At 40.5% G+C, this 143,615-nt stretch overlaps 6 protein-coding genes, 1 long non-coding RNA gene and 2 pseudogenes across 13 annotated transcripts in view; 3 read left to right on the top strand and 6 right to left on the bottom strand.

Annotated features, from left to right (window-relative positions):
* The first annotated feature begins 9,096 nt into the window (after positions 1 to 9,096).
* On the top strand, positions 9,097 to 14,054 carry LOC146514800 (uncharacterized). The gene is made up of 7 exons (XM_085168112.1): positions 9,097 to 9,264; positions 9,454 to 10,130; positions 10,624 to 10,669; positions 11,025 to 11,116; positions 11,207 to 11,317; positions 11,429 to 11,699; positions 13,848 to 14,054. Exons 1-7 carry the CDS (start codon positions 9,214 to 9,216, stop codon positions 14,052 to 14,054), a joined length of 1,455 nt encoding a protein of 484 aa, XP_085024238.1. The 5' UTR covers positions 9,097 to 9,213.
* Positions 13,974 to 17,108, bottom strand: LOC146514799 (G2/M phase-specific E3 ubiquitin-protein ligase-like). 2 transcript variants are annotated; one of them, XM_085168090.1, is made up of 11 exons: positions 16,876 to 17,108; positions 16,758 to 16,793; positions 16,577 to 16,650; positions 16,402 to 16,479; positions 15,928 to 16,133; positions 15,747 to 15,846; positions 15,487 to 15,649; positions 15,278 to 15,384; positions 15,043 to 15,187; positions 14,779 to 14,905; positions 13,974 to 14,635 (listed from the first exon to the last, which is right to left on the bottom strand). In XM_085168090.1, exons 1-11 carry the CDS (start codon positions 16,987 to 16,989, stop codon positions 14,298 to 14,300), a joined length of 1,488 nt encoding a protein of 495 aa, XP_085024216.1. In that variant the 5' UTR covers positions 16,990 to 17,108; the 3' UTR covers positions 13,974 to 14,297. The 2 variants fall into 2 exon arrangements, with proteins under 2 accessions (XP_085024216.1, XP_085024217.1); XM_085168091.1 differs by having other exon boundaries at positions 13,974 to 14,602.
* A 10,462-nt stretch (positions 17,109 to 27,570) lies between these two features.
* On the bottom strand, positions 27,571 to 35,491 carry LOC146514798 (uncharacterized). The gene is made up of 2 exons (XR_014875309.1): positions 34,413 to 35,491; positions 27,571 to 31,045 (listed from the first exon to the last, which is right to left on the bottom strand). It is a non-coding gene; the product is annotated as an uncharacterized LOC146514798 (long non-coding RNA).
* A 2-nt stretch (positions 35,492 to 35,493) lies between these two features.
* On the bottom strand, positions 35,494 to 48,192 carry LOC146514797 (uncharacterized). Of its 2 annotated transcripts, XR_014875308.1 has the most exons (3): positions 46,426 to 48,192; positions 45,613 to 45,972; positions 41,482 to 42,917 (listed from the first exon to the last, which is right to left on the bottom strand). XR_014875308.1 is itself a non-coding variant. In XM_085168099.1 (2 exons), exons 1-2 carry the CDS (start codon positions 41,302 to 41,304, stop codon positions 37,188 to 37,190), a joined length of 1,113 nt encoding a protein of 370 aa, XP_085024225.1. In that variant the 5' UTR covers positions 41,305 to 41,470; the 3' UTR covers positions 35,494 to 37,187. The 2 variants fall into 2 exon arrangements, 1 of the variants encoding a protein (XP_085024225.1); XM_085168099.1 differs by lacking the exons at positions 41,482 to 42,917; positions 45,613 to 45,972; positions 46,426 to 48,192 and adding exons at positions 35,494 to 37,862; positions 40,867 to 41,470.
* Positions 48,193 to 54,915: 6,723 nt separating this feature from the next.
* On the bottom strand, positions 54,916 to 70,581 carry LOC146514796 (alpha-mannosidase 2-like). 4 transcript variants are annotated; one of them, XM_085168075.1, is made up of 24 exons: positions 70,239 to 70,581; positions 67,257 to 67,399; positions 66,717 to 66,935; positions 65,466 to 65,610; positions 65,290 to 65,377; positions 64,589 to 64,672; positions 63,409 to 63,536; positions 63,151 to 63,324; positions 62,673 to 62,859; positions 61,803 to 61,980; positions 61,095 to 61,285; positions 60,809 to 61,006; positions 59,093 to 59,207; positions 58,730 to 58,797; positions 58,164 to 58,332; positions 57,856 to 58,092; positions 57,488 to 57,613; positions 57,292 to 57,406; positions 57,055 to 57,188; positions 56,823 to 56,964; positions 56,553 to 56,686; positions 56,095 to 56,289; positions 55,806 to 55,916; positions 54,916 to 55,725 (listed from the first exon to the last, which is right to left on the bottom strand). In XM_085168075.1, exons 2-24 carry the CDS (start codon positions 67,395 to 67,397, stop codon positions 55,555 to 55,557), a joined length of 3,450 nt encoding a protein of 1,149 aa, XP_085024201.1. In that variant the 5' UTR covers positions 67,398 to 67,399; positions 70,239 to 70,581; the 3' UTR covers positions 54,916 to 55,554. The 4 variants fall into 4 exon arrangements, with proteins under 4 accessions (XP_085024201.1, XP_085024200.1, XP_085024202.1 ...); XM_085168074.1 differs by having other exon boundaries at positions 70,251 to 70,581; XM_085168076.1 differs by having other exon boundaries at positions 70,312 to 70,581.
* Positions 70,582 to 73,794: 3,213 nt separating this feature from the next.
* On the bottom strand, positions 73,795 to 86,337 carry wdr36 (WD repeat domain 36). The gene is made up of 22 exons (XM_085168079.1): positions 86,044 to 86,337; positions 85,244 to 85,271; positions 85,051 to 85,151; positions 84,611 to 84,728; positions 84,386 to 84,518; positions 83,906 to 83,960; positions 83,680 to 83,812; positions 83,405 to 83,580; positions 77,952 to 78,072; positions 77,735 to 77,800; positions 77,361 to 77,450; positions 77,137 to 77,279; positions 76,933 to 77,050; positions 76,254 to 76,419; positions 76,044 to 76,152; positions 75,883 to 75,962; positions 75,685 to 75,792; positions 75,331 to 75,562; positions 74,824 to 74,943; positions 74,632 to 74,713; positions 74,087 to 74,274; positions 73,795 to 73,993 (listed from the first exon to the last, which is right to left on the bottom strand). Exons 1-22 carry the CDS (start codon positions 86,188 to 86,190, stop codon positions 73,844 to 73,846), a joined length of 2,664 nt encoding a protein of 887 aa, XP_085024205.1. The 5' UTR covers positions 86,191 to 86,337; the 3' UTR covers positions 73,795 to 73,843.
* Positions 86,338 to 92,797: 6,460 nt separating this feature from the next.
* Positions 92,798 to 98,013, top strand: LOC146514794 (uncharacterized; annotated as a pseudogene).
* Positions 98,014 to 110,751: 12,738 nt separating this feature from the next.
* LOC146514793 (uncharacterized) lies at positions 110,752 to 121,500 on the bottom strand (annotated as a pseudogene). Its single transcript, XR_014875303.1, has 5 exons — positions 121,199 to 121,500; positions 120,966 to 121,107; positions 120,177 to 120,237; positions 119,529 to 119,591; positions 110,752 to 119,373 (listed from the first exon to the last, which is right to left on the bottom strand). The product of XR_014875303.1 is annotated as an uncharacterized LOC146514793 (transcript).
* A 15,756-nt stretch (positions 121,501 to 137,256) lies between these two features.
* Positions 137,257 to 143,615, top strand: part of LOC146514792 (uncharacterized) — a 6,525-nt gene continuing 166 nt past the window's right edge. Inside the window, exons 1-4 of the mRNA XM_085166971.1 lie at positions 137,257 to 137,388; positions 141,887 to 141,946; positions 142,633 to 142,798; positions 142,879 to 143,615. The exon at positions 142,879 to 143,615 is cut by the window's right edge and continues 166 nt beyond it. Coding sequence (XP_085023097.1) covers positions 137,367 to 137,388; positions 141,887 to 141,946; positions 142,633 to 142,798; positions 142,879 to 143,615 — 985 coding nt within the window. The 5' untranslated portion in view covers positions 137,257 to 137,366. The remainder of the gene's footprint in view (positions 137,389 to 141,886; positions 141,947 to 142,632; positions 142,799 to 142,878) is intronic.

Below are 143,615 nucleotides of genomic sequence, written 5' to 3'. Positions count from 1 at the left end.
CTGAGCTTCTCCACATTACAATGGGCTCTGGAGAAAGTCACTTATTTGGGACGCAATCAGATAATGAGTCCCTGCCTAAAAGGATTTTGCGAGGTAATCCATTCTAAAATTCTTTTTTTGTTCTTTTTGAAATGTCATCATATTGCTGGCAGTAGAAACTTAATGCGACACAGAAGGTTCTGCTATCAGCAATAAACACGGGGACTGACTGGGCGGACAAAAACTTAACTGACTTGACACCAATATGCAATACTGCACCTCCACCCACAGAGCAAAAAGGGTGGATGTTTCTTTTTTTACAGGAACAGGAGGATGAAAACAACATCATAGTTTTGCATGTCTTGTAGGCCATGCAGATCTTTTGGTTGCCAGTTTTTCTGTCTATTTACAAGCAGTGTATTAATATGACCTTGTATTGCTTCCAGTGCAGAGGTCACTGTGAGAAAGTGTGCATACAAGATGCACTGGGCTAACATCTACACCACTTTTTCTACAGCAGAGGGTTAATCATATGATTTAATCACATGATTTGCAACAGGAAACACCACTGGCCAATTTTTTAAACACAGGTTTACAGGCCTGGAGCAGAGCTACTCCATGGGAGAAGCCCTGGAATTTTTAAGAGAGAATGGGCAACTTTATTGTGCATCTCTAATTGTTTTGAATTGACACATGGCAAGGACCATCTGGCAAAAGGGGTTTGCTGGGGTAGTTTTAATTTTTAATTACAGGTTCAGTGACCAAACTGACGGAAGGAGATCACCCATAAGATGCAGACTGAGACCTGGAGAGAAGGCTTCAAGAGCGAGCAAGAGAGAGAGCATAGCTTGCTGCAGGAAGCACACTGTCAGAAGTCTGGTGGGTACGTCGGAAAGTGATTAAAAGAAAGTGGTTGGAGCCGAGGTGGACAGGACCAATCGAGTTGGTGGACAGGACATCGCACGCTGTTCGACTGAAGGGCAAACGCGAAGCCGGGTAGCACTGGAGACAGTGTGCAGTAGCCGAGGAGCCAGGAAGGTCGGTGAAGGAGCAAGGAGCAACTTGAGCACCAAAGGAGGAATCGAGCCCTGACTCAGACGAGTCAGAGAACACCCAGACCTCAACCACAGGGGCAGAATAATCCCCTGGTCTGTGGCAAGGTCTCAGGGTAGTCTACCCCTGAGACTGAAGAAAGAAGAGACGGAAGAACGCAGAGACTCACCCCACGCTGGAAAAAGAAGACTGAGGGAATAGATAGTGAAGGTTGTCTACTCCACACCACCCTATTCAAGCAGTTAAACAGAGTTTATCTCAGGAAGTGAGGAAAGCATTCACACCAAGTCTGGTCAGGTTTAGGAAACCAGTTATGCCCCAGGATGAAGGAGAGGTGTGATGTGATCTCTCATTGGAGAGATCAAAAGGGGGATTGTTGAGAATAGATTCCTTGATATAGATCAGAGTTAAAGAGAATATAGTTTGTGATTGCTTGCAACATTATAATATTGCGGTTAATGAGTGTAAGAATACAAAATAGAAAAAAAAGGCCTTGGATGGGAACAAAGAACTGAGGTGCAGGGCAGAAGGACAATCAACCCCCACCCCCAGGGCATGAAGCAAGAGTTACTGAGGGTGAGGGGCAGACAAAGGGCAAACGGACACTACCTTAAAAGGAGGTGGGGGTCAGGGTGTCAGCGCCCTTGGCCACTGTACTAGTGTATTTCCATTGTGGGGGTGTTTACTGTAGGGGGGGAGGAGACCCCCTGTTGTGTGGAGTTCTTTAGATCAGCCTTTAGCATAGGACTGCATAGGAATGCAGTGTGCTGATCTCCAGATGCATCTGTAAGAATAATGGGTAATAAAAGGATTGTGTAAAACATGGAAACATCTCAGCGTGATCTCTACCAGGACCAAAAGAATCGCAGAGACCGTTGTCTTGACAGTCCCAACACAGTAAAAACAATTGGAAAAAAGGGATGCGTGGTAAGCAAATCCTAATAGTCTGTAACTATAAAAACCTTAACACTTAGAAAAAAGGTTCTTATATTCTCTTTTGTACTCCATGCGCTCGGTGCATTCTTCTTCTAGCTTGCTGGCTATCTGCTCCGCTGCAGCTCTTCTTCTTGCCGCATAACGCAGCGCAGGACAACTATAGCGCCATCACTGCCCCCTGTTGGACAGAATTAGTACTACATACATTAAACATTAAATCATTGGCTTGAACAGCAGTGGATAACCTTGAGAGGGTTACAAGTGCAATCCTTTCAGTGGCAGGTAAGTGATAATACACGCTGGCTGCACGTGTACTAAAGTCACCTGTCTTCCTTTCCTCCTGTTCGACTGCTGGACCCAGCGACATGCAGCAGTAACAAAAAGGCAAGTGTGTGGAATGCGCACACGCATCCATCCCACGACAGCCCACAGTCAGTTGTGATGATAACAGCAAATCCTTATTTGCCTAGTATCATGTTTTATGTTGTTAATACTCCTAGACTGTAGGGGGAGCTAGAGCGCTAGAGAGAGTACCTCGGGGCAGACGGTGATGGCTAAGCTTTGTTTACATGTGAACCACAGCTCGATAAAATACCGGCTGTATCCCAATTCAGGGTCTGCAGCCTTAAAGTACACAGCCTCAACGGTCCTCAAGGGCCGCGTACTCAAAGACCACTAAGGCCGGAAGTGTGGGGCTTGTGAAATGGGACGGTCTAGCCTCCGTCGCGCTGCCCAGGTTGCCTAGCAACCATGATAGCTGGAAACGTGTGGCTGACAGAAATGAAGGAGAACATATTTTGTTCGTTTGTTTGTTTCTATATGAGCTTTGTGTGATTTAATAAGTATCTGAGGTTGAGACCACGGGACTGTAAAACATGATTGTTGGGCTTCATATCTGTACTGAACAGTCATATAAGATTAGCTAGTAAATAACAAATAGTTAATGTTGTTCATGAGACTAGAGTCAGTGTAAATATGATATAGCCAATATTATAGTTATTATACTAATCATTATTAGTTATTACAGCAGTGAGTTTGAACTCTCAAATCAAATCACTTCTATTGTCACATCACATGTGCAGGTACACTGGTACAGCACATGTGAGTGAACTCTGTGTCAAATACTGAGCTTCAGTAAAGATTCAAGTTGCAGCTATTTATATGTCCTATCACCTTAAATCTTCACTCAAAGACACTCAAGTATCTTTGACAGTGTATATATAGATGTATTATATATAAGAGACAAATGTTGTTCCTTCAGTATGTTGGCATTATTACATTTGGCTCAATGCTTACATATACGTGTAAAGAGCAAATGTACGAGCTGTGATAACTGTTTCTGATAGAATGAAGAGTGGACTGGTATATTAAATATTCCTTTATTGGGGGAGAAAATCAGACCATGTCATAACTGCTTTAATATGGCGTTATTTTTGTGCCACTATTCTGAGCGCACATAAAAAACATTTGAGCGCACATAAAAAAAATTGCAGGTGCAAGTGTTGCATTTTGAGGAGACATTTATTTTGAGCGTACAAAAGCTGAATTTGAGTGAACAAAATTCATTGCTGCACAGCAAATCCAGCATGTCCAGATTAACACTGTCAGATTTGATTTCAACACTTTTAAAGTGTCTATATGGGTCCACACCAGAGAGTGTTAATTTAACTCTTTTTGGAGAGTTGGTACGTTAACTCTGATTTAGTGTTAAACACCAAATCTGTCTGGAGTTGATAATTTAACACTTGGTGTTAAGAGTTTATATATTAACTCTCAAAGAGTATTTTAGTTTAACTACGTAAGAGTTATCTTCTAATTAATTCTAAAAAGCGGGAATTTTACTGTTCTGAACTTCTAGAAATTTCTTTTGGAAATAAACATTTACTAAAAAGATGCAATGGTTTTTGAAAAACATTTATTCTGAACTGTGCACCACAATTTCAAAACATTTTCTAAAGATGTAACAGTGTACATGTTCTCACTTTCATTAGAATTTTGTTTATCAAAAGGTCTGACATAGGTGAGCTGGTAAATGCAAATAACAGCATTCTCATCACTTATTTCAATAAATACAAAATACAATATGCATGTCCTTCATTCATCACTTTGTGGAACTGCAACGCACTTCTGCTCTCCCCCATATTCCATCTTCACAAGCATATCCTATGTGGAGATTGAATAAAAATTAGTTGACACTAATTAATGGCACAAATCAATTGCAGCACAGAAAAAAAAAGGAATCCTCTTTGAGCCATTACTTGTGTAAAGTATTTTCCCAAAAGACAAGGACACAGACAACAGGTAATACTGAACTAAATGTAAAACCTCAACCTTTTTCATTTTTTCCTAAACCGTGTGCACAAAACTCTGGAGGAATCTAAATGCTAACGTAGAACCCAGTCAGGACGTCTGCTACTGCTGTTTGCTCGTTTTTTATGGGAGATCGTTTTCAGGCTTCAAGTAGCACCATTATACCAACTTTTCACATTGTAGACATTGTTTTAAGTGTATTTGACCAAGAAATTTGACTGAAAATTCACATGCAAGCTTTTTTTCAAGGCTGTGGTATTTGCCGCAAACAATACCTTTCAGCTAGCTAAAACAGCGAGCGGTGCTATCAGCGAGCAACACGGCTAATGCCTTCCACACAGCTTTGTCTCAACTCCAAAGAGCCACAGAAGTAAAAGCTAATAATAATAATTGAAACAATCTTTGAAAAAATGACTTACCAAGCATGGCAAACAACTCAAATATGTAGAGCAAAATGTTCTGAAACGGCTTCAGTTCAGCTTCGATTGGAGCCGTGCTGGGGGCGGAGTCTGTGAATTTACTCTATTAGTGTCATAGCCCCTGTAGGAGTTCAGAGTTAAGAGGTCAAGAGTTAATGTTTCCATTGTAACACCTCCAGATTTGAAATAGAAACACTCATTTTTAACACTCGATTTTAACTACTATCATTTTACACCTCAGAGTTACATTAAAAGAATGTGACTCTACTTAGAGTAAAATTAACTCTAAGACTACTAACACCAAAACATTTAACACTTTTGAATTTGCTGTGTGCGTGCAAAAAACGTATTTCAGTGTTTGCGCTTATCCATATACACACACAATAGCACCCCCTCTCGCTCAGTTTTTTCATTTGCGCTTGCTCGCAATGTGTTGCTTGCACTCACAACAATTTTTTTTTTTTTTTTAACTTTATTTATCACATTTTAGACATACAGTCAGGTAAAACAGGGATCACATAAAAGATGACATTGTGGTAGTACAATGAGGAACAGAGAGAGTGACAAGGACAGTGAGACAAAATTGAGTACAAAAAATAAAATAAATTAAGGGGAACATAAATAAACAAAAGTTTGCAAGAGCCAAAATCAAGTTAGCAGTTTCAATCGGTTATAGATGTTAACAGTCTTGAGAGCCTTAGTGTTTTTTGATGAGGAGATTGTCCTTATATATTGTGCAAGTTCCATTTTTAATACAAGAAGTTCAGGCTTTCTGCCGAGGACTTTGCTTTTGTGTATATGAAATTTTGCCAAAAATAAAACCAAATTTACAAAGAAGAAAGCATCATAGTCCTTGTCTTTAAAATTGTAATAGCCAAAGATAACATCCTTATAGTATAGTTGAAGATTAGGGAGAACAGAGTCAGTAATAAACTTGTGGAAATCCTTCCAGAATTTACATGTAAATTTACATGACCAAAACAGATGAGAAACTGTTTCAGGTTGCTCTTGACAGAAGGTACAATTTACATTTATTTCAGCCATAAATTTGGACAAATATTGTTTGGTAGGGTAAAACTTATGAATCAACTTAAAGGAAATCTCTTTAATTTTGTTTGTTAAGAAAAACCTTTGTGGTAAAGTCCAAACTTTTTTCCATTCAATATCTGTTACAAAATTGGCCCAATAAAATATGGCTGATGGAACAGAGACCATTGCATCCTGAAAGAGAGATCTTATTTTGGTATTTATATATTTATGAGAAGAAAAGCAAACATTGCCAAGAGAAGAATGTAACACATCCGGGGGAGTGACCTGTAGTGGAGCACTGTGGGAGCATCTGTGTAACATGGACAGACCAGATGGGATGGCATCGAACACTATTGAGAAATCTTAGGGTGTTATCGGTACATTGTATCTCCTGAGGAACTCAGAGTAATTATATAAGAGTCCATCTTCTCTATATAACTGACTAACCAAGATTATTCCATTATTAAACCAGTTATTTAAAAAAAGAGTTTTATTTTTATAAATAATATTGCAGTTATTCCAAATAAAACAGTTTTGTGGAGAGAAATTGTGTTTGTAAATCAGCGCCCATGCCAAAAGAATTTGTTGATGAAAGTGAGAAAGTTTCAGTGGTATTTTTGGAATACTATAATTGCAGAGCAGTAGGAAGTTAAGGCCGCCTAAATTAGAGAACACATGATGTGAGATAAAGTTCCAGATAGAAGTGGGATTTCTTAAATACTTTTTAATCCAGTTTATTTTAAAGGTGTTGTTAAGAGCACCGAAATCAATAAAATTTATACCTCCTTTATCATATGAATTTAAAGCTACTGATTTACGCAAGTAGTGAGTTTTATTTTTCCATAAAAAATTGTATAATAATTTGTTAATTGACTTACAGGTTGTATTATCAACATGTAGTGACTGGGCAGCATAGGTTAGACGGGAGATACCTTCAGCCTTCGATTGCAGAACTCTACCCTTCAACGACAGGTCTCGCTGTAGCCAATGATTAAAGATTTTTTGGGATTTATCTATAATAGGAATGAAGTTTGTGGAGCATCTGGATTGCTCATTTTTTATTATTTGAATTCCAAGGTATCTTACAGAGTTTCTTACAGGTATTCCATGAATTGAAGTTGCTAAACAACTTTTAACTGGTAAAAGTTCACATTTATGCAGGTTGAGTGAAAGTCCGGAGGCTTTAGAGAATGGCTGTATATTGTTAATGGCCACTGAAACTTGCGAGGCGTCTCTGAGGAAGAGAGCTGTATCGTCTGCCAGCTGACTTATGAGTATTTCTCTGTTAGCAATGACCAGGCCTTTTAAAGAACTGAGTTTAATGTGTGAATTAAGGAGTTGCACAGAAAGAAGGAATAAATATACGGATAGGGGGCAACCCTGCCTCACTCCACGCTTTAGAGAGAATCTTGGGGAAATACCAGTGGCAAGCTTTATGGAGCTGTTACTATTGGAATACAGTGTCCGAACGGCATTACAGAAGGACTGACCAAACCCAAATTTATTTAAAGCAGTAAAAATAAACTCATGCTCTAAGGAGTCGAACGCCTTGTAGAAATCTAAAAAAAGAATAAGACTATCATCCTGTACAAGTTCTGGGTAATCTATTATGTCTAAAATTAATCTTATGTTGTTTGAGATATGACGATTCTGCATGAAACCAGACTGACTCTCATCAATAACTTTATCTAATACAGGTTTCATTCTATTAGCCAGAATTTGTGCCAATATCTTATAATCATTATTCAGTAAAGAGATTGGTCGCCAATTGTCTAAGAGCAAAGGATCCTTTCCTGGTTTTGGAATGAGGGTGATCAAACCTTGACATAAAGTGGGAGGGAGTGCACCTCTATCCATACTTTCCTTAAAAACTTCTAAAAGAAACGGGGCTAAACTGTCAGCGAACTGTTTGTAAAACTCGGCAGTAAGGCCGTCAGTTCCAGGTGATTTGTTAATCTTTAGATGTTTTATAGCATCTGCAACCTCAATCAAAGAAATTGATCTGTCGCAAAGCTGACTATCCTCCTCATTCAGCTGAGTAATTTTGTCTAAAGAATTAAAAAAAGTCAGACAAGCTTCAGGGCAATAACTAGAAGAATAAAGTTTGCAATAAAAGTTTGAACAATATTTTGCTATGGTATCCTTATCATTAGAAATTGTCCCATTAATATTTAGTTGTAGGATGGAGTTGGTGTTAGATTGATGCTTTTCAAGTCTGAAAAAATAGGCTGAATTCTGCTCTCCTTCTTCGAGCCATTTCCTGCGAGACCAAATAAATGCTCCGTCAGCTTTGCGTTTGTAAATCTCATCTAACCTATGCTGCAGGTCAACCAGTTTTATCTTATCAGGTTCACTGAGGGTGTCTATTGGTTTGGAAGTAAGGCATGTGATCTTTTGTATCACTTGCGTCTCATCAGATCTTCTTTTTTTTGCTAAATCACTGCTATATTTTCTAAAGAATTTTCCAATTTCATATTTCAAAAGTTCCCAGTTACTACAAAATGTATTATTTGTGAGAGCTTTACTCCAATAAAGTTTAATGAATCTCTGAACTTCACAAATCACTTCTTTATGCTCAAGAATGGTACTATTTAACTTCCAGTAAGAGGTTTTAGTGATTAGGGAGGATGACAACGGGATTGATAAGCTAACCATTTTGTAGTCTGAGAGTGGTGTAGGATAAATATCCGTTTTAACTTTTTCTAAATCTTTTGAGATAAGCCAAAAATCGATACGTGAGTATCTGGTTTGAGTCTTATTACACCATGTATAAGCTATCTGAGATGAATGAGAATCCCTCCAAGAATCGACTAAGTGCAAACAGTCTTATGAATGAGTTAGAGTCTGAACTTCTAGAAGGCCATCTGTCCAAATAGCTGTTAAACACTGTATTAAAGTCTCCACCAAAAATAATAAAAGAATTGGGATATTTAGATAACCAGCGCAGTAGGCGCTCCTCCAACCTATCAAAATATAGTTTATTCTCCCTCTGACAGTTAAAACCATACACATTGACTAAAATATAGAGTGTGCAGCCTCAACTATTAGAAAAATGTAATGACCATCTTTATCTATGTCAGAATTCAAGATTTTACCATTAAATCTTCCTTTAAGTATGCAGACACCAGCAGCATGCTCTGTACCATGGGACATCGCGCTCACAACATTCTCTGCTTCGTACGCTCAACTCTCTGTACACCGTTATAAGTGTGCCACAAATCCAACCAATCACAGACTTGGTTTCAAAAATTCTGATTGGCTCTTACGGTCTCCAATCAGCTCGCTAGCTACTGCCTTCCGGAAACACTGTCCGAAATGTAGCTAAATCCAGCTAAACTCTATCAAACACCAATTTGCGGATAATATTTTTAATTATTTAATTTAAAATATATTATTTTTTAAGACTATTGTTGGTGTAATGTAGTTGCATCATACAACCATGCCAACTGACTAATTTTTCCAAATTATCTTTGAGTAGCTCTCTTTTATGTCGTCGAATACTGAGCAGCAGCACGAAAACAGCATGTCCCGGCCACATGTAAGTAATATAAAATCATTTTGTACATTATTATTCGCTTGATAACTGACGTTAGCTAATTTGCAAACTATGCAAACTTGAAAAATGATGTACCTCATGTAGTTTGTTTTATGGGTTGTTTATTTTTGTCTGAGATACATCATTTCATTGTATTTTTCTAACTACTTGTCCATTTGCTGCTTTTAACAGGACATACTGAGACAGCAAATGATGCATAGACTCCTTTCTAAACTGGAAGCTGCTTTAAAACAACAACCACTAAATCTGGATTATTTGGAGTTCTTGACTCGTCATGAGCTTGTTCTGTTTGAATCTTTCTCTCAGCAAATAGGCGGTCTGTCAGAGATTACAGAGGCTCTACAAAACGTTTATCATCTGGTTCAGTGTGAAATTAACATCAGCTCTGTGGCCATTATTGAACTGGAAACAGAAGTTGGTCTGGGACCTGGCCACCCCAAAATCGTACTAGAGAGAGAAAAACTCAAGAACTTGTTGGACATTCAGCTGCCAGTTAGCTGCATTGCTAAATGTCTTGGTGTTTCAAGAAGAACAATCTACAGGAGGATGCAAGAATTTGACTTGTCTGTGAGAGGAACATACAGCACAATGAATGACCAAGAGCTGGACAACATCATATCGGCTATCAAAAGTCAGATGCCAAATGCTGGCTATCGAATGGTTCAAGGACATTTGGTTTCTATGGGTCTCCGTGTTCAGTGGTGGAGAATGATGGCCTCCATGCATCGAGTTGATGCTGTAGGGATCTTCAAACGGATCACAGAACTAGGCTGTGTTGTGCGAAGAAGCTACTCGGTGCGAGGCCCTCTCTCCCTGATCCACGTAGACACAAATCACAAGCTAATAAGGTAAAATACCCACTCATATAGCTCTAACACAAGTTGGGCAGAAAGATGCACGTTATACTTTAAATCTGCTTTAATCAACTTTATCTGATAGGTCTTTCAGTGTATTTATAATATTTTAAAAAGCACTTGATAGAGTAATATTAAGTAAAAGTATTACAGGATGTGTAAGATAACCAGTAATATTGTTAATTGTAAATTTTCTTGAGCAATTATTTACACTTTGTATATCAATATTTTCCATGATAACAAGCCTATCAACACATAATATGGTAAGTGCTCCAGAAAACTTTAAAAAAAAAATCATGACAAGAGAACTAAAATATTTAGTCTCATTGAACTTATAAACATATAAAAATGTTGGTATTATTTTCAGCACACCTGACAAGTGTCCAGTTTAAGTCAGTGGCAAGTGTGCATACTGAAAAATGTATTTTCAATGTCTTACATGTTCTGCAAATCAAGCCTTAGTGAGATTGTTTTCCCTCTGAAACAGGTACAATGTTGTGATCTTTGGTGGAGTGGATGGCTACTCAAGGAAGGTAAAATTTCAACTGTTATGTAGAATATTTGGTAGTTTTGAAATGAGAGCTTTATTAGGTTATTTTTTATGAACATCAATTATTCAGTAAGCTAACATAGTGGACGATTTGCAATTTTTTTTTTTTAAATTTATAATCAGTTCTTTACAAAAAAAAGGTTCAACTAAAAGGCCATTTTCATTTTTTGATAAGTACTACCAATATTGATGTATAGACTACTCAAGCTTTGAATTATGGTTATGAACATAGAACCATAAAATATTCCTTGAACACTTATTATGAAACTGCATTATTAACTGAAAACTATACATGATCTGAAACCAGATCTTTAATTTTCCATTTGTTTTTACTGCAGGTCCTGTACTTGGATGCAGCAACTAACAACAGGGCAAAAACTGCATTCTCATTTTTCCTGAGATCAGCCCAGCTTCACGGCTTGCCATCAAGGTTTTATGCCCTGATTAAATTTATATGCCAGCAACAAGTTTCATTAAAGAAAACTTTAAAAAATTCCTTAAAAATGTATTTTGATCATAGGGTTAGGGCAGATCAAGGAGTAGAAAACCTGGACATTGCACATTTCATGTTTGCCACAAGAGGAACAGGGAGAGCGAGTTTCATATCTGGAAAGAGTGTCCACAATCAGAGGTTAGTCTTTTGATGTTTTTTATATTATTATTGACTGCATGGGTAGATTGTTGTAGCAGTTCTGATATTGATTTGAAGCATGAAATATCTGAAATTCAAATGTATTTACAGAGTAGAACGACTTTGGTGTGATGTCTGGATTGCAGTCACTAGCAAGTACCATGATATTCTTCACTCACTCGAGGAGGATGGCCTGCTTGACATTTCAGATGTCATTCATCTCTTTGGTGTCCACTACATCTTTGTCCCTCGACTCCGAGCAGATCTTGTCTTTGTTGGAGGATGGAATAATCATCCCCTCAGGACAGAAGGTGGTCTCACTCCTGAACAGCTCTGGTGTATGGGACATCTACAAGAGCTGGACGAGGGCGAGAGACTTGAGGTACCAGATCATAATCTGATTTTTTTTTTTTTTAATTTAAATGTTGAATTTTAAAATTTTAGTTAGCAGTTAACTCTGCTCTTCTAAAATTAACAAATTAAACACTTGTAGCACATCTGGGAGATGCTTCTGGTGATTTTATACATTCTTGCTTATCAATTACCACCAGTGTTGGGACTAACGCGTTATTAAGTAACGCGTTACAGTAACTACGTTATTATTGTGGTAACGAGCACGGTAACTAGTTATTATGCCAAAATCAGGAACGCGTTAGTCGTTACTGGGATTTAGATAGGGTCGTTACTCGTTACTTCGTGTGGTGGCATCGCGGAGCTTCCACAGATTCTGTAACATTAGCAAGTGGTGGAGGCAGCAGGTGGATGAGGGAAAGGGGACGCAGAAGGAAAAGAGACCCGAGGCGGCCGCCGGTCCAAGTGTGAACTGAACTTCAGGTAAGAAGTTATGACCTGCAGTCTATCTGAGTCAGATATAAACCAAGTTTAGGTGGAGTTTATTTTCGTTATTCTGACTTTTTCCATACTGCGTACTAGCTAGCATGACGGAGTTTCTATACAGCTGGGTGGGTGCTATGAAGTTAATGGTGTTGAACTTTATTTTGTTCATAAGTTATTAGAGTTGCCAACCGTCCCGTCTGGTATTCAGAGAAAATATTACGCGTTTCTTATTGAGGTGAAAAGGAACAGTTTGTCCCGTAATTCAGCTACAATGAAAAAGACACAAAGCTGGAGTTATTCTGTGTCTTTGCTGCACAGCTGCCTCTTCTTCTCTCATTCTCCCCCCCCCCCTCTCCTGTTTCTACTTCAATCATGAAAACTGATCAATGATCAGCTGATCGGCTCTCTTGTTTGTTTATCGCCCACTTTGCGCCAGAAAGAGGAAACCAGCCGATGTCGCGCTAAACAACAGCAGCACGTTTAAGCTTGAGCAGCCGTTGTTAGAATTTATTTAATATTAATTTCTAGTATCAGCTGATGTTTGCTGGAGCCACAGCTGCAAAAAAAGCTGCTGGTCATGATGTCGGTTTCGTTATCTGGTGAGAGGGAAACATGAAGATGAAACCAGGAGATGTCCTTACTGAACCATCAGAGCTGAACAGGTGATGGAGAAACAGGTTTACCTTTTAGGTGACATGGATGAGTTGAAGGGAAGTTATGAACTGTTTCTGAGAGACAGATAACCCCAGGATCCTTTTTTAGGTAGCTGACAGCTGGTAACTGTGCAGGGGTGGATCTAGCAAAGTTTTGCCAGGGGGGGCAAGTAGGGCATTAACAGGGAGAGGTGGGCACAAAGAAATACTTTTCTTTCTTATTCTCATTTAAAATGTCTAGCTTTTAAAAAATAATTATCTGAATCTTACAACAAACGATTGATAGATTGATGCATATATGCCATCAAAACAGTGAACATCACTGTCACAACAGCGTTTGTTTTCATTCAAAGGCTTTATGATTTTTCCTATAATGGCGGGCCAGTCTCTAGTCAAAATGCCCGGGCCCATTTTTTGTCCCAGTCCAGCCCTGTATGCAGCTCATCTGCAGTCTGGTGTTACCTACATCTTCCTATTCAGAAGGCAGAATTTCCGAGTTCTGAGTACAATCAAAGCACCACGACTGCAGTTTTTGTGTTGGATGTAAAAGGCGCACATGACGCTGTGACGTAGGCTAGAATCATGGCATTCTCTCGTGGAAATATGCACATTATCTTTTCCTTTCTATTGGTAGGTGGCACAGTGCACTTGTGGCAAGTAAGCAAGCTAGAAGACTGGCAAAGTTATGGAAGCAACACATTAACAAGAGAATTCTGAGTAAAACCAAAGTTACTTTCCCTAGTAACTAGTTACTTTAAAAGTAACGAGTAACTTGAAGTAACTGAGTTACTTTTGATAGAAGTAACTAGTAATGTAACTAAGTTACTATTTTAAAGTAACTTACCCAACACTGATTACCACTAATCTAAATTACAGTAAGAAGAACATGAAAACAAAGGCATTCTTTTTAAATTGTTGTATTTAATGGAAAAAACGCTTACACAATAACATTCCTTCCAAAAGTATTTATATATATATATAAATATATAAATATATATATTCTGGAATAATGACCATTATATATGTTTGTGGATTTGAAGGAGCTTCAGGATCCAGACATTGACTGGGAGAGTGCTGTACTGCAAGAAGAATCTAACAGCACAGTTGTGGTTCCTGAAGTTGAATGCCCACTGGATGAGGAAACCCTGGAGGGACTTCAGAGAACAATTAATCCATTGGAACATTCTGAGTCTCACGGTCGTGACCTGTACATACAATTCTTGCTACAGGCGTCAAACCAACAGTGACACTTAACATGGACGTGAAAGTCAACGCTCTTTTAAGTTCTCAAATACTGGATTTCTTTGCTAAAACATTCAGATTACAAGTAGACAAGCAAACAAAGCACTTGCTTATTATCTATCAATGTAGGACCCTACACAAAGTTTTGAAGTCTTGTCATTTTCATGAAACAGCTACGAACATCTTAACAGCTAATGTTTAGAAACATTTTTACTCATTTAGTTTCCAAATTACAAGAGAACAATGTGTTAAACTCTGTGGAATCCACCACCATATCTAACTGCTGCACTCATTATGGTTTTAAACACTGTGTAAGTGTCCAGATGCTGCACTGGAAAAGTCACAGTACAAGTGCATGCACTCACAACTGGGTAACAAATGGAGTGATCTACCAGCCGCTCCTTACATTCGTGGTCAAACTTGCATGTTATTTTGAAATGTCTCTTTTCATCAGGAAGGATGGGAACATGGGACTGGCCGGTCATCCACTGGAGCACATGGTGGACAGCAAGAGACTCTGATTTTTCACCACCTGCACCGCCTGTGTTTCCATCTGTGATGTTTGAAAATGTTTCTGAAGTCTTTTCTAAATAAAAAGCAATTACAATGTTTTAAATTAACAACTAAGAATACTTTCTAGTGCCCTGCATGTTAAACCAAAAATATTTAACAGATGCATATGGTATATATACAATACTATAGGTATATACAGCTAATACTATGTAGTACCTGATACTTCAATCTCCTGCAAGAAATCTTGCAAAAAATGTATGATCTTCCTCTCAGTTCTCTCCCTAGATGTCCCCTTTTCACTGAAATGTGGTTGGCAGCTCATCATAATGAAATCAGCGTCTGGCTGTAAATAAGGAAATAAAGTAGATTATATTATAGATATATTGTTCATTCAAAACTAATAAATAAATACAGGATAACTACAGTACAGATAAGTGGACTGTCTTTGGATCAGACTGAAGCTGCTATGTTAATACTTACTTTGAGGATTTTCCCAGGAACAAACAAACTGTGGCAAGCTTCAGGATTTACAGCCAGCAGGTTCACAAGACCATACAGTTCCATGCCCTTTCTGAGCTGCTGTAGCATTGGAATCAGTCTTGTTGTAGAGTGTAAGACAATGGCACTTAAAAAAACAAACAAAAAAAACAAAATGAAAAACTAGTTGGGGATGGGGGGATGGGTAAATGATCTCTCTGATTTTTTTCTCCCTTACCGGATCATGCTTTTCTTACTATCCATCTTTATCTGGTTTGTGTATCCACAGCTGACAATTTCATCAGCCCACAACATCAGAGACTGTATGTCTGCTGCATCTTCAACCTGGAAATGTATAATGTGAAAGAGGAAATACAGAAGGTTAAAAGTGTTTAAAAACACCATACTCACAATATATCATGTGCCAGAGCTAAACCAGGTGCTCACTTTGCAGATGAGCAGGGAAGAGTCCACATCTGCAACATCCTCCTTAAACAGACAGCTGAAATCAACCTCTCCTGAGCACAGGAAATTGTAGCACCATTCTTTGAAAAAGGCAGGAGATGGGCCTCCTTGGGCGAGGCTGACTGCAATTATTTCACCAACAGTTCTGTGTAGACAAATGATTATAATTCATTTTCAGGTAACATTTACAAAAGTATCGGATGCGTATTAAATGTGATACACAAAGCTCATATGTAACCAACCTGAAGTTTTCATTATCAAGATCGGTCAGAGAATACTTGGGGGTTTTGCCCTTGTTCTCAGGTCCTTCAAAGAATCTGCTTTCAATACCGGAAATCATGTCTTTCATACAAAAAATATCCGCATTTTTAAGTTATCCATTATTTATTGACACTAGGACAAAACAGGTAATAGGCAACTCACCACTCAAAAACTCTTTCCTAAGTGCTCCTGTATCCACGCCTGCCTCTCCAATGAAAACCACCCTAAGAGCACTGGTGGGAGATGCAGCTTTTTTTCTCTGCCACTGGAGAATGCCTCTGTCTGGAAGGTCTTCTCTGTCCACACACAACTTAAATTCTGTTGTGGTGTCGACTTGTTGTTCAAGGCAACGCAATACATCTTCCACGCTTAACAAAAACAGGGTAGAAAACATCCTAAGTTCTCAAAGAAAAATAATCATCTTTAGATTAAAAGAGGCTACCACTTTAAACATGATTAGAAATTATTGCAGCATGTTCTGTGCAACAACCTTTAACAATAATTTAAAGTAGTGTGATCATAAAATGTTTTATATGAAATTAAACCCCAGTTATTGTGTAAAAGATCTTACACATAATTTTAACAAATGGTTCTGCATAATAGTGTGTATATGAACTATAATAGAGCAAAAAGTACCTGTCTGTTGTGCATACTGAAGTTTGCGCTGGTGTCCCTGTAGTTTGGTCATTTTCTTCAGGCACCATGCATTGAAAGCTGTTGACGAAACAAAGTTAAAAAAAAAAAAACTACATATGTCTGCGTGGACTGTTACTGATTAACATTTTTTCATAAACGGCTGAAAATAGATTACCTATCCCCACACAGACTCGCATGGACTGTGATCTCATCTTCAGGAAAGTTCTTAGTGCATATTGGACAAATAACCTACAATTTCAAAAAAGGGGTACATGTTATGCATAGTGGGAAAAAGATCATTACCAATACAAAATTCATTGTAGTTACTATGGTTTTTAGTAATGTGCTAGGTTTACCTTGCATTTGCTTTTCACAATGCATAACTCAGATTCCTGCAGAATCAAAAAACAGTAATTGTGATACTATATTATTTAATCAAAATTGCTCAATTTGATTTTATCAAAGTTGTCTCACCTCATCATCATCAGTCTCATCAGGAGAGAATTTTCCTTTGCACGTATTGATGTGTACTGCAAGCATCTGCAGAGGCATAACTTCATTACACTGGTAACATATCTTCTTTGGCATCTTTGAAAAGTGCTGTGAGTCGGGAGGTAGAGGAGATGTGTCTAATGTTTCCTGAAGAGGTACTATGTAAAAAGTGGATTTGCCACCTCCTGACACAGCTTTCAGTGTTTTGACAGAATAGCCTTGTGTTTCAGGTTTTTTACGGTGAATTACAGTGAGCTTTCGTCGACCACCGCCACCTTTATTGATAGAAAGATAGCATAAACAATCAAGCAGCAAAAATATCAACTACATAATCATAATGCAGTATGAGCACGCAAGAATGCCAAAAACGCACATAAAAACTGAATTAACAACAAACCTGTTGCCTTATACAAGAGCCATCCTCCACAAAGATATTCCATTTTTGGAAAGGTTTCTTCCAGAAGTCTAGAAATCTTAGTTAAAAACACAGTTAAGCAGAATGGAACACTAAATGGACTGAGGCATATGATTCAGGCTAAATGCGTCTGCCAATGACTGATTTTAATACTGACTATACAAACTTACCTCTGCATGGTCACCATCTTCTGGAATAGACACTGTTTGTCTCCCCATGCCAGCTTGTAGGAGTTCAAGCTCATCAGCTGGCAAAGGTGTGTAGGATGTGTTTTTTGACAGCAAATAAAAACTGAGGCCTGTGGTCTTACTGCCTGCCTTAACAAGCTGCTTAGTAGATGTTAAACATCTCTTTTTACCATGCCTCAAGTTTGATTTGAAATATCCTGGAAATGATCTGTGGGATGAAAATGCATGAGTTTAAAAAAATGCAGTGTTGCATAACATAAGGGTTATTGTTTAATAAAGTTATTAAATATGACATCAGTCCTTAATAGAGATGGACCGATCCGATATTACGTATCGGTATCGGTCCGATACTAACGTAAATTACTGGATCGGATATCGGAGAGAAATAAAAAATGTAATCCGATCCATTAAATATCAAAAAAGCACCTCACACAATTTGCGACACGGCGTAACTCGGCTCATAACCGTAGCACGTTGGAGCAGTGTGGTCACGTGATAGAGCAGCTGTGTGTATTTGTAGCCTGCTAGCAAACATTTCATCTCCGAGGTAGTTATCTCAGAGAGAAGTAAAACAAGTGTGTAAGTTCATCTCTGAATGTTTGTAAAGCATTCCCACGTTAAGCTTAACCGATATATAGAGCAACTGCCTCTCTCTCTCTCCCTCACCTTCCTGCTGCTACTTCAATCGTGAAACTGCTTAATGATCAGCTGATCGGCTTTTCTGTCGCGAGTCCGTCTCTCTTCTTTGTTTTTGGCTCACTTTGCACCAGAAAGAGGAAACCAGCGGCTGAACAACAGCAGCACTATTAAGCTTGATAAGCTCTTGTTAGAATTTATTTAATATTACTTTCTAGACCAGGATCTTTTTCTACAGCTGACGGCTGGTAACTGTGCAGGGGCGGATCTAGCAAAGTTAAGCCAGGGGGGGCGATAGGGCATGAACAGGGAAAAGGGGGCACAAAGACATACTTTTCTTTCTTATTCTCATTTAAAATATCTTGCTTTTAATTATTTAATAATTATCTGAATCTTACACCCAAAGTTTTAATCTGATGTAAAATGTATAGAAGTCCATTACTGTATATAGTAACTGTTAAGTCTAATATACCCTAGTAAGCTGTATGTAGTACTTTTTCCTTTGGGAAAATACCATCTGTGAATTCTGCGATTCTGTTGAAGAAAGATGTTGAATCTATTTAATTATTCTTGAAAAATATTTTTTTTCTGTGATTTTTTTTCACCCTGCATCAAATTAAAGTTGATTACATTGATTAAGCATCATGAGGAAGAGGGTGGTTCCCTATTTTCTTTTGCTGGGAGTTTGCAACCCTATTAGTTAGGTTGCTTAATATTTCTGCTAAGTACTCTTTAAAATATCAGAGTAGGGAGGATGGAGTAGGTTTAAGTTTATTAGATTGATCAGTGTTGCTAAACTTTGGGTGCAGTGTGTTTTGTTTTGTTTTTTTACATACAGGTATAACAGAATAGCTTTAGTGTTGTTGTTTTTTAACTTGAGTATGAACTTATACAAGGGCTGGACCGCCTTCGTCTGGTCCAGCTCAGTCTTCGTCTTCGTCTGGTCCTGGTCCAGCTCCGCCTTCGTCTGGTCCTGCCTCAGCTCTGCCTTCGCCTGGTCCTGCCTCGTTTGGTCCTGCGGTTGCCACACCGCCGTCAGAGCCAGCTCGACCTGTTTCACCTCGCCTCTGCCGGCCGTCTTCCGGGCCTCTGAGTTGGCGTCATGGCCTTCGGGGACGGCCCCCAGAAAGAGTTCGTCGCCGCCGCTGGCATCGCGGCCGACCTCCGGACCTGCTCAGTGGCCACCGCTGCCTTCCAAGTGGTCGGCCTCCTGAGTGGCTTTGCCTGCGCCGCCGTTGCCGCCGTCGCCGCCGCCGTGTGCACGGTCGGCCCCCAGAACTGCTTCCTCGCCGTTGCCGCCGTGTGCACGGTCGGCCCCCAGAACTGCTTCCTCGCCGTCGTCGCCGCGTGCACGGTCGGCCCCCAGAACTGCTTCCTCGCCGTTGCCCTCTGCACGGCCGGCCCCCGGAACCGTCTCTACGTCGTCGCCGCCGTTGCCCTCTGCACGGCCGGCCCCCGGAACCGTCTCTACGTCGTCGCCGCCGTTGCCCTCCGCACGGCCGGCCCCCGGAACCGTCTCTACGTCGTCGCCGCCGTTGCCCTCCGCACGGCCGGCCCCCGGAACCGTCTCTACGTCGTCGCCGCCGTTGCCCTCCGCACGGCCGGCCCCCGGAACCGTCTCTACGTCGTCACCGCCATTGCTTTCCGCACGGCCGGCCTCGGGACCAGCTCGGTCACCTGTGCCACCCACCATTTGACTTGTGAATTCTTGTGCCGGCGACCTTCGGGTCGGTCCCCCGAACTGTTTTTCTGTTGTTGCCGTCTTCACGGCCGGCCCCCTGAACTGGCCTGTGTTTGGCCTGCTTTCTTGGGCTCCAGTGTTTCCTGTGCACTGCTTTTTGTTTTCTGTTCCTGGCCCTCCGTCCTGGGCCCCCGCCGCCCGCCCTGGTTGGGTTGTCTTTTGTTTTTCCTGTTGGGCTGTCTGGGGCCAGCCCTTGAGGGGGGGGTACTGTCACGGTCCTGGGTCAGTGACCCAGTGTTTTGAGTTCTTGTGCCTCTGTGATTTTTGTATTATGTTCTTAGTTCACTTTGTTGTCCCAGCTTATTCTTTAGTGTAGTGTCTTTGTTTGGTTTTCTTGTATTCTGTTTAGTTCTCTGAGTATTTAGTAGCTCCCCTCTGTGTCTCTTTGTTGTTGGTATTGTCTGTGTTTCTTAGTTGCTCTGTCTCCCCTAGTCTAGTTTGCGTCTTCCTGTTTTACTTTGAAGGTCTGTGTCTCATGTGAGTGTATCCTACTTTGCTCCCTGTCTCGTCAGTTCTAATTTCCCCCAGCTGTGCTCTCCTTCTGTGTCTCATTCCCCTCGTTACTTCCCAGTGTATTTAAACCCCGTGTTTCTCTGAGTCAGTGTCGCGTCGTCCCTCTTGCTGTGTGGATCTCCCTGTGTCTCCCTTGTGAGTTTAGTTTGTGAGTTTAGTTTGAGTTTCCAGTTTAGTTTACTTTGTACGCCTTTCTCCCGCCAGCAAATAAAGCTGAGTTCTTTGTGTTTAAACCTCGTGCCTGAGTGTCTGCATTTTGGGTCCAACTCCTGCCTGCCGCACAGCGATACATGACAGGTATGATATAGCCCAGCCCTACTTGCGGTCGCTGCGGAATGCAACATCCTCCTAAAAAATGTCCAGCATATGGGAAAAGATGCAATAATTGTAACAAAAATAACCATTATGCTAGGTGCTGCAAAGCTCAAACCTCGAAACAGAGTACAGTCCATACTGTGGATGAAGAAGACACAGAGGAGCTCTATGTAGCGGCAGTGACAGACAATAAGACAGGTAAAAAGGACTGGATAATGACACTCAAAGTGAATGACACACTCATGAAAGCCAAGCTGGATACTGGAGCTCAAGTGAATGTGATATCAGAAGCAATTCAATTCAATTCAATTTTATTTATATAGCGCCAAATCACAACAAATGTCGCCTCAAGGCGCTTCATAGATACAGAGAAAAGCCCAACAATCATATGACCCCCTATGAGCAAGCACTTTGGCGACAGTGGGAAGGAAAAACTCCCTTTTAACAGGAAGAAACCTCCGGCAGAACCAGGCTCAGGGAGGGGCGGCCATCTGCTGCGACCGGTTGGGGTGAGAGAAGGAAGACAGGATAAAGACATGCTGTGGAAGAGAGACAGAGATTAATAACAGATACGATTCAATACAGAGAGGTCTGTTAATACATAGTGAGTGAGAAAGGTGACTGGAAAGGAAAAACTCAATGCATCATGGGAATCCCCCGGCAGCCTACATCTATTGCAGCATAACTAAGGGAGGATTCAGGGTCACCTGGTCCAGCCCTAACTATATGCTTTAGCAAAAAGGAAGGTTTTAAGCCTAATCTTAAAAGTAGAGATAGTGTCTGTCTCCTGAATCCAAACTGGAAGCTGGTTCCACAGAAGAGGGGCCTGAAAACTGAAGGCTCTCCCTCCCATTCTACTTTTAAATACTCTAGGAACAACAAGTAGGCCTGCAGAGCGGGAGCGAAGTGCTCTAATAGGGTGATATGGTACTACAAGGTCATTAAGATAAGATGGGGCCTGATTATTTAAGACCTTGTATGTGAGGAGCAGGATTTTGAATTCAATTCTGGATTTAACAGGAAGCCAATGAAGGGAAGCCAAAACAGGAGAAATATGCTCTCTCCTTCTAGTCCCTGTCAGTACTCTTGCTGCAGCATTTTGGATTAACTGAAGGCTTTTCAGTGAGTTTTTTGGACATCCTGATAATAATGAATTGCAGTAGTCTAGCCTGGAAGTAATAAATGCATGAACTAGTTTTTCAGCGTCACTCTGAGACAGGATATTTCTAATTTTAGAGATGTTGCGCAAATGGAAGAACGCAGTCTTACATATTTGTTTAATATGTGCGTTGAAGGACATATCCTGGTCAAAAATGACTCCAAGGTTCCTCACAGTGTTACTGGAGGCCAAGGTAATGCCATCCAGAGTAAGAATCTGGTTAGATACCATATTTCTAAGCTTTTCAGCGCCGAGTACAATGACCTCAGTTTTATCTGAGTTAAGAAGCAGAAAGTTAGTGGCCATCCAAGTCTTTATGTCTTTAAGACATTCCTGCAGTTTGACTAATTGGTGTGTGTTATCTGGCTTCATGGACAGATAGAGCTGGGTGTCATCTGCATAGCAGTGAAAATGTATGCTATGTCTTCTAATGATGCTGCCTAGGGGAAGCATGTATAATGTAAACAGAATTGGTCCTAGCACCGAACCCTGTGGAACTCCATAATTAACCTCAGTGTGTGAAGAGGACTCTCCATTTACATGCACAAATTGGAGTCTATTAGATAGATATGATACAAACCACTGCAGTGCAATACCTGTAATACCTACAGCATGTTCTAATCGCTCTAATAGAATATTATGGTCAACAGTATCGAATGCTACACTAAGGTCAAGAAGGACAAGCACAGAGATGAGTCCACTGTCAGAGGCCATAAGAAGATCATTTGTAACCTTCAATAAAGCTGTTTCTGTGCTGTGATGAACTCTGAAACCTGACTGAAACTCTTCAAATAAACCATTCCTCTGCAGATGATCTGTTAGCTGTTTGACAACTACTCTTTCAAGGATTTTTGATATGAAAGGAAGGTTGGAGATTGGCCTATAATTAGCTAAGAATGCTGGGTCTAGAGATGGCTTTTTGAGTAAAGGTTTAACTGCAGCCACCTTGAAGGCCTGTGGTACATAGCCGATTATTAGAGATAGGTTGATCATATATAAGATCGAAGAATTAATCAATGGCAGGACTTCTTTGAGCAGTTTTGTAGGAATGGGGTCTAAAAGACACGTTGATGGTTTGGAGGAAGTAATTATTGAAGTTAACTCAGAAAGATCGATTGGAAAAAAAGAGTCTAACTTAACATCAATGGAACTAAGAGTAGCTGTAGATAATATTACATCTGTGGGATGATTATTGGTAATTTTTTCTCTAATGATAAAAATTTTATTTGTGAAGAAGTTCATGAAGTCATCACTAGTTAACGTTAAAGGGATGGTTGGCTCAACAGAGCTCTGACTTTTTGTCAGCCTGGCTACAGTGCTGAAGAGAAACCTGGGGTTGTTCTTATTTTCTTCAATCAGTGATGAGTAGTAAGCTGTTCTGGCTTTGCGGAGGGCTTTCTTATAAAGCAACAAACTATTTCTCCAGGCTAAATGATGATCCTCTAAATTTGTGACACGCCATTTCCTCTCCAGATTACGAGTCATCTGCTTTAGGGTACGTGTTTGAGAATTATACCACGGGGTCAGGTACTTCTGATTAGAGACCTTAGTTTTCACTGGAGCTACAGTATCCAGAGTCGTACGTAGTGAGGAGGTGAAATTATTAACAAGATAATCGACCTCTGTTGGGGTAGCGTTCAGATAGCTGCTCTGCTCTGTGTTGGTACAGGGCATTGACGATGATAACAGTGGCTGGATTATATTCTTAAACTTAGTTACAGCGCTTTCAGAAAGACATCTACTTTGATAAAGTCCACTCTCCACTGCTGCGTAATCAATTATTGTAAATGTAAATGTTATCAAGAAATGATCAGACAGGAGAGGGTTTTCAGGAAACACTGTTAAATGTTCAGTTTCTATGCCATATGTTAAAACAAGATCTAGAGTGTGATTAAAGTGGTGGGTGGGTTCTTTTACATTTTGAGAGAAACCAATTGAGTCTAACAACAGATTAAATGCCATGTTGAGGCTGTCATTTTTAGCATCTACATGGATGTTAAAATCACCCACAATAATTATTTTATCTGAGCTCAGAACTAAATTAGATATAAAGTCTGAGAAATCAGACAGAAACTCTGTGTAAGGCCCAGGTGGACGATAGATGATAACAAGTAAGACTGGTTTCTGAGTTTCACAGCTGGGGTGGACAATGCTAAGCATCAGGCTTTCAAATGAATTAAAAGTCTGTCTTGGTCTTTCATTAATTAATAGACTGGTGTGAAAAATTGCTGCCACACCACCCCCTCGACCTGTGCTTCGAGATTTCTGGTAGTTAGAATGACTCGGGGGTGTTGATTCATTTAAACTAACATAATCATCCTGCTGCAACCAGGTTTCTGTAAGGCAGAGTAAATCAATTTGTTGATCAATTATTAAGTCATGTACTAACAGAGACTTGGAGGAGAGAGACCTAATATTTAATAATCCACATTTCACTGTTTTACTCTTTGGTTCAGATGTGGATACTGTATTGTTCTTTCTTTGTGATTGTTTAAGTTGTTTGTTGCTGGTTTTTAGTTTGTTTTTTGTCTTTTTGGAAGCAGACACAGTCTCTATGGAGATGGGTTTTTTGGGGGGGTAGCAGGAGGAGAGAAGCTGCAGAGAGGCGTGTAAGACTGCAACTCTGCTTCCTGGTCCCAACTCTGGATAGTCATGTTTTGAGGGGTTTAATAAATTTGTCGATATTTCTAGAAATGAGAGCTGCTCCATCCAAAGTGGGATGGATGCCATCTCTCCTAACAAGACCAGGTTTCCTCCAGAAGGTTTGCCAATTATCTATGAAGCCCACATCGTTTCAAACCACCGGTCTGTTCCTTAAATTGCCAATACTGGAGTGGTTTGGAGCTCTGTGCGCAGTGGCGTTAGTGACGGGCACGCTCGGAGGCGTGCTCCATAACCTGTATAGAGTAATCAAAGGAGCTTGCAAAGAAAAGCGTCTGGACTTCTTTAAGTTACTTGAAGACGTTTCACCTCTCATCCGAGAGGCTTCTTCAGTTCTAAGGTCAAATGGTGGAGAGTCCCAGATATAAACCTGGTGGGAGTGTCCCCCCACAGAGGGACAAAAGGATCCCCTGATGATCCTCTAATCGCCTGAGCCAAGGTGTGGAACTGGGTGTGGGTCCCAATCAGCCAGAGTTTCGGGTGAGTTCATTGTGAAACCTGGCCCCACCTTATCATGCGAATTCCTGAGGTCAGATGGCCCAGGATGTGAGTGGGCGTTAAGGCGTCTGGGAAGGGATCTCAAAACTGGATTATAGATGGCAGAGAGTTGGTGTCGTAAACCACCGCCTCTGTTCAAAGATGGTCGCTCACAGTGGACATAGATGGCTTCTTTCACTCCTCTTTCAAACCATCTGTCCTCTCTGTCCAAAATGTGAACATTGGCATCCTCGAAAGAGTGTCCTTTATCCTTAAGATGCAGATGGACAGCTGAATCTTGTCCTGTGGAGGTGGCTCTTCTGTGTTGTGCCATGCGCTTGTGAAGTGGCTGTTTGGTCTCTCCAATGTAGAGGTCTGGGCATTCCTCGCTGCACTGTACAGCGTACACCACATTGTTAAGTCTGTGTTTTGGCATTTTGTCTTTCGGGTGAACCACTTTTTGTCTGAGTGTGTTGCTGGGTCTGAAGTACACCGGGATGTCATGCTTGGAGAAAACCCTCCTGAGTTTCTCTGATACACCGGCTACATAGGGGATGACAATGTTGTTGCGTCTGTCCTTCTTATCCTCCCTCGCTGGTGTCTGATCTTCTTTTCTGTGCCTCTTTGCTGACTTTAAGAATGCCCATTTAGGATAGCCGCACGTTTTGAGTGCTTCCTTTACATGTGTGTGTTCCTTCTTTTTCCCTTCAGGCTTAGAGGGAACATGTTCTGCCCGGTGGTGTAGGGTCCTAATTACTCCAAGTTTGTGTTCCAGAGGGTGATGGGAGTCAAAGAGGAGGTACTGGTCTGTGTGTGTGGGCTTCCGGTAAACTTCGATGTTGAGGTTGCCATTCTCTTCAATGTGCACAGCGCAGTCCAGGAAAGGCAAACAGTCGTCCTTTGTGTCTTCCCTGGTGAACTTGATGTTTTTATCCACAGCGTTAATGTGTGCAGTGAAGGATTCCACTTCTTGTGTCTTGATTTTGACCCAGGTGTCGTCTACATATCTGTACCAGTGGCTGGGTACTCTTCCTTTGAAAGAGCCAAGAGCCTTCCTTTCCACTTCCTCCATGTAACTCACCCGAAACTCTGGCTGATTGGGACCCACACCCAGTTCCACACCTTGGCTCAGGCGATTAGAGGATCATCAGGGGGTCCTTTTGTCCCTCTGTGGGGGGACACTCCCACCAGGTTTATATCTGGGACTCTCCACCATTTGACCTTAGAACTGAAGAAGCCTCTCGGATGAGAGGTGAAACGTCTTCAAGTAACTTAAAGAAGTCCAGACGCTTTTCTTTGCAAGCTCCTTTGACTACGATGACCTGGATGACTGAGAACCTTCACAGACAGATGTATAGAGTAATCTGTCGTGCACAGGAATAAGCTGCATAAAGTCTTGGTTAGTTACAATAATACCTTGATAAAATTCAGTGTTGAGTCTTTACTTGAGTCACCATCAACAAAGGTCGTCCTGCTGCCTCTTCTCTAATCCCGATTCATTTTAGGAACAGAGACATCTTTCAACATGGAGCACCTACACCTCTCTCAGGAGGGAAGATTAAGGCACAAATTAGAGACAGGACAAAAACCATAGCAGATGTGTCACACATAGCAGGATGGTTCCCTGGTGTCTAATGTGTTCAGCTTCAGACAATCAATAACCTGACTTATGGAGACTGAAAAGTCTCTTATTGGTTGTAATAGTTGTTTATCCAAAGGGTGGAGCTCCAGACAGTAAAGTTTAAGGACATTTCCGTGCAATTCAATTCAATTCAATTTTATTTATATAGCGCCAAATCACAACAAATGTCGCCTCAAGGCGCTTCATAGATACAGAGAAAAGCCCAACAATCATATGACCCCCTATGAGCAAGCACTTTGGCGACAGTGGGAAGGAAAAACTCCCTTTTAACAGGAAGAAACCTCCGGCAGAACCAGGCTCAGGGAGGGGCGGCCATCTGCTGCGACCGGTTGGGGTGAGAGAAGGAAGACAGGATAAAAGACATGCTGTGGAAGAGAGACAGAGATTAATAACAGATACGATTCAATACAGAGAGGTCTGTTAACACATAGTGAGTGAGAAAGGTGACTGGAAAGGAAAAACTCAATGCATCATGGGAATCCCCCGGCAGCCTACATCTATTGCAGCATAACTAAGGGAGGATTCAGGGTCACCTGGTCCAGCCCTAACTATATGCTTTAGCAAAAAGGAAAGTTTTAAGCCTAATCTTAAAAGTAGAGATAGTGTCTGTCTCCCGAATCCAAACTGGAAGCTGGTTCCACAGAAGAGGGGCCTGAAAACTGAAGGCTCTCCCTCCCATTCTACTTTTAAATACTCTAGGAACAACAAGTAGGCCTGCAGAGCGAGAGCGAAGTGCTCTAATAGGGTGATATGGTACTACAAGGTCATTAAGATAAGATGGGGCCTGATTATTTAAGACCTTGTATGTGAGGAGCAGGATTTTGAATTCAATTCTGGATTTAACAGGAAGCCAATGAAGAGTCATTAGCTGATGAACTTGTAATAAAGAGACTTTAACTGAGGTGAAAGTGAACCTCTGTCAGGCCTCCCGTCTCAGATTCTCGTTATTTCTAACCAGGACAAACAAAATGAGAGGAAAGCATTAGCACTGACACACACACTGTTTTGTTCTTCACTTCCAGCTGGGATTCAGCTTCATCTGAATAGTTCACATAGAACAGGATAAAAGCTTCTGATTAATGATTATTGGTCTATATAACTTTTTTTAAAACAAAGTTTACAAAGAGCTCTGAAATAAGAGCAGAGATCTGAACACTAACCTCAAACACAAACTGTCACCATGATTCATTAAAAATAAGAGTAATAAAGCTCTCATAACAGAGACATTAAAGCATTAACTCTCCCTTTGGAAACTGTAACAACACCCAAAACATATTTCTGCCCAAATATTAATCTGTGATTCTATAAAGAAAGAAATACATGAACATAACTTTTCTAGTGAAAATAAAAACACTCAGTGATGAAGCTCAGAGTTCAGTCATATTAAAAGTGCAGTAAAAACTGTCAGATAAATGGTGTTGATTAGGGGTGTCAACATCAGGCTGGGAGGGGCCAGAATCAGCCAACACTGTATGGTTATGGAAAACATGAGGGAGGGCATAGTTTTTGACTTTATGAAAAAAGACCACAACAATGTTTTTGTTTTGTTTGTTTGTTTTAGTTTTACAGCTTTTCCAGCCTCCCCCATTATAATAATAAACAACAACTAATCAATGAGCTACCAGAACTTGTAATTTTACAGATTTATTTCTTACAATTTAAGTCCAAAAAGTCATGCTGGCGGATGTCTTTTTTTAATACAGGAGAATTCTTTTTTTAGGACAAAAATTAAAAAGACATAATGTTGAAATTACCCTTTTTTTCTTATGTTAATATATCTCAGTGATTAAATGTTCAGTTAAGCTTCTTTACATTGACAGAAAGGAGGGTTTCACTGGTCCAACCCACTGAAGATCAAAGTGGGCTGTAAGTGGCCCACACTGTGAAATGAGTTTGATGTGAGATCAGCAGAGAACATGGAGGAAAGCAGCTCTTTGTGAGGCTGTGGATCCTCTTCATACGACCTCTCTGTGACGTCAGGCTGCTGTGGATCAGCTTTACATGAATATACAACAACATCCAGTCTATGAACAGAGGACTCTACAAGTCCTTTATACAGTCCAGGTCAAAGTCTGATGATCCTTTATTAATAAAACTTCATTGGTTAGTCAGTGTGAACAGTAAGGCTCACAGGGTGGTGGTGGTGGGGGGGGGGGATGGGTGGAGGTGACTTTACTTTTCTTTTGATGTAAACTCTTTCAGTTTTGTTCTCATCTTATGAAACTCCTCAATGATCTTCTGACTCTGATCAGCTGCCTTTTTGATGGCGTCTCTTAACTTTTGATCTTCTTCAGGAGTCGCAGTCACTCTGATGACTTTCTTGATGAGTATTACCAGACCACCCATAACATCCAGCAGGGTTTCAGTTATAACCAGAAGTCCTGAACTCATCTCTTTCAGGTGCGACACCTGTCTGAGGGTCCTCTGAAACTCGTCCACATCAATCTGAGAGTCTCTGGCCTGAGCTTCAGTTGATTCCTTTTCCAGCTTTTCACAAATCGTCTTTATTTCTTCCAGGTTCTTCATCATTGGTCTGACTTTGGCCATGAATTCTTCTCCCCACTTTTCTACTTTCTTTGCTTTTCCTTCCTCAGACAGAATTTTTATTACATTGGTAGTAACAACAGTGGCTCCACCTCCGGCAACTGCAGCTAAACTCTGTCCTGGAGTAAACGGAGCTGCTAAGATCCCACCAATAAGTAATCCAATTCCCACTTTTCTCGCCGTGTCAATTTTTCTCTGCATTTCTTCTACTTCATCAGAAATCCTCCTAAACGCTCTCATAATCTCTCTCATGCTTGATTCACTCCTGTCAAACTCTGCAGTGAATGACTTTGCAGAATCTTCAAGTTTGTTCTTTAATTTATGCAATTCAGGAGGCGGGTCGTTGCTAATTCTTGCTTTATTTGGAGCTGAGGCCATTTTGCACAGCTTCCTCTGAAGTGGACGTGTGGTCAGTGGCGGTCCTAGCCTGTTTGGCGCCCTGGGCGAACACCCCCTCTGGCGCCCCTCCCCCCCCCCCACACACACACACACACACACACATGAAGAGAGAGACAGAGTATGCATTGTATGCAAACGGCTACTAAACAGACATCATAATTCGTCATACAATGAGAACAGGACAAATCAACAATTGACACTGACTAATTAATATTATATTATTGTATATATTGTTTGGAGTTTAGTCTGTTACTGTTGCTATTTTTACCATTTCTTCTTGGAGGAACTGTAACTCACATAATTTCCTTAGGGATTAAGAAAGTATTCTGATTCTTAATGTTTTAGGATACATGACCTGCCATTATCCAATGACACATCTGCTTACCTGTATCTTTTGCTCGTTTCTCCTTGTAGGAGTCATAATTAAATGTACTGAATTTTAATGATCACTGGGTTTTCATTTGTTTGGTTGCTATGGTGATGTGTAATGGGAGTCACGTGGGTGCTAGCGGCGACATTAAGAGGGCGTTGTCAGTCTGTCGTAGTGTAGAGCCTGTGATGTTTTAAGAGTTTGAATCGCGAGCCGATCACATTGCTCTGTAAACTTTTCAAGCACTTTAATAAACAAGCGAGCAATTCCACCTCCCGCATTATTGCGTAAAGTTGAGAGGCAAATAGGCAGGCTCAGTCCCTCCTCTTCTTTTCTCTTTTTTTAGAGTTTAAAAACGGGTTGTGTGTGAGACTTTAAATCAACAAAATATAAAATATACATTTTAAATTGTTATTGATCCCTTTACTCCTGGTCCTAAAGTGTATATTTATTTTCTTACTCTTCTTATATTTATTGTTTGTTTACTTGCACTGATGTAACTGGAGCCTCGTCGTCTCTCTATATAGTGGACTGTATGTAGCGGAGATGACAATAAAGTTTACTTTGACTTCAGCAGCGAGCAGGCGCACCGAGGGCTCTCGCGCTCACTTTTCGCGTATAGAATTTTGAAAAAACATCGGTGCAAATTATAAGTCTGTATTATAATCTCTGGTGTTTTCGTGTTTGTTGGTTTGTTGTTTGTTTGTAATTTGTTTTATTTTGCGAGTTGGTAATTTTTGCTGCTCCAGCCAGCCAGAGCATCCCCCGCCGCCCCGCCCTCTCCTCCCTGTGCCGCAAGCAGCAGGTGCACCTCGCAAACGGAGGGCGCCCTTACTCCCAGCAAATGGGTGATAGAAAGCCGATGCCATTCCCAATATGCGCTGGGATGATGTCGGGGCAGCATGAGAACAAGCCGTGATGCCGCCCCCACCACGATGCCGCCCCGGGCAACCGCCCGTGTCGCCCGTATCTAAAACCGCTACTGCGTGTGGTGAAAGTTTTACCGTGTGTAAGTAGGTAGGCAGTCTTATGGGAAGCAGCTTGAACTCTGACCTTTGGTTTGGATTGTAAATCAAACTGTTCAGCAAGACTCTGTGGACACAAACAGAAACAGAAACAGGTCATTTTCAAACACGTTAAAACACTGATGCTCACATCTGCTGTTAGCTGGCAGCCAGTAGCTGTTACCCCGTATGCACTGATTTAAATGTATTCATTTCCTTCCACTTATCCAATTCAGGGTCACAGAGGGGGGCTGGAGCTTATCACAGCTGCTACAAGGCAGGTCACCTGTCTGTGGCAGAGCTAACACAGAGGCTACGTCCACACTAATGCGTTTTCGTTTGTAAACACATCTTTTTCTCTCCGTTTTGGCTTCCTGTCCACACTGAGACGACGATTTCTGTCAAGGAAAATGCAGCATTTTGAAAACGCTCTCCAAAGCGGATAGATTTGAAAACGCCGTTTTCGTGTTGCCGTGTGGACAGTGAACCCGGAGCCTTTTCAAAAACGATGACGCATTTTAGTCATGTGATGCAGTCACGTGACCAATTAAACAAAGATAGAGGAGGGCATTATACAGCAGTTGTTTTGTTTGCTCTCAGTTTTGACAGCCCTATTAAAGATTAATGTCAGTCTGTACATGCTCCAGATAGCTTTTCTTCAAATTCTTTATTTCTCACTCGCTTTTGCAACTTTGTGCTTTTGTGTTACTCGCAGCAACAACTCCCCCTCATTGTTAGTCCATTTAAAAACTCGGTGCTTTTCCTCGACCTTTTGCCGTGACGTCTCAAAGAGCCGGAAAGTAAATAAACGGCAGACAGAAATGAGGCAGGCCGAATCTCCTTGCACTTCACACAGGCGCAGTACTGGAACATAAGTGTTTTTGGCCGTTTCAAAGTGGACCCACAACTCTGTGAAAACGACTGAAAACGATAGTTCTGCTCAGATAGTTTTCAGATGAAAACGCCGTTTTCAAATTTATCCGGGCTAGTGTGGACATAGCCAGAGTGGCAGACACTTACATTCACATTCACCTATGGGCAATTTATAGTCACCAATTAACCTAACCCCACTAACTAACTGTCTTTCATCTGTGGGAGGAAGCCTGTGTTCCCGGCGAGAACCCACACAGACACAGGGAGAACATGCAAACACAATGCAAATGGTGGAATTGAACTCACGGCCTTCTTGCTGCAAGAAAATAAAAGTCAATAGTAAATAAAATATTTGTTGACATTTACCTGAAAATTAATTTTAAACAACAGCAGATCCTCTTTGCATTGCTTGATTGATTAATCTTTCTCACTGATGATGATAGAAATACAAACACTGTCAAGGTTCTGCAGGAGGATCAGGCAGGATTCTGGAAACCAGGAATGAACTCAAAAATATAGCTTTACTGCTGAAAGCCTGCCGGAAGACAAAAAATATCTGCTGAGCTGATTCAAAGGAGACCACAGGAAACACAGAGCAATGAAACACACTACCACGAGGGAGGATGCGACAACTAACAGAGGAAGATTTACATAATAAATACATGAGAGCTAATGAGATGCTGAGATAATCACTGAAGACAAGACAAGAAGGACCTGATACAAGGATCAGACAAAAGGAACACAGGGAGCTATCCAGGTCTCAGGGCAAAAACTGGAGGCTTAGAGGACATCAGAGTAATAGCTCAGGGAGCAGTTTGGAGACAAAGTTAGAGAGGTGAGTCTGACATGACTTAGACGCGTGCAGAGGAGGGAGAGTGGAGGTGTCAGGCAGGTGGAAGATTACAGAGAAGATTCATGGACTCCATTCACAACGTGCAAAAGGTGCACAGGCCAGCTTGGGACTCTTTTAACTCAAACAGCTTGAGTAGGAAACACGAAGGCAAGACACTCACTCTTTTATCAGTGAGCTCCAAACGTTCTGCACATCACTGCAGAGATTTCACAGTTAAACAAACTGTTCTGTGTGTGATGACGAGCAGCTTCATTCCAGTCAATGAGCATGTCAGCAACAGTAAGACGAACATTTCACATCTAAAAGAAGCTAAACCTCAGTGTTTCTTCAGTTTCTAACAACAATAGAGCTTTGTGTTTTCTCTTTTAATATTTAATCTGGTTTGATATGGATTTATGACTTTGCTGTAGGGCTGTTCGATATGACGAAATATATCAGATGACGAAATTAAAACGTCTATCGTTTCATATTATACACTATTGTTCATTTCGTGGTGTTGCAAAATACACTGTTTACAGCAATATTTTTTCATCGTTTGGATCGTCACTGTGTTGATGCCCAGAGAATACCAGCATGGCCAGTGAAGATGAGGAACCAGGTGGCTCCAAACAGAAGGACCTCTGTAACATGCACATGATTTGGTTATGCCGCAAACAGGTCCCCACCACAGACTCAAACAAACCTCTTCTACCATCCACGCAAGAATCATGTGAAAGAGTATGGAGAGAGTTTACGGATGAGAAGCAAAAAAGAGCTGTCAGGTGCTCAAAATAAACCTTAGACTCAAACTTTAGAACAGGCTTTCCCCACAGCAAACCGTGTAATAAATACAAAGTAAATGGCAGCCGTTACAACTTCTATCTCAAAACACTCGACTGCAGGGACACAACGCCCAGCTGAAAACACTTCACACAAGTCGAGTTGGCCAAGACTCACAGAAATTACAGAAAAAGAACTATTTTGTGATATATGTCATTATCGGGATGAGAAATGTCTTATAATGGGATATGAGATTTTGGTCATATCGTACAGCCCTACTTTGCAGGCATTTTTTTATTAGGAAGGCTGTAAATTAATGTTTTCCAGTTTCTATTCAGTACTTCACCTTCACGTTTCTCTGTCACAGTGATCCTCCACCACTTTTTCTCCAAGAAAATAAATAAAAATATAAAATGAAACCATCATGCAGTGACAATAACAATTAAACAACGATTAAAACAAACTAGGACTAGATTTTAAAATATTTTTCATCAAGTAAAAAATGCATATACGCATAGACTTACATTGGAAATAGCAATAAAAACAATAGTAGTAATAACACTAACAACAACTATTTATACAGCGTCTTTCAAGAAGAACTAAGGTTGCTTTACACACAAAGGCGGACAGGTGTGTTGAGTCATGTTTACCTTTCACATGGTCTGAAATGCTCGTGAAAATGTTTGATCACTCTTGTTCACAAATTGTTGAGTTCATAATTTGACAGACTTAAATAAATAAATAATTCACTGCTCACGTTTAGGCATCAAAGCAAACTCCTTGGTTAGGATTAGAAAAAGATGAGTTTAGGTTCAGGTGCACTGGCTGCAACTTGTTTAATGACTGAGCAGTAGTTAAACTCAAACTCTCACAGCTCATCCGGAAGAGAAATAGAAATGCAAAGGAAAAGCTAAAACACTGAAAAGATTTTATTTTTTAATGAAGAACTTTGAGAAAATTCTGCACTTACTTAGACAGCAGAGCTCGTGGATTGATGGCAGAGAGTTAGTCAGCATGCTTTTGAGTGGTCTGACTTCAGGAATAAGCTGTGAGGTGAATTATTAACTTCTCCACCTTGCTTCATCAGTCACATGTTTGTGTTCAGTTACAACAGTGATTAACTTTGATCTGATATGCTGGACTGCTGGAATCCAGTTTAAAGTTTGACCATGATTGAAATCTGTAATTCACAGTTCTTTAAACAGTGATAAAACTGTTCATATGGTATTGGTGGGTTTCTGAGAGGTTATTAATGAGGCGCAGACACACGAGGGAGGGAAAGACTGGCTTTGATAAGCCGTCTGTGATCAGAACTACATTTTACATTTGTATGTATGTACTGTTGAGATGAGATTGTCTGAAGCGCCTCAATGCTGTGCTTTATATTTACCAAAGTGTCATATAATTATATAGTGTAGTATTGAATGGAAACGGTCCTGATATTAAAGGCCTTAGACTACGTGTCCTTTAGTGATAGAAATGTAGGAGACTCTCGCCCACGCTTGTCTGCAGGAGTTGATAACAAGGAACCATCTGCCAGTGGAAATTTACTAGAAGGGAGTAGGGCAAGAATGCAGCCTCGCTGGAGCTGAGTGAAGATGTTTTGCAGCTAATAGACAATAACCTTTGAGTACACTATGCAATGTGACTACTGAATGCATGTTTAACACTGTTGTTTAGACTAGAGTGGGACAGCTTGTAATAAAACTGTTAAGCGCACACCGCCATTTCGAGATTTGCGTCAGAGTCTCATGCAGGACACATCTCCCTTCCGGAAGTAATAAAAGTGTTAAAATGATCTACTGAGCAGTGTGTTGTCTTCCATCAGATGCCTATGAGGAATCAAAAAAACTCGGTGAAGTGTTGATATTTAACAGTACATATGGCTGCACAGGATCACCAAGTCACAGCAGCATCACCTTTTTCAACTTTTGGATTTAACACTTTCCAGTCGCTGCTGCTGAGAGCTATCATGGCAACCCTCAATCATCAGTCTAGGAAACAAACTTCAGACATATCAATCTGTCGGGTTAGAAAACATAAACCACTGGGACTCCATTTCACCTGCTTTGTTGCCACTGACAGTAATAACAGGTGCACTGAATACACATCAACCCACAAACAGGGAATGGTTAGCATGAGATAGTACCTGCAGCCCCAGCTCCTCCATATGTGCTGTCACAAGAAGCATCGCTGTGTCTCTCCACATGTACATAGCCTGTCTGTCCTCTCTGTCCACATGTGACCCTCTAACAATCTCAATGTTGATGAATACCTGTACCTGTAACCACAGGCAGTATAAAAGACGGATGTAGCTACAGTGATGTCAGCCAATGGTGACGACCTGTTTTGCAGCCCCAAGCATTCGGGCAAAGAAGTGGTTCAACTCATCCGCTAGCAAAGCGTAACCATTAGCAGCTTTGAATCACATCTGTACTGCCACATTTGCCGTGTTACTGCTGTAGAAGTAGTTCCCAGTCTTCCTCTTGTAAGCAGCCGTGGTCTTCTTCATGCCTCTTTTCAGGTTATTTGATTCCGGCTGCTAATCTGAATTTTTGATGTTGTATTTTTAGGGTTAGTGCAACTTGCAAAAGTTTGAAAAAGCAGGAATCAGTCTCTGTCTTCTCTTTTGAACTAAACTCCTGCTGACGGCCCTTTACAAACTGCTACTGGTAAGTCATATTGTTGTACAGGCAGGCCTGATCAGCTGAACTAATGAACTAAACAAAGAGATTTGTATTTAATCTAAATCTCTCATTTAAATATATCACCTCAACCTTTAGCCTATCATCTAAAAGAAAAGCAAATTTTACCACTGCCTTCATTACACTTTGGTTCCATCCAGAAGCTTTAAAAGGTGCTCAGGCCAGCCTGAATACCTTGGAGAGGTGTCTTCGTAAACTCTTTTCTCTCGCTATGTTTGCCTGACCTCGATGAAAACATCAAACCTGTCCAGGGTCAGGGCGATGGATCATGATGGTGGAGTGTGAGTGGATTTTCTTCGTTTTTTCTCTCCTTCACCAATAATTCAGAGTTCAGAATGAGCAGGTGTAGAGCAGGTCAGCACTTTGGCCTTGGCTCCAAGCCTGAGCCACGGGTCCTGTGGGTTTGCTTAAGGACCGAGCTATGGAAGTGTGGTGTTGTCAGGATCGCAGGGGGCCTCTGCAGCCTGGGAATCCAGCAGGAGTACATTCTCCTGGATTTGGTAAAGGTTGGATATCTGACTTTCCAGCTGGGATCTTTTCTGTCTGAACCAAAGGCATGTTAAGCATTAGCTGTCAAAATCATATTGAATCTTTATTTTGAACATGTTAAAAAAAAGTACATCAACACAGAAATAAAAAGAGACAAACAAAGGAAAACAAAAGGAAAACAAGCAACCACAACTACACCCTTCCCCCAAAAAACAACAACTTTCATGTTCAAAAAGGAGCAGGAAGAAGCATAACCTTATTTAATCCCACTCCCTTTCCACTATCTAGTAATCCATAGACGACACTTTTTCGACTTGTTTATGCCCTGATCGTCAGAAATACCTGATTACAAATACATTATATGTTAGATGTATTTTTCATGTATTAATCATTCAGTTATTCAAGTAGAAATAAAGTAAAACAGACGAGTAGAAATAAGCAGACAACAGTCGACCGGATAGTGTAGCGTCGCAATGACATAATACATTATTCATAAAACTTTATTTGTTGTTGTTAGTTAGTTAGTTAGTTAGTTACTGCTGTCTGTAAGTTCATGTAAGCTCTCTCAGTTCTTTTCTCATCTTATCAAACTCAGTAACGACCCTCTGACTCTGAGCAGCTGACTGCAGGATGGCGTTGCTTAACTTTTGATCCTCTTCAGGAGTCGCAGTCACTCTGATGACTTTCTTGATGAGCATTACCACGTTGTCCATAACATCCAGCAGGGTTTCAGTTACAACCAGAAGTCCTGAACTCATCTCTTTCAGATGAGACACTCGTCTGAGGATCCTCTGAAACTCGTCCACATCAGTCTGAGTGTCTCTGGCCTGAGCTTCAGCTGATTCCTTCTCCAGCTTTTCACATATCGTCTTTATGTCCTCCAGGTTCTCTTTCATTGGTCTGACTTTGGCCATGAATTCTTCTCCGCACTTTTCTACTTTCTTTGCTTTTCCTTTCTCTGACAGAATTTTTACTACATTGGTAGTAACAACAGTGGCTCCACCTCCGGCAACTGCAGCTAAGCTCACTCCTGCAGTTAATGGAGCTGCTAAGACCCCAACAATAAGAAATCCAACTCCTAATTTTCTCGCCATGTCAGTTTCTCTCTGCATTTCTCTAACTTCCTCTGCAATCTTCTGGAACTCTTTCACAATCTTTCTCATCTCTGACTCGCTGCTGTTGAACTGTTGGATGAATGAAGTTGCATGTCGGACGAAAGAAGCAACCTGTGAACACATGAACATTTTTACAGAATAACCACCAAACTAAATAAGTGGATCTAAAAAAAATCTGAGACTGGAGTAGACCAAATTTACCCCATTTATCAAAAGAGAAACCTGAAATAAACAGAGTTCAGCAATAAAGACTGATCACAGTTTCAGAATATATGATGTCTGGAAGCTCAACTGTCAGCCATGAGTTAGCATCCTCAGTGTTGTAACTCCACCAAGACACCATCAGAAGGTCAAGGAAAGGGTGAGAGATAATTTATGTGTGTTGCACAGAGAATCGGACTGGTCTTACATAACACAGTTTAATAATTACCCTAATCTATTGATGCAAATGATGGTTTTGCAGTGGTAAAACTAAAACAGCAACATTTCTTTCATGTATTATGCTGCTAACACAAATTGGCTCTTTGCAAGCCAAGAACCCAGAGTGATGATACAGCTGAGTGTCAGAAGAATGTGAGTCTCCGGCATGTTTGTCACAAATGGAAATAAGGGAAGTTGTTGTGTCTGTTAAAGCGTAGAATCAAATAAAAAGAGTTATGTATGCATTGCATTGCTAAAAGATTAATAAAAAATCACAATGTGTGTGTATGAGTTAAACGGTCCTTAAGACATGAAAAAAAGGAGAATTTCTGTCTGTATGAAACTTAAGAGTTATTAGGGAAGTTGAGCTGCAGCATTGTTGGGTGGACTGGAGGAGGAACATGACATGTCCATAGATGGTGTTTCTGTCTAGAAGATGTCTTGACATGTCTGGACAGGTCTGTAGAGGTGTATAAAGATGGGAGGCAAAAACAGAGAGGGTTTTTTTCCTCTAGTCCCGAGCCGGTGAGTAGGTAGAGAAGAGACTGAAGATCCACGGTGAGAAGACGAGCGAGGGATGGCAAGAGAAGAAGTCATAACCCTTCACCGTGGATCGACTGATTGGGTTATGAATTTTGAACTGCCTACTCATCGTATGCTGAGTTAGGATCGGAGTCAAGAAGGTGAAGTCGGGGAGCCTTGTACACTTTATCTTTCCTTTGGACTTCTTCCAACACAGCGGGGAGCTGGATTCTATCGGTGCGCACAATGATCTTCCTTCCCTCCTAAAAGAAGACCCACCTCAACAACAGTTGTAGTCATTTAGCAACAGAATAGTTAGGGTTTATAGTATGATAAATTGATTATTTGGATTTGATTGATTAAATTGATTAAATTGCAATTAAGCTGGTTGCTAACCCCTGCTGGTACCTTGCTTTAATAAAAATTATCTAGCTGCATTCAAAGTCAGAATTGTGGACATTCATTCTGTTACTTCCTTAAAACAGTAAATGGTAAGACTTTATGTGTGTTAACTCATAACATCAGATTTAGGGCTCTTATAGGTTATTCTAGTCAATCATTATAATACGTCCTTGGGACCTACTGTCCAGGTCACTAAATTTTACTCAGCACAATAACAAGTGCCATAGATCATTAGAGGAGAGCTGCCGTTAATAAGTGTGATTGACAAATATGTTTCATTAAGGTTGCCAATGAGAGCATAGAGTCAGAGGTAGTGCAGGGCGGGCGCTTAGACGAAGGCAGTTAGAGGCTGAGCGAGTCTCCTCGCCACCGGCTTAAACTAGTCTCAACATCACCTAACAGGGTAATACCCATAGGGAGTAAGGCACTCTGACCCAAAGGATGGAGAGCCAGTCCAGACCACCTGTACAGGGGTAACTGGGATCTAACATGAGTGAATGCTGACCCCAGCCCAGCAGCCAGACCTGGAACTTCAACAGGTTCCAGACTGATGAGCAGTCAGGCTGCAGCCTCCGTTCCTACATTAGAATCGTCATGGTGATCACTTTGAAGTCTTTTTGTGCTGGTTTACTCTTTGCTTTGTGTTGCCTGCTTTGTGTTCATACATAAGTACAAAGAGTAAGATCATATGTGTGTCCTCATCGGGATAGAGATTTGTGTTGGTGCATCAAGGGGTAGCCTCAAATTTATATTAAATGGTGATTATAGGATGGTGTGTTTCAGCTGATTTACAGAGAAACATGAAGACAATGTAACGAGTAATGTAATGAATTACTTTATACTGGGAGTTATCAAATGAAGTAATGCTTCAGTGTCTAATCTGCTTAAGGGGGTTATAAAGGAAGCACTGAAGTACCTTTCCTCAATAGTTAGAGAATTCCACCTGCACTTGTTGAATTTTACCGCAGACGATTCCAGATCATGTCATTCGGTTAGGAGCCTGGACTATACTGGACAAACTGGACTATTCAGCCAAAGCCCTGGTCAAATACGTTCTCTTACTCCCTATTGGGTTCCATACATGTAGGTTTGTTTTAACTCTTGTGTTCCCGTGACAACACAACAGACCATTACACTCATCCAAACAAAGGCTTGATATGCTTTTTTTATTCCTTCTGATTCCACACATGCTCATCATTTGCTCATAGGCCATGTCCACACTAATATGCTTTTGTTTGAAAACGCATCTTTTTCTCTCCGTTTTAGCCTTCTGTCCACACTGAGACGGCATTTTCGGTCAAGGAAAACGCAGCGTTTTGAAAATGCTGTCCAAAGTGGATACATAGGTCGAATTGTCTTGCGTTTCACACGCATGCGCAGTACTGGAACGCAAGCGTTTTTGGCCGTTTCAATGTGGGCGCACAACTCTGTGAAAACGACGGAAAACAATAGTGTGGACACGGAGCCTTCAAATTTATCCGGGCTAGTGTAGACATAGCCTTAGTGACTTCTTTGGTAATAAATATAATAATTAGCATTGCAACAGTAATCTCTCCCTTCATCACTGGCTGTGAGCTGGTTTGGGATTTTGTTGTAAACACAAAGTTAAGAGTCAAACTGCTGCTTTATGTGATGCATTTTTTCATTTATAATTCTAAATTTGGGACATTTTGATCCATCTTTAAATTGTTAAATCACTTCAAACTCCAACAGGGGTTATGTAGTATGGTTGTATGAATGATTGTGTGGTGGTAGATATTGTTTTACGTACCACTAGGAGTTGAATCTTCACCTTATTACACTCGCTGACAACAACCTGACATTGATCAGCTGACAGCAGGATAGACTTTTTTAACTCTTTGACCACTTCATGGGTTGGATGGACTCTGATGGTTCTTCCAGTAAGTGTGACTAGTTTATCCATGACTTGTAGCAGTTTTTCAAATTCAATCAATCCTTCATTCATCTCCTTCAGTGTAAACACGTAGATGTGTGATATCCAAACCTCTTTCATGTCAGTTGGAGTAATTTCAACCCGAGCTTCAGCTGATTCTTTCTCCAGCTTTTTAAATGTACTCTTTATTTCTTCTAGGCTCTTTTTCAGTAGTTCAACATTTTCTATGAAATTTCTATCCTCTGAAATCAAAGGAGCTTGCAAAGAAAAGCGTCTGGACTTCTTTAAGTTACTTGAAGACGTTTCACCTCTCATCCGAGAGGCTTCTTCAGTTCTAAGGTCAAATGGTGGAGAGTCCCAGATATAAACCTGGTGGGAGTGTCCCCCCACAGAGGGACAAAAGGACCCCCTGATGATCCTCTAATCGCCTGAGCCAAGGTGTGGAACTGGGTGTGGGTCCCAATCAGCCAGAGTTTCGGGTGAGTTACATGGAGGAAGTGGAAAGGAAGGCTCTTGGCTCTTTCAAAGGAAGAGTACCCAGCCACTGGTACAGATATGTAGACGACACCTGGGTCAAAATCAAGACACAAGAAGTGGAATCCTTCACTGCACACATCAACGCTGTGGATAAAAACATCAAGTTCACCAGGGAAGACACAAAGGACGACTGTTTGCCTTTCCTTAAAGTCAGCAAAGAGGCACAGAAAAGAAGATCAGACACCAGCGAGGGAGGATAAGAAGGACAGACGCAACAACATTGTCATCCCCTATGTAGCCGGTGTATCAGAGAAACTCAGGAGGGTTTTCTCCAAGCATGACATCCCGGTGTACTTCAGACCCAGCAACACACTCAGACAAAAACTGGTTCACCCGAAAGACAAAACGCCAAAACACAGACTTAACAATGTGGTGTATGCTGTACAGTGCAGCGAGGAATGCCCAGACCTCTACATTGGAAAGACCAAACAGCCACTTCACAAGCGCATGGCACAACACAGAAGAGCCACCTCCACAGGACAAGATTCAGCTGTCCATCTGCATCTTAAGGATAAAGGACACTCTTTCGAGGATGCCAATGTTCACATTTTGGACAGAGAGGACAGATGGTTTGAAAGAGGAGTGAAAGAAGCCATCTATGTCCACTGTGAGCGACCATCTTTGAACAGAGGCGGTGGTTTACAACACAAACTCTCTGCCATCTATAATCCAGTTTTGAGATCCCTTCCCAGACGCCTTAACGCCCACTCACACCCTGGGCCATCTGACCTCAGGAATTCGCATGATAAGGTGGGGCCAGGTTTCACAATGAGCTCACCCGAAACTCTGGCTGATTGGGACCCACACCCAGTTCCACACCTTGGCTCAGGCGATTAGAGGATCATCAGGGGGTCCTTTTGTCCCTCTTTGGGGGGGACACTCCCACCAGGTTTATATCTGGGACTCTCCACCATTTGACCTTAGAACTGAAGAAGCCTCTCGGATGAGAGGTGAAACGTCTTCAAGCAACTTAAAGAAGTCCAGACGCTTTTCTTTGCAAGCTCCTTTGACTACGATGACATGGATGACTGAGAACCTTCACAGACAAATCTATCTGAAATGAGTATATTTACATCTAGAGCAGTAGCTCCACCATCAGCAGTAGCAACTAAACTTAGTCCTTGATTTGGTGGAGCTGCAAGGGCGGCTGACATTAAGACTTTAGCTCCTATTCTCCTCTGCATTTCTTTTATGTCTTCAAAAATCCTCTTGGATAAAATCTCTCTGGCCTTTGTGTCTTGGCTGGAAACTTGTTTGATGATTGAATTTCCATGTTGGAGGAAAGAAACTGCATATAGAATAAATGATGCTGAATACTGGAAATATGAAGCTGCGTGCTGGATAAATGAAGCTGTGTGACGGCTGTAAAAATCCTCATGTTCAGTTAGTATCTGTGGACACACAAAGAGAGACATAATTTTTACAGAGTTACCACCTGAATAAACATGTTCATCAAACATATCAGGGAATCCAAATTTTTTCAGTCACACACTGAGGTTTAAGCTAAAAGCTCAGTCATACACACTGATTACAGCTGGTGGATTTTTGAATGTTATCAAGTCTGGGAGTTTTCAGCTGACCTCCCAGACTGTCGGGGAGTTCACTTTCAGGGCCACTTACTGTTTTACTGTTTTACTCCGCTGCGAGATTACTGAGTCAGAAACACATTTGTCACAGGACTGAGCATTTTAAGATCGAAACATTTTGTCTGTGTTGTATAAAAACTGAGAAAAGAAAATGAACAGGTAAGATAGCATGGAGCACACTCAGTCTACTGTGTTTACATGAATCTGAAAACCACACCCACTCCATTTGTGGTTCACCTGTAAATAGAGATGTCAATCATTCAGATGCTGAGTTGAAACATCAACCACAGCACCTCCATGATCAGTGAGAGGGTCTGATGCAAATATCAGCCTAGCGGTTCTTTTGGTAGATATTAAAGCTAGCGCTGTGATTCTTAAAGTGTGAGCTACATGACAAAAAATGTCATGTGGGAATTAATGTTTAATATCGACATAGTTTCTACAGCAGAACAAAGAAATTAATCTCAGGTATAGTAATCTGCTCATTCACTGTAGATGGACATCAAAATCAAGAGATAGAGGTGTTACGTCTGAGACCAATAATAATAACCAATAATAAGCCAAAAACCAAGCCAAAAAGGAAAGATGATGAATCTTATCTTTCTCTTGCTTTCATGGTGAGTGTGGTACATGATGAGGAGAGACCCGAGAGTATCTTATGATTGAACATTCTGCACGCTGACAGTATGAGGCCCAACAAATTAGGAAGACACTTAGGGACATTACACCCCAGTGACATGAACAATCCACTCTATTTGGAGAATATCTTCAGCAGGAAGATGCTTTCTAAAATCTGCATCAGTCAACAGCAAAGCACTAACGGCATCATACAAAGTCACATACAAAATTGCCCAGAGCAAGAAACCTCACAGGATAGCAGAGAAGCTCATACAGCAACTTTAGATATGGTGTCATCGATGCTCAATGAGACAAGCGCTGCAAAATTAAAGGCTCTCTCTCTGTCCTGTGACACAGTTGGAAGTGCTGAAGGGCAAAGTTTTCATCTTACAGGCGAACGAGGCTACAGACAGCAATAAAGACTGTCTTTTGATTTCTTATGTTCGCTTTGTCATGTCAGAGGCCCTGTGTGAGGATGTGTTGCTTTGCAAGTATGTCCCAAGTACAGCAACAGCTGATGAGCTCTGAGAGGAAATTCAGATGTTTTTGGAGGTGGAGCTTAATGATGAAAACGTTTTGATGAAAGTGGCCTATCTTAGCGATATATTTGGAAAGCTATATGATTTAAATCTTCCGCTTAAAGGAGAGACAAAAATCTTCCTTGTAGCAAACAAAATCAGTGACTGAGGCCGAATATTGAACATGACTTGAGAGCAGCAGTATTAAGCCTCAAAAAACATTTTGAAAAGCTGCGCAGTGAAAAACAGGCTCACTGCAGCCACTAAGAGTGAAACGTTTTAAACTCTCACTAAACAATTTTTCCATCTTTCTTCACAAGTTTCTGGATTTGCTCTTTTTTATAAGACTGAACTTTATTGTTGCATTTCTGATAAAGGACCCAGTCTATTTAATTTGTCACTGTTTTTTAAAAAAAAGAAAAAGAAAAGGGAAGACTGATGTAGCAGTATAGTGATGCAAACAGTTGTTTGAAATTAAAGTTTTTATTTTATTTTTACAAGAAACACTACTGAAGAATTCAATGTGAATGAGTTATTATCTAAATAAAGTTACACCTCTCTTATTGTTTTGTTGAGATGGGGCGTGAAAATATTTGTTATTAATATTTTGCTCTAGTGCAAGAATGATGACAGTTTTCTAGCAGTGATGCACGCACATTATGATTATGACAAATGGACTGAGGTTTCTTAATCATACTCTCATCTTCTCTTTCACATTGTGCTGTACAGTCAGTGCATTATAGTCTCTTTAGGTTAATTTTATTTGGCAAAACTGAATTACTTGGCCTTTAAATGTGTAGATTTACTAGTTAAAATTAATTTTCTAGCTTATTTAGAAGCAGAAATATTAAGACTTTTATGGTGATCATTTTATAAAACATGTCAGCCTCATAGATGTCTGTGTAAATGTTAATGTTGCTGTTATCATTACTTTGATATAGCACAGAATTTAATTTACGGTATGTATCTTCTACACATCTTAGATTTTCCCAGTGAGGCTGTCGGGCAGGGGGAGAAGAGATGCAAGGAAGCAGGACAAGCAACACGCATAATTCACCTTGTGAATTATCACAGGAAGAAATTTAAGTTTGCTTAATGAAAAGAGTGTAGAGGGGGTTTGGTCTGTGAGTTTTCTCTCTGTCAGTCATCATGTTGTCTGTGTTCACAGAATCTAGTGTTCAGTTTTACATCTTTGTAATTATTCTCTTACAGTTGTGTTACTTGTAGTGTGTCTTTTGTTTCTTAAGTGTCCAACATTTTGGTCTTCCTCTTGATGGAACTCATCAATTAAAAAAATGTGAACACAGTGTGATTACACTGTGATTAGAGATTACTGTGTGATGGGAAACTCTGCTTTTACTTACCTCTCTGAGGTCAGTCTTCATTACAGCACACACATCAACGAGGGTCTGAGTCTTGTTAGCTGATTGGATGATACAATTTCTTAACTTTTCATCTTCTTCAGGGGTTGAATGTACTTCTTCAGAAATCCCCTTAAGCTTTTCTACAATCTCTCTCATCCTTGATTGATGACTTTTAAATTGATGGAAGAATGAATCTGCATCTTTAATAAGTTTTTCCATTACTCTAGATAAGCATTGTATGTCTGTGCCTTCTGCCGTTTTTGGAGCCAAGGCCATTTTCTGCAGTTTCCTCGAAACTGGATGTACTGACAAGTTTTTCTTTGCCCAGTCTGGTGAACAGCTTCACGTCTGACAGTTTAACTGTGGATAAGCATAGATGCAGGTGAGTTAAACACATTCAAGACTGGAAAAACCCAGTCAAAGAAAGTCAAGACACTTTATATTGTAAAGTAAAGACCAGTGTTGGCGTAGTTACTTGAAAAAAGTAATGTATTATACATTACTTGTTACTTTTCATAAAAGTAATTTAGTATGTTACTTAAACAAAAATAAACTACATTGTCACATAATTATCATTTAACAATATTAACCTGAGGCTACAGCCCTACACAAACAACACAGATCCCTATCCTAATGAGGACACACTTATTATCCTCCTCCTAGTATTCATGTATGAACACAAAGTCAACAGCACAAATCAAAGATGAAAACCAGCACAAAGAGAGTTTAAAGCGGTTGTCTCGGTGATTCTACTGTAGAAATATGAGCAGGTAAAAACAGAGGCTGCAGCCTAACTGCTCATCAGTTTCTTACCTGTTAAATTTCAGGGAGTGCTGGGGTTTGCATTCACTCAGCTGTATCATCACTCTGGGTTCTTGGCTAGCTTGTGCAGGTGCTTGCGAATAGCCAAAGTTGTGCTAACAGTATAATGCAGATGTTTCTGTCCTGGACCTAGTTTGCACTTCACCCACGCACTCTCGTCCTTTTCTGCAATAAAAATAAAAGTAATGTCTATATCCCCACTGATCAAAAGCTTTATTATTGTATCACTCCACCATTTTCCTCCTCACATGTGAACTAAAACTCTTTCTCTCCCCTTCTATCCACCTGGCATACAGATAACTGAAAACACTTTTTATTGTAACTAACAACATAATTGTAACTGTAATGTAATTACTGAATAATGGCTAATGGGTTACACTCAACACTGGTAAAGAGTCTACAACATTACTCTGAGAAACCCAACAAGCCAGTGGCAATAGTTCAAGATGTAATGACAACACCAAAGAGCATTCTTCGGTTATACATCAACACTGAAAATGACAGTTTGTGATTATGAAAGTAGGGCAAACCTCTAGAAGCTGCATTCAACTCCACATTCCTGAGCCAACACCCAGAAACTTTTAGCATCACTTTCTTTGCTGGCACAATCATTAAGCTGATGCAAACAGCTGTATGTCCAGCTTAATGTCCAGCTCCAAGTTAAACTGTGACTATAATTTATATTTGACCTAAAAACCGAATGGATACTATAATCTTTGGGACCCACCTGTTAAATTCCTGCAGACTCGTTACTGTACTTATTACAGGCAGTCTGACAGACGGATGGAAACTGCAGTTGAACCAGTTGGTGGAGATGCACAACCCTGAGGCAGTACTGCAACTTTTAATAGAGTTTTGCAAAGGGAAACATTCCAGACAATATAAATATGTTTTGAAACTAGACTCAAGGTTACAGCTGCAATGACACAACAGAAAGGGGAAAAGGCAGAGCGGATGAACCAACTACTGACTAACACTGTAAAAGACATTCATTTCTACACATTTCTACAGTATCAGTTCTCAAACTGATGTTTATGAGTGTTGGCCTTATGATTTACTCCCAAAATCCTGCAGAGAAACACAGATTTACCTTTTGGGTAACATTTGGTTTCAGTTCCACAGTTTATGTACTGTCTGCCAACCAGCCCTTTGTCTCCAACTGTCACGGCTTGTGAAGCGGACTCAGGCGCAGACCACTAGTTCCTTCAAACAAAAGTGAATTTATTTACAGTGATTCCCACAGGTGCAATATATATACAAAGGTGTGCGGGAAAAGGGTCGGGGTTCGGGGTCCAGGAGTGACAGGGGAAGGAGTCCAGGGTGGGGGCTTTCCATACACAGACGACCGCTCCTCTCTTCACCACCACTCGTCTTGCACACACTCAGTCGCAGTTGCTCAGGGTCCAGGGGAGATCTACACACATAAAGGGAGACAGTCAGCTTCCAGGTTCACAAGTACTCACGAGTTCAAAATAACAGGTTTGCAGGGTGACTGACGCTGATGGCTCAACGATCCAGCGACGAGTAGAGCAGACTCGCCATCTTAAGTAGTACTCTGATTCGTAATCAGCAGCAGGTGTGCTGATCATCCCCAGGTGCGTGGGCCAGGGGCGGGAGCCCATACTGAGCTCCGCCCCGGCAGGAGAAAGAGAGTGGGAGAGGACGAGAGAGAAAGAGAGCAGAGGCAAGAGAGGAGAACAAACAACACAAAACATAGCGCCTGACTGCTGTCAGCTGGCGAGGTGCGGGGACCATGACACCAACCTGCTGTCAGCTGTTAGTTTGATATTGTGTGCTGATTCTTACCTGTTTGGTTGTAGAAGCTGTGTGCCTGAGGAACACTGAGTCTTCAGAAAGCTGAAGCCTTTGATGGAGTGTTATCACAACCCTGCCAGGTGGGAAACATTGACACCCGAGTGTGTGAATGCGATAACTCGAGGATGAAGCGATGTAGGTTTTTCAAATTGATACCATAGGTGTGTACGTGTGACTATTAAAAATCTCAGATCTCAGAGTTTGAATGTAAGAGACCTTGTCCTCAAGGTTGAAGGTCAGAGGTCAAGTTTTTTTAAACCTGTAAATGCAATAATTTGAGAATAAGGCTATATATGATTTTTTTTAATTGATACCATAGGTGCATCTCCTAGGAGGCTGAGGTGTACCACTGGCCGCCACCAATATTTTTATTCAGTCACTTACGCATCACACTTACGCGTCTCGTCTCAACACATATAACACCTCTCAGGTGAGTCTTACACTTTCTAAACAAAACCAGCTTGTTAAGGAATATCGACGTCTATAGAGAATTGTTAGAAGTTATTAAACGCAACGCAACAAAACTGATGATGACCTCTGACCAAACAATCACAACCAGACTTCATGAGGGCGGCCTGAGGCTGAACATCCAATATACTCACACTCCAGCACCGTGGAGCCTGGTTGGCATTTGCCACATAATTCCAGAATTTTACAGATGAGAACAGGATCACACGTAACAGACGTGGAAGGGTCTGGAGAAACATTATACTGCATGTTCAGTGCTATGATTTTAGCACTAACTCACATAAAACACTAGTAAGTAAGTAAGTAAAATGTATTTATATAGCACTTTTTAAAACAGGAAGTTATTTCAAAGTGCTTCACATGGGAATAATAGCATATCCAATAAAACAGTTTACTACACATCAATATTACCTAAATGCCTGTCTAAACAGATGTGCTTTGAGCTGTTTTTAAAAAGTAGCTACATCAAAAAGAACATCAAAGTGATTACAGATATGTTTATTCCAACTAAGGAAAATGAACCAAAGCAGCCTTTTAAACAACCATGTCTTCAGAAGAATGGTTTGCTGAATTTGCACCTAAAGGCACCAGGAATAGCGATATACATAACGCTGACATAGCCCACAAGGAACATCAGCGTGTGGCTCGTGAACGTCGCACAGAGAGCAGCTGGAAGCCGCTGAAGCAGCGCTATGTGACGTTGATGCTCCAGCTTCTCAGTGGGAAAAGGATCGCTCAGAAAGAAAAGGCGTCGGAATCCCTCTCTGTGTGGATGGCGCAGAGAGAAGTAGCATGTAGGCATGACAGCAGCCTCACGGCTACCACCCCGCACACAGCGCATTTAGCCTACCTGGGAGCGATGATAACAGAAATAAATCCAAGTTAAAGTTTCTCATTGATGAAGCAGCGTCGCTTGGTCGTAGGAAGAAGCAGCCAGTGCCAGACTTCCCCAGCTACAGCCTACAATCAGAACACCTGTTTACACCTGAGGTAAAGAATTCAGCTTTCAGCACAAAATAATAAACGACATACCAACAAACCTCAGAGGGACAGCCTCCAGGAAAGTAAGAATCCAACATAAATACAAATCAGGAACAACCTGATCAGGCCAAGGGGGCGGGGCATAAACAAGACTCCTACCTGCGACAGGTATGAGAGTCAGGTGAGCAGAAACCCAGATGCAGAGTCAGCAACAGGAGAGCAAAAGAGAGAGAGAGATGTTCAGATGGCAGCTACTATTTATCAGCTATAAAGCATAGCAAAGTGACACTGATCAAAGTATTAATTCTGCTACATTTAAAAGTCTTAACAGTGTGAACTGTTATATCTAAATATGACATTTAATGTTAAATCTAAATATTGTATAGCAATTGATTAGTTTTCATTTATTACATTTAAAAAATTTTAATGTGATCCAGTCTTTGTTGTTAAGCAGTGGAGGGAGATGCTTTTGTTTCCACTTGCCTTTTTGTAAAAGTCACCATAACTCCCATAAAATTATTCCTTGCTCTCATAAACATGAAGCAATATTTTCAGTAAACACCAACTGAAATATATCAAATCAAAGATTTATTTATTCAAATAATTAATCATTAAGGAGTGTTATTATAGTCAAATCATTAAATCCTAGCTTTGTCCCAATTCATAAGCTGTATCCTTCGGAGGACCTGGCCTTCGCAGTCGTGGGCCGGGTCCTTTGAAGACCGAGAAGGGCGGAAGTGTGAGGCTGTGAAATGGGAGAGTCTAGCCTTCAGATTTTCATCATCAGCTGTCTCGGTGCAGTTTAATAAACTCAGCCATCTGCTCCTCTCTCGCTAATATATAACACAACACTGGAGTAAATTTTAGACCATCTCACAGTTTTGTTTAATCAGTTTTCTCTTTGATGTTTATTCAGCTGTGTGAAAACTATAACTTTAATCTCAGCTAATTGGATTTACTCAGGAACAATTAAAACACTGAAAAAAATATAATTTTAAGTTATCTAAGCGACTTCCCACATAGCAGACAGGTCTGGCCCGGATCTGGTGTCAAGTGCCAGCTTGATGCCGGATCCAGGCCAGACCTGTTGCCTGATGCCTGTCATGGTAGGGTGTATGTTAACCAGATGTGGGCCAGGTCTGGCAGTGATGGTGCTATTTATGTTCCTATTTTCCTGTTTTAGTTAGAAGACCCAAATGCCATGTTGCAATACTATAGTGCTATGGTAGCCAACGTTTCAAATGCAGGTTTGACAGGTTTGTGAGTGTACATTTTATCCAAAACCTAGTGAGGGTTTACTCATGCTTATCACTGGGTGGCTGTAGCTCAGGAGGTAGAGCAGGACACCTATTGAATAGAAGGTTAGTGATTTGATCCCTGGCTAATCCAGTCTGCATGTCAAAAGTGTGAACGTGTATGAATGTAGTCAGGAAGCACTCAGGTTAGAGCAAGGGTAGGCAACCTTTTTGATGACGAGTGCCATCGAAAATTTCCTCAGAAGTCAATGTGCCTTATAATTGCATTAGCAATAAATTTAATAACGCTCTATATTAACAGTTGCTGCGCTGAGCTAAGAGCTCCTGAGGCATTTGAAGTGTCGAAATGTGGAGATTTCAACACTGCTTGAAAAAACTGACAGCTAGCAACGTCCCTCTAACCAGTAGGCTAAGTGATTTTTAGCCAATTACAAGTTGAATCTGGTAGTTGGGGTTGTTAGCTAAGATACTGTCATTAAAAAGCGACACAACTAATGCGTCTATGCGAGCTGATTTGCGATGTGCACCGCTGGCGCAGCCATTTATTTTTTAATGCACCCGCTCAGATTAATTCACTGCATGTCGTGCCCAGGGCTGGACTGGGACAAAAAATCAGCCCAGGCATTTTGACTAGAGGCCGGCCCACCAGGTATTAAAGCCATAAAGCCTTTGAATGAAAACAAACGCTGTTGTGACAGTGATGTACATTCTTGTTGGTATATGTATGATTTCTATACATTGTACATCAGATAAAAACTTTGGTTGTAAGATTCAGATAATTATTTATTAAAAGCCAGATATTTTAAATGAGAATAAGAAAGAAAAGTATTTCTTTGTGCCCCCCTTTCCCTGTTAATGCCCTACCTGGCCCCCTGGCACAACTTTGCTAGACCCGCCCCTGCACAGTTACCAGCTGTCAGCTACTTAGAAAAGGATCCTGGTGTTATTTGTCTCTCAGAAACAGTTCATAACTTCCCTTCAACTCATTCATGTCACCTAAAAGGTAAACCTGTTTCTCCATCACCTGTTCAGCTCTGATGATTCAGTAAGGAAATCTCCTGGTTTCATCTTCATGTTTCCCTCTCACCAGATAACCAAACCGATATCATGACCAGCAGCTTTTACAGCCGTGGCTCCAACAAACATCAGCTGATACTTGAAATTAATATTAAATAAATTCTAACAACAGCTGTTCAAGCTTAAACGTGCTGCTGTTGTTTAATGCAACATCCGCTGGTTTCCTCTTTCTGGCGCAAAGTGGGCGATAAACAAACAAGAGAGAAAAGCCAATCAGCTGATCATTGATCAGTTTCACGATTGAATGAGAGAAGAAGAGGCAGCTGACAGTGTAAAGACACAGAATAACTCCAGCTTTGTGTCATTCTAGCTGAAGTTCGGGACATGCTGTGCTCCTTTTCACCTTAATACAAAACGTGTAATATTTTCTCTGAATGCGGGAGGATTCAGTTTTTACGGGACGGTTGACAACTCTACTAACTAACCTTATGAATAAAATAAAGTTAACTATCAGTAACATAGCACCCACCCAGCTGTAGAAACTCCGTTGTGCTAGCTAGTACGCAGTACGAGTTATTGTAACTGACGGTAAAAAGTCAGCACAACGAAAATAAACTACACTTAAACTTGGTTTATATCTGAGCCAGATAGACTGCAGGTCATAACTTCTTACCTGAAGTTCAGTTCACCTGATACTCGGACCGGCGGCCGCCTCGGGTCTCTGCTCCTCCTGCGTCCCCTTTCCCTCATCCACCTGCTGGCCTCTGTGGAAGCTCCGCCATAGCCACCACCAAACAACTGAGTTATTTTTACACATCTGCCAGCATCTGGCCAATCCACCACCTTTCATTGTTTATACTGTTATAAAAATAAATTTTAAAAAAATCATCGGCCCATAAAAACGGGCAAATGCCCGGCGGGCCGATGGCCAGTCCAGCTATGGTCGTGCTATCAGTTAACCCTTCGCATGCCAACTGTGGCACTCATGCCCAGGGTTGCCGACCCCTGGTTTAGAGACAGTGGGTGAATGTGGTATGTTGTAGAGCACTTTGAGTAATCCGGGAGAGTAGAAAAGTGCTATATAAGAATCAGTCCATTCACTGTCTGAACAGAGTTTCGTCATATTTCTTTTGCACTATCATGTTCCAGCACATTTTTATTACATGGTTTGATTAAGGTACACATTAGGCTGACATCAGGGGCCAGAGCTAAAACTGTTCTGGGACAGCAGTGTGCCTGAAACTGGCCGGTGGCTGCACACAACTTACACATGGCCCACATACCGCAAAGAATAACAGCCCTTTGGTGGCCCAGATCAGGTTTGCCAGGTAATCCACACGTGGCCCAGCACAGGACCACCAGTGTGTCTGCAACTGGCCTTGTGCTGACCCATGTGACTGCTGACCCATGCTGACTCTGGTAAACCAGATCTGGGCCACCAAAGGGCCGTCATTCTTTGCGGTATGTGGGCCATGTGTAAGCACATTGTGTGGGCCAGATCTGGGCCATACCAATTTTGCTATGTGGGTTATATATCATGTTTAGCCTGAGTAGCGAAAGACCGCGGGGGGTTTGAAAACGTTGTACCAGGAGTCCGCTCTTCTCGCCTTAAGAGCACTTTTGCAAGTATGTGATTTCTTGATAAACCGAGGAGATATTTGAAGTTTACACAGCTACATTCTCGCATGAAAATATGTCAAAAGTTTATTTTGCGGCCCAGAAAGAGTAATAAGAGTAATATTAAAACTAAGTAGCTGCAGTAGTAGTAGCCATTGTTGGAAACTGGAATTGGCTGGGCCAATCTGAGACATGGTTTCTCAATTTTGCTGTCCGGGTGGAAAATTGGGAGAATGGTGACTCCGGGAGATTTTCGGGAGGGGCACTGAAATTCGGGATTCTCACGGAAAAATTGGGAGGGTTGGCATGTATGGGAGTGGATTAACCTTACATTGCTTTCTAATGTTTCATGTTGTCTTCCTTGTTTGTACCTTTTTTTCTGATTTTTAAGTTGTTATGTAATGAAGAAATATTATTATTTTAAGTCAAGTTAAGAAGATCCAAGCTTACAATTTACAGTTATCTAAAGAGCTTACACAGATCTGCCATGTATAAATAAATAAACCATAGCCAATCTGTTATTTTCATTTTCATACTTAGTTTTTGAGCTGTTTTTTCCCCATTTTCAGACTATCCCACAGCCACTAGGGGGCCCTCAAGCTGCAAATTCAGCCTCAGTGTAAGCGTAAAATTTAACTTGTCTTAATCTGTATCCAGATAAACTGCCAAATGTGTTTAATGAAGCAGCTCTGGGAGGCCAATTCTTGACTGATTATGTCCCACTGTGTGTTTTTCTGTTCAGATTTGCTTTTACTGCACTGTCGGTGTGTTTTAGGGTCGCTGTCACACTGAAACATGAAGCGTCTGCCAATCAGATTCTTTCCAGATGGTTTAACATGGTGAATCAAAATCTTTACCAAAGATCTCCCACCACGGGCTCAAACGCAGACACAAACCATGACTGACCCGCTACTGTGTTTTACAGAGGGCTAGACACTCACTGTTGGACTTCTCTTGTACATGTGGACAATAATTCGAACCAAAAATTTCAAATTTGGACTCATCACTCCATTAGACCTGTTTTCACTGATTTTTAGTTCAGTTCTTGTCTATCTGTATTTGTGGCCCCTCCAACCAGAGAGGCGGGCACAGGAAGAGATAAGCAGAGAGAAGGAATGAGTCGTTTAAGAAAATGCGACAACTTTTTGTTTTCACCCCGATTTTGTCATTTTTAATTTTGAAGGTTTGAAACTATTTTAAAGATATTTAAATTACAATTACCACCTTAAAAATGAACCCATGTGACCAGACTGAAGCCTTCAAACAAAGCATCACTGAGTCCTTAAACAGGAAACTCGGAACTTTATTGTAAAAAAATTTTCAGAAGTATAAAACAACTTTTTTTATTTATTTATATTAACACAAATTTATCCAGCAGTAAAAGCATTTTAACAAATCGTTTCTGTTTTTTTCTTTCACCCGAGAGAATCTCTACATTAAAAAAAGCTTCCCCAGAATTCCCAGCAACTTCTCTTTTCACAGCGACAACAAACTAAATCATAAAAAAATATCAATATGTGCATTTAGAAGCAGAGGAATGAGACAAAATTACACACACTCTCACAGGTAAAACAGCAGTAACAGACCATCACCATAGAAACACTCTCGCACATGCTCATTGGACACCGAACGGACAAACCAACTGATCACAGTTTCAGTGTTTCTTCATTTGAATAAATAATGTGACCTTTGATTGGACTAAAACTAGAAAACATCATGGCTTTTATTTTGAAAGAATCCTTTCTTCCTATTTATCGTTTCCTGTTTTGTTTAGTCCCTGAAAGATTTTCTCTCCGAGTCTGACAATCATCTGAGATAAAAAAAAAAAATTCTCTGTTAAATCTTCTAATTTTCTGCTTCTTTTCACCTTAAATTAGACTTTTTTCAGTCCCTGTTTGTCTGCTCTCTGATTGTGAGAACCATGAGTACCAATCTCTGCTCAGTGGCTGCAGCAGCGTCATCATTTTCAGTCCATTTGTACGCGGAAAGCGCTGATTTCCATTGGCCGCAGCTGTGCGATGCGCGGCGGATGCCGCTGTTGCGCGGTCTCTGGCTCATCGTCAGCTCGCAGCAGCGTGAGACCCGACCGACGGACTGATCGGAACTGAAGCGGAGAGAAAAGGTCGTCCAGGTTCACCTGGAAACACAAGAAGAAGAAAATCAAGTCATACAATCTTGTCATTTTAAATCTTAAATAAATGGCGAGTGTGTCATCACCTCTTCATGCTCGCTCCACGTACACTGAGGCGTCGGCTCGGGGGCGGTGCTACAGTCAAACCCCTTCCTGTGGAGGAACAGGGCGGTTTCCTGTGATGGTGTATCTGCTTCCTGTTTACACAAACACAAAAAAATGACCTCGTTTCTGACAGGTGATCAATTCGTGCTGATCAAGAACCTTGACAGGAAGCTTGAGCGACAGGTGTTTCCTTACTGTTACCGCAGTGACATCACACAGGTTATTATCTCATCATTCATTTTATACCTGTACTCCAGGTGCATCTCTCACCTGCGTGTCCTCCAGCGTCCTCAGGTTCAGCAGGTGGATGTCACACGGCAGCGACGAGTGGAGCGGCTGGAAAGGGCGGAGCTTTGGCAGCTGGCTGTTGCTGGGGGCGACCATGATCATGGGCGGGTGGCAGAGGGAGAGGGAGGCCAAGTGGGCAAGCAGCGACAGGTGATCAACTGAGGCTCCTCCCACTTCCTGTCAGAACAAAAACACAATAAAACCAGAGTAAGAAAAAGTATTTGTTGTTATTGTCGAAGCTCCGACGGCGGTTTGTTTCTGTGTCATATCGAGAACTTTACTCCGAGTATTTTCTGCTCAAAGTAATCGAGTCACCTTTGATTTAAAAACAAAAGCAAAAAAGTGATGAGCGTTGATCTCACAAAACACCGTGCCGTGAGACTAGGCCCCACCCACAAATCTAGCTATTATTTCTGCCACCTATTATTTCTGTCCCTTACCTTAGCCCCGCCCCCACGGTCCTCCAGCATCAAGTGGTACAGACTCGCTGTCAGCTTGTTGTCGGTGACACCCTGCCCAAGGCCACGGTTATCATCCTGCTGCAGGCGCCGGTCCAACACCAGCTCCAGTTCACCTGCAAAGGTAAGGAGTCACACAGGTCAAAGGTCAACACACCGTCTGCAGTGATTCTTTAAACAGCAACGTTACTGATCTGATAATTTTGCTACTATTAAAACAGAATAGAAATGTGATGTAAACTGTGGGCTCACCTGGTTTGAGTGACGCGACACCCTGACTCTGAGCCGACAGCAGTGACAGGCGACTTGTCGAGTCCTGCAGGAACACCGCTGATGTCATCGGGTAAAAGTTAGCCTGCAGGGGGAGCTTCGCCAGCGTTCGACGCTGCTGCATCTATACCGATAACAGATCAATACTCAGTAAGGAATCACAGTGATGAAGGGACTGCATTTCAAACTAAAAGCAGCAGAATTGTGTAAAAACCTGGAAACCGTTGAGGTCAGAGTAGAAGCGGTTGCCACTGGCAATGTCACTAACAATCTTCATGACGAGCTCACGATTGACCTGAGACCGAATGTCCACCAAGTTTGAAATCTCCAGGGATTTCCCAGCATGCCCTGGGACAGGCAGGCAGAGCAGACGCTTAAGAATTATTCAAAGCAAATTCAGATTTAGAATCATTTATAATTTATTTTATAAATTTATGAATGAAGTCATTACCATCCAGGTGGAAGAGTCGCACTGTGTGTGTAAAGTGTGGGAAATGGGAAGTGATGTCAGAGAAGATGGGACCTCTGGAGACGCGGACCAATGGAGGTTCAGAGGATGTGTAGAGCTGCAGGAGACATTAACAACAAGTCAGAGGACAGAGTGAGAGCGAGAGCGAGAGGTTCAGGTGTGTTCATGCTGGTCTTACCTGAGCCCCCTCATCCGCAGGCAGGAACAGGTAGGCCCCGCTCTTGTCCCGGGATCCGGTTCTGGTTCCGTACCACAGGAACTGAACCTGGATCTTACGGACTAGACCGGACTGCAGGCGGAGCTTCTGGATTTCAAAATAAAAGCTGGTAAACAAAATGATTTTCTTCTTTGCTGGTTTTGAAGGTGTAATCGTACAGAGACTGAAGCAATCCTGACTCAGATTTTTACAATTTATAATCATGTTTTTGAATTTTCATTATTTTTAATCCCTTTTACTGAATGTATCAGTTCTTACAGTTTGTTACTAAGAATACGAAGTCTGCCAACAACATTCACACAACAGACTTTTAGTTTGAAAATCCTGACCTCCAGCAAGCCCGTTTCAGGTGAGCTCCATATCTGGACGTGTTTGTTGCTAAGCGACACGGGTGTGTCTGCCTCAGATCCTTGAAGGCTGGACACCTGGAAATGCTCGGTGTGGATATCTGGCGGGTTGCCACGACAATGAACTGTGTAGCGTGCCCGAGGGGTGGAGCCAGAGGATGCTTTGGTCACATGGTACACGACAAGTGACAGAGGAGGAAGTTCAGCCACGAAGGAGAGCTAAAGTGAGAGAAGAGGAAGTTAAAGCAAACCGCAGTGATCAATAACCTGATCAGTGAGCTGGTTCTCACCTGGAAAGTGTCTGTGGATGGCCGGCTTGGCTCCGCCCACACCGCAGAGATCTGAGTGGACATTTGTCGGCCCGTTTCAGCGTCAATAACCCATGCGTCCGGAGAGTCAACGACGACGCTGATGACAGAGGTACGGAGCTGCTCGGTGGGGTTAAAGATGATCAATGACCTGAAGCAGAATACAATAATCAATAGAAGTGATTGCTCTGTGATTGAAGTCAGCCGCTAACAGGAGTTACTGACATTTACACTCCCAGAGGCACGCCATTTTTTTCTCACTAATTTTATTACTTTTTAAAGACACTTTTTCTACTTTATTGTTTTGTGTTTTGACATAAAGACGATCGTCTAAAATCTGAACTGTAAATACAAAATTGAGATTATATCTGCTCTTTCCCCCCTTTGTTCAATTTACACATTCACAATATCAAAAGTATTAATAAAGCTCAGTTTAAACAGAAGTAGTAAAATAATAAAATAACCGGATTATTTCATTATTAAATTCACACCTTAACTTTTTTTTTTAAAAAGGGGAAAAAAAGGCCTCTTCAGTTCCACCCACTTACCTGGGCTCATAACTGAGTGAGAGCGTGGTCTTCTGAGGCAGAGCGTCCTGCGCCGAGATCACTTCGTCCTGGAGGAAAGTCACAACATTAAAACAGTTTATCGTTTCTAACATTAAAACTGTCTAAACTCATCTTTTAACTTCCTCTTTGAAAGTCAGTGAAGCCTCTTTAAGGAGTAAAGAAATGGAGGATGACCTGAGGATCTGCACCAAGGCTCAGTATGACATAAAGAAGGATTATTATGAACTAAGCTGCTCCACCAAGAATAAAAACATGGACCTGGATATAAATCACGTTAAAGGATGAAAGCATTAAAAAGGTTCTTCATAAATATATGAAGTCCAGAGGAAAGTTAAAAGTCACCATTTGTAAGAAGGGCTTTGATTGGTCGTGGTGATATTGGCTCTTGTCCAATAGGAGCAGCCAATGAGCAGAGCTCTGCAACACCTGGTGTAGATTCAGGATCGACTGGAATAACCTGGAAAACAAACAAACATTAGCTAAAATTTTCTGTTTCTTTATGTTTTTTCCTTTAATTTTAAATTCAGGAAACAGTTCAATATTTAAAGTCTTCAAACACAAGACAACTGAGAGTCTACACGGCAAAAACATGCCAGCAACACGCTTATTTAACAGGAGTGATGGACTATTAGTGTTAGATGCTAAACCTAGATGAATGGGTGTCATGGGAGGCTAATGCTAAATGCTAACTGCACACACTAGATGTGGTGGTACCTGTTACCGTTGCCAGTGGCGACGCCGTCCTTCAACAGAAAGCATGGAGGAAACAAATGAGACAAAAAACAGGCTAATGCTAAAAATAATACACAGATACAGGTGATGCTAACACTGATGTGCTGTGAAAAGGCATTTTTTCCCCATACCTGATATTTCTTTGCAGTTTTGTTACAATTACATGTTTAACAAATTTTGATATTAGGCTATTTGTTTAAATAGAAAATGAATCTGTTTAAATTATAACTTTATTTATTAAGAAAAAATGTTATCCTGTGTGAAAAAGTAATTATCCCTCTTGTTTAATTATGAAGTAACTGTGATTGAGCACATTTTTTTGGAAAGTTAAGCTCAGTTTCACTGCCACTCCCAGACCTGATTCCTGGTAGACCTGCTGAATCAGAACTCACTTAAACAGAAACTGTTTTACAAACTGAAGCAGGCTAAAGGATCTCACGGGAGAATTCTAGAGGAAAACCACTGCTACCAAAAAGGCTTGTCTCACATATGCCAGAAAACATGATGATGATCCCGAGATTGCTGGGAAAATACTCTGTGGGGGGAAAAAAAGCTGCACCTTGATTCCGTTCCATTACATCTGGCATCAAACTAACAGCACTTCATAAGATCATCAGAGCAACAGATGGGGGTGGTAGTGTGACGGTCTGGGCTGCTTTGGTCCTTTGGGACCTGTACGAGTTGCTGTAATTAATAAAACCACACATTTGTGGGTTATGCAGCAAGACAATGATCCAAAACACGCTAGCAACTCACCCCTCTAATTCAAAACAAAATCTAATTTTTAAGGTGACCATTCATGTTAGGAAACTCTCCAGTGTAGCTGAATTATTACAATTCTGCAGAGAGGAATGGGCCAACACTATCACTTCTTATGATAAAAGGGAAAAACAAGACTTTATCTCAAATGCTAGATTCCAGTTCTTGTGAAATTGTTATTTCACAATTTGTTTTTTAACAAAAAGGGACATTTTTGTTAAGTTTTTTTAAACACAGGAACAGATCAGCGGTTTTCGCTTAATAAATGAAATTGTTTAGATATCCTTATTTAAAACACCGTATTTTGCATTTTCTCAGATCATTTTTGTCAGTTTAAAAAAGTTATAAAAGCAATTCACTAAAGAAAGTGCTGTACATATTTTCTTCTATTGTTCCACCCTCCTTGCTAATGTGTCTACTGCAAACTTCTACGTTTACCTGGCTGTTCTTTCACACGGCAGAGATTAATGCTCTGTTTGTGTTTGATTGACCTTTTATTAAGTTAAATGTATTGCGTTTATTTCCCGATTATCTTAAAATGCTACTTTGCTAACATGAAGTAACTACCTGGTCCCATAGTCAACCACCACATGTTCCCGTTCGGTGCCAGCGACGGCGTCATGGTGTTGGAAGAGCGCCAGGTTCCGCCTCCCCGTTGTCAGCCACTGGAAGTACTCACGTGCTGGAAAATTTTCAGCCAGACGACCATCGCTATGGGAACGACGCATCTCAGCCAGTGTCAGGCTGAAGAGGATTTCTGTTGCTCTGACACAGAAAGAAGACTCAGACAGTCACCATAAAAATAAAGACAACATCATGATGTGTATCGTGTAACCACACAGAGCGGCGGTACCTCAGCGTGGCCTCCAGCTTCCTGTCGAGGCGTTTGTAAAATGGCCGGGATGTGAAGTACCCGGTCCAGTAGTGATCGTCTCGGTCGGCATACGAGAAGAAGTCTCCTCGGAGCTTCGGCAGAGTCGTTCTCGTGGTGCTCAGACGCCGATGAAGAGCCTGGAAGTAATCAGAAAGCGTCCCGAAACGAGCCTGAAAATAAGAGAAGAAGAAAGCTGTCGATCAGCGAAGAGCTGATGTTACTGACTTGACTGTTTGCACTGATAACAACCTCATTTGCTTTCTTTGTCACTTTTGTATTGTATGTCCAGATGTTGTTTCAGAATATTTTAGATATCATGAATCATATTTGTGTTTGCCATTTTTCACATGAGACATAAACACACTGATAGTTTTTAATCACATAAATTTTTGAAACAACAATGGCCAGAGTTGTGATTCATTATAATAATAATTAAAAAAAACTCTTTTGCATGGGTATTTACTGGATATTAGTGTGACATTCAACAAATGGAAAATAAAATAAAATATTCTAGAAAAGTGATCGAGACCCTGTGGAACTGCGTCAAGTTTGTCTGAGTCATTTTTGCAAAGAGAAACCTATTTGTCAGGCAGTAATGATAAATATTAGCAGGCAAAAATCACACGTGGAGTTCCACATGGCTGCATACTCGGTCCCACCTGGGTACCAGGTGTCCTGGGAGCTCACCTTGATGTGGAGCTCTGGGTGCTGGTTGAAGTAATCAAAGAGTTTCTGGTAGTTGTTGAACTGAACGTCCCACTCGCTTGACTCCACGTATCGAAAGTCATCGCCAAGAGGAACAAGAAGGACAGATGAGCGAAAGAGTCGCGACTTCTGACGGTATTGATCCAGCAGGAGGAGCGCTCTGAGAGGACGACAGGTGGATCAATAAAAGCTCTGATCAATCAGAGTGATTATTAAACCACAAAACTAGCAGAGATACAGCAAAGTAACCAAAGAAGAAGAGAAGCTGCTATGTTAAATTAATGAAGTTTGTTAGAAAACTATTTGTATTATCACTGTCATTCTAGGAAATGACAATGATAATACAATAACCTTTACTCTACTTAGAATACCTGAAATTCAAAGTAACGGTTAAAAAAAAGAAAATGTCAAGGAAAAATTAAAAGAAGAAAAGGAAAATAAAACTAAAAAAGATTAAAAAAGCAATCAAAATTTAAAATGTCAAGAAAAAAAGTTCAAAGGAAGAAAAATAAAAAACTTAAAAAGGTGGAAATTATGTTAAAACATAAAACATCCATGAAACAGTTTTGAATAAAAAATTTCAATTTATTTTCAATAAAATTGCTTAATGTAAAAAAAAAAGTTTAAAACAATTTTAAAAGTTGCCTAAATTTGAATGGTAAATAAATAAATGAATCACGAAAATTCCTTAAAAATGAAAGTAAAATAAAATAAAATATCCTCATCTATTCATAACTTTTAAAAAGAAGAAAGCTCCAAAATTCAATAATACACCTAATGATAATAATAATAATAATAATAATAATAATAATAATAATAATGTTATTCTCTTTGGCCCCGCTTCCTGCTCACCTCTCCTGGACATTCTGGTCTGTGATTGGCTTTGGTGGGATCTTCCATGGACAGAAGGTCCGTCTCCCAGGCAACCGCTGGAAGTCAAACTGACAGCAGACCGCTGGGTTTGGACCGCACGTGTGCGGCACATCATAGCTGTAGAAGGGCATCATGTGACATGTGATGTCACTACGGGAGGAGGAGTCTGATGGACAGGAAGTGGGCAGAGTTAAACACTTCTAACTGCCCCTTTCCCTTTTTGTATTTCATTGGTTATTAATAAAGTTTTTTGACTATATTTTCTTCAGTAACACCATTAAATTAAAAAATTTAATAAAAATCTGAATTTAATCCACATTTTAAATGACTTACAATATTTAATCATTTAAATTCTTATTTCAAATATTTGTTTTATATTTTGTCAAAATTCCAAATGTTTTTTGTCTTTTGTATTGTTCATGATTAATTTTTCCATCACTGAAAAAACATTATTTACCCCAGCTTTGTCGCCATAGAAACTCGAGGGTCTGTTGCTGGGCAAACTGCTTCTTGATAGAGTAGTGAACTCTCTGGATGAGCATGTTGTGAAGCCCCGCCCCCTTCAGCAGGTATGCCATAGAGGGGGAGTGGCCGAATGGGTCGATGGCCCAGCCGCTCCTCGGCTTCACACCTGCACAGAGAAAACGCCACGGTTAACCACGCGAACAGGAAACACATCATCACAACAACGTGCCAACCAGGGGAGTCATGTGACCCAGGTGTTTCTGCAGCCACTGGTGTCCCTCCATCAGCTGATCCAGCATAGCGAAGTAATGAGAGTTTGCCTCGTCGGGCATCACCCAGCCACCCGTTACCAGCTCCAACTGCCCCGCCTCCACCAGGCTGGAGGAAACAGAAAACAGGGGAAAAAATGGCTTCAAATGATGAAAATATACATTTTTTTAATTACAAAAATTAACAGAAATTATTTAGTTACATTTATTTAAGCAGGTTAAAACTTACAAGTTTTTTTTAAAGGAAATATGACATAAGAGAAAAAGTGAAATTAAACTGAAAGGAAAATTCAGAATAAGCAAGAAACAGCTTACAATTTTAGTTATAGTTTAAAAAAATAAAGTCTGCTTCTGTTTGTTTCCTCCCAGCTGTTACAATAAAGTTTAACATTCAGACAGCCACAATTTTCTGGGGTTAGCATCCATCTAAGGATGACATCTTGTACGACGGTCTGACTGAAGGATTTCAACAACACTGAAAGGCACTGATATCACTCTGGTTGTAAAAGAGGATGAAAACTACACCGCAGCCATGTCTGCAGGGTCAGTGAAGTCATGTTAGCTGACATTATGCTACTTGATGGTTAGCTGCAGAGCTCTGGTTAGACTAACATTAACACATTAGCATTAATGAAGATGGAGGATGAGGGTTAAACTGTTTTAACAGCCGCCATCACAAGACAGGAAGTAGTCGCTGAAAACAGACCCAAAGTTCAAAAAAGGTCTGAGAGGATTCCCCCACAGCACGAGGTTGTTATTAATCTGCTGCTGAGCGCTTTATGTTTATATTAGAAAGTCCTGATCCTGAGCTTCATGTCCACTGAAATATTCTGAATCCTTCAAATATTTGGGAAGCTGTGATGGGCTGTGATTTTAAAAACTGAGTATACAGACGAGCTGCACATGAACAGTGCTGATAAAAAGCCAGAGAGGACGAGAATGATGACTGGTGGGTTTTTGGATGGAGCAACATCCAGCATGTTATAAAGAGATGAGACTCAAAGCAGACGCTCAGACTAGAGAGAGGAGAAATGGCATCAGATACAGACTCAATGAACCAAAACTGTATGTTCAAAAGTGACTGGAAAAAAAAACCAACCAACCAAACAAAAAAACCCCCAAACAAACATGAAAATGAAAGGAAGCTTGAGGAGAAGTTACCGTTTGACTGCTGCTCTCTTCTGGTCGTCGATGTCGTTCCACCACTTGGAGAAATAACTGATTTCAGCCCAGATTAACTTCCTCCTGAGGAGCAGAAAACATGACATGATCAATAATCTGTCAGGAACTCGATCAATAAACAGCATCACGAAGCACAAACTGATAAAGAAATCAAACTTCTGATGAACTTAAAAATATGAACATCATTTCTTCCTATTCAGAGTCAAACCAACATCAGTCTGTGCTGCTGTGTCCTTGTTTCACGTCATGATTTTTGTTTTTGTGTTTTATTGTTGTTGTTTTATCGTCACTCTGATCTGTATTTTATTCCTGATCTCATTGGATGATGGCAAAACTCATACTTCACATCATACTTTTTTATAAAACTCTGAAAGCTCCAAACATTTTTAACAGGTGTCTAAAATGATCTAATTTCTGTGTCATGGTGGGAAAACCAAAGAAAAATATAAATAAATACATTTACACCATCAGAGAACAGAATGTTGGGTGGGGTCGTTTTCAGCTAGCCTGGTTATGAAGGTTGATTTTAACCTCTAAACCCTCTCTGTGGTTAATAAAAAACATTAATATAATAAGATACAAATCTGCTGATAAATGCTGCTTTAATATTAAACCTGACTTTAGGGTTAGGTTTAGGAAGCCGTCTGTGAGGCGCGTCAGTGCACAGGAAGTGGGCGTACCTGCTGTCCTCGCTCAGTTTGACCACCATGTTGTCGAGGATGTGTCTCGTCTGGTCGTGGTAGTACGTGTCGAACGTCTTTATCCAGCCTGTGTCAACAAGAACAAAAAAAACAAATCACCTCCACGTGTTAGTTCAGCCACCGTCACGCCATCAGAGTCTCAGAGTCTCACTCACCAGGGTCGTTGTGTGAATGTGGAATCAGGAAGAGCTCCAGAGGTTGCTCCGACCACTCGTCGCCCTTGTAAGTGATCTCAAAGCCCTGCTTCCAGGGACCGCCATCGGAATTATCGAAGGGCAGGAGGTCATAAACATCCAGCAGCTGAGGGAGGAGGGGTTATTATTAAAACTTTATTTCTATGTTAATAAAAACTTTGAATATGTTAATAAAGATTTACACACATTTTCCTATGAATATTTATATTTATTGTAACTTTCAGTTCTTCATTCAAACTTACGAAACCCATTTAAACTAAAAAATAAAATCATTATTGTATCAGTCAGCAACTGATGATTTTATCATGATTTTATCAATAAGAGAAACTCTCTGTCTCCAGACTCCAGCATTATGAACCCTTCAAGCTGTTCTCATCAAGATTCTTTTATTTAATTTTGTTCTAATCAATAAAAGGAGACAATTCTCAAACACAGGAAGACCAAGGAGGATGTCCAGCACACGGTGATGTCAGCATGACTTTTCAAACTAGAGGTGGACACACTCAAACAACCGTTACTCTGCATAGAAATATTTGCTGGGATGTTATTCTAGATATTCAGAGAGTGAAAAAAGGACATTTCTGTCCTTACAGGCTGGATGTGTGCCAGTGTAACTTTCATAGTTTAGTGTATTATAATCTACAGAGATCAGAATGTGTGTCAGTATGTGAGGAGGATGAACTTTCACAGTGTATTCACCTGAGGTGCCAAACCAGAATCACGTAACTGTGATGTCAAGGAACCAAAGGTAAACAGGAAGCACGAACACATCCATGAAACTGACACAGTGTGTGCGAGCTGCTCGTTTACATCCACACCAGTGTTTACTGAAAGATTCCCTGAGCCTGTGTTTGGATGCTGAATATCATTGATTTACTTTTTTATTTATTCAGCAGCTACATGCTAAACATGCTAACCATATCTGCCTGTGTTCAGGGTCAAATACTTTTAAGATCAATAAATTTTATCTTAAATAAGTGTTTGATTCATTTGACATTACAGCCGATCCACGCCAATGCCATGTTAGTCACACGTTAAACTGCTGGTTCCCGTTTGATAAAGTGTTGATATCAGCGTCTTTAAATAAAAAGTAATAAAAAATTAAAAACTGAAAAACTTGAGTAAATGTTGTCAGTTTTATTTTTAAAATTTCATTTTAAAAATAAAAATCTTCTAAAGTTGAACAAAATATAAATGTAAAATTTTGCAGACCTGAACTCCGTCCACTCCGTCCTTCATCTCTTCAGCCAATCGGCAGCCAGGAACAGCCTCACCCCTCCTGCTGAGGGCGGAGTCTATACTGTTGTTGGCTCTTTTCCACGCTGATGCTTTGCTTTGGAGCAGAGTGTCACGGAGCATGGCAACCAATCGGTTGTTGTCGCTAAGGAGATGCTCCAACCTGTCAATCTTCTGCTGGAGGTGGGCCAAATCCTAAAAAAACCCCAGATCTGATTGGTTCAATTTTTATAATTAGTTTGAATTCGTTTCTCTTTCCTTGGTAATGAAATATTTATAGAATTTTAAAAGTTACCACTACCACTTTATTATTATTATTATTATTATTATTATTATTATCATCATGGGCCAATTTTATTTTTATTATTATTATGAATAATGACAAGAATAACAGCTAAAAAGAAAATTTAAGTTAATGTGAAAAAAGAGTTTAAATTTTCTTTCTCACAAATGACACTATTTTGAAAATCCACAGGCTCTTATTGTGAAAAAAAATTAAAACTTTTATGGACGCACCGCATCCACCTGTCCACCAGGTGGCTCCCCATATCGCTTAGAGTCTGACCCCTGCATGAGGTCCAGCATGCGGTACAGTGACATCACAGCCACGCAGAAGATTCCGCCCACCAGAACCGCCAACATCCGACTCCTCTTCATCGCTATGATAACAAAAAAAAACACATTTTCTATCAGTTAACTTTTTCTTTCAATAATTTCTGCTTTGATTTTTAGGAAAACTGTAGGTTGTATGTCATGTAATAATTTTTATACATTACACTTATTTTATAATGTGCATGTGCAAAAAAAATCAGGCTCATGAGCTCGATGCTGGAAATGTATTAAAAATGATCAAATAAAATTATTTAATTTAATTTCACTGATAAAACAACAGGTTGATCGTTAATGCTTAGCGGTGCAGTCGAGGCTCGTTCTGAGCAGGAAACAGTTTAAAGTCAGGTCAGCACAAACAGACTGTGGAGACTTTGAACCTCAGAGTCCGTTTGTCAAAGTAAATATTTCAGAGCTGATATCAGAATTATTGACTGATGTTTTCTTATCAGTGCCCAGCAGCTGTCTGCTCTCACTGCTGCACCGGTTAAATGTTCAGAGAGCTGAAGGACTTTATTTCTGTAATGTTTCACTGCTCAAGAGTTCAGAGGGACTAAAATAAACAAACTAAAAATAAATTACTGATATTCTAACCGCCTGCATCGGCCCAGAAGTTTACGATCATCTCTATATTAGTGCCGCAGAGTAATCAGACTACTTTTAGGCTTGATGTGTTAATTCACTGTCTGACCTCTTTAAAGACTCCACAGACCATGTGACCAATGGGACCACAACAGATGGACAGGGTCTGCCCGACAGGTAGGACACCTGACAGGTGAACCTGACCTGGCAGTCTAACACATGGTTCCTGTTTTTGTTCTTCTGTAGATCTGGAGGTTAAAGCAGTCGCTTCACCTGGCGTGACCTCTTCCAGCAGGAATACTGAATGAATACTTCCTGACTGGCTGACACTGATGACAGACTATCAGCCGATAAGTAAAGAGTTTATGGCCACAAATACAAAGAAGAAAAGGACCAATCACATGAAAGCTGCAGGTGTTCAGATCTAAGGCTATGAGATAGCATCTGAAAACACTCAGTCATGATTTCTTAGTCTGGAAGTGACGCTGCCTCCATGGATCAAACGGAGCGGCTCAGCTCACAGAGACGATTTTTGACTTGTTAATGAATTCTGTGCATTTCCCCTGACTCGCTTTACTTGTCCTCTGCTTTGCATAACATACAACAGGAAGTCAGTCATGTTGCAGGATGAATTTCATAGTCTTTCCCTTTAAAAAAAGGAGGGGGGGGGAATCTTTAAAGAAATAAAAGATATGATCAGAAGATCTAAGAAAACTCAGTTTTAAACATGCTGGGGCTTTTAAATATCGGAAACCTTCAGAGATCTGGATGTTTCAATCTGTCCGTGCAGATGTGAGCACTTTCCTTCCTGAGGACAGTGAACTCAGAGTTTCTGCTGAAATAACTTTTTTTTTTTTTTTTTTTTAACTTTTGCTGAACCTGTTTTTCATTTCTGTGTCACTGCTCAGTCCAGGAAGATCAGTCGTTTCCATAAAAGCAAAGTTTTCAGTCTTAAAACCAGCAGGTTAGCTCTGGGGGAGGAGTCAGGCTAAGTTTTTAGACATTAATAGAGTTCAGGAGGGTTACTGCACTGCTGCTGATATTATTAACAAGAAAAAGCACACACACACTCACTTTTTTTGCACACTTGGAACTTTTCTTCATGAAGTTGCTACTAGCTCTACAAACTGTAGCATTAAGTTTAACTCTTTACACATTTAAAAGCAAACATGCAGAGGAGAGCAGAGAGAGTCTGAGCAGGCAGAAAATGAACTGAAACCTTATTAATAATCATTAGTAAATGACGCAGAATCTCTGCTTTAAATATAAAGTACAACCTGCTGTCTGCCATTTGAATTTTCCTTTACACAGATTTACATCATTTACATCAAAATATCATCATTAATCACAGAGCAGGAAAAACAGGCCGGACTCTCAGAAGTCCTCCTCTAGGATCCAGCTGTGCCCTCCAAAGCAGAGAGTGAGTTACAGCACATTACAGACCGTTTACCTGGCTGTTTGAAAGTTTTTAAGCTTTTCTCCCATAAAGTCGACATCTGACGCCCTCCTCTGTACCAGAGCAGCCTGTACACATGCAGTCATTTTGTTCTGAAATGTGATGGTTCAAAAAAAAGCTTCAACGGTTCCTCCTAGCACACTTTCAGGAGGAAAGAGTTAAATGTGAGACTCGCTGTGTTATATTTAATCTTTATGTTGTCAGCTGCTGTCTGGTTTCTGTGTTTTCTGTAAGTTGATTCATTTAAAAAAGCACAAAATTCCTGCCAAAAACTTTACTAGCGAACAGGAAACGAAGCATCATGTGACGCACATCTGGAGAACATCCTCTGGCTCCAAACTCTGAGTTTAAAGGCGCGTTTGAAGAAATTTAATATGTGCAGACTTTTCACTTTTTAGTGCATATGAAGGAGAAAGCACAGTACTGAAGCGCTCACAGAGCATGACCCATAAAGTTACGTTTGTTTAAGTGTGTGTTTTTTCTTTAGGTTTACATTATTTGTCTAAACTCTGAGGTTTCCCATGTGTTTTATGTTGTATTATTTGATGTGTTCACTGGCTTTATGTCCTGTCCTCGTGTCTCGTGTACAGCAGCAGAGTGTCATTCCCTCTGTGGGACATTAAAAGGTGAGCAAGTGATGAACATGTGAGTTTCCGAGCTCGGATAAACTGCGCAAGTCTGCAGGGTTTCTGTGGATGTTTCACAATTTTCCTGCTCACAGGAAACTTTCACACGTTTCCTGCAGTAAAATCTTCCCGTCAGCTCTCCGGAGACCAAACAGCTGCTCTTTAAGTCAAACTTGTCACGCAGCAGTAAAACTGACCAATAGAAATAATTTAGAATATTTTCACCTGCCGGCTCACCTGATGCTCTCCGCTGCAGGTCTAAGAACCTCCGACAAAAAATTCATCAAACTTTACTAACTTCCACTCAGACTTTTCCTTCCTTACTTCCGGGTGGTACAAACGCTGGCGGGTCTCGCGCTCTCCCTGCGTCCTGTGCCGCAGTTTACGTGCGCAATGACGACACTGCGTGACCTCAGCCTCCCGCGAAAACGAACCGAATAAAAAACAATAAATAAATTAAAAGTTTCTTAAAATCGAACAAAAATAATGTTCGGACTTTTGGCAGAGTCAGACCAGCCTGCTTCTGCTGCTGCGCCTGCGCACTGCCGTTTGTTTTCCTTCCTGCTTGGTTGAGCTTACTCAGCACGACGTCACTTCCGTTGAGTCACGTGGTGTAAAGGCGGCCCTGTTATATTTGACTTTTTTCAGTAAGCAGATTGCAACTTTCTTGAATATCACCAAAATACTTTATATCATTGTTTATAGCTTTATGTTTTTGTTTCTTGTCACCTGCTGACATTGGGAACAGATCTTTGTTCAGTAACATTCTTTGTTTAATACGTTCTGAAAGAAAAACAAAGGTGGCTCTGTTTTATGCTCGTTTCATTGTTCAGAGGTGTTATCTGGTTGTTGGGAACCTGTTGAATAATTAAAACATTTCTGTGTTCATCGGGAAACTTTTCTAATGTAAAAAACCTTTTATGTTCCCAATGTGTGAAAATAATGTTCAGCAGGGGGCGACTCCTGTGGCTCTACCCAGTAGTGATGGGTCGTTCGCGAACGAAATGGCTCTTAGAGCCGGCTCTTTGAAGTGAACGACGCGAGCCGGCTCCTTATTAGGAGCCGTGAGGTTTTTTTTTTTTCTTTCTCTCACCCTCTCTCTCGCCCTTTTGTCCGCTAAACTCCGCATGCGCGGCCTGTACTTTGCGCTGGGCAGAGGGGGGAGGGGCGTTAGTTACACTCGCAGTAGCACAGGAACAGAGCCAGAGAGAAAGAGAGCGAGGGACAACAATGTCACATTAGAAAGGTATAGTAATCATCCACTATTTTCAGTTGCAGATGATAAAGGATTCAGAAATCATGCAGGCCCATATGACAGAGAATGTGCATCTTCTTTTTGTTTTAATATTTTAATTTATATTTAATTGTGTTGTGGTTTGCAGTGTTTTGTGTTGTTTCACGTTAAATTTGTTTAAAAGGAAAAAGCTGAAAATTTAAAAAGTTTAAAGTTTAAAATGTAAATAGTTGTTTTTTGTATTATATGATTTATTTATTACATTTTATGTGGAGTGAATAAATAAAATATACTTATGGTGGCCCTTAGAAACAAAGCACGTACAAACTCCAAAACACGTACAAACTCTAAAATGCGTAAAAACTCCAAAACACGTAAAAACTCAGAAGCACGTACAAAAGACAACAGAAGTGCTCCAGGATGCAGGGCGCAGTGTTGAGCTTTTGTTACCTAGTGGCTACACAAGCCAGGAAGTATCAACAACCGGATTTGGTGTGTGGTAGTAACAGGTAAATGAACTTTTTTTTTTAATTATTTGAATAAATATGAGTGCTTGTCTATAAATACACAAACAATACACACATGCTTTCAATTGTGTAATTTAAGTGATCTGGGTAGCTCTGTTTTGGAAGTTCAGTAAACGCTAGAAATGTGTTTTGGAGTTTGTGCGTGCTTTTTTGGAGTTTGTATATGCTTTAGAGTTTGTACGTGCTTTGTCTCTAGGGGCCATATATAAACATATATAAATAAAACCACTTTTTTTACATTAGTAATTCCTCTTCTGCATAATTTTATATTATTGTTAATGATTAAATAATTAAAGCAACAAAACAACCTGAAGAGCCGGTTCGGAGCCGAAAGAGCCGGCTCTTTTTAGTGAGCCGAGCCGAAAGAGCCGGATCTATAAAAAGAGCCGGAAATCCCATCACTACTACCCAGAAATGCCAATGTGTGCAGATGTTTTTCTTTGGTGTTCTGCACCAGCACAGCTGTTCTCCTCCCAGATGTTTGATATGAAACAATATTACCATCACACACAGAAAACATCTTTGTTGGTCTGAAAACATGTTTATGGAGCAGCTTTTTAATTATGAACAGCTCCTGGTGACTGTAACTGTCACTAAAGTTAAATACTTATCACACTATAGTTCAGATTTAAGCGACTACGCTGTAACGTTAACCAACTACAGCATCACAGCTGACAACAGCATTTCAATCTGGGATTTTAAAAATTCAACACTCCTCCATCAGAACATCCCTCAGTCCCAGAACAATAATGGCGTTTACACAGAAAAGGACTGAACGAGCTCTTAATGTAGAATATGTTTTCACTCTCCCATACAAATATTGGTGTGTAGAACTGCTTCTCAAATGTGTGTAAATATGTCCTTGATAATACAGACACATGCTCTGTTTGTACACGGCGGAGACTCAAAGGGGTTTATTCATCCACTGTTCCTGACACTACCACTTCCACTTCTCAGGTGGAGCAACTGAGGTTCAAAGTCTCTGCAGCCTCAATCAGAGATGCTCAAATCCTAAATTCTGACATAAGCAGCTTCTATTCTCCCTTTATTGCACATTACCTTTCTCAGTTTATATATACTAACTTATTGGAAGTTACATGTCACTTTTTAATGCAGAGGTACAATACACAAAAAGTGCAGATTGTGTAAATATGTAAAAAATTTATGTCCTGTTCTGTATTTATATGTGTTTGGGGTTTTTTTTGTTGCTGCTGTTACAACCAAATTTCCCCCTGTGGGACAATTAAAGGTTTATGTTTTTGGGCGATCGTGGCTCAAGAGTTGGCAGTTTATCTTGTAATTGGAAGGTTGCCGGTTCGAGCCCCGGCTCCAACAGTCTCAGTCGTTGTGTCCTTGGGAAAGACACTTGTCCCGTTGCCTACTGGTGGTGGTCAGAGGGCTTGGTGGCGCCAGTGTCCAGCAGCTTCGCCTCTGTCAGTGCACCCAAGGGCAGCTGTGGCTACAATGTAGTTTGCCATCATTAGTGTGTGAATGTGTGTGTGAATGGGTGGATGACTGGGTGTGTAAAGCGCTTTGGGGTCCTTAGGGACTAAGTAAAGCGCTATACAAATACAGGCCATTTACCATTTTTATTCTATTCTATTATTACATACTATTCGCAATAGGACATGATACCAACTCATAATCCACAGAAATGTTCATGAGACAGACTCAGATCACAAAGATGTTCATTAATGGTGTTTTTTATTTCCTGAACGGCTGATAAACCCACAACTGAACTCTGAATGTCACGTTTATAAAAACTGCTCAAACATCTCAGTAAAAACATTTGAGTGAAGTAAGGTATGCATTTTGTAGTCCAATTTCTGGATATTGTAGTTTTTAATATAAGGCAGACATCCACTGTGTAGTTCAAACACCAAACTTCTCATTTATTCTCCTTCAGCTTGAGATGTTGCCATTGAGATCATGCCTTAGGAAAGTGATGAAGAAAAGCACATTAGCACTGAAATCTTTCATTAAGAAGATTCATTGAATGGTTGAAATAAAAACACAGAAGAAGAATCCAAAACAAATTTATTAGAATACAAAAAGTGTATGTATGTGTGTCACAGCAGGGCGCTCTTTGCGTATGAAAGCAGACATAACGATTGGTCAAATGATGCTTGTAGCTCCGCCCAACCTTTCTCCAACTGGAACAAGAGGTGGTTCAAAGCTTCCATGGCGGTGGCGTCCTGTGATAAAGAGCGAAGATGGAGCTAAAAAAAAAAAAAAAAAGTTAGCAGGAAATCGTGAAGAGACTTCCACAATAAAAGACGGCACAGTTGACGAGTGTGTTCTGATTGGCTAACCTTCAGGAAGAGCGCCAGGTAAGCGTGGGCCAGGTCAAAGTCCCGCCCACTGGCCAACATGCTGTCAATCATCTGAATGAACACTAGCAGGAGCTCTCTGGCTCCACCCCCCTCTGGAGCCAGAGAGTTGAGCTCAACAGAGAGTGCCGCTGGCCCACAATCCTTCAGGAGACGCAGCGGCTGAACAGCTGCAGAGAGTATTGATCTCTGATCAGAACTCAGGTTTGTGTTTCAAACTTTGATGAAAACCATCTATTTATACTCTGATAAAATACAAAAGTATAATGTTACGGACAATATCAGATATGGACTAAAAACCACAAAAACATCTTAATCAATCACTGGACATTTGATTCAGATACTGTCATTACAGACTCTCCTCAGGTATAAAAAAAATTAAGCTGTTTTCTTTCTTTATCATTAATTTTGTTTTTCTGTCAGCTCAGTAAGCAGCTTTTATTTTGAAATTCCGATTAAATACCAGCTTTAGATTTTAGTATTAAAAAATAAAAGCATGAAGGTGAGCCAATCCTGTCCCAACTCACATGATCCCGTGGTCAGAGCTGACTCCAGAGTGCAGATGAACTCTGACCTCTGAGAGAGCACGCCCCAGTTCAGCACCTTAGACTGAGACACAGGAAACACGACTTTATTTACACATGATTAAAGTGCACATCCTCAGTTTGGACTAAAACATACTCGTGTCCCGATGTGAGCGGGTCCCAGGCATATGTTACCTGTGTTTCGTGCTCGGTTTGTGTTTGTGTCGCAAATCGAGGAGTGAGTCCAGGAACTGTCGGCAGGAAGAAGGGAGCAGCAGCTGGAGCAGCAGGGGCCGCCATGGGTTTATTCCTTTTCTACAAACACCAAATCACACAGGTGAGAGGTTGTTACATGATCAGTACTCAATCCTTAGAGAGCATCAGCTGATTTGTGATCATGTAAAGAATTAATCTGTTCATGAGCTGACTCATCACACTCCCAGGTGAAGCTGGTATGTGGAAGAATCAACAGTATGTGCTGCAGGGAGGTTTTAAAAGGAAGCAGACTGAACATGAAAAAAACAAAACATATGATGATGTTGTTTTTATTTTTGGCAACAACCGAAGTGAAAAAGTGATCATTTCACTTCAAGTTTTAACTGCTATCACTGGTTCTTATATTTTGTCCTCCCCACTAAAATGATTTTGAAATCAAGGACCACAGCTGCTCACAGTGTTCCTAATAAAGTGACAGTTCCTCACCTTGATTTCATCAAGGTGCAGCAGACTCTTCCACCGAGACTCTGGCAGCAGAGACAAAGTTACAAGCTCCGCCCCCAGTTGTTCAGCTGACTGATAGACATCCTCCTCCTCCTCAGAATTCACCTCCTGTTCTGTCTCCTCCACCGTGACGCCCGGTAAAGTCTCCACAACTGGTTGGTAGTCAGCTGGGAGGGGGCGGAGCCCCACAGGCCCACACAGGCTCTTATTGGTCCTAAAGGAGGACAACTGCACTGTGACTGGCTGATAATGGACTTTCATGTGACCAATTGTGAATAAGAAAAAAAGCCCCTGATTGGTTGCTGTAGCAAAGGCTGCATTGTGATTAGTTCATACCAGAGGTAGAGGCCCAGACTGTCAACGTGAGCTGTTGCGAGGAAGTCACCTGTCGGGGATAACGACACACTCACTGGCGCCGTGGCAACCAGGAAACAGTCGACTAGACTGAGGATAGAAGAAAATGATGGATCTGATGATCAGCTAATATCTCTGATTAGTTGTCGCAGTCATTCATTAAAATTTTCAGAGTCTTACCTTCCAGAGGGGAGGTCCCAGGCACGGATGGTACAGTCCATTGCCACAGTAACCAGCCATCGGCCATCAGGGCTGAATGTCTGAGGAATAAAAACATTTAGCTTCCTGTTAGCATACTGTGTGACGTAGTGTATGTATGCTAACACCTTCATCCAACCCACCATGTCGTTGATGTTGCCGTGGTGACCTGCAAATTTCCTAACGACTCTTCTGGTTTCTATGTCGACAACCACCAGAGTGAAGTCATCCAGTGCTAATGCTAGCATCCCACTAACAGAGAAACAGAGTGAGCAGTGTTAGGGAACGCTAATTGTTAGCATTCACTGCAGCTAATCATGCAGTTTATTAGCATCATGCTAGCTCCTAGCTACCTTTCCCTGTGCAGCTTCATGCTAGCCGGCGCAGCGTTTAGTTTCATCTCTTCTTCCAGCTTCTTTGATTTGAAGCGCCAGAATTTCAGCAGCCAATCAGAGCCTGTGGTAAGGGTCAGCTGGTTCAGGGTATCCGTGGCGATGCCTCGCACCACACCATTGTGAGCTGGAGGAGCAAGACATCGGGGTTAACATGTTACTACAGGGCTTTCTGAGCTTCCTGCTCGAAAATGACACCCAAGTTCACATCTTAATCCAGAAAATCATTAATCAACATATAAACATCTTATGTGCAAAGATTTATGCTTCTGAAGCCAAAAAGTGAAAAATGACAGCACTATTCAGGCGTTGTGCAATTATTGACGGAGGTCTCTGAGAGCTAACGAGCATTGCTTACCGTGTTACATGAAGTGGGGTTGGTTTGGGGCTCCATTGTTTGTGCTTAGTGGACTTTTTAGCAAATACGCAACTGCTCTTTTAATCATCGCTTGTTTTTGCTGTGTTTGGTAGTTGTAGAAATGATTTATATGAGCATTTAGCTGAGATTCTAAGATTTCTGTGTATACATGTTCATATTTGCATAAAAGGCTCGATAGCATGACAGATTAAACTGCAGTTACCGGGGGCTTTGGGTTAATAAAATGAGACAGTGCTGCAATCACAGGAAAAAAAGACACACCTTTCTCATTGTCACCGTAGCAACCCCGATGCAGTCCGGACTGCAGGTTGTAGACGTCCACGCGGCCACAAGATGACCCAATTACAACAAAGTTACCACAGGAAGTGATGTCAACAGCCTGGGAGCAGAAACAGGAAGTCATGTGACCCTCAGAGCCATCCAGGAGAGGAGCTTAGAGAAACACAGGTTTAAAGATGCTATTACCGTAGCGATGGCACCCCTTCGTGAGCCTGGTGGTTGCAGATGGTGCGCTCCCATCGTGCACCTCTGGTAGTTCCATGTGGTTGTTGCTAGGCGATCACGGTGACATGCGACGATGCCGTCCCAGTCTGACTGACGAGTGACAGCTGTGAACAGAAAAAGGACAGTGTCAGCTTTAATGGAACGTTTTGTGTATGGACTTCTGCACAGCTTGTCATAGTGCTCACAGGAGGAGAACGCTGTGATGGCAGGAAGTCGCAGTTCCTCATACGTCAGTCCTTTCTTCTTCTTCTTTTCCTTTTTTTTGTTAACAGAGCCTAAAAGAAATAAATGTAAACCATACTCAATTAAAAAAAAATTTTCAAAGATTTTTATTAAAGCAGCAGCATTTAGTGTCCAACATGAAACTGCAGTGGGTGAAGTCAGGAGGATGTTCTTAACCAATAAAGGAAATAGGTTGAACAGTAAGAGTTCAGTTTTCTGTGTCATCATTTTTGTGTTATTGTTATCAAGCGGCTGCCGACAGACACACAGAGTCTGAGAAAGCAACTCTAAAATGTCACATTTTTTGAACAGAGTCTGATGGGAGGGCTGAGCTTACCATGACCCAGGTTCTTGTTGAAGCGCTCGTGGACGGTGGAGAAAGACTGCAGTGTCCCATCCTGACCTGCAGGGCGGGCAAAAGCAACACAAAACATAAATATAAAGAAGTTAAAAAAATATCAGAAAATATAAACAGCGGGTTCAAAACAGGAGGACAGAAAAAATAAAAATGGCACAATAAATATAGAAATATGTATACTATCATCTGATCTTACCTGCACTTAGGATGTTTTTTCCGTCATTGCCATGGTGATGAATGGTGGTGGGCGGGGCGCTGTGTCCCTGACGGATCCTTAACAGTCTGGCTCCGCCTCCTTCCTGATCAAAAATCCACACCTGAAGGGGGAAAAGGTTTTTTACTGTTTTATATTTTGTTGTAATTATTTAATTGAGAATGTTGCTTTTCATTATTTTCTTTATAATATAAGTTATTTTTTATATTTTCCTCAATGTCTGACTTTGGTTGGGAGTTTTTTTTTGCTTTGTTTTTATTATTACTGCAGTTCTTGTTTATACTTCTTTTTTTGTTTATTGATCTCTGGTTTTAACCCTCTGGTCAAGATGCAGTGACCCAGAGTCTCCGTTTCAACTTGTGTCGAATGCACAGACTTCAAACTATATACCAGTTTTTAAATCGTGTTGATAGGCCACATAAAACTAGAGTTATCATAAAAAATACAAGCAATGTTTTTTTCAAACAGTGGTGTTTACAGCGGGAAAAAAGGGTAAAAACAGTGTTTTCTATGGACAGCGCTAGCAAACACTCTCCGCTTGGGAGTAAAAAAGAAAAAACACCCCTCCCCCTTATTGGTGTTAAAGTGTACCATGTCAACCAATCAAAAAAATTCTATGGCAACATGTGACATTTGGTTGTTTAGGAAGAGGGGGAAGTTTTAGGAGCGACACTGGTGAGAGAGAGAGAGAGAGAGAGAGAGAGAGAGAGAGAGAGAGAGAGAGAGAGAGAGAGAGAGAGAGAGAGAGAGAGAGAGAGAGAGAGAGAGAGTGTGTGTTTTGATACGTGAGAGATTTGTGACATTTAGCGTGTTTGGAGGCTGTAGTTAGTGTGTGGTGTAGTCATTGTTTTGTTTTGTGTGTCAGTTATACTGCTCAATGTCACAGTTGGTGCAAAAAAGCCACCAAAGGCAGAATGTATTGTTAACTGTCTCCAGCTAAAAAACAGGAGGGCTGATGTACCTCCTGCTGGCAGACCTGCAGGGTTTATGCCTGTGGTGTTCTCCTCTAGAAACTATTTTTTAGAGTAAACAATTTGTGTGCCTTCTTATTTGATGCAAAACACCCGATTGCTCCTTAAATAGTTTTAAATGGTTATTTAAAAAAAAAACAAAGGCCTCGGCTGCATTTTTAGTTAAATAGTACCATATAACTTTGTTGTTTGCAAAACTTGTGCAATATACAGTTTGTATTTGCATTTCAAGTTAAACATGTTTGTGGCTTTTACAGTAAAAATTATAACTTTTTTCTACTTGGATTTTATGTTTTTGTCTCAATTTAGATCAACTGTGTTAATACAGTATGTCAAAATAAAAAAATAACTCTACAATCCCCTAATTTGAGGTTGTGTTGAAAATAATGATACCAAACAAGGCAAGATGAACAGTTTTTAAAGGTGAAATATAGAGATAAAATCAAAAGTAGCCAAAAATGGCCAATTATACCCTGGACCCCAGAGGGTTATTCATTGTAGTCTCTGATTTTAGTTATATTTAGTTATTATTTAGTTATATGTAGTTAATTTTAAAAGTTGTATTTTTGTTGTTTTTAAATTGAATCACTTTATTCAGGGTTCATACGCCTTTTTCAGGATCAAATTCAAGCACTTTTTAAGCACTTTCAACGTCCCTTTTCAAGCTTTTCAAGCACATCCCCCCACTCCCCGTAAAAAAAGAAAAAAAGCACCACACAAAAATACTGCAAAAGGAAGCGGTCACCTTATACACACAGTGTATAAACTCAAAATGCACATTTCACTTAAAAATTAAGAAAATGTGAACAAATCATGATGATGAATTTGTGCTAATAACATCATGTACAGTCAGACAGGCATGGAGAACAGCACTGACTGGGAGGCTTTGAACAAACATAGTTCAACATAGTTCAATTCAACATATACGACTTTAAGAATGCACAAGCATCTACTTAAAATCTATTTAATTTATCATCCATGATATTATTATGTACAATTCCAGTGTATTTTGTATCTCCCTTAAATAAACAGGCAGCCTTAAAGTATGAAATATTCATATACAAAAACACATAAATGTGTGAACTGTCTCAGTGGCTGATAGTGCCCCACAGGCCTCAGTGTGAGCGTGAAGACATTTATAATGTTTAAGTAGTTTAATGTGTCGGTGCTGACGATAAACACATTTTAAATGAAAGCCGGGGAACTTTGCTAGCACAGAAACAAGTGGCTATTCTTTGTGACCATATGGATCAGTCCCTCATATTACCATTATTTCACCCAAAGGCACCAAGTTAATATTCAAAAAAGCTGCAGCAATACACACAAATATAAACAGTACTTGGTGACAACTTTGCTTTTAGCCTTTAACCCTCTGGGGTCCAGGGTATAACTGGCCATTTTTGACTACTTTTGATTTGGCCTCTATATTTTACCTTTAAAAACTGTTTATCCTGCCAATCTGTTATTTTCTCGTTTTGACATAATGTGTCAGCACAATTTATCTAAATTCAGACATAATTTAAAATACGAGTAGAAAGTGATATTTTTGACTGTAAAAACCACAAGCATGTTTAAGGAATCATTTTTCATAACTTGTAAAGCAAATTCAAATTGTACATTTTTTAAAAATATGCACAAGTTTTGCAAACAACAAAGTTATATGGTACTATCTACCTAAAAATGCAGCCAAGGCTTAGACGTTATTCATATAACCATTTAAAACTATTTACAGAACAATCCGGTGTTCTGCATCAAATAAGAAAGCACACAAATTATTTATGCAACTTCAAAAAATAGTTTGTGTCCACTATAACACAGATGAGAACAGCACAGGGACAAACCTGCAGGTCTGACAGCAGGTGTGTCACTCAGTGTTTACACTGCAATCTGCCTTTGCTGGCTTTAAGGCAGCAACTGTGATGTTCACTAGTAGAACTGACACACAAAACAAAACAACAACTACACACTAACTACACAAGACAACACACTAACTTGAGACTCCAAGCACGGCAAACGTCACAAATCTCTCACGTATCAAAACTCTCTCTCTCTTTTTCGCTCACTCGTGCTCTCTCACTTCCCTCTCTTCCCAAACAACCAGATGTCACATGTTGCCATAACCTTTTTTGATTGGTCGACATGGTACATTTTTCCACCAAGAGGGAAGAAGTGTTTTTTCTTTTTTCACTCACAAGCAAACGTGTTTGCTAGCACCCTCCTTAGAAAACGCCGTTTATACCGTTTCCTCCCAGAGTAAACGCCACTGTTTTATTCAAAACACATCGGTTTTACGTGGCCTATCAACACAGTTTAAACACTGGTATATAGTTTGAAGTCCGCATGTTCGACCCAAGTTGAAATGGAGACTCTGGGTCCGTCGACCCCAGAGGGTTGATCAGAAAGCCTTAAGTTAGCTAGTTATGTATCGGGCTAATGTTTAAAGCTTTCACTTGAGTAAATTAACTCATATTACTGCTAAGCAATATTCCCTCTAAGCTGCGTGCGTGCGCATTTGCGCACTGCTGGCACGGTCTCTGCGCAGAAAAAATCTGCGTTGCGCACACAAAAAAAAAAATCTAACCTGAATTGAAATTAAAGTAAATACGTTAACAATTCTGTTTTGCAGTGTTAGTCAGTGAGTGACTGGCTGCTCCAGTATGGGATTAGAACGATGCCACCTTATCCCATAGTCCAGCCAATCACGCGATTCACATTCGTATATACGCAGCTAATCAACGTCGCTGACAGGCTATGACAGCGTCCTTATGTGCCGACACCGGTGTTTTAGCGAGCAAAGCGGCTGATGAGGAGTGAAGCCACGTTAATGACAACGTGTACAACCATTGGAGATGTGAGCAGGACAGACGAACAATTGACGGTTTTTAAATTGTGTTGATCGGCCACGTAAAACCAGAGTTATGATAAAAATATATGCAATGTTTGGTTTCCTTCCTGAATACTATCGCTGTTTATATTTAGTGCAGGAAGAAATGGTAAGAACGGCGTTTTATAAGGAAAACGTTCAAAAGCCCTCTCCGCCTGTGAGCAAAGACGAAACCAAAACACCCCACCCTTTCCCACTGGTCGAAAAATGTACCATGTCGACCAATCAAAACATGGCATTTCGTTGTTAAGAAACGGGAGGAAGTTTTAGGAGTGATGGCGGTTTTGAGATGTGAGAGATTTGCGATGTTTAGCGCAAATCTTGTGTAGTTAGTGTTTAGTGTAGTCAATAGTTTTGTTGTGTGTCAGAACAATGAGGTGACTGCTGAATGTTACAGGTGTTACAGCAGTGATACATCTCCTGTTGTCAGGCCTGCAGGTATCAGGCTGTTGTTCTCCTTCATCTCATAGTGGACAGAAATTATTTTTGGAGTGGCACAAAACGCCTTGGCAGCATTTTTAGGTAAACAGCTGCAAAAAACTTTGTTGTTTGCAAAACTCAGTAACTTTTTTGAAGAAGTAACTATATAATTAATTGCCCAGCATTGGTCATTATATACTGTATTTTGCAGACAGAGTTACAGGACTCTCTCCCAGACCACAGACTCATAATACCAGTCAGAGCTTTATATATATAAAAAAAAAAAAAAAGTTGTGTTTTCAAAATTGGAGTTCAAGTTATTTTTACTTCCAATAGTGTTAACATCCTACACAGGTCATGAACAAGATTTTTTAAAATTTTCATTGTAAGTGGGCTAAAGCAGTTAATTAAAAGTAGTCTAACATGAATGTAAATGATGTAATTTGATTATTGTAATAAACCATGTAACTTGGATGGATTCGAGGCTGCCGTGACCACAGTGCACACGTCTGATGTCGCTCACAGTGGTCCAAGGGATCGCTCAAGGAGTTTGTGTGTTCGCTCAGACATGAAAAATTAGAGGGAACATTGCTGCTAAGTAATGTTAGCTAAGTTCACAGCATATTCCATAATAGCGCTGCCATACTGCATCACACTCAGTTCATTTCAATCATTTCTCCAGTGAGTTTGACAGCAAAATAATAATCATAATTTTAAAAAATAGCATGTGTACCGTACGCGTACTGGAAAATTATTTACTAGAACTCACCTATCATGCGACTGTCGTTTTCCATCAAACACTCATTAAAACAGCAACCTGCAGGTATGTTAGCGCACTCATCCCCGACTGACCGAGGGAGGGGCGGGGGTCACACATTGAAACAGACGCAAGGCAGCCCAGGTGGGGAAATTTTGCTTTTACATTTTGCGACTCATTTTATTTTTCTATCTGATAAGAAAACTATTCAATCAGTTGTTTGTGGTGAATGAAATACAGTTACACTTTCAAGCACTTTTAAGCACCACATCTAAAATTGTTTGTTTGTTTGTTAATGGGATTGTGTTTTTTTAATTTTTCTTTAATATTTAAAAATAAAGTTAAACATTAGAAAGTTATCAAAGGGTTTTCATAAATCTCTCTCGCTTGTTTTGTTTTTTACCTTGATGGCGTTGTCGGCGCCGTTGGTAACCAATATCGGCTCTCCTTGCAGGAACGTTGCCCCGGCGATGGACGTTCTGTGGGCGTGTCTGTGCTGAGTGACGAGCTGGCGACGTTCTAAATCCCAGAATGCAATGTGGCCCTGAGGACTGCCGGACGCCACAATGGGAGGGCCGTCTGACAGACAGAGGTAAAGATATGGTGAATACGTGAAGAGAGACGGAGCCAAGGGCAACGAGCGCCACGGGCATGACATCATCATGCCCGTACCTGTACCTGTTCTGAAAGAGAGCGATGTGATTGGTCCCCAGTCCTGTGTGAAGCTCATCAATGTCTCGTCCAGTCGGATGTTGTGAATAATGATGCGACCTGTTGCGGTGCCAACACCAACCACATCCACCGCAGGACTCTGGAAAGTTAAGTGTTCATTTACAAATCTTTCAAAATAAAAGAATCAGGTGTGTATTTACTTCCAACAATAAAAGTCTGTGAAGTTCCTGACCTGCTGCAGAACTGTGACTCCTGCCGACCAGCCAGCGAACGTGAAGAGCAGCTTACTGAGGATCAAACAACTTTATTAACACCTCATCACTTTAACATTAACACTGACGCAGGAATATGGATACACATGTAGCTTACAGTATTAACATCAACAATTTAAATATTTATTTAAAACACATGTACGTGTGTCACTTTTTATAAAAGAATAAAAAATGTTTAAGATTTTAAAATAATTAATTTTTGACAGCATGCTGCAGCAGAAGATACTTTTGTAAGAGACTAAGGCCCACAAGCTGAGACAGTCGAGGCTCCTTTGAACATGCTGATGGTAGGTGTGTCATTGGTGTTTGTATGCAGTTTGCATGTTTTACACAGCAACCATCACAGAGACATGGAAGGAAACCTAAAATCAGACAGACTCTCTGGGAATTTCTGAATGTGAGTTTCTGTCAGTGTTCAGAGTCGAGCGCTACACCCTCACCTGGTCTTGATGTTCCAGAGCTGCAGTGCACCCTGGGAGCTCCCCAGGAGCACCTTGTTCAGGTAGGTGCTCGGGTGCATCATGGCCGATACGTCAAAGGTTGCTGGGTCAAAGTGCAGCCGCAGGTACACCTCTGAGAGGCAGAGAGAGTGAGGCATGATGGGTAAGAGCACATGTATGCTACAGCAGGTGAGTGCAGGGCAAGCCACACCACTTCAGACTCACCCCCACTCTGGACATCCCACACGATGACATCACCGCCACTGTCAGCAGAGATCAGCTGATCACCCAGAGGCAGCAGCAGGCGCACTTCCTGTTCATGACCGTTGTAATGCATCACCACCTGTACGGAGAGCAAACTACTGGTTCATTTTTTATTTTCTGCTCGTTTTTATTATTAAATTTAAATTTATCTGACCATAAAGAAAAAAAATTATTCAAATAGAAATAAAACTGATTTTTTAATTAGTTATTTAAATAACATTGAATATTTTGTTTTATAATTTGAATTTCAGAAAAGCAAAAGCACCAAACATTATAAATATTTTTATTGTTTTTATGTTTGAAAATTAAATAATTTGTTTAACTAAAAAAAAAGAAGTAAAAGTCAGAATTTAAAATTAAAAAAAAAAAAAAAAGATAATGTTTGGTTACAGTTTTGGTACCTCTTTGTTCCTGGCATAGGCGCTGATGAGCCGCCCGGTGGCGGCGAACACCAACATCCTGTCGGCTGCCAAACAGGTGATTTCATCTGGTAGGCTGTTACCTGGACAGCAACATCACAATTTCATTACAGTACATCACAACAGAGCAGCCAATCAGAGAGAAATAAAATAAAATAAAAATCTAAGTACTCACTGACAGCAACGATCCCCAACCTGTTCACCTGCAGGAGACCAATACAGATCATCAATAATCAACAGATATCAGCCACAGCATTCAGGTTATTTTCAGAGTAACAGGTGCTCAGGATGGACTCCACACAGGAAACTGATCAGAAATCCGCAAATAAAACAATACTCCTGATAAAACCTTCATCGCTGATCCTCTTTGTATGTCTCAGTCATAACAAGATTATCATATCACCACCCTGATTAAACCTGGGTCTTACAAATGTGTTCAGGTTGCAGGTGCACTTTAAAAAACTTACCAGCAATCCACCAATCAGAGCATAGATCAGTAAGGAGTATAAACAGAGGGAGCTCAGACGCTCAGATGAGGATCAACATCTTCTGATGAACATGGTTATGAAGCTCATTTAATACCAAGCTGGTTTCTTGAACATGCCAGTGCATTCACGGCACTCTAGTAAGCTCCAGAGTCACCAGATCTTAATCCAATAGAGCACCTTTGGGACGTGCTGAGACATCTGTATCATGGATGCAGCTGACACATCTGCAGCAGCTGAGTGATGACGTCATGTCAACATGGACCAAACTATTTTAAAGCAGGAGGCCCAACCCGGTACCAGCAAAGTGCGCCTAATAAAGTGGGCGGTGAGTGGACATAACGTCATAACCTAAAGTAAAGCCACTGTAACTCCGTGTGTGTTTATAAGCGGTTATAAAGTCTCGGCCTTTCCCCCTCCTGCAGGCGGTCTTAGTCAGGTTTACACTGAGTGTGAGACTGTGTGTGTGAGCACGTGCGGCTGTTCTTACGTTGAACGTGTGGAAGCTCCGGCCGACCGCCGTCACCACATAGAACTCCCGGTGCTTCGAGTGGTACCGGAGCGCGTGCGGCACGTGGTTGGAATAAAGTCCCAGGACCCGGAAACCGGAGAACAAAGAGCTGCCGCCGGCCGGCATGTCGGCTCACCAGAGAACAGCACACCTGAGAGAGCACCGAATAGACAGGGAGACACAGGTAAACAACAGGCACCGCGAGGAGCAGCAGAGAAAACACACACGAAGGAGCCACGAGGAATCAAGTCCGGCAGGAAACACATCCCGCCGGCTCAGCAAGGTTCCGCTACGGCTCAGTGCCGCCACCTGCTGGACGGAAACAGGACAGAACCGTGAGCGCAGAGTCGGAACAGGATGAGAAATAAAACTTTGGAATATTCTGCCTGGTTTTCCTGGTTTTATGCCGAAGGAGCTCAAACTGTGAAGGAGCTTCAGATTTAAACAATACAGAAAACAGTTCTCTGCATAATGGGATGATCTTACATTAGAGCTGAGACGCATTAGAAACTGAACTGGTTTCATTTTTGAGTTATATCTAATCTAGATGTATACTCATTTCTCCTGAGTGAAGTCAATTCATATTAAAATGTAGCATTTAATTAAAAACATTTAATTTATTCTTTGAAATAATCTGATTGATATTTTTTTCTCTGTGTGAGGCAGGTTTTATTCTGGGTCCATTTTGGAGGTGACATCAGTGTTTCAACCATGTTTGCTTTCATCCTTCCACTTTGTGTCACTTATCCAGGTTACCAGGACAACATAAACCAAATGAATCAACTTAATCATTAATTGGTAGAAAACAGACAAAAGACTTTTAACCTGGGAACTATAATTTTTTACATGTGTGGTGTGTGTCATTGACATGAAGAAAATAAAAGTCACATTTGACCTCTGATCTGGAGGTCAAAATTACAATAATAATATTATGTTGAGCTATTCAGACTGACTGATAAGAACCTGCTGGCACATGAAAGTATAACTGATGACTTTTATTATGACTTTGTTATTTACATTAGAGTAACAGGTTATAACTATTTAAATAGATAACAGTTTGAACACATAAGCAGCACAGGTCCCATTCTTAAATTACAACACTGATCAAACAAGACTTAATGCTTTAATACTAAATTTGATAAATTGGTATTAAGTTTTAAGTTGGCTGTAATCCAGTTGTCTTGGTTAACTATAGACTGATCTCCAAATTTCTTAGTGCACTGCCAGCACCCGAACCCTAAAAGACAGAATCAACCTGGCTTGAGGGACACAGGCAGAAATCGAACAGGATCAAGAAGCTCTGAAGGAACATGGGGAACAATCAACCTATACAGGACCTGAAGCTAAGTTCTACAAAGATACAAAAATATTTGAGTATGCAGATTTGAGTTAACGTTATGGAGTTACCTGGTGCACTAAGCATGAGGAGAACTGTCACAAGCCATGCAAAAAGGCAAAGAACCCTAGGGACTGTGAGAAAATCAAAAGTGGAAAATGCACAATTTGTATCAACAAGTCTTCTGCAGATGCTCGTGTGTAAGACAGCCAGTTCTATGTGGAATACACCCTACAAGTTCAGAAGACAATAAAACATGTGAAGAAGTTTGAGAAGAATAAATCAGAAGGGAGACAGAGATGGTCGAGACACTGGAGGAGATGAGGAGCAGAGTGGGTAAGGAAGCAGAGCAGCTTTGAGATACAGGTTTGATAAATACCAGGAGCTGGTAAACAGTTTAATACATGATGACATCATTATTGTTTAATGATGTAAGAAGGAGACTGGACATGGAGGGCCAACGCTGGTTTCTGGCCCAGAGGAGGACAGACGTTACAGACAAGAGAAAAACCCTCACAGATTATCCCATCAGTGTCACACAGAGCAGGAGGACTCCCTTTATCAGAATCAGAATCGTGTTTATTGGCCAAGTATATATGCAGACACATACAGGGAATTTGGTTCCGGTAGATGGTGGCTTTCAAGCACAGCAATGTAAATCACACACACACACACACACACACACACACACACACACACACACACACACACACACACACACACACACACACGTGTCTATATACACACATTACACATACATACACATACATACACACAACGCTGTGTAAACCAACTATAAATAACTAATCTAAACTTATATACATAAAATACAGAAATGAAATGAGGTGAAATGTCTGATCTGATGTGTCCAGATGCAGATAATCAATAACCGGACTCATGGAGACTAAAGCATACTAACGAAAAATTTGACACACTAAGCAAAAAAGCGCAGGAGGAGCAGGTGGAAGACGATGTGAGTGAAGTTGCCCCCCCCCCCCCCCCCCCCAAATTCTTCATACCCAACAAAAGTGGATTTGCTGGTTTGTGCTCCAAAAATTGTAATTTGTGCTGTTTCTCTTGTAAAGATATTAATGAACATGTAAAGGTCAAAAGGTCAAACAGCCCCCCCACATTAACCAAATTAAAAAAGAAATTATGTCAAACATTTGCAAAAATTTTCATTTGTGCCGCTATCATTTTCAAAATATTAACTAAAGTTTCTAGAGGTCATCCAAGGTCACCCCCCCCCCCCCCCACACACACACACATTAATGAAATCAAACAGAATTGGTGTCAATCAACTGTGCTACGTTTGTGCTGGTTTGTGCTGCTAACATTGTCGTTTGTGCTGCTTCTGTTTTAAAATCATTAATAAAAGGAGCCTGCCAGTTGGTGCATATCAGTCGGACCTGAATTAAAGATTCTGTTGACCAGTTAGCTCCAACAGGCCTCAGGTTGGAGCATCAAACAGCTTACAAAAACAGCACAAACATAGCACAAATGTTTGACATCAATTGTTTTTTAAATTTGGGTAATGTGGGGGAGCTGGTTGACCTTTTGACCTTTACATTTTCATTAATATCTTTGAAACAGAAGCAGCACAAATGACAATTTTTGCAGCACAAACCAGCACAAACGTAGCACAAACATGTGACACCACTTTTGTTGGATTTGGGGGGGGGAATAACTTCACTTACATGAGGAGAAGCCATGCTGGTAGTCACTTGGCTACAAGCTAAGCTAGCAAATCCCAGTAAATGAACACTGTGAATAAAATTAGCAGGTGATTCAGCAAAGACTGTGTGTTGGATAAAGCATGTAAAGTTTACACTATGAAATGAGTCGTTCTCTATAGATTTTTAATTAAACAGATAAGCTCCACAAAACACCACTGTGTGCTATGGAGGACTGCTACAGAGTGGGCTCAATACTTTGACTGTAAGCCAGGATCAGAGTACTTCCTGCAGCACCACCTCTCACTAACAAGTCACCAACCCAGAGACAACCAGCAGCCTTCACAGTGAAAAATCCCTCCACTGTCTATAATCTGATTTCCTGTTAAATCTAATAGAGGAAAGATATCAAGGGAACTAACTGATCAGGAGATAGACGAGGAGCAGTGGCAGCTGTATTAACTCTCATCCACTGAAGATCTAAACCACAGCCCTGTGCAACCTAACTGGAAAACATAAAACACCATAATATTTTTTGCTATTCACACAGATGTTTAATACAGTGGCCTCAGCAATTCATCTAAGTGGCTGTTAGACTAAAATGGCTTTTTAAAAGTGTAATTGAATTCACTTATCATTTTAATCAGACCCTGTTACTCTGACTTAAGGCAAAGAAACTGAACATTTGACAACATTTACAATGAACATGCAAAAGAAAAATAACCGTCTGTCTGCAAAGTTTAGTAAAACAACATTTTTAGGTGTGTGTTCACGTTTGGTGGGTGGGGGTTCCCCACTGTTCTTTCACTTCTAATACAATAACTGTGCAGCTGTTAGTTAGGTGTAACAACATTTCTAGACTCACTTTCATTTTCAATAGGATGGCTCTGAGCATATAAAAAGGTTGAATTCTCAGTCCTCTACTCTTTCTGCTTCCTGAGAATCAGAGGGCCTCCTGACACTAACAGCACAGGTAAGATCTTTTCAAATGTTAGTCTCAGGAGATTAAATTAGTGATGAATTAAAGAGAGAGATTATTTAATTGAGAAAGACAAGAAAAGCCTAATTTCATTTATTCTCCTAATTTAATTCCAATCATGAATGAATGTGACAGCGCAGATTTACCAATAAGGCAGCAGGTACATCGTTCTGTTATGCAGATTCATGCCATTAAAATCTCGCAAATGTTTTAACCTATTTAAAAATCTGCATATTTCAATTCATATATTCAAGATTCAAGATTCTTTATTCGTCACATGCACATTATACAAGTAGAACTAGCAGTGAAATATAACCTGACCCGCACCTCGACTTGTGCAAAAGGGGGAGAGAAGAAGAACATTATATATTATATACATTAGGTGAATGTGCAGTAGTAGCATTGTATGCAACAAGCAGGTGAATTCTGTTCTTCTTTATGTTATTAACTGTTTTACACAGAAGCAGAAAAAATAGTATATATCTGTTTTTGTAAACTAGAGAGCCGACTGTGACCTGACTGTGTAGATCTCATTCATCAACATGGCAACGTAAGTATGACACCGAACAGTTAAGATTTTACTCCAGCTTCATGTTTATGATGGTGTCCTCTCTCTTATACACACACAGTTTCTATCCCTTCTTTATGCTCTAGTGAATTTTGAATTCCACTGATTTTCAGAGGTAGATGATATGCAGTGCTTTGCAAATTCATTAGACCAGCTGTCATAAAAACAAAAAGGCCGTTCAGCTTCATGAAATGTTTTAATGTGGACTCTGCTTTTTAGTGAGTTCTCAGCATTTTACTATTTTGAACAGGAATATCAAACAAATTTATCATTTCAGAAATTAATCAAGTGCAAAATTCAACCACTAAAATGAAGTTTTTCTGTTCAAGAAAGGAATTATTCTTATATAGCGCTTTTCTACCCTCTGCTACTCAAAGCGCTCTATACATAATGCCATATTCACCCATTCACACCAGGACTGTCCTCTATGCTTTTAAGTGCTTATTACAATTCACAAACAGATCAGATGGATCCATCGGAGAGCAACTTGGGGTTAATATCATGCCCAAGAATATTTGTCATACAGACTAGAGAAAGCCAGGGATCAAGCCACCAACCTTCCGATCACCTTCCTGCTCTACCTCCTGAGCTACAGCCACCCCTTTGTAATTTCTTTGTCTTCAGGATCTGTTCTCCAGGGTTCTGCAACTAAATAACTGCAATCTGGCATTTTAATGAAAATATAATAACATGCTTTACTATTTTTTCTGCCTCTGTGTAAAACACTTAATAACACAAATGCATTTTAGCAATAAAAATGTCATTTTGATAAAAGAGCTCGTACATAATTAGCAATACTTTTAATTTAGAGCAGCTGTGGCATAAACCTTGTGCTGTTTGGTGGTCTAATAAATCTGTTAAGCAGTATATTTATCTCTAATGTCAGAGTAACAGAGATCTCTGCAGCTCTGGTGGAGTGCAGGATTCATCCAGAAGAGTTTCAGAGCTCGCATAGTACCAGCAATAATGTAGATATTATTGCTTGCACCCATTCACCGTCACAATGTTTTCAGAGAGAAGTAAAAACTGTGTTACACTGTTTTTAATTAGGACCATAATCACTTCTTTGCAGTGGCTCTGGCAGGTGAAATACACTGACTAAAGAAAACATCAGCAAACAGAAAACACTCCCCTCAGTCTGAGGCTCAGGCTGCTGGCCGACTTTATTATCCACTTCCACTTCTTTCCACTCCTGCATTTTATTAACTTTGGTCCATCCCTGAGTCATATTTCTGACAGTTAACAGACTGAGGTTCATTAAGGTTTGTTTCTTCTTGTGATATTCATGCGTAGATTTCACCACAAACAAATGAAAAACTGTGATTAAGGATAAATAAATAAACAAATATTTAATGATATGCTTGATATGCTTTATATGTATTTCCTTACTTTTAAATTATTATTTATTTATGTAGTAAACAACATATTCTTTATTCCACGTCACATTTAATAATATAAATCTTTATTACTATTTATTCTCCTGTTTTAAAAACCTTTTTGTCTAAGTTCATGCTGTAACTTTAATTTCAAACAAACTCTGAACACATTTTGTAAAGAGATTATTTTGTCCATTGAACATGATCTTAGTACATTAATGTAATCATAAAAGCCTTGTTTTAGTTCTGACTGTTTCTTATACTGGATACGAGCAGGAGTAGGTGAGATAAGTCCTGATGTAAAATCAGCTGAGCAGTCGGGTCTACGTACGGAACAACTTGATCATTGTGTTTTCAGAAGAACCCTGACAGAGACACTCATCGGGAGTTGTTAGATTCTAGTTACAAACAGAGTATTACCCTTGGAGGTGATTCAGAAACTAATTTAACTCTAACTGCCTACATCCAGATGCTGATTACACTAACCTTTGATGATGCAACACACTCGCAGCCTTGTAGTTAAGTACAATCAACAGCCACACCTGTTCATGGCAGCTCTCCTCTTATAGATCCTCGTTCTTGGTAAAATAGTTAGTTTGTACTTTAGAAGCCAGGAAAAAAATACTCCAGGTATCTGTTAATTTTAGGGATTAGAACAACGTCTATGAACCATTAAAATATAAAATGCTAAGTTTTAAACTTTAGTGGTAAACAAAGACTCAAAATGGAATCTCCATAATCTTGGACTCTGAATGCAGATAGAAATGTTACTGATATTATCTATTAAAAGTGTAAATGTGAAATAAGGAATGTTTTACTTTTGCTTTTAGGATCAGTAACATCTCCCCCAAATACAAAGACATCATCTCCAAAAGTGTTCAGATCCGTTCAGGACCTCCTGCTGTCTACCAGCTGAGACCAAAGGAAACTAAGATCGGTTCTCTGACTAGAAAGACTGTCGGTGAAAAAAACATGAACAAGGCAAATAAAACCATCTTACTTGTGGGTGAAACAGGAGCAGGAAAATCTACTCTGATCAACTCTATGTTCAACTACACCATGGGAGTGAAGTGTGACGATAAAGTCTGGTTTCAGATCGTAGAGGATGAGAAGAGAAGTCAGGCAGAAAGTCAGACTTCAGATGTGATTGTGTACGAGATCTTTGGTTTTGAAGATAAAACTCTGCCCTACTCTCTGACCATCATCGATACTCCTGGATATGGAGACACCAGAGGGACTGAAAAAGATGACATCGTCATTACAAGGTTATTTGAATTATTTCGAGCAGAGGATGGAGTTCATGAAGTTCATGCAATGGGTCTGGTGATGAAGGCAGCTTTGAATCGAGTGAGTGACCGACAGAAGTACATCTTTGATTCAGTGATGTCTCTGTTTGGAAAAGATGTGGAGAAAAACATCGAAGCTCTGATCACACACTCAGATGGAATGCAGTTCTTGAGGCTCTTCAAGCAGCAAACATTAAATGTGCCATAAATGAGAAGAACCAGCCTGCTCACTTGCTGTTTAATAACTGCTTGAACACAGCAATAACAGAGGATAATGAGTTTGGTTTGGACACAGCATGGAGAGTGACAGAGAGGGGAATGAATCAATTCAAAGTCTTCCTGGAAAAAACTCCTCCTCAGAAACTGAAGACAACGGTCGAAGTGTTGAATTCACAAATCAGACTGAAAGCATGCATCCAAAACCTGCAGGAGAGAATCAAGTTCACGGAGGAAAAACAGAAAGAAATCACAGAGACAAAAGAAGCTCTGAAACTACATAGAAAGGAGATGGAGAATAATGAAAAGTTTACTGTAGAAGTTCCAGAGTACTACAAAGACAAAAAATCCATTGATGGTGGGTGGTGGGGCTTAGGTTTTTATGAAGGAGCTGTGTGCTGTACAGTCTGTGAGGAGAACTGTCACCATCCTGGATGCACAGTGGCCTGGTCTGCTGGAAGCTGTGAGGTCATGAAAAATGGCCGCTGCACTGCATGTACCAGGAAGTGTCCTGTATCAGCTCATGTGAAAGAAAAGTGGATCTATGAGACCAAGAAAAGGTACGTTAAGAAGACCAATGAAGACATGAAAAACAAATATGAAATTAATAAAACTAAAGGTCAGAACAAGCAAAGTCTTTTTGAAAATCTTGAAGAGGAAATGAACAAACTAACAGCAGAGAAGTCACAGTTACTGGATGAGTCCTACCAGCATCTTGTCAGACTGGAGCAGATCGCTCTGAAAACTGATTCAGCGTCCACTCTTGATAACTTGGACTTACTGATTGAGAAGATTAAGGAGGAGGAGGGTGAAGGAGACTCAGAGAAAGTCATTAAACTGGAGGAGATGAAAAAGAGAGTGGCTGAAGCAAACAAATCAGGGCCAAACATTTTTGACAAACTAACAGCATATGGGAAAAAGAGAAAAGTCCAGTCCTGAAATCTGATCTTCTTTCACCTGATTGATACCTTGGATTCTTCATGTGTGTTCATGCTCTGAATGACTGCTTGAAATATTTCTGATGACTCAGACCGAGTGGAAACATTTGGATTCTTTCACGTTGGACTTGATTTGTTCAATTTCTCTATATTCTGTTCTGACTCCTCAATAAAAAAAAACCAACAAACCCTAAATTTAACGCTTTACAGTCTTTTATGTCCATCTCTGAAAGCCAAAAGCTAAGCATGTAGCTGAACTTCGCAGATGTCAGTAATTTATGTAATTTAATAATAAACTATTAACTTTAACTAAGACATTATAATAAACCTTAGAATAAAACACTCTTACAAAATTTAAAAACACATCTATATCCAGCTTTAAGGATTTAAAAAGATTTATTTCACCTAAAAATCTGTTTAATCAGATTAAATAAAATCCCAGAACTGAAATTATTCTCTATCTGCAACCCACAATCTGCAGCTGCAGACTACAGGAGACAAAGCTGTACTCTAACCAAGGGCATGCCATTTATTAAGCCAGATAACAGAAACAGGTAATCACTAGAGATGATACCACATGGAACAGAAACTTTAAGGAAAACTGGAAATGTGCTTTACTATACACAGCTGCACCCTGTGGTGGAACACAGCTATTACAACCAATAATAAAACACTTTTCAGTCTCCTTGAGTCAGATTATTGAATATCTTTATGTTGGGCTCTGAAATGTTCCTTCTGAGGAATCAAGAAGCTGTACAAGGGAAGCAGTGGCAGTCCTCAGGCCAGTCGGGTGTCTCCTCTGACTGAGATGTGATTAGAGATTAGAGTTCCCCTGGTTTATTTTCCAGTCATATTTCTCCAAATTTCCATTGTCACTGTAAAGTTTCCACTCTGGTTCATAATATATTTCTACAGAGCATGACTATCCTCTGTTTGCTTTTTAAATGACTTTAAGGGAACACGTCATACAGTCCAGTTCACAGTCTGATGATCCTTTATTCACATACTTCATTTCTTAGTTAGTGTGAACAGTACAGGCTCACAGGGTGGAGGAACAGGAAGGGGTTTTATTTTCATTCTTTTTAATTGTAGGAAAAATTTCTGAGTTTGTTCTTTGTCTCATTTGACTCTGTTCAGCTGACTTAGATGGCAACATCATACCTTTTTATGCTTTTCAGGAGTGACTCTGAAGATTCCAGCAATGAGAGCTAGTAGCTGATTGGTCACATTCAGCACTTATATTTTTGTAGTTAGAACTCCTACACAACAGCACTTCCACCTGCAACAGCAGCTAAAATCCAAAAGCTGAAGTCAGTCCTCCAGTGAATGAACGGCCTCCTGCTCCCCCAGTCCTCCTGCTGTCCTTTGTACATCTGTGGCCTTCTGTATTTCATTTACATCTTTAGACATCCTCAAGAACATTCTTAAACTTTCTCCCAGTGTTGGATTTCTGCTGTCAAACTGCTGGATGTAAGATGCATCGTTAACACGTTTGCCCATGAAGTCAGACAAACTAGGAGGCAGGTCTTTGCTTCCTCTTTTTTTGGGAGCCAAGGACATTTTGTGAAGTTTCCTTCAAACTAAAAACTTGTTGACTAGTTTTCCTCTGGACAGTCTGATGAGCAGCTTGACCTCTGACCTTTTGCTTTGGATTGTGAATCAAACTCTGGTCAGTTAGACTCTGCGGACACAAGCAGAAACATATTGTTTTTACAGGGTGACTGTAGGTGAATCAAACACATCACGGACTGGAAGAGACCAAACTGTAGTCTACAAATTAAAATCTGTATGATAAGTGAAAGCAGTAAAAACAGATCCAGTGTGAGACTGTGTGTGTGTCCCTCCTGATGAAAGACCTTCATCATTAGTACAGGTTAATGAACCTTTAAATTCATTAACCTCCACAGTTTCAAGACCTTTTTGTTATTTAGAGGGTTTATTTCTTCTAATATTCATCTTCCTCTATATGAAGTTTGTCTCTTTCTCTTCTTCTCTGGTAAAATAAGTAAATGTTGTCACCCAGAGATAATCTCTATTCGACCTCATGGATTACATTTATTCACATTATGTTCCTGGAAGTGTTTCACAATAAAGGCCTAGATAGTAAAGTAAAGGAGCTTAACATCAAATTGTTCCTCTTAGATTTTTACTTTACTAGACTTGAACTTCATATCAACAACTATACTTTAACCCATATGAGGACAACAACTTTAATAGAAATATTATTGGTCCTGTGACTTTAGTAAAGCTTTAATTTCAGTGCAGGTGTATTAACTCTATTCAGCATAAATGATTAAAAGAAAGGGTGTATTTTAATGACAAATCAATCACATTCTGACAGAATTTCTTATGTCTCCCTAAGAAAGCAACAAATGTTTCTCACTGAATGCAGACTGATATTTGTGCTAAGAATTTATCTTTATCTATAAATTCCTGAGAAATTTGTGCTGAAAGCTTTTAAACCACATGGTGCATAAATCTGAAATAACAATTATGTATTTTTAAGCTTAGTCCAGTAGATATAAGAAAGTATTGCAGTGATAGAATGTGTTAAATGCACTAGACTAACATAGAATAAAATACAATAAAAAAAAACAAAACAAAGCCAATACCTCCAGTTTTGAAAAGTTAAATGCACAGATGTGAAAACTTGTTTTCACACAGCAGTGATTCTTGTCTGAACATGTCCTGAATGTAAGACTTTGATGTAGTTGGCAAAAAGCACACACACATAGTTCAGGTGCAGAGATGCAGAACATGAAGAAACTCTGCGTTTACTGATTTTTGCTGAGTGTAAAGTTACTGTAATCACATTACATTTTTTCTGTTTGTCATTAATGTAATGTTCTATTAAACTCACTGATTGCATTATAATCACAATTATGCCATTATTTGCATTACAAATGGCCTTCAGTTATCTACACAACAACAACAAAAAATAAATGTCTTGTTTTCCTGCACATTCGTCTACAATCAGCTGACATTAGTTCATGTGCAAAAATGGTGGAGTGGAGATATAACCATTACAAGTATGTGATCACAAAGTGTCCACGCCAAAAGCAGCAGAGAAGAAACTAGAACAATGTTTAAAACATCTTTACATTTGAAATTTACCTTAGGTTAATGCAAATTAGAAGTAATAATTAATCAAATTAGCAAATAAGAAATATCAAATCCCAGATTACTGTTGGTCCAACTTTTTCATATCTACAAAGCTCAACAGATCTGGATGTAAAAATCCCCATTTAACAAACAAAGCATGTGCAAAGCAAAGTCCCATCATCCCCTCACACGGTCACTCCATCGCCACCAAATGCTCATCCTTCAGTTAAAACCACTGATCAGTCGATAAAAACTGCACTCAGTGCTGTGCTTCATACATCAGGAATAAACACAGATCTGCAGAAAACTAATCAATCGTTCAAAGCTTTGCATTAAGTTCCAAATTAAGTTTGTGCTGCTTCTTTAACAGGCAGAAATCCTACAATGTGAGTCCTTCCAGCCTCTCTCTCTCTCCTACCTACTTAGTTTGATATCATGAGTTTATTCTCACCTATTTCTCTGCAGAAGCCATGAGTCTGAGCATCTCAGAGGAGTCACTCTTCAAGATGTCAGAGCACCTGAGAAGTAGTGATGTGTCCTGTGTGTCGAAGCGTCGAATCGTGTGTCGGGTAATCTCGGGGGCGTGTCTGTGAAGCGCGTATCGAGGCTTGCTTTGATTACGTATGCAGTGACGTTCGAGGCCTCGCGGGCAGTCCGTACCACGTGACTGATTCAGGGACTGGTTCACCGGTTCGCGCCAGATTCGAAATAAAATGGACAGAAAAACACAGCTGATTTCCCATCACACTGTGTTATGGAATTGGATTACGTACGTGTTACATAGTTACTTGAGCATTTCCTTAATCGATGGAACCAGGAAGGAAGAGATTTTTTATTTTATTTTATCTCTCCTAATAAAGTATGCACACAGTAATAAATATCACAAATGATAAGCACCATAATATAAATAAACAACACTACAGATCCTATAATCTGATTTCTGTCTTTTAGTTTATTAAAAAGTGAAGCGCCAAATACTAGTTTGTGTCATTATCCAGATGTACATAAGCATGATTACACAGGTACTAGCGGGTTTTGATTATCGATTAAAATCGATTCTAGCTTGGATAACGTGATATCGATTCATTAAAATTCTGAATCGATTTTTAATATAAATATTACTACATTTCAACCACCACCAAACAGCTAAAACAGTAAATGAGAGCAGGTACACCAATTCTGCACAAAGACGTGCAGACGTACAAAAACACAAAGCGCTGACGCGTCAGAATCAGTGAAATGTCGCCTTTCTCACCAGACAGCACGGACACGGTCGGGGCTGAAAGCCGACAGCTCACTGATTCTAATCTAAGACATCTGCTGTGATGCTTACACATTAGATAAAGTCTCGAAAGTGTCAGCTTTCTTTTTATAGTTATAAAAATATGCAAATGTACTGATCTATGATCTGAATTATACTATTGACTGACTGTCTGAGGCTAACAGTTACACAATCATACCAAAACTCTGTCCTGATAGTTTCCACTTTCTCTTTTGTATCACACATACTGAGACAATATTCAGGATAAATAACCAAGAAAACAATTTATTTATTCAGTTTAGAGGTTTACACATCATTATAATCACAGAGCCTTCACTTGAATTGTCCACTTGATGGCGCAGTAGAGCAAATGAATCATCACAATGCTTCGAACCATGAGTCGACCAATTGGGTGGAAAGCTTCAGTTCATCATGAGGCTTCGTCTCACCATCACTACTGAGAAGTTTTCATCTTCTACCGGCATGAACTCTTTCTGAGAAATCTCATCACGTCAGTGAACAAGACTGAACATGAACCATTCAGACAAAACATCACTGCAGAACGTCAGACCCACGTCAGCAACTGTTTCAGTCAGTTAAGATAAAGAGAGTACAACCTCCATCAGTTCCAAGGTTTCATACATGAGAATATAATTGTGGTGGGGCGTGGTCTGCGGTGCGCACCTGCACGGCATCCGCAATCACCCCCGCCGTGTTAAAACACGGGGACTCAGGGGTTGGTGTGGTGTGTGGTGGTGAGGTGTAAATCAATAAAATGGCGCTTAACGATATTCCGTGGTCCCGCCGTGCCTTAGTCACACCACATTGGTGCCGAAACCCAGGAGGCAGCACGGCGGGTCCGTATCGGAGCCAGGAAATGGAGGAGCTGGCCCAGAGGGTGGCCGAAATGGCGGCCGCCCAGCGGGAGCAGGCGGCGGAGGTGCGTCGCCAGCAGGAAGAGCTGCAGGACCAGTCCGAGCGCCACCTGGAAAGGATTGGGGAGCTGGCGGCGCTGCTCTGGGCCTGGGCGCCACCCCCCACAGGTGTGTCCCGAGGAAGCGGTGGAGGAGCCGGAGGTGGCAGACGAGGCGCGCGGGGATCTGCGCCTGCCGGAGGAGGGGGAACTGCCGGGTGAAGGGCTGTTCCTGCCGGGAGCGGTGGATGAGCCGCTCCAACCGGAGGCGGCAGACGAGGCGCGCGAGGGTCTGCTGGAGCCGCTCCCGCCAGCGCTCCAGCCAGCGGCGGACGAGCCGCTCCCGCCAGCGCTCCAGCCAGCGGCGGACGAGCCGCTCCCGCCAGCGCTCCAGCCAGCGGCGGACGAGCCGCTCCCGCCAGCGCTCCAGCCAGCGGCGGACGAGCCGCTCCCGCCAGCGCTCCAGCCAGCGGCGGACGAGCCGCTCCAGCCAGCGGCGGACGAGCCGCTCCCGCCAGCGCTCCAGCCAGCGGCGGACGAGCCGCTCCCGCCAGCGGCGGACGAGCCGCTCCAGCCAGCGGCGGACGAGGTGGAGAAACCGGGAGGGGAGATGGCGGTCCCCGTGCCAGGGGAGCCTGCTCGACCTGTGCCCGAGGATCGAGCTGCCCCGGAGCGTCAGATGCGCCCGGTAGTGAGCCCCTCCCGGGGCCGGCGGGGTCGTGCCGGTGTTCTGACAAACCATCCTACTTTGGCAAAACGTCCTACCCGTAGGATAATTTTACGGTGTCCTCTGACAAACCATCCTACTTTGGCAAAACGTCCTACCCGTAGGATAATTTTACGCTGCCATATGACAAACTGCCCTACTTTGGCAAAATGTCCTACTGTACATAATTTATGCACATTTCTGCTGCCAAACAATAATTCCAGCACTAATTTAAGTAGGTATGATGGTTTGCCACTTAACTTTGCCCATCAGAGTATGTTTGTAGCTGATATTCATAAAGCCAGTACGGTTTGACACTTCTTTTTACCCATTAAAGTGTGCTTGTAGGTCACATTCACAAAGGTAGCATGTTTTGGCACGTGATTTTTCCCGTCAGAATTATGCTTCTTGCTCTTATTAACAAAGGTAGCATGTTTTGGCACGTAATTCTTCCCGTCAGACTATGCTTGTAGTTTTTAATAACAAAGGTAGCATGTTTTGGCACGTAATTTTTCCCGTCAGAATTATGCTTCTTGCTCTTATTAACAAAGGTAGCATGTTTTGGCACGTAATTCTTCCCGTCAGACTATGCTTGTAGTTTTTAATAACAAAGGTAGCATGTTTTGGCACGTGATTTTTCCCGTCAGACTATGCTTCTAGTTTATAATAACAAAGGTAGCATGTTTTGGCACGTGATTTTTCCCGTCAGACTATGCTTCTAGTTTATAATAACAAAGGTAGCATGTTTTGGCACGTAATTTTTCCCGTCAGAATTATGCTTCTTGCTCTTATTAACAAAGGTAGCATGTTTTGGCACGTAATTCTTCCTGTCAGACTATGCTTCTAGTTTATAATAACAAAGGTAGCATGTTTTGGCACGTAATTTTTCCCGTCAGAATTATGCTTCTTGCTCTTATTAACAAAGGTAGCATGTTTTGGCACGTAATTTTTCCCGTCAGAATTATGCTTCTTGCTCTTATTAACAAAGGTAGCATGTTTTGGCACGTAATTCTTCCTGTCAGACTATGCTTCTAGTTTATAATAACAAAGGTAGCATGTTTTGGCACGTAATTTTTCCCGTCAGAATTATGCTTCTTGCTCTTATTAACAAAGGTAGCATGTTTTGGCACGTAATTCCTCCTGTCAGACTATGCTTCTAGTTTATAATAACAAAGGTAGCATGGTTTGGCACGTAATTCTTCCTGTCAGACTATGCTTCTAGTTTATAATAACAAAGGTAGCATGTTTTGGCACGTAATTCTTCCCGTCAGACTATGCTTCTAGTTTATAATAACAAAGGTAGCATGTTTTGGCACGTAATTCTTCCCGTCAGACTATGCTTCTAGTTTATAATAACAAAGGTAGCATGGTTTGGCACTTGTTTGTAGAAGCAGTCAGCATGCCAAGGTGCTTAAGTTATACAGCTGTCACCATTGAAGTGATTGGAACACCTGACTATATAAACTTTGACAATGAACTCACTCCATTATAGTTACAGTATATATTTACTGAATATATTTACAGATACATATATTTGACATTTATAGATCCAACAGAACACAGGGAGAAAGAACTGAAAAAGAAACAGTGTACAAATTATGCACATTTGTCGCACAGGTAGTTCACCAGGCTGCTGTCATAATGAGCACATCCAAAATGTGCCCATCTGGAACAAAACTCGCACTGCACCTGAAGAGGGAGAACGGGGGGGTGTAAGTGTGTTAACCAACATTATGAATTTGATGAGAAAATAATTACTACAGTGGCTTCCAAAAGTATTCGGCCCCCTTGAACTTTTCCACATTTTGTCAGATTGCATTCACAAACGTGAATCAATTTTATTGGAATTCCACGTGAAAGACCAATGTCTCTACCAGTCTCTAGCTGGTAGAGACATACCCTAAAAGACTGACAGCTGTAATTGCAGATAAAGGTGGTTCTATAAAGTATTGACTCAGGGGGCTGAATAATTACGCACACCCCACTTTTCAGTTATTTATTTGTAAAAATTGTTTGGAATCATGTATGATTGTTGTTCCACTTCTCACGTGTACACCACTTTGTATTGGTCTTTCATGTGGAATTCCAATTAAAATTGATTTGTGTTTGTGGCTGTAATGTGACAGAATGTGGAAAAGTTCAAGGGGGCCGAATACTATTGCAAGCTACTGTATATTGCATTTGTGGTTTATTTGTTTTACCATTTCAATCATACTGGACTCAGGATCGGCTTCCAGCATGGAACAAACCACACAGTAGTCATCAGCATTACCTAGAAACACACTGGCGTTCAACCTAACAGTTTTTAAACAAAACTGAAAGTGCTATTGCAATACAAAAGCACATGACTCTACTTACTTTGATGTTCTAGCAGTTCGCAAGCAATTTCAGTGCGGTGCAGCCCAATGGCTTCTGGAGTGGACAGCACCCTAGTAACCTCTCCACTCAGAAGGTAGTGTTCGGCAAACTGTAAAACATGTTACAGTAATTGCAATTGATTAACTTAATTCTAGTTAAATACAATAAATACAATTAAATACAATTGCTTATTAAATACCTTCAACACTAAAACTCCACAACTGCTGGAGTCCATCTGCTTGTTGTGTGGCAGAGTCTCCATTTTCCAATCCACTCGGGACTCTTCCTTTCCTTTCATCTTCAGAAAATTCCTAATAAAAATAAAACAAGTTTTTAAAATGTAGCCAGCATTTAGCTCTAAATAAAAAGAAAAAAAAAACCCTCACAAACAAAACAACCCAAAACAGATAATTAATGAATGATGAATACCTCCAGTTACGCATAACTTTCCTTTCATAACAACCTTCATTTCCAAGAGGGTCTAACAGCAGTACAGATTGTGAGGAGATTTTTACAACCTAAAATAAAAATTGTATTTAGTAGAATATGTGTATTACACTCACTTAAGTAAACATAATCAATTGTAAGCATTTTCAAAATAAGAATATGCTGCTAAAAAGAACAGTAAAGCAAAAAGAGAAAAAACACATGAGGTGTGAACATGTACCACAAGGATCCAGTGTGCACCAGAGTTCAGTGGGCACAACCAAATGTCCTCAGCCGGAAACAACATCTGTGGAATATTTTTAAGTTTATAAAGGTTTAGATTTATTTACATAACATACACTATATAACCAATATAACATCTACATTACCTTGCTGACACATTTAAACTTCCCAGAAAACAGAGAGGTTGCAACAACGCAAGACAACTGATACACGGGTTTCTGAAAAATGCAAGATTTTTATTTTTTAAAAGATTACAAAATTGTATAAAATACTTTTGTGAAATAACCGGCATATGTTCTTACTTGCCTTTTGTTTCCTAATGAGGCAGTGCAGGTATGCATCAATGACCTGTTTGGATTAAAAGATTATTTTTACAGACCACCACTAGGACCAAAAATGATTACTTCACTTACCTCATCAGAAAGCCACCCACTGTCCTCCAGTGTGCGAAAAGAAGAGTCATACAATTTGTATGGCCCAACAACTGCCTCCACACGCCCGGTGTCTTTTGCAGCCCAAAGCCACTTCACTAAAAAACAAAATATGATAAGTTTCTTTAGTAATAACAGTTGCCATTTGAAAATCACGGTCAATGGCCAACGGGCCACAAGCAGACAAGGGCCAACGGGCCACAAGCAGACAAGGGCCAACGGGCCAACAAAATAAACATGCCAGAGGGGAGTGGCTTTATGTAAATCAGAAATTAGCCAAAATTGGACCAACAGGTCAAAATTAGCAAGAGGGGAGAAAAAAATAAAACATTCTATCCATTCGACTAGCCAAACTAGCAACAATTGACCAACCGGTCAGAATGAGATTTTTAGCTATGCCACCTTTTTCTTGCGTGCTGGGTTTCTGGGGGGTCACTGGTACAAGCTCTTCTGGTGCTTGGACTGATTTTACCTGAGCTATTTTTGGCGCAAACTGAATGACAGAGGATCTGTTATTTTGCAGCGCTTCATAATGATGCTGAGGACTGCAAGGCCACATCTCAGAAGATGGGCTACTCTCAACAGGTTCAGTTGGAGTTGAGACTTGGACAGGGTGGCTTCTTCTATAGGGTTTAATGTGGTCAATACTGTATAGACTTTTTAAAGTATTTCCCTCAGCGTTTTTCAGTCTAACACATTTTCCACTGAATTCATCAATTGTGTAGGGACCTGTAAAATCCGGTTCAAGTCTTCCTCCTTTTCGCCCACGTTTCCTCATATTTAGAAGCAGAATTTGATCCCCTACATTGTACACAACATTTTTGTACTTTTTCAGGGCCCGCTTGGCGTATGCAACCTTTTGCTTGTCTTGTGACTTCGCAATGTTTTCTTGTGCAGTTTCATTAACTGCATGTTGTGCTTCACTTTCAGACTGTACATAGTCACTGTACCTTTTGTCGTCTGGCAGAATGATGTTGGAAATCTAAAATTTTGTAGATATTAGCAATTAAAACAAGATGATATCATATTCATAAAGACATTACTGGGTTTTTTTCTTAAATGGTTTCAATTCTTAGTTCTAACATAGAATTTGACAAACACTCACCGGCACTTGAGCAGGCACTTCTGATGGAAATACTGCCTCTCTTCCATACATCAGAAAAAAAGGTGAGTATTTTGTTGTGGTGTGTACTTTTGACCGCAGTGAAAACAGGGTGGGATCTAGATACAGATCCCAGTTATTCTGCTGGTCATTCACCATTTTTCGGAGGGCTCTAAATGCAGGCATAGAAATATGTAAAGACAGTAATGAAAGTTTAATTAGAAGTAAAGAAATTAATAAATTATTAAGTAACAATTAAGTTTGAATAACATAAGTAATGTTATTAAAAACTGATAGATAAAAATTAGGCATACCTTTTTATGTTGTCATTGGTCTTTTCATCTAGACCATTGGTCTGTGGATGGTATGCTGCTGTGACACTTCTTTCAATTTGCAATAACTTGCAAAGATCAGAGTTGAGCTTCAACAGATAAGGACAAGGTTCTTATACTTCTTATACAAGCACACAAGAAAAAATCTTTGACCCCAGTGAAGTAAAGTTAAAAAACGTAACTGAAAATTATTTAACACTTACTTCATTCACAAACTCTCTGCCTTGGTCTGACAAAATCCTTTTGGGGCAGCCATGTCTATATATAATGGAGCACAAGTGCTGGGCTACCTCAGATGCAGATTTTGTTTTTAATGGGAAAGCTTCGACCCATTTTGAAAAGTAGTCAGTTGCAGTAAGTATATACTGGAAGCCGCTTGAAGTTTTAGGAAGAGGTCCAGTAAGATCTATACCAATAAGTTCCCACACTTCAGACACCTATCAAGGACAAATTAATAATTTGAATAACAATTTGTATAATGTACACATTAACATTGATGGTTAAAATTAGTTAACCCTCCTGCCTTTATGAATATGAGCTACAAGCATAGTTTGATGGGTAAACGTGGCATAATATTTACCTGAATACACTGCAACGGTTGCACAGCAGTCAGTGGTTTCCCAACTTTTTGACATTGGTCACATTCCAGAATCTTTAAGGTAAAAATATTTATGGAGTTCACGTAAATGTTCAACATTCTCATTTGTGAAAAAAAACAAACAAAACACTTAATGACATATTCTCTAACGAACAAACAATTTAGCAACAATACTTTGTGTGCATCTTCAAATCTCTGCCAGGCCTACAGGTTATTACTGTAATATCACTAATTAACCATATTTATTTATATTTTGCAAGTGTACAGTTTCTCTTTTAACTGATATCAAAAAAATTATCTTAGCTTATTTTAAACACTATTTAACAACAGTACAAACAGTTAATACATACCCATGTTTTAATGTCAACTGTCATACCAAACCAGTAAAATCTGGAACACACTGCATTTAGCGTTTTGTGTGTGCCAGTGTGTCCTCCAATTGGAGATGAATGAAACTCATGAAATATCTTCCTGGCATCATCCATGGTTTTTACTACTCTTCTTGTTCCAACAAAGAGTTCTCCATCTGCAGTAAAACAATATATATTTAGAAATTAATTTAACCACATATATGAGTTGTTAGTATTAACAATAAATTACTGACCCTTTTGTTTGAATTTTGAGGCATATCTTCTGAGGTTTTGCCTCTGAGCCTTGTCATATCCTGAAGGGTAGGAGCCCGCAGAAATGAACGCGTAAATCTCTTCCCACTTCTTCTCCATATCTACGAATGTAAGCAAACATTTTCTTATGAGCTTCAATATGTGCAGTTAACAATGCAAATAATTTAACTTATTAAATAACGACATTACCGAAACAGCCTTAAAACACCGAAGCTGCGGACTCAAAAGTGTTGTGCAAATACCACGTGTCCAGTAACTTGACAGCAGACTTCACCGAAGCTGCAAATTCGACAGTTGTGCAGAAAGCAGATAGCGACTTCACTTTAATATTGACAAACAATCACAAAGGCTTAAAAAAAATCAAGTATCAACGTCAATAAAAAGTACTAATGCTTACTACTTACCTATTCTCCTGCAAATATGACAACGGGGTAGCGTAAAATCACAGCCGGATACGCTTAGCTTGCCTTTTTGTGTTGTGCGCATGCGCGCACATGCTCAGGAACAACGGGTAGGACGGTTTGCGGGGTAGGAGAAATTCCCAGAACACCGGCTTGCCAGGTAGCCAGCCTCCGGACCAGTTTCGCCGCTGCTGCTGGAGGCGTGGCCGACCCCCGGACAAGGCTCGCCGCCATTTGAGGTGTGGGCGGCCTCCGCAACGGACTTTGCTCTGTTCCAAGGTTGGGAACCGGTGGGGTGGGGGAGTAGGTTCGGCCGGATGACTCCCCGGCCTCAATCGGGCGATGGGGGCGTGTGGTGGGGCGTGGTCTGCGGTGCCGTGCGGACGCACCTGCACGGCATCCGCAATCACCCCCGCCATGTTAAAACACGGGGACTCAGGGGTTGGTGTGGTGGTGAGGTGTAAATCAATAAAATGGCTCTGAACGATATTCCGTGGTCCCGCCGCGCCTTATTCACGCCACAATAATGTATCCTGAAGTAAGAGGAAAATAAATCATCTGGTTTTAGTTGGCGTCATTTAAATACCACCTCAGATGAGCAATAAGACAACATAAGCTGAGATGCTTCAGTGTGTGCAGGCCTTGTTGGTCTGTGATGTTGCTCCCCCAGCCGGCCATGTCATTCACTCTTAAAGTGACTGACTGAAAGTCTCAATCTCAGTGAATATTTCACTGCACAAATTTTTTCTTTATCTTAACTGACTGAAACAGTTGCTGATGTGGGTCTGACGTTCTGCAGTGATGTTTTGTCTGAATGGTTCATGTTCAGATAGAAAGATAGATAGATATACATACCTACCTCACAGTTCACTCCAAACACATGTGCAATTTGGAATTGTATGAAGTGCGATTTTTCCCCATATTTTCTATTTAACAACGTATTTTATTTTTATTCTATTTGTATAGTACTCACTCTATTGTATATAGTATTCTTTCTGTTTTGTATAGTATGTTATTCTGTTTATTGTATTCTATTATTTTTCTCTTAATTTACATAGACTGTGATTTTACATTTCAAATGTAAATCAACGTAAAATCACTGTAAATGTAATAAAACATAATTTTCTTGTTTTCTAAATGTATTTTTCTGTACATATGCATATTTAGATTGTTAAAATACATTCACAAATGTATGATAATTTCACAAATATTTGTCTGTTATTTGAAAGATTGAACTGTTAAATTCAAATTTAATGCTATGGAAAAAATAAAATGATTCTTATAACCTTTTTTTTTTTTTTTACATCAAATAATTATTATTATTGTCACTTAGGGCAATCGTGGCTCAAGAGTTGGCAGTTTGCCTTGTAATCAGAAGGTTGCCGGTTCGAGCCCCGTCTTGGTCGTTGTGTCCTTGGGCAAGACACTTCACCTACCACCTACTGGCAGTGTTGGGAAGGTTACTTTTAAAATGTATTCCAATACAGAATACATGTCTCAAAATGTATTCTGTAACGTATTCCGTTACGTTACTCAATGAGAGTAACGTATTCTGAATACATTGGATTACTTAATATATTATCATGCTGTTTACAACTACATGAATGTACTATTGCTGTGATTTATTACTGTTACTGAAGGTCCGCGGCTCCAACCATAGTAAAGGGACCTCTGGCTAATACGTGGGGTTCGTGTTGGGCTCGTAGCCGAAAAATAGCTTTACTTTGTTGTCTGGGTCAAGTTTGCTAGCGAGAGACAGAGAGAGGCGTTGAAAGGCTGCTCCAACGGATCTTATTGTTTTTGGAGGAAAACACGAACACGGTGTACAGTCGAGTCTTAATAGCTTACTTACAACTGGGCTCGTCAGGCACTCTTCTTGGCAGCAGTGGTTATTAATATATTTACATGCTTTCAGCTCCCGTTTTTGCTCAATGACAGCTCGTATACTTTTCCTTTTTCTCCCTCCCTCGCTCACAGACACATAACGTGTATGGCAGTCCATTCTCACTGCAGCACGGACTACACTGCCTATGATGCTACATTCTTTAGAGCTATACCTGTAGCATTCTGCCTATTAGCTTAGCACAACAACAACAACAAAAAGGCCTCTCTCACCCAGGAAACACGCAGAGAGAGAGCGTCACCCTGTAACCATGGCAACCGTAGCTCTGCCGCCTGGAACAACAGAACGTAGCTGTCAAACAAAACCCAAACAGTCCTGACCCGCCACAATATGAAACGGGGAAGTACCGCCGTGTAATCCATTTATTTCAACAAAGTAACTGTATTCTAAATACCACCTTTTTAAACGGTAACTGTAACGGAATACAGTTACTCATATTTTGTATTTTAAATACGTAACGGCGGTACATGTATTCCGTTACTCCCCAACACTGCCTACTGGTGATGGCCAGAGGGGAATTATAAAGTGGAATTGGAAAGCGCTTTGAGGGTCTCAAAAAGCACTATATGAATGCAATCCATTATTATTTAAACCAACTGTTAACTGTATATTTCTGTACATTTAAGTATTATTATTCATATTGCCGCATTCATTGACCTTGTTTATAGGTAATGTCATTGTTTGATCATATTAAAATGTACCTAATTTAATGTTTAAAAGTACTTGAAAAAGGCAAAATCCCATGTAAAATTAGGGCAACAAACTGTATTGTCATTACTGAAAATAACCGTATTTTCATGAGAAAGTTATTTTCTGTTATTTCAATTAAATAATTTCATGGTATTATTTTGGCGCCCCAGCTGCCGGAATATTACTGTTTTTTTAGGATTTTTTTTTTTTTTACGGTGTTGTACTTTCTACCAAAAATGTCCCACGTCTGGGACTAATAAAGGTTTATCTTATCTTATCTTATCTTAAACAACCTGAACCAGCAAAGAAATTGTAACAAAATTTTCACATTAAAAAAATCAACATGTTCTTTCCTTAAAAAAAAAAAAAAAAAAAAAATATATATATATATATATATATATATATATATATATATATATATATACCCAAGTACCTAAACAAACTAACATGCTCTGGGTCCTGTGCTCATTTACCCTTAAAATCAAAAATAAAAATTATATGAAATGAGTAAAATAATTAGTAGTAGGTATTATGTACTTTTCCCACCCCTCTGACCACCCCACACTGGGGGGCTCTATTGTGTTATAAGGTTTGGAACGAAGCCGTAGGAAATGTAGCAGATCAGGATAATTGTTGGGGGGTGATCATGTACTCCTGTCTCAAAAACATCCTATTTGGCACTACGGTGTGGAAAAGTTTCAGGATAGTGTCTCAGCCCCTCGGCCAGGGGTCTCAAACTCCAGTCCTCGAGGACCGGTGTCCTGCAACTTTTCCATTTGTCCAACACACCTGTATAAAACTAGTAGGTCATTAGCAAGAGTATAGAACTTGACTGCATGCTGAAATGGCAACTCTTAACCCTACTCAAGTAAAATTAAATAAATGTAAGTGTTCGGAAAAATGTACTTTTAAAAGTACTTTTATTGCACCATGTTCATTCACTCATGAGCTGCTGTGACATGATTCAAATGGCTGAATTGCCACCTCAGTATGCAGTCAGGTTCTATAGAGTCTTGCCAATGACCTACTAATTATATTCAGGTGTGTTGCAACAGGGACAGGTGGAAAAGTTGAAGGACACCGGCCCTCGAGGACTGGAGTTAGGTATATGCAACAAATTCATGTTCTTTCTCTTTGATGTACATGTGCTGAGGAGCTGCCATGCTATCCAACGTGGCATCCTGTCAGCTTTTCTATAAATTTCTTTGTTGACTGTGTCTATAAGAAAAGGAGGAGGGGGCTGAGTCAGAGTGATTGAAGTCGGTTGGTTAGGGTTTGGAAGTTTTTGATCCAGGAGCAGGAGGAAGGAAGGACAGGCCTTTGTATTTAATTGTGTAACTTTGTTTTCTAAAACAGTACCTTTGTTCTAAAGACGAATCACATGCGCACATCGCAGTGGGCTACCGAGGTTATCAGGTTAAATTTAGTCAAAAACCAGAAGATCTTACTCGCTGGTTTCAATTAAACTATTCTGCAGATCTTTGGGCTCCAGATGAAAGCAGTGGAATAAGTTTGTTAGAAGCACTCCCTGTCTCATATGGTAGACACCAAAGCACCCACCGTAGCATATGTAAAAATAGACAAAAGAAGAAGAAGAAAGAAATAGAAATGTACAATTTACGAAGCTGTGTTAAATTCATACATTACATTATAATACATATATTATAAATAAGCCACAGCTCTGAGGTCGAATTAAAGAAGTTGTGTGTGTGTTTTCTTTTGTATTTTCCTTTTAGAAGGCAACTTTCTTTAAAGGAAATCTTGCAGGAAGGGCTTTAGCTTTGTCTGTGAAACTAAGACCTAAACATCAGATTCACTTTGGTCTCACGTTCCATTATCTGCATTGCTCATGGTTTAACTCTCTGTATTTTCATAAGTTGAGTTTTATGTCTACACGTCAAAGTGTTTTTTTATTGCTTGTTTGTAGCATTACGCACAAGTTTCCACCCTTCAAAATAAATGAAAAAACTTTAATAACACCTCTTTTTTCTTACTTTAATTGTCCTTAACTCATTTGTAGCCCACAGTAATTCTGGGAATGAAAGAAATGGGGCATCAAATGGAAACTCGTCTGTCATGCTAAAAACAAGCAAAGAAAAAAAAAAACATTTTAAAATCTAGGCATTAAATTCATCTTATAAAAATACTAAGTGTTAAATCATGAGCAATGCAGATAATCATAGCTGGACTGGCCATCGGGCATATCGGGCATTTGCAAGGTGGGCCGCTGGCGATTTTTTGTTTTTATGGGCCGATGGATTTTTGTTTTTTTTTTGGAAGGGTATAAATAATGAAAGGTGTTGGATTGGCCAATTGGTCATGATCGACTCTGGGCTGGACCAATTACAGCCAAGGAGGTCGGATGCACCCGCCCCCTTGTTTAGTAATCTTATAGACGAACTAAAGAAAATGGAGAACAAAAAAAGGAAAAGAGGTGCAGAAAAAATTAGGGCCAAAAAGAAACAAGCCCTTCAGGCAGACGCTGCCAAATGTGTAAAAATAACTGAATTGTTTGGTGGTGGCTATGGTGGAGATTCCACAGATTTAGCAACATCAGCAAGTGGTGGAGGCCAGCAGGTGGATGAGGGAAGGGGAGGAGAGACCCGAGGCGGCCGCCGGTCTGAGTATCAGGTGAACTGAACTTCAGGTAAAACGTTATGACCTGCAGTGTATCTGGGTCAGATATAAACCAAGTTTAGTTGTAGTTTATTTTCGTTGTGCTGAGTTTTTACAGTCGCTTAGAATAACTCGTACTGCGTGCTAGCTAGCATGACAGAGTTTATATACTGCTGGGCGGGTGCTATGATGTTACTGATAGTGAATTTTATTTTATGCTTAAGGTTAGTTTCTCAAACTCCTCAAAATCTTAACAAATCGTGCCAATCCTTACATGTTGCACCAGGCTGATTTATCATCAAAAGTGGAGAAGTCTGTGACAGAGGAGACAGAAGAGCGGGAGAGAGATGGAGCAAGAGAGAGAGTTGGAAGAGCAGGAGAGTGAGAGCCAGGGCATCGATTACTTTGCTCGCCCTGAACCTGCCATATTACAGGCCTTCTTAGATTACCACCCACAGCAGAACAGCAGCAGTGCAGTTGTGATGAGGGTGTTCAGCTGTAAAGATGGCACCAACAGGAGTGGCTTACTTATTGCAAAGAACGCTATTTATTGTTCTGCTTTGTGTGTCTGGCATTTGCAAGGCGGACTGACACCAGCGCATTTATAACAGGCATGAGTGACTGGCAACATGTACATCTATGCACAGAGGAGCATGAAAAGAGCACTACACACCAGACCTGTGCTGAAGCTTTTTTCTTAAGGTGCTCAAAAGGCAACATCAGGAGCTTGTTTGCTGGCAGTCAGTTGTCAGCTCACAGAGCACAAGTGAAAAAGAGACGGCAAGTTTTAGAGCGTATAATGGATGTGATCAAAGTACTTGGGAAGAGGGGACTCAGCTATAGGCATGTGGAGAATGAGGCTGCATACACTTTGGGTGATAACACCATCGATCATGGTAACTTTCTGGAACTGATTGTGTTATTAGGCAAGTATGATATGTGCCTTGGAGAACATTTGAATGACTGCATTGAAAAAAGCAAGAAGTTGCATCAGACCAGTAGATCAAGAGGTAGAGGATCTCTCATCACCCTACTCTCCAAAACAACTGTCAATTCAGTGATTGATGCACTTGGCCATCTCATTCAAGAGAGCATCGCCAGTGATGTCCAGAAAGCTGGGATGTTTTCTGTTCAGCTAGACACAACCCAAGACATCACAGGTTATGATCAGTGTTCAGTAATCATCAGGTATGTTACTGAGGCTGTGCAGGAGAGGCTTGTCTCCATAGTGAGGTGCGAAGCATCCACGGGGCAGTACTTTGTAAACTTGCTTTCCGGAGTTTTAGAGCATCTGAATCTAGACCAGGCCATGTGCATTGGGAATGCAACAGATGGTGCTTCAAATATGCAGGGCCAGTACAAAGGCTTTTCAGCACTTATGACTGCCCAGTCTCCAACTCATGTGCATGTGTGGTGCTATGCACACATACTTAATCTTGTGCTTGCTGACACAACACAAAGTGTCATTGAAAGTGGATCACTGTTTAATTTACTTAATGACATAGCTGTGTTCATCACGGGGTCCTATCACAGGGTTAATCTGTGGGAGAAGCAAACCCAAGAGACAAGACACAGATGCCTCAGTCCAATAGGTGAGACACGGTGGTGGGCCAAGCACGATGCCCTCCAAAAAATTTTTGGACATTTTGGAAAACCAGATGATGGCCTCTTCGTTGACGTAGCGCTGACGCTGGAAGCCATTGAAAAGAGGGAAAAAGAAAAGCCAGCTGTTCGCGCCAAAGCACGAGGCTTTAAAGAGTGTCTGTTGAAGCATGAAACTGTGTTAACAGCACAGATATTTCTTAGTGTTTGAGCAAACAACTTCTCTGTCGAAGGACCTCCAGTCAAAGGGGATGGACATTCTCTCTGCCCATCATATGGTGACTGCCACACAAGATAGCCTCAAAAGTATCGCCAGGGACTTTCCAACTGTGAAGGCAGCTGCAGACACATTTGTGAAACAGACAAATCAAAAACTAGAGGAGAGGGAGAACAACGCAGACATGGAAGTGGAGGCTGAACTACCTGAAAAGAGAGCCAAGAAGAGAAAAGGCATGGCTGGAGAGATGCCTGAAGATGAGTCGCAAATCAATGCTGAGAAATCATATGAGGTGAAAGTGCACAACATTATCCTGGATACAGTTATTCAAGCAATCCACAGACGATTTGTCATACATGGCCCTCTTCTTGCGGATTTGGCATGGTTGGACCCCAGGAAGTTTAGCCAGGTCAGAACAGTTTCTCTTCCAAGTAATGCATTTCAAAACCTCAGCACCCGTCTACTTAAATTTGACAGCAGGGCTACAGTTAATAACCTTCAGTCAGAACTGAAACGTTTTGCTGAACAGTGGGAAAGGCTTAAGACATCACATGTAGATGACTACAGGACCAGAGCAGCAAAGGACAGATCTGAAGAATGGGACGAAGAAAGTGAAATTGTGACCAAAAGCTGTGGTTCTTGCAAAAATTGCCCACTGTGCTGCTATCAAATACTCAGGCGGTTCAACATGCTGTCTGATGCCTATCGTCTCCTTGGGCTGGCATACAAGTACCTGCTGACCCTCTCCCTCACTCAGGTTGCCTGTGAAAGAACATTCTCTACACTCAAGTTTATTAAAAGCAGACTGTGAAGCAGCCTGTCTGCAAACAAGCTGGAGATGTTTATGCTGATGGCAACTGCAAAGGACATTCTCGTGTCATTGGACTCTGACATGGTCATTGACAGGGTAGCTGAGAAGAGTGACCTGCTGAGAAAGCTCCTTTTGTAACCTGGTGAGGTGAAATAAAAATGAGCAAAACATTCCTAATTATCTATTGTTAATATTAAATTCAGCTTTATTGTTATTGCCTAAAGTACAGTCAAATGAATACGTTTAGTATCTACCTTCACTTCAAACAAGTCAAGTGCTTGGTAAATGCTTAGAATTTGTCCATCTTAATAGATAGAATAAATATGAGATTGGAGCATTAGGCATTTATAAACATATATTCTTACAGTCTTAATCTGTCATTGTTTCATTTCAGATGCTGTCAGTCATTTAAGGAGGACTGAAGTGTGTTCATTTTAAGTAAGTACTATATGGAATATGATTCAACCATTTTCTAGAGTAAGCATACCAGTACTGTCATCATCTGAAAAAATCTATTAAGTGCAATTCTTTCTCAACCTTCACTGTCTGTCCTTTCACTTCTTAAAGGTTTCCATGTCTTAAGATCTGTTCAGTGTTGCTGCTGTGGAAGTGTTGTAGGTGACCTTTTATTGATGAGTGAATAGTCTTTGGCGATACAATTCAATCACAATCTGTCCTTTATAGATTTTAATATTCATCTAATCTTTGTTCCATTCTGTCCTGTTTTTCAGGGTCAAATCATACATTGTTTGTTTGTTTAAGAAGTTCTCTAGACTATTCAACTTTTTAAGTTCATCAACGTAAGTACTGCTGTATATGATTCCTCTAATTTTGTGGAATAAAGATGCTAGTACTGTGATCATCTGAGCAAGTCCATCAATTGCCATTCACTGTTCTTTGTCCTTTTACTTGTGTCCTGTTTTTCAGGGTCCCATATAATTTCTTCAGAAGTAAGTACTGTATATGATGCCAGTATTTTCCCATATTTTCTAGATACTGTATTAGTACTGTGTGTAAAATGCCATCAAAAACTCAATTAAGTGTTATTCTTATTCTTCTTTCTCACCTTTCTTTCTCTGTCTCCTTTCATATTTAAAGGTTGCTGTGTTAAAAAAATATATCGTGCTACCATGCTGTTTTGATCATGTCTCACCTCTAGTGTTCTTGGTCTTAATTTCAGGTTTCTACCATGTGTTGTAGATAGTTCAGGAGGTTAACTCTACCAAGCCTTCTTTTTGTTTCCGCTGTGTACTGTTTAAAATCCAGAATAGGGAGGATGGTGTAGGTTTAAGTTTATTAGATTGATACATATATACCAACAAGGCAGTGTACATCAAAGCAGTCGTTTTCATGCAAAGGCTTTATGGCTTTTCCTATTTTCATATATGAAAACCACATATACACTTCAAATCGTCAGGAGACTGACATTAATGTTTCATTTCTCTGAACTTGTGCTGTAATTCTAACTTCAAAATACCTAAGTAATTAGAGAAAAACAAGGAGGCAACAATGTGTAATTTAAAAGGAAAATATTCTGCCATTATACTCCTGCTTAAACTCCTACTTTTAAGGTGACAATGATATATACTTCAGTAAGTGCACTCACACGTGGAGTAAGTTTGGAGCTTTGGCATTTGTGCCATTCAGGACAAACAACTGAAAGCTTCTATCTCTTTCTATAACTTCTGGAGGGACCAGGAGTTATACAACTGCATGTTTTATAACTGCTCCTCTATAACACAGATCACACAGAGCTTCTATTCTTATGTATTTATATCCTAAATTCTTTTTTGTACCTTATAGATTTATATTTCTTTTTTATCATTTGTACTGTCAGTCACAGGAAGCCTGAATAAAGGAGGAGTTACACTGAATCATCTCTGCAGTAAGAAGAGGAAAGATGAGAAACTGATCTCACTGAGAAAAACATTTCATTTTCCTTTAGAGGCTGTTTGTCTGTTTTCCTTTCAAACTCCAGCCTCGGTAATGAAGAGATATTTTTATCTAGCCTGCAGGAAGAACTGATGTGCTGAAGTCTGTGAAATTATCTATTTGTAGTCTATCTGCAGGAAGTTGTAGTTTCTTCACAGCAGGGCCACATCAATGAAACCAGTAGTAGCAACAATAGTATTCTTAACTATAATCTGAGCAGAAAACTTTGGTGTTCTTTTTGTCTGCCTTTCTTCTTCCTGCTCTGTGTTTAGGTAGTTTACTTTTTCTGCATTGTATAATCCTGCTGGACTCTGGTTCATCTGGTTTTTAAATATAGTTTCTACCTTTGAGTCTCATTTACACCTGACAGGAAGTCCAACAGCAGCACTGCAGGAAACACCTGAACATGTTGACGACAACATTCATGATGAAGAATATTTCTCAAAGCATAAACAAATGAATTCATAGAGAGAAACACTGCTAAATTTGGTTCTCATCCTTGAAATAATCTTTAGTTTAGCTGAAAGAAAAGCAGAAAATCGTCAGATTTAAAGAATTTCTTTGGGAATGTTTCCTTACTGAGGAGCGTCTTGACCTCAACAGGAGCTCACCTTTTTCTACATTTCCCTCAAAATCTGAGCTTAATTTACAGACTCATGGCTGAAGTTCTCATCCTGTTTGACTCCTTTTTAATGTTCTCAGCATGAAGGTTCGTGGAGGAGGAGGAACCTGAGCAGCTCCTGTCACAAACTGCCATATAACAAAAACACATGAAACACTTGTAGGGTCTTAATGAAATCTGTTTATTTTACAACATGAAGAAAATCAAAGCATCTGAAAGAAGAAACACAACAACAACAACAACAACAAAATAAACTCCTCCATGGAGTGAAAAGATGCTCTGAAACAGCAAACACTTTTACAGTTTATTTTGACAAATTTTTTTTTATAAACTATCACAACAACAAAGAGCAGATGAACATATTTGATATCTATATTAACCATATTTACATTTAATCCCACCTTTCAGTTATAACAAAACAGTAAAGTATCATCCTCCATTCGGGGGGGGGGGGGGGGGGGGGGTTATTTCTTAAACTGTTTTCCAAACTTGTACTGCAGAGCTCCTCTGGTTCCTTCATCCACTCTGCTTCGCATCTCTTCCAGTTTCTGGACCTTCTCTGTGTCTCCTTTCTCATCTATCTTTTCAATCAGGAAGTCCAGGTGGACAAATGTGGACGCTGAATCAGCTTTCAGAGCGATCTGCTCCAGTCTGACAACATGTTGGTAGGACTCATCCAGGAACAGTGACTTCTCTGCTGTCAGTTGGTTCATTTCTTTATTAAGATCTTCCAAAAGAGTTGACTTCTGGTCACTTTCCAATTTATTCTTCTCATACTTTTTCTTCATTTCTTCCAAAGTCCTCTGAACTTTCCTTGTCTTGGTCACGTATTTTCGTTTTTCTTTCACATGAGCTGATACAGGACACTTATTGGTACAAACAGTGCAGCGGCCATCTTTCATGACCTCACAGTGTTCAGGATACCAGGCCATTGTGCATCCAGGATAGTGACAGTTCTCCTTACAGACAGTACAGCAGGTAGCTGCTTTGTAAAAACAAACCCTCATCCCAGCATCAATATCTTCTTTAATTTTGTAGGGCTCATCAACTTCTACAGTGAAGTTTTCATTCTTCTTTATCTTTTCTTTATATTTCTTCAGAGCTTCTTGACTCTGTCTGATTTCTGTCTGCTTCAGTTCTGCCAGTTCGATTCTCTCTTTCAGGTTTTGGGTGGAGGCTGTCAGTCTGATTCGTTCTGTCAATACTTTCTGTGTTTTCTTTACATTTTGAGGTGCAGATCGTTCTAGAAAGTCTGAGAACTCTCTCATTCCTTTATCTGTTACTCCCCAAGAGAACTCAAAGACAGACACATCTTCCTCTGTTCTATCTTCCTTCTGTTGGTTATCAAACAGGAAGTGAATGGGCTGATCCTTCTCATTTCTGGCACATTTAAATTTTGCAGCTTTAAGAGCTTTAAAAGCATTTTTAGGTGGAATTCCATTTGAATTTGTGATGAGAGTTATGATATTTTTCTCTACGTCTTTTCCAAACAGAGACATCATTGCATCAAAGACGTACATCAATCGGTCTCACTCAGTCTATTATCTGTCGCCTTCATCACCAGACCCACTACATTAACTTCATGAACTCCATCCTCTGATTGAAACAGGTCCAATAATCTTTGGTAGATAATGTCATCATGCTCAGTCACTCTGGTGTCTCCATATCCAGGAGTATCGATGACGGTCAGAGAGTAGGGCAGAGTTTTATCTTCAAAACCAAAGATTTCATACACGATCACATCTAATGTCTGACTGCCTGCGTGATTATTCTCCTCCTCCTCTACAATCTGAAACCAGACTTCATCCTCCCACTTCACTCCCATGCTGTAGTTGAACAGAGCGTTGATCAGAGTAGATTTTCCTGCTCCTGTTTCACCCACAAGTAAAATGGTTTTATTTGTCTTGTTTGGGTTTTTTTCACCAACAGTTATTCTTGTTAGAGTTCCAAACTCTTGTTTCTTTGGTCTAAACTGGTAAACAGCAGGAAATCTTGGATGAGTTTTAATACTTCTGCATATAATGTCCTTGTATTTGGATGAGATGTTTCTGTAGAAAAAAGTGAAAGAGCTCAGTACATCTTTAAACCTGGGTTACAAATTTTATTCTTTCTGAAATTAAATATGTGGTTGTTTTCTATTCTAAAGTTAAAGAGTTATTCAAAATCATATATCTACAGACGGATGAAAAATTGAAGGAAATACCTGAAACTGTGACTACTGTCATTAGCCGGTCTGGTTGTTGTGTAATGCTCTGCTATGATTAGACTTAAAATAAAATATGTGATTATTATACTGCAGTGTCTTTGCAGGACCTTAGCAAAGAGGGAGCAGATAAAAAAAATGCTAAAAAAGGTTCTGTACAGATTAAGATAAGTATAGGTCAAATGCCACTTAAATTTTACATAAACATTGCTTTTACTAGACTTTATCATGTGTTTTAAAAATGAAAGGTGGCTTTTGAACTTTTTAAATTATTACTAGTTAACATGGATGTTTAAATTCCATATTACTCAGTCCATAAGCTGATTAATTAATAAATTAAACACCAAATATAAATACAACAACTTGAACCATTCTGTTATTTTTTCCCGTCTTCTTGTATAAAATGTTTTTTTTTTGTCTTTGTAATTTCATTGCCTAACAAAAAGAAGGTATTTTTGTAAAGCAAGCATTCTGTCTTTTGTCACACATTGTTGACTACACTACACTCCATGAAGTCAACAAAATTAAAACTGTTCATTTGAGCAGTCATATCTGTATTCAAACAGAGACATCTGTTGAAGGGCGAAGACTTTGCAGAAATGAGAAAGAAAATTCAGTTGAACACATAAATGTGATTTTGTTACTCACTTTCTCCCAGTGTGGCCTTGTGCATAGAGCTTTTCATATTGGGGTGGCTGTTCTTGAATCTCTGAATGACAGCAACACAAAATAGATTAACTAAATTAATCTGAGATAAAGATGTCAATTCATCTGTCCATCCATCCATTTTCTTCTCCTTGTCCAGAGCTGGGTCACGGGTGCAGCTGCCCCAGCCCTCACCTCCAGCTTATTTAGAGAAACACCAAGTCGTTCTAAGCCTGGCTGAAAAATGTAATCTCTCCAGCGTGTCCTGGTTCTGCCCCGGGGCCTCCTTCCAATGGGATATGCCTGAAAAACCTCACAGAGAAAATGCCAAGGACGCATCCTAGTCATATGTCCAAACCACCTCAACTGGCTTCTTTCAATGGATGGATGGTCTTTTGTAAATTGAAATTGTTGTCCTGTTTTTCTTTTTTGGTTTTTCATCACGTAAATTCTCCTGACCATTGTTAGACTGTTTATGTTGCCCAATGTTCAGCTATCTATTTGTCCACTAAAGTTTCATTGACTGTTTTACTAAAAGATGCTGAACCACTCTTTTATGCGAAGTATTTCACATTTTTGTGTCATGTACTTGTCACATCTCCGGTGTGTCCAAAGACACGACACATGAAGATTCAGATTAATCTATCTCAACTGTTTGATGTTCAAATATTGGTCTGTTGTCTGACTAAACAATCTGGCTGTATTCACTAAAATGATTTATAAAAAGTTTATGAAAGCCGTTACATGCCAAAGTCTTATATTTGTATTTGTTACAGCTTTTGGTTTCTCTACCTGTTGTTATCTGTGATGAAGAAAAGTCTGGTGTTGACTCCATGCTCCGTTGTGAATCAGAAGCCATTTTCAGGCAAGGGGATCCAAACTCAGCGTCTTGAGAAGTTGTCCTCTCCATCATGTCACTCTTCGGGCTGGAGAGCTGCACAAATTTTTTAGTGAGCTGACATCAACAACACAAACAGATTAGGAGAATAAGTAAGACAGAAAATCATCAGAAACTTTTACTTTACTTTGAACTGAGATATGGAAGATCACTGAAAATCAAGCATCATATCTCTGAAGGTTGTCAGTCATCCAGGTCATCGTAGTCTAAGGAGCTCGGAAAGAAAGGCGTCTGGACCTCTTTAAGTTGCTTGACCCTAGAACTGAAGAAGCTTCTCGGATGGGAGGTGAAACATTTTCAAGCAACTTTAAGCAACCAAGCATCTTTAATTTAAGGTAAGAAGTATAATATCATCACTGTGAAGTGATGATATTATGCCAGACAATTTTAGACAAATGTATCTGTACTTCTACATGTAGATAAGTGAAGAATATCTATACCTGTGTCACCGCTGCCGTTGCCTCTCTTGAGAAACTCGAAGCTCTTTGTATACCCACCGGATGTTTGCTGCTGCCTATGTTCTGCCTCTCTGTCGCACTCAGGATGTGAGAGTTTCTGTCACTTCCTGTACTCACACAGATGGAGCCAACTTTTTTGAATAGTTTAGTTCTATTAACAAAAAAGAAATAAATAAATCAACACATTTCTGAACAATTTTCTTAATCTTTCTGGTAACACACATGTCAAACTGGGGCTGCCACTATCTCTGTAGATGGAATACAGAAAATATACTACTAAATATAATAGACAAACATATCCTCATTCAGTCCCACCCAGTAGCGGTTTTTGATATGGGCGACATGGGCAGTTGCCCAGCACCGGCAGAGCGGGGCGTGGACTTACTAGGCTTAAGCGCGGGTTGTTTTTTCAGAAGCCCGGGGTCTTTTGGAGTGTAATTTTTTCATAGTTAGATGCCTGGCTGACAACAATATAAAACAAAGACCAGAGATGGGCAGTAACGCGTTACTTGTAACGCGTTACTGTAATCCGATTACTTTTTTCAAGTAACGAGTAAAGTAAGGGATTACTATTGCAAAAACGGTAATTAGATTACCGTTACTTTCCCGTAAGAGCGCTGCGTTACTGCGTTACTAAAACCGTGATTTTTTTGCGAGAATGTCTCATGACAGTGATGTAAGCGAGTGCGATGTTCGTGACAACAGCTGTGTGCAGATCAACAATGGATAATATATCGAGTGCGGGAGAGAGTATGAGCGTGCAGCGTTTAAAGCGTGGAAGTACTGACCTTATTTTAAGTTTGATTCCATAAAAAGTGACAAAAACATTAGCGTCCGTTGTGCGCGCAGGGCTCTAGACTAACTTTTTGCCATGGGCGTACCGGTACGCCTAACTTTAAAACGTTAGGCGTACCGGCACAAAAGTTAGGCGCACACAAATTTTATAATAATTTATATAACATAATGTGTTTTTCTTGATACACTGTGCTTTTTCAGCATTCAAAGATTGATGACACTGTGTCAGAGCACTGGCTATGAATTTCAGAAGGATCAGGCCTTAACTTAACAGAAAAGTTATCAATAGTTCTTTTCCTATTACAGCTACATCCACTTCTGTCGTGCCTAGGCTGCTCACTAGGGCTGGGTATCATCACTGATTTCTATAATCCATTCGATTCCGGTTTTCAAAGTCCCGATTCGATTCAATTTAGCCTCAGACAGTCAGAAATATTATAATTCTGATCATTTATCAGTACTGATACATGTGAGACTTCATCAGAATTGTGAACATCACAGCAGATGCCTTTGTGTGAAAGTAACTGAGAATAAAACACAGAAAAACATGAAGGAGATTTTCCTGGTCTGGCTTTTTATAGCAGATAACCTTAAAAATATTCTACAATGTTCTGCATATAAAGTTTAAATTTCTTCAGTATTGAACAACAGAAAAATAGGCTTTCTTGTCCAAGGTCATTTAAGTGAAAAAAAGAAAAAGAAAAGAAAATGACAGCAGCTGACAGCGCTGTAAACAACGGTAGACTGGTGGGTAATAAGCGAATGAATAATACAGAAAACAGAGATTGGAGACGGGAAACTGTTCTTGAAGTACAGATAGAGATAGAGAGAGAGCTAGCTGTGCATGAAGTGTGATTTTAATAGTCGTGGAAACAAAACAGCAAAATTCATGACGACATTGATCAAATGTGAAGCGCAGTTTGCTGCTTCTTTTGCTGCTGGCTCTGCGAATTTTGGTTGGAGAGAGACAAAACCTGCAGCTCAGAATCAGCGCAAAAAGACGTAATCACAGCGCGGACGCATCAGAATCGCTAAGCTCCGACAGCGTGTCCGTCTACGGGCCGTCGGGTGAGAAAGCCGAGAAAGACAAAATTGATTCTGATGCGTTGGGTCCGTTCTGTGTTTGCGTCTTTGTGTGGAATCCGTGTACCTGCTCTCATTTGCTGTTTGGTTGTTGTTGAAATGGTTTTGTGAGCTTTAATCTGAGAATCTGGCATTTCTGGCAAAACACAGTTATATTTAAAAGTTGATTCAGGCTTTAATGAATTGATATCGCTTTATTCAAGCTACTCACCTCCCAATTCCACCTGCACTTTCAACTGGACCACGGCCAATCAGAGAGGTCCCGCCCCTTACTATCTCTGATTGGTTTAGTCCACGATAGGGGCATAATGTGTGTCTGTTGTTGACCACAGGGAAGGTTGCAGATTTTTTTTTTTTTTTTTTTTTTTGCTACCCGAACAGTTGGTCGCAAATATTTTTTTTAGTCGCACCACTGAAAAATTTGGTCGCATTTGCGCATTTTGCATATATGTATGTACGGTGGACCCTAGAGACAAAGCACGTACAAAACACATTTCTAGCGTTAACTGAGCTTCCAAAACAGAGCTACCTAGATCACTTAAATTACACAATTGAACGCATGTGTGTATTGTTTGTGTATTTATACACAAGCACTCATATATATTCAAATAATTCAAAAAAATGTTCATTTACCTGTTACTACCACACACCAAATCAGGTCGTTGGTACTTGCTGGCTTGTGTAGCCACTAGGTAACAAAAGCTCAACACTGCCCCTAGCATCCTGGAGCACTTCTGTTGTGTTTTGTACGTGTTTTGAGTTTTTATGTGCTTCGGAGTTCGTACGTGTTTTGTCTCTAGGGGCCACCATAAATATACTTTTATTTATTAACTCCACATAAAATGTAATAAAAAAAATCATATAATACAAAAACCAAATATTTACATTTCAACTTTTAACTATTTAAATTTTTCAACTTTTTCCTTTTAAACAAATTTAAAGTGAAACAACACAAAACACTGCAAACCACAACACAATAAAATATAAATTAAAGTATGAAAACAAAAAGAACATGCACATTCTCTGTCATATAGGCCTGCATGAATAAACTTTCTGAATCCTTTATCATCTGCAACTGAAAATAGTTGTGGATAATTACTATACCTTTCTAATGTGACGTTGTTGTCCCTGGCTCTCTTTCTCTCTCTTTCCCTCTGGCTCTGTTCCTGTGCTACTGAGGTTATGTCCACATGTACACGGGTATTTTTGAAAACTGAGATTTTCCGTTTTAGTTTTAAAAAATAATCCCGTCCACACGTAAACGCAGAAACGAAGGAAAACGCTGCTAGGAACATGCCAAAGCAACAGGTGGCAATATATTCCTAACCGTGTAGAAATGTTGGCCAATCAGAAGTCTAGAAGCCTCGGTGGGAAATAGTAGAAGCAGAACCGAGTTGTATGTGTGGAGGGACAGTAACTGTGTGTGTATAAGTAAGCATTTAAACACTGCAGAGAGTACAATTAACAGTAACAGTAACAGTATATAACATGGCGCACAGTGTGACGTCCAAAAATGCGCACACCTTTGACGCTGCGTTTTCTCCGTTTTTCTCGTCCACACGTAAATGCAAAAACGGAGTTTTCGAAATTATCCACCCTGGCAGGCGTTTTTAGAAATCTCCGTTTTCAGTGACCGAAAACACAGTTTACGTGTGGACAAAAGGTGCAAACGCATAGAAAAATCTGCATTTTCAAAAATACCTGGGTACATGTGGACGTAGCCTGAGAGTGTAACTACCGCCCCTACCACCTCTACCCAGCGCAAAGCACAAGGCTCGCGTGCGGAGTGAAGCGGAAAAAACGTGCAAGAGATAGGCTGAGAGAAAGAAAAAAAAACAAAAACCCATGGCTCCCAATAAAGAGCCGGCTCGTGTCGTTCACTTCAAACAGTCGGCTCTAAGAGCAGTTTCGTTCGCGACCGTCACATCACTACCAGCTCCATCCCCACAACATTACTGGACTTGTGGATCATGTCTGTTGGCATCTGCGACCCTCAACCTGCTGCTCCAGCATGCAACAGCATGGAGGACAGCACTGACCACAACAGAGATACAACAAGAAAACATTCATTAGTAGGGATAGTGAAAACATCTGTTTACGTTTGTTAGCCACTTGGCTATGATAGTAAACAGTAGACACTGATGTACCCTGGTTAGAGAAAGATTGCTTAGCTAACTGATTGTATTTATTTTCACTATGGATCAGGAGCGGAGTGTGTTTCCTGAGAGCAGAGCTACGGACTGGAGTTTGGAGTTTGTTTATTCACTGTTTACGGACACGAGCACTGTGGGGAATGGAGAAGATCACCAAGGGGAGTCAAGGTGCTGGAACCTGTATATATTTGCCTGTTACCATTCACTGTAAATAAATTCAGTTTGACTGAGTTGCTCACTGAATGCCCCTGGTGTTGGGCTACTAGGGCTGGGCAAAACGATTATTTTCCTAATCGATGAATCTAGCGATTAATTTTTCGATGCATCGATTAATCCAACGATTCATTTTTTAATCCGATTCGATTTCGATTCGATTCGATTAACGATTTTTTCCCCATTATTTGACTTGTATAGCAATTTCACATTTACTAATTTATGTATATAAATGAAAAACACAAATTTATTCATTTGAAGACCTTTTAATAAAAAAAAATTGCAAAATAAAGTTGTAGAGGTTGTACAATCAATACAATAGAGATAGCATTTAACAAGAAATGAAATGTGCAAACATATATAAAAGGAAAAGTTAACAAAACATTTCAAATAAACAGCAACAATGGTGTCTTTAAACAAACAAAATGTAACATTCACTTTGCATTCTGCCAAAAAGTGCTCTTCATTCACAAATCCACAATAACATTGTAGTACAATCTTCTGTTTTTAACAAAAAATTAAATGTTTTGCAAAACAAATATAACAAAGGAAATCATAGCAAAAAATTAATAATATACAAACAGCAGCAATGGCGTCTTTGAACAAATAATGACAAATGACAAGTTACCCCTAAGTAGGACTCTGTGACCAGACTTGTCCAAGCATCAGTGCTAAGTGAGATTTTGGATGTGGCTTTTTTTAGTTCATTCCTTAGTTTCTCCACTGAAGTTTCATACTTTCTCTCCATGGAGAGTGTAACCTGTAACCCGGCAGAGTGTAACCTGTTGGAAAGTGGTGAATCCCTCACCCACAGCAAGTGGTCTCTTGTCTTTTAATATCATAGATAAGACGCTCTCGGTAAGTACAGCCACCTCCTGGGGGGTGCATGGTGTACTTCTTCTCTGACAGTAGTCCTCCAGACTTTTCTGTTTGTTCCTGAAATCATAAATCACACACAGCACACAGATGAAGTCGAATAATTACAAAATAATTATATGGAAAGCATAATATCAAAATAATTTGATAAGGATCTGGTTGAGATGAGTTGAGATGAGATGAGTTATGCCATGTGCTTTCATAGCATAACAGTAAAAGGTTAATGATAATCCCCAATGTTGAACATATGATATGCAGTAATCGTGATGGCTGCAAAAAATAACGTTTAAACAGCCATAGCTGATGGCACCTTTACTGGTGCACTGCTTTCTAGTCATTAGATGGCATAACTTTGTCCTATAAGATCAAGCTGGAGAAGCATTATGTATAAAAACAGCATTCAAATAGGATGAAACACATTAAATTTGACAAATCAAGAGTTCGTTGTCATTTTGCTTTTGCAAGCACTTTAACAATGTTGTAACACTGTCCACGACAGCTACGTTTAGCAGGTGGTGCGTTATCCTTGTTAACATTTTTCCTGCGGCCAATTCACTGTCTCACATTTTCGTCTTTCGCCGATTCTGATAATCAGCCTGCACGCATTCCGACTCATTTTGCATGAATTAACGGGTAAAAACTAGCGTTAGTAAAAAAGTTGAAAACTTACGGTGGTTTGTCCTTTGCAGAAGCTGCTCCTGGATTCCGTCGTGCTTTCATGGTAGGCCATTTCCACCTCACAAAGCCGGCAAACGACTGAATCACTTCCTTTTCGGTTAAAATATCCCCATACTGTAAAACTGCGTGTTCGGGTGGAGTGGTTTAAGTCGACTGCGACTGCCTCACTCATGTTGCCGCTACTCGCTGCCGCCATGTCTTTTTTTGAAAGTGACGACGCATCGACGCAGATTTTTTTACGTCGACGTATTTTACGCGTCGACGTAATCGATTATGTCGACGCGTTGTCCCAGCCCCATGGGCTACCCATGGCTCCACCAACCAAGGGTAGAATATTGGGATGAACACATGGTGCCATGAGCACCGTTTGCAGTCAGCTACTCCTAGCATTGTGACACCCAAACCCGTTGAGCTGTCTGCTCCGCTCAACTTGTCCACCATCCCCTCTGAATACCATAATTTGGCTAGGGTATTCAGTAAGGGCTTGGTGTTATCACTGCCTCCCCACCGGCCCTATGATTGCGGAATAGACCTACTCCCCGGTGCTCCCTTGCCCACCCGTCGGTTATACAGCCTCTCTAAACCAGAGAGAGAAGCAATGGAGAGGTACATTACAGACTCCTTAGCTGCCGGCATCATTTGGCCCTCAACAATGAAATCACGGTAAAAAAAAAAAAATTTCTCTACCACTTCTGTCATCAGCCTTTGAACTCCTATAGGGGGCAACCGTTTTTACAAAGTTAAACCTAGGCAACGCCTATCATCTGGTCCGCATACGTCAAGATGAGAAGTGGAAAACGGCTTTTAATACCTACCTGGGGCACAAGTTAGTCTGGCAGTGGAAGCCAGAGGACAAACTAACGGCCAAGTGGAGAGGGCCAATCAGGAGCCGGAAGCCATCCTTTGGTGTGTCGCCTCATCTAAACAGTCTACATGAAGTGATCAGTTGGCATGGGTGGAGTCCAGCACATTGGCAGCCACTGGAGTTTCATCGTTAAAAGCCTCCTTAGGGTAGTCTAAGGAGCTTGGAAAGAAAAGTGTCTGGACTTGTTTAAGTTGCTTGAAGACGTTTCACCTCTCATCCGAGAAGCTTCTTCAGTTCTAGGGTCAAAAGGTGGAGAGTCCCAGATTTAAACCCAGTGGGAGTTTCTCCCCAAAGAGGGACAAAGGACCCCCTGATGATCCTCTTCCTAATCACATGAGCCAAGGTGTGAAAGCGGGGTTGGTACCCTAAGGGTGTGGTACCTCCTTAGGGTACCAATCCCCCCCTCCGTGCCTTCCGTTCAGTACCATATGGTGGCGCTGCCGCTGGCCATGGTGGACCACAAGGACAGCGCTCCTCTGGACAATGGAGCAAAATAAGCAACTGGCTGTTGCTCGCGCTCCCAGAAGTGTTGGGCCCTAGGTGATCAGTTGGCCCAGAAGTGTTCCCATGCTGTAGGCAGCCACACATGCTGCTCACCACAAAACATCAACAAAACATCAACAAAACATCAACATGACATCATGGAAATGATGTGGGCCAGATCTGGGCCATACCAATTTTGCTATGTGGTATAAAGAATAAGATTTATTAAAAATGATTAGAATAAGTTTGAGCTTCTGCATAGTTCAGTTTGCATTAGTTCTGTCTGTTTTTGTGTTGCAGCCTTCAGGATGATCATGACTGAACATGACTTCACATGACTTCAGTCACAAGAAACCTGAATAAAGGAGGAGTTACACTGGATCATCTCTGCAGCAGTAAGGGGAAAGATGAGAAACTAAACTCACTGAGATAAACATTTCATTTTTAATTTCAAGCTCCAGGCTCAGTAACGAAGAGCCTGCAATAAGAAGTTAGTGGGATAGCTGTTTGGAGTCCAATTCAGACCCCACATAGCGTTTTGATCGCTGTTTATGATTTTTGTTGGTGCTGCACACAGACCCACTCAGTTTCAACACCAGTGTCTCAGCACAGTCAGCTTTCCTTACACATGCGTCTCCTCTTCTGGTCTCCGACATAGCTATAAAGAAGGGAAGACCTCATTACACTTACCTGTCCCTCCAACCTCCCAGGCACTGCCCCTTGAGCTCACTGCACCACACCTTCCCTGCAGTTGAGCCAGGCACCACACCTCTGTCACATCCATCTACAGCAAGTTGTAGGGCATAGGTGTAACTCTGGCCCGTGGGCCAAATTTGGCCCGCGAAGCCATACAAAATTACTATTAGAGCTGGCCTGCCAGTATTATACAGTGCATGTACTGCTAATACTACAATTCCCAGAATGCTCTGTTGGTGTTTTGGCGCGTCAGTCATGACAGGACCCATTAGCACCCTCTCCTCTGTTGACCATAGTCATAGCAACCATGCAAATACTGCCATGCTACCTATCCCAAAATGGCAAAAAGAAAGGCAGAAAACAGGAGAGAATATGATGAAAATCTGATAAATGATAAAATGATAATATTTAATTCAGAAGGCTGCAAATACATTTTTTTATTTAAGAAATGAATCCCACTGATGTGTTATTTAATTGTAATTTTGATTTTGCATGTGTGCAATATTAAGTTATATATACAGTGGGGCAAAAAAGTATTTAGTCAGCCACCGATTGTGCAAGTTCCCCCACTTAAAATGATGACAGAGGTCAGTAATTTGCACCAGAGGTACACTTCAACTGTGAGAGACAGAATGTGAAAAAAAATCCATGAATTCACATGGTAGGATTTGTAAAGAATTTATTCGTAAATCAGGGTGGAAAATAAGTATTTGGTCACCTCAAACAAGGAAAATCCATGGCTCTCACAGACCTGTAACGTCTTCTGTAAGAAGCTTTTCTGTCCCCCACTCGTTACCTGTATGAATGGCACCTGTTTGACCTCATCATCTGTATAAAAGACACCTGTCCACAGCCTCAACCAGTCAGACTCCAAACTCCGCCATGGCCAAGACCAAAGAGCTTTCGAAGGACACCAGGAAAAGAATTGTAGACCTGCACCAGACTGGGAAGAGTGAATCTACAATAGGCAAGCAGCTTGGTGTGAAAAAATCAACTGTGGGAGCAATCATCAGAAAATGGAAGACATACAAGACCACTGATAATCTCCCTCGATCTGGGGCTCCACGCAAGATCTCATCCCGTGGGGTCAAAATGATCATGAGAACGGTGAGCAAAGATCCCAGAACCACACGGGGGGACCTGGTGAATGACCTGCAGAGAGCTGGGACCAAAGTAACAAAGGTCCCCATCAGTAACACACTACAACGGCAGGGAATCAAATCCCGCAGTGCCAGACGTGTTCCGCTGCTGAAGCCAGTGCATGTCCAGGCCCGTCTGAAGTTTGCCAGAGAGCACATGGATGATACAGCAGAGGATTGGGAGAATGTCATGTGGTCAGATGAAACCAAAGTAGAACTTTTTGGTATAAACTCAACTCGTCGTGTTTGGAGGAAGAAGAATACTGAGTTGCATCCCAAGAACACCATACCTACTGTGAAGCATGGGGGTGGAAACATCATGCTATGGGGCTGTTTTTCTGCCAAGGGGACAGGACGACTGATCCGTGTTAAGGACAGAATGAATGGGGCCAAGTATCGTGAGATTTTGAGCCAAAACCTCCTTCCATCAGTGAGAACTTTGAAGATGAAACGAGGCTGGGTCTTCCAACATGACAATGATCCAAAACACACCGCCCGGGCAACAAAGCAGTGGCTCCGTAAGAAGCATTTGAAAGTCCTGGAGTGGCCTAGCCAGTCTCCAGACCTCAACCCCATAGAAAATCTGTGGCGGGAGTTGAAAGTCCGTGTTGCTCGGCGACAGCCCCAAAACATCACTGCTCTTGAGAAGATCTGCATGGAGGAATGGGCCAAAATACCAGCTACTGTGTGTGCAAACCTGGTAAAGACCTATAGTAAACGTTTGACCTCTGTTATTGCCAACAAAGGTTATGTTACAAAGTATTGAGTTGTATTTTTGTTATTGACCAAATACTTATTTTCCACCCTGATTTACGAATAAATTCTTTACAAATCCTACCATGTGAATTCATGGATTTTTTTTTTTTTTCACATTCTGTCTCTCACAGTTGAAGTGTACCTCTGGTGCAAATTACTGACCTCTGTCATCATTTTAAGTGGGGGAACTTGCACAATCGGTAGCTGACTAAATACTTTTTTGCCCCACTGTATATGTTTATATAAGTTATATATATTGTTTAGTATTAAGCTTTGCTTGTTCCATATTCAGTTTTTCCGCTTGGCATCTTTCTTGGCCTTCAGACAACAATTCTGATGGCTAAAGATCCAACAGGACAGGCAAAAAAAAAAAAAGCAATGAACCAGACAAGCCAAACCAAGAAATGGAGGCCACCGTCACTTAAGAAAAAACACTGCTCAGTTGAGAGTTACTCACAAAGAGCCACACATGGTGGGGCTGGTCTCACACACTGCCCAACATAGATGAAATCCACCAAAAGCCACACTCCCACACCCACACTGCTCCCCTTCAGCTTATATCACCTCTGGAGGGTAATTGGTGGTAAACGAGGGCAGATGAGCAGCAGGTGTGTCCTAAAGGAGAAGGCAGGGACAGAGAGAGACAAGGGGAGGGGCAAGAAAGAAGGTGGAGGAGAGGGAGAGGACAACAACACGCCCACACACTCCTACACCCTCACAGGATGTAAAACAAGTAAGCCTGCAGTACGAGAACGAAGTGCTCTAATGGGATGATATGGTACTATAAAGTCAGGTTAGGATAAGATGGGGCCTGATTATTTAAGACCTTGTATGTGAGAAGCAGGATTTTGAATTCAGCCCGTATAGACGTATACACGTATAGGCTCTGTATTCCCGTGTTTCCAGAGGGTGGAGGACATGTTTTCTGTATAGAAGGAATGCAGAGTGATTCTTGGACAGCTCTAAGATGCAGTCTTGACGCTAATACAAAAGTGAGCGCCAGCACGGTGGATTTGGAGCAGCAATGTCCAGAGCTTCTTACAGACAGTTTGCAAAATGTGCAACAAAGACAAAGACTGGAGCCAAAAAATAGAAAATGCTGAAAACATGACAAGTGTGTGATTAAATCAGTGGGAATTCAACTTCTCACCAACACTGAGCTGCAATATTTTATATTCATGTTTGTTCATAAATATTATTCATGAGCCCGAACTTTGCTTCACTTGTGATCCAGCTCTGAGTAAGATAGAAATAGAAATGATCTGAGTTCATTCATATTCATGAATTTGATCCCCAGGTTTCATTTAATTAACACCAAATCACAACAACACTCTCCTCACAGCATTTTATATTGTAAGATAAAGACCACATTAATACTCCAGCTGTTTGTTATGTGTTCCTGTCTCAGTGGCAATCTGGCCCTCCAAGATAAAATGCTGCCTGCACAGATTTAAACACACTTGGTCTTTTAATCAGGACCGACTGAGATGGGGAATATTTTCAGCTGTTTTCAAGCTTGCTTCTCTACATCAGTTACCTGCTCATTTGATTTATCTGTATGTCTGTATTGATGACGGTATAAGCCTGTTCTGGAGATCCATTGCAGAAATGTTGATGTGATCCCCATCCCACATCCTCATCTGAATGTTTAAAAATCAGGACTTTTACCATCAAGACCATTTGTTTCATCATCCATTATTTTATTTTCTTAATTTCTTGATGACTGAAAGTGGAAATGCTAACATGACAAATGACACTTGGCTGTTTTACATCACACAGTATTCACTGGAAGTAACATGTTGTACAACGGCAGGTTACATTGATCATCACTTAATTTGATTAAGTTTTATTATTTTTATTATTTCTGAATTATGGTGACAGTTTGTGTTTCTTTGTCAGATGTTTTCTGTCTTAACTTTCTTTTATTCACTTTCTATTGTCCATCTTTCTGTCTGAAACATCAATTTAACTTTAAGCTGGAGATTCTGATTAGATTCACTCTCTGAATTCTATCTATTAGTTGAACATCGGCTGATAGTTTTGGAAACCAGTTATTAACTGTGTTTGCCAACCAAAGTTTCGACTTCAAGCTCTGAGTGCGCTCACATGAAAGGAGGGGCGTCACACGTTGACAGTGGATCAGCTGAGCAGCTTACAGCAGTCAAACACTATTAGAGGAACAGGTGGCAGAGATCAATAAAGAATATGTATCAGTAAAATGAATGCTTCAGTACAAAATCATTAAATCTGATGAACTCATAACAGGACTACTGAATGTGCTCTCAGTGATGCCGTTTGTTTCTAATATGACACTTCAGAGTTCATGCAGGTAAGCATTAAAGGTGTATTGTTGGTGTTAAAAATGTGCAGACTGATATATATAAAAAGCTCTTTCAGCAGAGGAGTTCCCACTGAAAGCAGACTTTTTATATATGACTTATTTCTAGGGGATTCTTGTTCCCACGCTGCACCGCTACACCTGATCTTAAGGTTCCTCCACCTACCAAATCTCACTTTAACCTGTGCTGATAAATGATCTCAGGCTATTATGTCCAAGCAACATCGAGTGTCAAGAATGAAGACATTCTTGACATTTAATGACTATGCAGAATAGTTGCAGACAAATATAGTACAATGACAAAAACATTGTTTAATGAGTAATTATTAAAGTAATTAATGAAGCCAAATTAAAGGAAAGAAATAAGGAAGTGATGTGGTTGTGAAAACATGCCCTACTTCCACCCTGATTGAAGGCTAACTGTGCTGTTTACATTCATGGACATTTACACTGTATTTATAAACCGTATTTATTATACTATATTGCAACCAACACTCCTACCTCTAGCTATATAACTGTATTTATTATAGTAGCAACCCAGCACCTCTAAACCTTACTCAATGTGCAATACCACTGTTCACATAGCACCTTATAATGCACTAATCCCTCACTTGCTGCTTACATTGCATATCTTTTTATCTTACATACCTTTTTTGTATAGATAAAAACGACTATCTTACTTTCTAGATACTTACGTTGTAAGAATCTGAATGTAAATCTACATGCTGCCAACGGAGAGATGCCAAACTGTGTTTCGTTGTTCTTGTAACAGTGACAATAAAGATCTATTCTATTTCATATTGAACTGTAGCGGCAACCAATAGTGTTGGTCTCCAGTTGGTATCAAATACTGACCATTGGTGATTGTTTAGCTTTAACAGCATGAAAATAATTAGCTTTTTTTCAGTCTGATGTTTATCAGTTTGTTTAAATATAGTACTGTGCAGAATTGTTGAGTAACCCCTCATTTTATTATATTTTGCTTCAAGCAATTAAACACTACAGTAAAACTAGTATGTATTTAAACAAACAATGAATGGTTGATTCTTTGATAAAACACCCGCCTGTTCATAATTCAAACATTAAAAAGCTCCAAACACAAGGGATTAAACAGTGCTGTGCTGGGCTCCATAGTTCTGTGCTACAAGTAAATCCGTTGTCCATCCATCCATTTTCTTCCGCTTATCTAGGATGTATTATGTGTTATACCGACCGATGAAAAGAGACAAAATGGACAAAACTGTGTGTCATAGTCAGAGGTTAACTGGTTTGGTCAAAGTTGGCAAGGGAACCGTGTGGAGAGAAGAGAAAGCAGACCAAAGTGCAGGCACTGATGACAGCGTAGCTGTGAGTGAATTCATTTAGTGAAAGACAAAATGAAACAAAAGCAGAGCATGAGGGGGACTTAGACTAACAAAACCTACACTGAGATAAACTAACAAAAGAACATGAGGAAAGTAATTAGTAGTACTATTAGTAGTAAATGTTACAAAAACCTGAACACCAGGAATGCGGAGCCTGAGACATAAACACCAGGGATGAGACACATTACACCCAGGAGAAAACAGACGATCTGACGAGGAGCAGAGGTGAACACACACAATAAATGTACACAGAGGGAAACGAGGAAATGGCAAACAGGAAGAGAACACAGCTAAACATAATCAAACAAGATAAGACAGAGGGGGAGCAAAACAGAATACACTGACGCAGGGCATGGCACTGTCAAAGGAAATACACAAATATAGAAACTAGATGTAGAAACTAGATGTAACACAAGGAACACAAGGTAGGCACACTGACAAAACCTAAGGCCTGGAAAATCTCTAAATTACCAAAGAATAACTAAGAAAAATAGAAATACGAAAGACAAAGCCATGACAAACCACTAAATCATATAAATATAAGAAAACAAAACATAAACACAGAGTCACCAGACTCCGGACCATGACACTGCAGGTGTCTGCTTCAGCATCTAGCTAGCTCTACTGAAGATGAGATAAAAATAAAGACAATAAAAACATAAAAGGAGTAAAATATTTTTAAGTGGCAGGTAATTTCAAATGCAATGTTTCTATCAGCTTAACAAACGCACAAACTGTGCTGCTAGCTAAAGGTCCAGCTGCTGTATTTCACAGGCAGGTGATATTTAAAGGTAAGGACTGCTCATTTAAAGCTTACATGTAAGTCCTCATGATTTTAAATCACACATTGGGTCTGTACGTGTGACATTGTGCTTTTTTATATTGTGAAACCTGCTGCTAAACAAACTGAGGTAAACTGTGTTAAAGGTTATATGAACATCCTCTGCAGGTTAGTGCAGGATAAACAGGTTGGTTTGCTGTACTGTGATGGATTCAAAGTAAAGAACAGTGTGTGACTGGTGCACAGTGTCTGTGGTTTCATGGTAGGTTACATCAAGTGTAGCAGAGATTCACATGAATTTTAGATGATGATCCTGAGATTCATTCACTGAATTCCACCTTCATACCAGCTTTACAGAGTCTAATATAAACACAGCATAAACAGTATATATTAGGGGTATTCAACTAAAATTTAAAGAGGTCGAAAAAGAGAGAAATTTGCCTTAAAAGTGTTGGAAATGCATACAACATGATCCACAAGTGTAAAATAATATTTACAGATGTGTACAATGATTTGTGTGTAACTTTTGAGGACTCACAAATGTTCGTGCTTCAAACCACACAGAAATAAGAATCAATCTGATCACACAAGACTATTTTACAAATGCATAAATCCAAACCCGTGTAAATACTGATCATTAACAAACAGTTGATTAAGTTTAGCTTCATGAATCTGATAATTTTATCTTTCAAAAACCTTTCTGGGAGCATATGTGTCCACTTTATTTGTCCACTTTATTTTTTTTATATTGTATTTATAAGTAAAAAGAATAAACAAACAAAACAAAACAAATACACACAGGTACACAGTTGAAGCCCAGAAGTCCCAGTTTTACACTGGGACTTGAACATAGCTTACACTTGTTGATCTGAGTGAACCCCATGTGGGCATGTGATATGATCTGTGTGTACCAGGTGACAGGTGCACACGTATTTGAAGTTTTGTGAGTGAGTGAGGGATGTTACGTGTCGTTTCAGACATTTGGGTGCAAATTTCTCTCCATATTTAATCAACTCCCCACTTTTCTGCTCAGTGAATGAATTGAGCTTTAGCTTATTCTGACAGCATTTTAAACCTGGGCTTGAATGGAGTCAGGGTCATCCTTATACACATGTGGGGTGCTCATTGATGAGCTGGGATTGATATTTAGTTTTGATAAAGTTCACTGTGGAGTGGAGTCAAATATGGTCAAGATGCACAGAGCTACTTTCCTCCTAACTGAGAAACCTGTCTCAGTGGCAGGATCAGTTCTTACAAACTGCTCTTTCAAGTCCACATCAGCTCAGAGAAAGGAAGAAATAGATAAGGAACAAACACTGCTGTGGACAGTGAAAAGAAATAGGTGGATGCTGGGCCTCTCCAGATGCAGCTGGTGACAGAGACTATCTTTGTTCTTCTTTCTACCGCTTTCATGTGTAACTCACTAACTCAGCTGTTGGTTTTGCAGCCTTGGTGGTTCCTGGGTTATTCTTAATCTTTTTGAGTATGTAATCTTCTGACCACATCCCCGATCAGCTGAAGCTGCCAGTCTGTGTGACTGTTTTCTGGTTCAAGAGGCTACAACACCACCCAAAACCTGAAACTGTCCACTGCCTCCACGCCCTCCTGCTGGGGTTTATGTATCACCATGACAGTCCAGGTAAGTCTCACTGGGTAACATGGTAGATATTTCCCAGATAATGGATAGAAAATATACTGTACTACAGAGTGGGCCATTTATATGGCCATTTATATATGGTTGGTGATATTAAAGTCCTGTTTGTGGCACATTAGTATATGTGAGGAGGCAAACTCCTCAAGATGGGTGGTGACCATGGTGGCCATTTAGAAGTCGGCCATCTTGGATACAACTTTTGTTTTTTCAATAGGAAGAGGGCCATGTGACACATCACACTTATTGGTAATGTCACAAGAAAAACAATGGTGTGCTTGGTTTCAACGTAACTTTATTCTTTCATGAGTTAATTACAAGTTTCTGACCACTTATAAAATGTGTTCAATGTGCTGCCCATTGTGTTGGATTGTCAATGCAACCCTCTTCACGCACTGATAGCAACACTGCAGGAGAAATGCCAGCACAGGCATCCAGTATCCGTAGTTTCAGGTGCTGCACATCTTGTATCTTCACACCATAGACAATTGCCTTCAGATGACCCCAAAGATAAAAGTCCAAGGGGGTCAGATCGGGAGACCTTGGGGGCCTTTCAACTATCCCACGACGACCAATCCACTTTCCAGGAAACTGTTCATCTAGGAATGCTCGGACCTGGCACCCATAATGTGGTGGTGCACCATCTTGCTGGAAAAACTCAGGAAACGTGCCAGCTTCAGTGCACAAAGAGGGAAACACATCATCATGTAGCAATTTCAAAAATCCAGTGGCCTTGAGGTTTCCATTGATGAAGAATGGACCCACTATCGTTGTACCCCATATACCACACCAAACCATCACTTTTGTTGTTCCAACAGTCTTGGAGGGATCCATCCAATGTGGGTTAGTGTCAGACCAATGGCGGTGGTTTTGTTTGTTAACTTCCCCATTCACATAAAAGTTTGCCTTATCACTGAACAAAATCTTCTGCGTGAACTGAGGGTCCTGTTCCAATTTTTGTTTTGCCCAGTTTGCAAATTCTGGGTCATCCTCGTTGAGATGCTGCAGTAGCTGGAGTTTGTAAGGGTGCCATTTGTGAGTAGCTAATATCCGCCGAAGGGATGTTCGACTAATGCCACTCTCCAGTGACATGCGGCGAGTGCTACACTGTGGGCTCTTGCTGAATGAAGCTAGGACAGCCACTGATGTTTCTTCATTAGTGACAGTTTTCTTGCGTCAACATTTTGGCAAATCCAACACTGAACCAGTTTCACGAAACTTAGCAAGCAGTTTGCTAACTGTAGCATGGGAGATGGGTGGTCTCATAGGGTGTCTTGCATTGAAATCTACTGCAATGACCCGGTTACTGCGTTCACCAGATATCAACACAATTTCGATCCGCTCCTCACGTGCTAACCTCTTCGACATGTCAATGGCTGTGAACAAAGAGAAACTTGTAAATAACTCATGAAAGAATAAAGTTACGCTGAAACCAAGCACACCATTGTTTTTCTTGTGACATTACCAATAAGTTTGATGTGTCACATGGCCCTCTTCCTATTGAAAAAACAAAAGTTGTATCCAAGATGGCCGACTTCTAAATGGCCATCATGGTCACCACCCATGTTGAGGAGTTTGCCCCCTCACATATACTAATGTGCCACAAACAGGACTTTAATATCACCAACCATTCCCATTTTATTACAGTGTATCCATATAAATGGCACACCCTGTACTAAAAGTAGTCACTCACCCATCCAAATCATTGAGTTCAGGTGTTCCAGTGACTCTCGTGGTCTAGGGTGTATGAACTCAAGCTCCTAGGAATGTAGACTGCTCCTACAAACATTAGTAAAAGAATGCTTCGCTCTCAGGAGCTCAGTGAATTACAATATGGTACCACGCAACCTGTGTAACAACTACAGTCATGAAATTTCCTGCCTACCAAGGCTATGTCCACATGTACACAGGTACCTTTGTAAACAGAGATTTTCAGTTTTCGTTAAAAAAAAAAAAATCCGGACCACACGTGCAGTTTTGAAAAAATATCTCTGTCCACATGTAAAGGCAAAAAACAAATCAAATGCTGTCAAGAACATGCTAAAAAAAAAGGTGGCAAAATAATCCTGACCATTTTGGCCAGTTAAGCACAAACAAATAGGGCACATAAAAGCAGAAAGGAGTCCTATGTGTGGAGAGACAGTGAGGTGGAATTATTCCTCAATATCACGCTGGAATATAAAACAGAAAAAACACACAAAAACACGAACTGGGAGACTTGCCAGGGCCTTTGCAATGCTCTAAACCATGCTTTCAGTCTGTAAAAACAAATTCAATGAGCTCGACATAAGCATAGTCCAAAATAGTGGTCGTGAGCAGTGCTTCCCACGGTTGCGTATTCTTTCTTTAGGTAAGGAAGCCATGGGTATGCTGGATCCTCAATAAGGAAAACTTGAAATGCCTCTTTATGTTCCACAGTTCATGCCATTTTTCAAATGTGTGTTCAGCATAGAATTTGCAAAAATATGGGTTTTGTGTACACTGCCTTGCCAACGCAACATCAATAAATTAATACCTGTAGTCACAGGTGGCTTGTACGTTCAGAGAAAACTCCCCCGTCCTGTTAACATGGTCCATAGAATTCATGGATGGTTGCTTTATTTCCACATGGGTCCCATCCACAGGACCAATACACTGAGGAATTCCATAGGCTCAGTAAAACCTTGCTACAAGTTCCTCTACTTTGTACTTGGTGGTAACTGTATAAACACAGGGCCCAAGTGAACAGTAATTGCCGTACAAACTTGTCTTACTATTTTCAACACCACTTGCCTTAATAGTCCGAAGCGTGTGCAGTCTTGCATAACCTCACTTCATCAGCTAAATAATACAGTGTGCATGCAACTTTTTTTTACAACACTGACAGGCAACTTCATTTTGGTTGTTTGGGCTTCAATGTGCAGACGAAGTAGCTCACAAAGAGCCAAAAGTGAAGTCCTCAACATGCAAAAATTCTCTCGCCATTTGTCTGGAAGTACCTCCGTGCTTTCAAAGTTGTCTATCAAGAGGTGGTTCGACCCAGTCTTCGTCCGAAACAGACGACTTTGGCGTTGGGATTTGGGTTGTGAGAGCATATGTGTTGAATGTAGAAGCCACAGAAGTAGAAGTTCACTCTGACACCTCAGTCTTTCTAAACGGAGGGACAGTAACTCCGTGTGTGTATATGTAAGCGTGGAAAAACTGCAGATAATAAGATTAACAGCAACAGTATTTTGTCTATATCTGCCATTGTAGAAATTTATCTCATGTAAACAATAACGTGGCGCACAGCGTGAAGTCAAAAAAGGCGCACACCTTTGACGTTGGTTGACTAAATCTCAGTTTTCCTCGTCCACACGTAAATGCAAAGAGTTTTAAAAAATCTCCACCCAGGCAGGAGTTTTTAAAAATCTCAGTTTTCAATGATCCAAAACACCGTTTACGTGTGGACGAAAGGCCCAAACGCATAGAAAAGGCTGCATTGTCAAAAATACCCGTGTACATGTGGACATAGCCTAAAATCCATAGTCAGCTGTTAGTGGCAGTATAACAAAGTGGGAGCGATAGGGAATGACAGCAACTCACAAAGTAGTAAGCCATGTAAAATTACAGAGTAAGCAGACCCATTGTGCTCAGAGGTCACCAACTTTGTGCAGACAGTCACTACAGACCTCCACACTTCGCGTGGCATTCAGATTAGCTCAAGAACAGTGCGTAGAGAGCCTTGTGTAAAGGGCTTCTATGGCGACTAACTGTATCTAAGCTTTGCATCACCAACCACAATGCAAAGAGTGGGATGCAATGGTGTAAAGCAAGCTGCCACTGGACTCTAGAGCAGTGGAGACATGTTATCTAAAGTGATGAACCACACTTCTCTGTCTGGATATCCGACTGATGAGTCTGTTCTTGATGGTGGTCAGGACAACAGTACCAATACAACATACCAATACATTTTGGCCAACTGTGTGGGAACAGTTTGGGGACAGCCCCTTCCTGTTACAACATTGCGGCACATAACTGCACAAAGTAGGTCCATAAAGACATGGATGAGTAGGTTTGATGTGGACAAACTTGACTGACCTGCACGGAGTCCTGACCTCAACCTGACAGAACAACTGTGGGATGATTTACAGTTGAGAGTACGAGCAAGGCTTACTCGTCCAACATCAGTGACCTTACAATTGTTTTTTATGGAAGAATGGTTAAGAAAGAAACAATAATATAATGGAGGCTTTCTGATGGCACTTATAAAATTGTGTTGTCCGCCCTACACTGGACGTCACTGCTTATTTATTCTATCTAAGTAATTGCAAATGTGCACCATGAGGGATATCTTTCCCCATGGAAGCAAAATAAAAGGTATTAAAAATGAAAAGAAGAAAATCAAGAAAAGCAAAATGAGGGAAGTTAACTGTTATAAAATTTAAAATAAAATCTGGTTTAGCTATCAGCTGTCACTGAAAACAATGAAAAAGTGTCACATGTGAAAGATGTTCCTTCATTTCAGAAGCTAACAGAGAGGTTGAAGCAGCATCGACAGCCTCCTCTCCAAATGATGGGAAACAAGGTGAGCTCATATAGCGGAGACCTTAAGTTATAAACAGTTGTATCTATCAGTATCAACACTCTAAGTACAAAATGTATTTAAACTTTCTCAGTTACAAAGATAATTACATTATTTACAGTTATTCTGGTGTGTCTTGATGAGCTGCTTCGACCCCTGTTGACCTTCAACACCAAACAGGTTGAAAACAGTCTGAGGCTCTAAACAGGTTAACGGGGGACCAGGTTAGAAGAAGATTGTGAGCATGACAGAGGATGACAGTGGCAAAAACATGTTTCTGGTGAAATGTTGTTAGTTGTCTTTAGTGTTACAAGTGTAATCAGAGTTTTCAATGTTTCAAGATACACAAAATAAAACTTATTTAACCAAAAAATATTTGTAGATTACAAAGTGTTGGGAAATTAATGTGAAAACTGTGCAGACATGGACATCATGGACTGTTAATAAATGTAGAATATGAATCACTACTGGCTACACTGAAAGGAAGAGGGCCCACAGAGACGACTCATGCCCTTGCATGTCACAGCAGGTTAAGACTGTAATCAGACTTCCTGTAGTCAGACTTCCTGTAGTCAGAGTTTGTGTGACAGCAGCAGCATTGATGCTTCCACATCAGCCTGAACAAGAAGACAAACTGCTGCTGGTCTCTGGTTCTGTGTCACTGAAACTTTGTCTTATCTTGTCTTTAGAGGACGAGTTTGAGAGGAAGATGAAAGCTTTAAAGGATGCAGCTATCAGGAGGAAATGGCAGCCCTGTGTGGCTCATGCTTTCAGCCAATGGCAGTGCTGCATGAGGCAGAGCCTCCACCTGAACCAGCTGCTGTGTTCCCCTCTACCAGAACCTCGGTGTGCCCGGTAAACACCAGACCAATGATGCGCTCCACAGATGTTTAACACACTTCAACAACTTTAACTGAGATTTTCTGCTTTGTCAGGCTTTACTGTGGACCTCTCCTTCATCGGCTGGCAGATGAAGACACGATTGAAGAAGTACAGAAAACACTGAGAGGAGAAAAGAAGGAATTATATGAATATTTAAAGATGATTTCTTATCCAAAAACTACTGAGGAAGGGCCCTCAAGTGAGGAACAAGTACAGAAGACTGAGGAAGAGGAGAAATCAGATGAAGATTCCAAAACCAATCCAGACAATCCACACATTGTGGAAAAAACTCTGCTTATTGGTGAAGCTGTACTCAGAGATGTGCAGCTAGAGACTCCAGGAACTGTGATCAATTGCATTCCAGGAGCAAGAGCAGGTGACATTGAAGCTTATCTGAAACTGCTGGCTCAGAATGAACGTAGATATGGGAAGATTGTAATTCACGTTGGCAGTAATGACAGCAGGTTCAGTCAATCCGAGGTCACTAAAATTAGCATTGCATCAGTTTGTAACTTTGCCAAAAAAATGTCAGACACTGTAGGTTTCTCTGGTCCCCTCCCCTATGAGACCAATGATGTCATCTATAGCCGCATGCTGTCGTTGAACCGCTGGCTGTCTGAATGGTGTTCAGAAAACAGCGTGAAATTCTTAGATAACTGGCAAACCTTCTGGGAAAAACCTGGTCTTATTGAGGAAGATGGCATCCATCCCACTTTGGATGGTGCAGCTCTCCTTTCTAGACGTCTGGATGAATTTATACAGAATTTGGACAAGAAAGCAGAGTTAGGGT

The sequence above is a fragment of the Neolamprologus multifasciatus genome, chromosome 7 (assembly GCF_963576455.1).
Source record: "Neolamprologus multifasciatus chromosome 7, fNeoMul1.2, whole genome shotgun sequence".
NCBI lineage: Eukaryota > Metazoa > Chordata > Actinopteri > Cichliformes > Cichlidae > Neolamprologus > Neolamprologus multifasciatus.
The sequence above is the reverse complement of the archived record's forward strand: the minus strand, read 5'-3'. Positions and strand labels throughout refer to the sequence as shown.

Excerpts from the sequence above, each read along its gene's own strand:
- LOC146514800 (XM_085168112.1), top strand. The coding sequence starts at position 9,214 with ATGTCGTCGAATACTGAGCAGCAGCACGAAAACAGCATGTCCCGGCCA. Across the intron at positions 11,117-11,206 it reads CTTCACGGCTTGCCATCAAG|GGTTAGGGCAGATCAAGGAG; the intron begins GTTTTATGCCCT and ends TTTTGATCATAG. Across the intron at positions 11,700-13,847 it reads ACGAGGGCGAGAGACTTGAG|GAGCTTCAGGATCCAGACAT; the intron begins GTACCAGATCAT and ends GTGGATTTGAAG.
- LOC146514799 (XM_085168090.1), bottom strand. The coding sequence starts at position 16,989 with ATGCCAAAGAAGATATGTTACCAGTGTAATGAAGTTATGCCTCTGCAG. Across the intron at positions 15,847-15,927 it reads TAGGAAAGAGTTTTTGAGTG|ACATGATTTCCGGTATTGAA; the intron begins GTGAGTTGCCTA and ends TTTGTATGAAAG. Across the intron at positions 14,906-15,042 it reads TTCCTGGGAAAATCCTCAAA|CCAGACGCTGATTTCATTAT; the intron begins GTAAGTATTAAC and ends CCTTATTTACAG.
- LOC146514797 (XM_085168099.1), bottom strand. The coding sequence starts at position 41,304 with ATGAGAGGTGAAACGTCTTCAAGTAACTTAAAGAAGTCCAGACGCTTT. Across the intron at positions 37,863-40,866 it reads TGAAGATTCAACTCCTAGTG|GTTGCTTCTTTCGTCCGACA; the intron begins GTACGTAAAACA and ends ATGTGTTCACAG.
- LOC146514796 (XM_085168075.1), bottom strand. The coding sequence starts at position 67,397 with ATGAAGAGGAGTCGGATGTTGGCGGTTCTGGTGGGCGGAATCTTCTGC. Across the intron at positions 63,537-64,588 it reads AAGAGAGCAGCAGTCAAACG|CCTGGTGGAGGCGGGGCAGT; the intron begins GTAACTTCTCCT and ends TGTTTCCTCCAG. Across the intron at positions 58,798-59,092 it reads CAAAGCCCTTCTTACAAATG|GACGAAGTGATCTCGGCGCA; the intron begins GTGACTTTTAAC and ends ACTTTCCTCCAG.
- wdr36 (XM_085168079.1), bottom strand. The coding sequence starts at position 86,190 with ATGCCGGCCGGCGGCAGCTCTTTGTTCTCCGGTTTCCGGGTCCTGGGA. Across the intron at positions 83,961-84,385 it reads CTCTGGAACATCAAGACCAG|TAAGCTGCTCTTCACGTTCG; the intron begins GTGAGGGTGTAG and ends TTTGATCCTCAG. Across the intron at positions 77,051-77,136 it reads GAAGGGGTGCCATCGCTACG|GCTGTTGACATCACTTCCTG; the intron begins GTAATAGCATCT and ends TTCTGCTCCCAG.